Here is a 144179-nt window from a genome sequence, read left to right on the forward strand (position 1 = left end):
CTCCTTTCCTGGCGCTTCCTCCCATGTCCAGTCTGCCTGCTCCTGGACACGCTGCTTGGTCCTTTTACGGTGGGTTTTTCTATCACGATCGTCGTAGGAGTGAGTAGACCAAGGCGCAGCGTGTGAAACAAACATGACTTTATTTAATTAAAGTACTAACAAAACACGACTCGTGAAGTCCACGGTTAAACATACCGACACGGAACAAAAACCCACAACACCCAAGGGAAAACATACAGTTTAAATATGGCTCCCAATCAGAGACAACCCACAACAGCTGACACTTGTTGCCTCTGATTGGGAGCCACTCTGGCCAACATAGAATACACAACCTAGAACACCCAACATAGAAAATGAACACATAGAATGAACACACCCTGGCTCAACATATAGAGTCCCAGAGCCAGGGTGTGACAAGGAGGATACTGTCAGATATATTGGCTCACGATATCTACGGTAAATAATAACCGTATTATGAGCTGCCCAACCTTACCACAATAAGGTCAATTTCTGCATTCCAAAAGAACATACATTGTTTATGACAAATGTTCATAACCAAACAAAAAAACAAATTGTACCCATAGCCTATATTTCCATGGGAAACAAGTTACAAGAATCAGATTGTCATGCAACAGTCCTCACTCCACTCCTCCAGTCCATAACTGAAGGCAATACAATTTGTATTGGGATAGCTGCCGGGCCTACTTCTTCTGATTGAATTTCTTCTGAAACTTCTGGAAGGCGGTGGAGGTTGACCTGGGGACTTTAGTGGTCGAAGACGTAAGAGGACAATCTCTCTTCTGAAGGCCAACAGACCATACACCTACAGAGAGTGTAATAGTTCATTTGTTACAACAAATAAAACAAAAACCTACGTCCTCCTTATTAACACAAAGGAATAAATGGAGAAAGGGAACAAACTGCATAGATACAAGAAACACTTTCCTTACAAAGATATGGAAAACGCAATGTAGGAAGTGGCCACAATACATACATTTTCAACACATGGTTGAATAGATAGCATGCTTTATTACCTTGGTATTTTTGGACTATTGTCTTAGGACTCTCAGCCGTCGCAGCAACCAGACCAGCCATTTCTGATGGAAGTGTTTCAATGTGAAAAGAGCAGGAATAAATGTCTAATTACAGGTAACCTTAACATTTTAGTCATTTAGCAGACGCTCTTATCCAGAGCGACTTACAGTTAGTGAGTGCATACATTTTTCATACTGGCCTCCCCATGGGAATCGAACCCACAACCCTAGCGTTGCAAGCGTCATGCACTACAAACTGAGCTACAGGAGTAAGACCAAGCATATCTGTGTTGGTATTACTTACCCTTCATTGAACCTGTCTGTGTCGGAGGGTCCATGGGTTCTTTGAACTTGAACGACTCAGGCAGCACACTAAACATAAGAAGACTGTTCTCCTCATGATGCAAAGGAGCAGGGTTCCCGATCTCATATTTACTTTTTCCCACTATATCAGGGATACTGGATGGCACTGCCTCAATCCTTGATTTCTTCAGTCTGAGTTTCAGGCTGTTTAAGATTCTCTCTCTTTCAATGTGCCGCAAAGTCTGCTTGGCCTTTATAGATCTTTCTGGTGTGTCTCGTCTTTCAGAGGATAATGCACCTCCATCTATGTTGGTGGGGGCAACAGTCTTTTTGGCCACTTCAGCACAAACAATCTTTGGAGCAAAGCCTCTGTTTTGTAGTCTTGACGCTCTGCCCCTGGACTTTGTCTTCTTTGTCGGGACAAAACTGTTCTTCCACTCGTTTAAGATCCGTTGTTTGACTGGGCTTTCCACTGGAGGGCTGGTCTCGGAGGGCTCTGTCGTACAGGAGTTTACATTCACAATGAGGGTTATAGGAGGTGCTGGAGCTTTGTCTGAAAAAGGTCTGGCTCGAGAAGCATTATGGTCCTTGCGTTGGCCAGTTGCTAAAGTCCCATTTTTCATCTGGGGTGAGGAACCAAACAAGGCCAGAGTTACTGTGCTGACCCTCCACATCTTAGTCCCAATTCCAGGTTCTGTTGGCTTCAGGAGATTGCTACCTTTTAAAGGTTTCTCTTCTTCCAAAGATTTAGAAGTACTTGTATTGGGGGGCTCTAAATAGTCATCGCTGTTAGTCAAGTTGACCTCAGGAACGAGTTGAAAGAAGGGACCCAATCCATCTCTCATTTTCCTTTGCTTTCTTGGGACAGGCAATTTTGAATGAGGACTTTCAACACATCTTCTCTTGAGTCCAACCCCTTTTTGTTTAACCTTATAGCTATGATTTGTTTTAGGAGAGAGATGCTTTTGACATCTTTGTGCCAAGGAAAGTGATGTAAGGAAACAGATTTTGTCTGTTGGTTGGGGTTGCAGATTAGAAGTAGGAATGGAAACTATAGGAACAACTTCACTAGATCTAGGGTTTCCTTCTTCCAAAATGACACCAAGTTCTTGTACACATTCCATATGTTTCTGCTTTGGCTGTACATTGTCCCAAACTAGCTCTGACATTGGGGTGGCTACTTTGAGAAAGTCTTCATAGCTCGAGAAGACCTCTTCAATTTCAACTTCAAGAATGTTTGTGTGGTTGATGGGGAGCTGCAGTGCTGGGGCTTTTGACAAAGGCAAGCTCTTCACCCCATTTCTGTATGGGCGAGCAGTCTCAGATTCGCTATCAGACAAGACAATCCTTTGGCATTCTTCAATGCCTGTAGATTTCCAAGATTGAGGATTCAAATTTTTAACAGGATTCTCTTCCCTCTTTCCTTCTGCTGTGCTATTTGATTTACACAAATGTAGACATTCCCTTTGTTCTGCTTTTGTTGTGCTGGGTTCAACAGACAATGTTTCCTCAACCAACGCCGTCGCTTTTACAGTGGCCTTTGCTGAACCCAATTCAGTCTTGTACTGGCATTTGCAGGACGAAGAATTGGTGGACCCACTGAACACTGCCATCCAACGAGAGAGGCAACAGTAATCTTCTGATTGGACATTGCCTTTGTTTTCGAGTTTTACATTCAAATTCACATCTACTCTCTCAGATGATTTATCCTCCACTGAGTGATCTTTCAACTCAATCAGCTCCGCGTCCATTTCTATTGTCAATTCCAACAGGTCTTTCACTTCGTCTTGTAGTAGCTGGCCACTGAAAAACTGCAAAGCCTCTTCTGGTGGCAGCACGTTGATCTCTAGGGAGGAAAATGGGTCACTAAAAATGATACCTGCACTTTCCCTCTTAACCACTGAGAGAGTCTGGGTGGAGCTATGTGCCAAACCTGAGCCTTGAATTACTTCAGATTCAGAGGGTGTTGACCTCTTCGTCTGAGTCACCTCAGTCTGCATGTCACTTGCAGAGTCTGCATATTTCTCATTTTCGGTACAAATCAGTTTTGGTTGTTCATCACCTCTTTGAAGAGTCTTTTGGTAATATCTTAGTGACCATGGGAATCCAAACTCCTTGTCTATGTCATCAAGCTGCTTATTGGTGTTCAACCATGATGACTCTTGCGCCGGGAATTCGGGGTGAACAGAATCATGTTTAAGAATGGCACATTTCTCTTCAACTTGACCCCAGTTTTTGCGCCTGACTTGTGAAAATATGACAGACTGTGATGACATATCGTCATCTTCGCCACACACAGATCTAACCTCTTGCATTATATTCTGTAATATACCAGATCTTGCAGCATCCATAAGCTTTGGCCCATCTCCACCCCAATAGAGGCTTAGTATTTTGCTTTCAACTGATGTGGCAGAGCATTTTTGACGTTGCACAGTATCTACCAACTCCTTCAATTTACCAAGGGTCCATTTGATTACAGGAACAGAGGACAATTCAAAAATGTCCTCATCTGAAACTACCTTTTCATTAGTTTCCTCACTCAATTGGTTAACATGCACATGAGTGGTAATTTCTGTGTCAGCTAACTCTTTTCTCTGAGTGGCTTGACATTCCGCATTAGATAATGGTTGAGAATCAAATTTCTCTGCACGTAACCAGTTTGATAGTGACCGTTCAGACTTGAAACATGAATATGTCTTGGCCATTTCAACATCAGATGTTTCTGAACCCTGAGTCAGTGTTTTTTCAGCCCCTGATTCTGGTCTGATCTTGGGGACCTCTTGTCCAGATTCATTTGTCAAAGAAGCAGATAAAGTAAGGGTTGTTTGGGCTTGTGATGGACTTTGGTCACAAGATTCTTCCACAGGGTTGCTCACATTTTCGACACCTGTTGAGAAAGACATACATTGGGTGGTCAAGCCAGCCACGTTTAGAGGTGTGTTTGTCTGCATACACTGCGATAGTGGTTGTACAACTGCGATGGCCTTCTGCGCCATAAGAACAGAGGGGGCATTACTTGCAGATGATCCTTGCAGGACCATAGCACTTTCATTAGCTTTATCTCCTATGAAAATACAATTTTCTGCTCTAAATCCATTTCCACTTTTGTCCTCTGTTACTGTTATGTAATAGCCCTGTCTTATGGGGTGTGACGGAGTCACAGACTCACAGTTTTGCTGGCCTGAAAACCGCATACCATGGTTTGGCACAGATGAAGATGGTCCAGTGTTGGATATCAGAACACAGGTGTTTTTTGGCTTGTAATGTAGGGTAGGGGCTGAGCCTTGGTTTGGCACGTGTTGCAGGAAATGCGCTCCTGCCCCAACCACATGTTCTGGCTTGTTCAGTACGGGTCCATGGGAGTGCTGGCCTGGGTATGGTGGAGGCGCAGACTCACGGTTGTGCTGGACTGAGGACTGTATACTATCATTTGGCACAGATGAAGATGGTCCAGTGTTGGATACCAGAACATTGGTGCAGTCTGGCTTGTAATATAGGGTAGGGCCTGTGCCTTGGATATGGGGCCTAGGATATGTGGCATGGTGTGCATTATTTCCAATGGCCCCTGAATGACTGTTAATATTTGCACAATAAGATGGGAGTCTGTTCTGTTGTGGTGTGATGGGAAGGCTTTCAGGGCAGATGGAGACATGTCTTGGAGAATTATTAAAAGGAGGGTTATGCATAACATTGTACTGAGGATTCTGGCTAATGTTATGCATTGGCATTGACTGCCCCACTGTAGCATTTGGTACATTGACCTGGTTGTTGCGGCCCGTGAGAGGTTGAGAGGGATACATTTGACTGTGGTTTGATGAGCCAGTGTGGACAGGTGCTCCATGTTGAACCCTGTTCATCTTAGTCCTGCTGTTCTTTTTCTGATTTTGAAGTACATACAACAGTTGGTTATATGTTGTCTCCTGTGCACTTTGCAAATAGTTTGGTGTTTGTGGGTACCCCTGTTGAGGAGCTTTAACTGCTATCCTTCTTGAATCCTGCCCACTCACTACAGTCCATTGATGATGATTTAAATGGTTGGGGCTCCTACCCATTGCAAGAGCAGCAGAGGTACCACTGGAGGCCCAGTCTTGTCTGCCAAGTACCAGCTGCTGACTGCCACTTGCTGGGCTTTGATGAGACATAACATTTGTATTCAGTGGTGCATTAATATGAGGGGGGCAGTGAATGGTTGCACCCTGACCATCAGTTACAAGCCTCTGTGGATTGTTATTATTAACACCCAAATACCCCTGTCCCTGTTGGTAAGTGGGTTGAGCTGCACTGTTAAACCTTCCGGGCAAGGTGTGATGGTTTCCACTTTGTGATGTAACACCAGTTGATTGTGCAGCCGCTGCATTGTTAATCAAGAGTGATGTCAAAAGGGGACTGGTACCCATTAGAACCTGCTCTTTTGTGGGTGAATGCTGAGATGAGTTTATATAAACCATTGATGCCTGTTGATCCAGGGTCTGTCCACTCCAGTAACCTCCACCGGTTACTTGTCCACTGTGTGGTAGGCATTGACCACCTTGTGTATACAGGACAGTAGGTCTGACTGGCCCATATTGATGAGAATAGGTGCTCGGATTCCCACTCATCTGACCACTGGTAACTTGGGGACTTGAGGATTGTCCAGCGACGGATCGATCCGGTCCACTTTGGGTCCAGGTAGAGGTCTGCATTCTCCTTGTCTCCTCAGTCTCGTGGTATGGCAGAATGTAACCATTTCTGAAATTAAAAACATATTATGAACCGGGATTAGCGCAACAAACCCACAGTAACCAATGTAGACTGTATCCAGTGGTGTCATTTCTGTAAAAATCTTAGGTTTAGGGTATGGCAATCTGGTGCTACAAAGTCCTCATCAAATTCTCTGGCAGCATAGTCTTGTGACAGGTAGGCTAGCTAATATGTTTTACCAGTGGGGTATACTACGAATCAGGTTTGAGGAGTTAGCGAGGTAACTTTGGTCAACTCTGACTTCAACTCGGGATAACCGGTCTGATTCAATATGCATTCGGAAAGTATTCAGACCCCTTGACACTCCACATTTTGTTACATTACAGACTTATTATAAAATTGATTAAAACAATTTTCCCCCATCAATCTACACACAATATCCCATAATGACAAAGCGAAAAAAGTTTTTTAGAAATATTTGCAAATGTATTAAAAATAAAAACATAAATACCTTATTTACATAAGTATTCAGACCCTTTGCTATGAGACTCGAAATTGAGCTCAGGTGCATCCTGTTTCCATTGATCATCCTTGAGATGTTTCTACAACTTGATTGGAGTCCACCTGTGGTACATTCAATTGATTGGACATGATTTGGAAAGGCACACACCTGTCTATATAAGGTCCCACAGTTGACAGTGAATGTCAGAGCAAAAACCAAGCCATGAGGGTCGAAGGAATTGTCCGTAGAGCGCCGAGACAGGATTGTGTCGAGGCACAGATCTGGGGAAGGGTACCCAAACATTTCTGCAGCATTGAAGGTCCCCAAGAACACAGTGGCCTCCATCATTCTAAAATGGAAGACGTTTGGAACCACCAAGACTCTTCCTAGAGCTGGCCGCCCGGCCAAACTGAGCAATCGGGGGAGAAGGGACTTGGTCAGGGTGATAACCAAGAACCCGATGGTCACACTGACAGAGCTCCAGAGTTCCTCTGTGGAGATGGGAGAACCTTCCAGAAGGACAACCATCTTTGCAGCACTCCACCAATCAGGCATGTATGGTAGAATGGCCAGACGGAAGCCACTCCTCAGTAAAAGGCACATGACAGCCAGCTTGGAGTTTGCCAAAAGGCACCTAAAGGACTCTGACCATGAGAAACAAGATTCTCTGGTCTGATGAAACCAAGATTTACTTCCGTTTTCATAAATTTGCTAAAAAAAAATTGCTCTCATTATGGGGTATTGTGTGTAAATCGTTGAGGATTTTGTAAAAAAAAAAAACAATTTTAGAATAAGGCTGTAACGTAACAAAATGTGGAAAGTCAAGGAGTCTGAATACTTTCCGAATGCACTGTATTTACCAGAAAAGAGTGAGCGTGAAGTTCAATAGTTTAATACTAAAAGAGGCAACAGCTGAATACCTGCCTATCGAGTGGTGCAGCACTCTCTTATATCCAAGCAATGCTTATTTTAGCAGGGAGTCACCATTGAGACCAGTGTCTCTTTTCCAAGGGAGCCCTGCATATACAATTTCATAGTATGTTTATATTCATATAAGTAGCCTGGCAAACGTGATTCATGTGTTATGGGTTAGATGGATGTCCCCTGAGACAGAATGTTTTCTTAAGGGTGAGATAGGAGTCATATGATAGAGCTAATAGATTGTGAACTACTGCCCTGTAACTGTCTTATAGCCTCGCTGTTATATATCATTATATTCTCTCAATATGTTATAGCTTCACTGTTATATATCATTATATTCTCTCAATATGTTATAGCTTCACTGTTATATATCATTATATTCTCTCAATATGTTATAGCTTCACTGTTATATATCATTATATTCTCTCAATATGTTATAGCTTCACTGTTATATATCATTATATTCTCTCAATATGTTTTGCATCATATTCACCTCAGTATGGATATATTGTTTATTCTAAAATAGCTCTGTAAATTGTCGTGGAAATTCATGTATACTGAGAGAGACTTGGACAATTATTCAAACAATGAATCTTTATTTAACATCGATTAATTATTGCAATAATGAGCTGGTCGACCGCACACTTAAGTGTGTGTGCGTGCCGAGACCTTGACCTTAGAGGAATCCTGGTTCTTATATAGCTGACACTAAAATGTTTAGTCATGGCTGGTTCCATCCCTCCCACTCAGATCGGGTGGGTTATCTGCACCTGGTGTTGTTTTAACCCCCAGCCCGGCTTAGTTTCCCAGATGCAAGAATGATTAGAAACAATGAGGGGTTTAGCTCAAGCTATCTTTAGTGACCATACGCCCAGATTAGCTGCAGGGAGCTAAAGTGGAAACCATCCCTTTACCAAAACACAGCATTAGTAGAACAGAAATGTCTTAACCATTATATACTTAACAAAGAGTAACTATTAATATCAAACAAATCAGGTACATACATAATTTCTCTCTCACAGTATGAGAGGATCATTAACGATGGACTGCAGCAAGGTGCAAGAATGTATACTCCCCACTGATAAGAAGACCGGGAGATGCATGGAGGAGTACTAACGGTTCTGGATTCAGGCTGGCACGATAACACCACCTGCATAGCCACAGAGATGAATTGTACATCCTAGACTCAGGAGGGGGAAGGACTTGTCTGGGAAAACAGAGGTGATAAATATACTTTAAAATATAAAAACGCAACATGCAACAATTTCAAAGATTTTACTGAGTTACAGTTCATATGAGGAAAATCAGTCCATTGAAATTAAATCACTAGGCTCTAATCTATGGATTTCACATGACTGGGAATACAGATATGCATCTGTTGGTCACAGATACCTTAAAAGAAATGGGCCTCACAATGGGCCTCAGGATCTCATCACGGTATTTCTGTGCATTCAAATTGCTCCCGATAAAATGCAATTCTGTTCATTGTCCGTAGGTTATGCCTGCCCATACCATAACCCCACCTCCACCATGGAGCTCTGTTCACAGCATTGACATTAGCAAACCGCTCGCCCACACAACGCCATACACGTGGTCTGCGGTTGTGAGGCGGGTTGGACATACTGCCACATTTTCTCAAACTACGTTGCAGGCGGTTTATGTTAAAGAAATTAACATTAAATTCTCTGGCAACAGCTCTGGTGGACATTCCTGCAGTCAGCATGCCAATTGCACGCTCCCTCAAAACATCTGTGGCATTGTGTTGTGTGACAAAACTGCACATTTTCGAGTGGCCTTTTATTGTCCCCAGCACAAAGTGCAACTGTGTAATGATCATGCTGTTTAATCAGCTTCTTGATATGCAGGTGGATGGATTATCTTGGTAAAGGAGAAATGCTCAGTAACAGGGATGCAAACAAATGTGCACAAAATTTTAGAAATAATATTTTTGTGCGTATGGAACATTTCTGGGATCTTTTACTTCAGCTCATGAAGCATGGGACCAACACTTTACATGTTCTGTTTAGACTTTTGTTCAGCGTATACGTGTTGACACAATCCTGTCTCAGAGCTCTACGGACAATTCCTTCGACCAAATGGCTTGGTTTTTGCTCTGACATATATAGACAGGCGTGTGCCTATCCAAATCATGTCCAATCAATTGAATTTACCACAGCTTGACTCCAATCAAGTTGTAGAAACATCTCAAGGATGATCAATGGAAACAGGATGCACCTGAGCTCAATTTGAAAATGTATGCACTCACTAACTGTAAGTCGCTCTGGATAAGAGTGTCTGCTAAATGACTAAAATGTAAATTTCGAGTCTCATAGCAAAAGGTCTGAATACTTGTTTAAATAAGACATTTCTGTTTCTATTTTTAATACATAAGCGAACATTTCTAAAAACCTGTTTTCACTTTGCCATTGTGTGTAGATTGAGGATTTTTATTTATTTAATCAATTTTAGAATGAGGCTGTTATATAACAAAACACGGGGGGGTGTATTCAGACCCCTTGACTTTTTCCACATTTTGTTATTTTACAGCCTTATTTTAAAATGGATTATTATATTTATATATCACATTCGGAAAGTATTCAGACCCCTTGACACACACAAATATATATATATATATATATATATATATATACGTGTGTGTGTATATAAATATATGTGTATACACGTGTGTGTGTGTGTGTGTGTGTATATATATATATATATATATATATACACACACACACGTGTATACACATATATTTATATACACACACACGTGTGTGTATACACATTTATACACAAACACACACGTATATAAACTCAGCAAAAAAAGAAAACGTCCTCTCACTGTCAACTGCGTTTATTTTCAGCAAACATAACATGTGTAAATATTTGTATGAACATAAAAAGATTCAACAAATTAGACAAACTGAACAAGTTCCACAGACATGTGACAAACAGAAATGGAATAATGTGTCCCTGAACAAAGGGGGGGTCAAAATCAAAAGTAAGTCAGTATCTGGTGTGGCCACTAGCTGCATTAAGTACTGCAGTGCATCTCCTCCTCATGGACTGCACCAGATTTGCCAGTTCTTGCTGTGAGATGTTACCCCACTCTTCCACGAAGGCACCTGCAAGTTCCCAGACATTTCTAGGGGGAAAGGCCCTAGCCCTCACCCTCCGATCCAACAGGTCCCAGACGTGCTCAATGGTCATTTGCGCGTTCCTTGTGTAACCCGGGCAGTTGTTGTTGCCATCCTGTACCTGTCCCGCAGGTGTAATGTTTGGATGTACCGATCCTGTGCAGGTGTTGTTACACGTGGTCTGCCACTGCGAGGGCAATCAGCCGTCCTGCCTCCCTGTAGTGCTGTCTTAGGCGTCTCACCGTACAGACATCGCAATTTATTGCCCTGGCCACATCTGCAGTCCTCATGCCTCCTTGCATCATGCCTAAGGCACGTTCACGCAGATCAGCAGGGACCCTGGGCATCTTTCTTTTGGTGTTTTCAGAGTCAGTAGAAAGGCCTCTTTAGCGTCCTAAGTTTTCATAACTGTGACCTTACCGTCTGTAAGCTGTTAGTGTCTTAACGACCGTTCCACAGGTGCATGTTCATTAATTGTTTACGGTTCATTGAACAAGCATTGGAAACAGTGTTTAAAGCCTTTACAATGAAGATCTGTGAAGTTATTTTGATTTTTAGAAATAATCTTTGAAAGACAGGGTCCTGAAAAAGGGTGTTTCTTTTTTGCAGAGTTCATATGGGCCCCATTCTGCATGAAGAGCTCTCAGCCCTGTTTTCTAAGCGGTGCACTAAAGATATGCTCTTATCTATTCAGTTGTGGGGGTTTTGAGTCAGTCTCTCTCTCTCTCTCTCTCTCTCTCTCTCTCTCTCTCTCTCTCTCTCTCACACTTCTACTTTCTATTAGTTTACAACTCTAAACTTGGCGAAAAGGGAATGGGAACAATATCAAATGAGGTGGCCCAGCGAGTGGCGCTTTGCACCCGCTGGTGCTGTATCAAGGTGAGCACTTGTCTCCACGATGGATCGCATAGCTGTCCATTGTGTGCTCAGTTTTAAATAGCGACAATATCTATCACACACACACACACACACACACCTTGTAATTACGCAGTACAGAAATGTGCGCTCCTCACAACGGATTATGTTGGCAAAGGAAAAATGCTCACTAACAGGGATGTAAACAAATTTGTTCACAAAATTTGAGCGAAATAAGCTTTGTGTGTGTATGGAACATTTCTGACAAAGCGAAAATAGGTTTATATTTCCACCTGTGGTAAATTCAATTGATTGGACATGATTTGGAAAGGCAAACAACTGTCTATATACGGTCCTGTGGTGGAAATGTAATATTCATTACATACTATACTGGTTTAAAATTAGACATACTATGCAGTTTTTACCCTTAGAATTGTCCACTGTTATATGTTAGTAGTTTTGATGATACAGGCTTGTCTTGTTTGATTTAGTCATAAATCTGAGCATACAGATTTATGAGCTGCTTGGGTGCAACTGCAGTACAGTGCCTTGCAAAAGTATTCATCCCCCTTGGCGTTTTTCCTATTTTGTTGCGCTACAACCTGTAATTTAAATTGATTTTTATTTGGATTTCATGTAATGGACATACACAAAATAGTCCAAATTGGTGAAGTGAAATGAAAAAAATAACTTGTAAAAAAAATAATAATAATTCATTCAAAAGTTGAAACTTTTCATTTATTTATTTATTTTTTTAATAACGGAAAAGTGGTGCATGCATATGTATTCACCCCCTTTGCTATGAAGGCCCTAAATAAGATCTGGTGCAACCAATTACCTTCAGAAGTCACATAATTAGTTAGATTGCACACAGGTGGACTTTATTTAAGTGTCACATGATCTCAGTAATATATCTGTTCTGAATGGCCCCAGAGTCTGCAACACCACCAAGCATGAAGACCAAGGAGCTCTCCAAACAGGTCAGGGACAAAGTTGTGGAGAAGTACAGATCAGGGTTAGGTTATAAAAAAATATCTGAAACTTTGAACATCCCACGGAGCACCATTAAATCCATTATTAAAAAATTGAAAGAATATGGCACTACAACAAACCTGCCAAGAGAGGGCCGCCCACCAAAACTCACGGACCAGGCAAGGAGGGCATTACAGTTTTTCTCAATTGCTAAAACACTAAAACCCATTGGCTGAACAAAGTTCTCAGTTGCCTGGACTCATTTAGCTAATTATGCAGTCTGTTGTCAATACCTTAAACCATTTCACATGGTAAAACACAATATGCAGATCTCACTTAGACTTTTCAGCAAAACTCTAAACACATTCTCATTCTCAAAACACATTCTGCACTCTAATGCACATGTCATCCATACTGGTAAACACAAGTGGCAACAATCAAATACAAATAGAGAACACTTGTCATTGATTGAACACAACCACTCAAAATTGATTTAACCTGTTTCAAATGATGCGACACAACCAATATAAGCCAGTTCAGAGAGCAAACAGGTTGTTGAAGGTGGGAAGGAGAAAGTCTGAGAATGGATAGAAGAAACAATGTGAGAGGACGAGGACGTATGCGAGGTGGGCGATGAGGAGGAAGAGGAGGGCAAGAAAGAGGAAGAGGAGGACGAAGAGGAAGACAAAGAGTGGAAATATCTGATGAAATTCGACCAATAGTCATAGACCATGTTCTTGTCCATGGACTGACAATGAGGGAAGCAGGACTTAGAGTGCAACCCAATTTGAGCCGATTTTCTGTGTCCACCATAGTAAGGACATTCAGAGAAGAGAACAGGTACAGTATACTACTGTATTTTTGTAATTGTAAATTTACTGTACTACACTATATGCAGCTGTTTCAATAGACATTTGTAAAGTTAATCACTGTATGTATTGTACTGCATGAATATGTTTTGTAACTGCATAACTACTTTTTGTAGAATTGCAAGGCTGCCACATGCAGGTGGAAGGACAGGTACAGTGGGGAAAAGAAGTATTTAGTCAGCCACCAATTGTGCAAGTTCTCCCACTTAAAAAGATGAGAGAGGCCTGTAATTTTCATCATAGGTACACGTCAACTATGACAGACAAAATGAGAAAATAAAATCCAGAAAATCACATTGTAGGATTTTTTATGAATTTATTTGCAAATTATGGTGGAAAATAAGTATTTGGTCACCTACAAACAAGCAAGATTTCTGGCTCTCACAGACCTGTAACTTCTTCTTTAAGAGGCTCCTCTATCCTCCACTCGTTACCTGTATTAATGGCACCTGTTTGAACTTGTTATCAGTATAAAAGACACCTGTCCACAACCTCAAACAGTCACACTCCAAACTCCACTATGGCCAAGACCAAAGAGCTGTCAAAGGACACCAGAAACAAAATTGTAGACCTGCACCAGGCTGGGAAGACTGAATCTGCAATAGGTAAGCAGCTTGGTTTGAAGAAATCAACTGTGGGAGCAATTATTAGGAAATGGAAGACATACACTGATAATCTCCCTCGATCTGGGGCTCCACGCAAGATCTCACCCCGTGGGGTCAAAATGATCACAACAACGGTGAGCAAAAATCCCAGAACCACACGGGGGGACCTAGTGAATGACCTGCAGAGAGCTGGGACCAAAGTAACAAAGCCTACCATCAGTAACACACTACGCCGCCAGGACTCAAATCCTGCAGTGACAGACGTGTCCCCCTGCTTAAGCCAGTACATGTCCAGGCCCGTCTGAAGTTTGCTAGAGTGCATTTGGATGATCCAGAAGAGGATTGGGAGAATGTCATATGGTCAGATGAAACCAAAATAGAACTTTTTGGTAAAAACTCAACTTGTCGTGTTTGGAGGACAAAGAATGCTGAGTTGCATCCAAAGAACACCATACCTACTGTGAAGCATGGGGGTGGAAACATCATGCTTTGGGGCTGTTTTTCTGCAAAGGGACCAGGACGACTGATCCGTGTAAAGGAAAGAATGAATGGGGCCATGTATCGTAAGATTTTGAGTGAAAACCTCCTTCTATCAGCAAGGGCATTGAAGATGAAACGTGGCTGGGTCTTTCAGCATGACAATGATCCCAAACACATCGCCCGGGCAACGAAGGAGTGGCTTCGTAAGAAGCATTTCAAGGTCCTGGAGTGGCCTAGCCAGTCTCCAGATCTCAATCCCATAGAAAATCTTTGGAGAGAGTTGAAAGTCCGTGTTGCCCAGCGACAGCCCCAAAACATCACTGCTCTAGAGGAGATCTGCATGGAGGAATGGGCCAAAACACAAGCAACAGTGTGTGAAAACCTTGTGAAGACTTACAGAAAACGTTTGACCTGTGTCATTGCCAACAAAGGGTATATAACAAAGTATTGAGAAACTTTTGTTATTGACCAAATACTTATTTTCCACCATAATTTGCAAATAAATTCATTAAAAATCCTACAATGTGATTTTCTGGATTTTATTTTCTCATTTTGTCTGTCATAGTTGACGTGTACCTATGATGAAAATTACAGGCCTCTCTCATCTTTTTAAGTGGGAGAACTTGCACAATTGGTGGCTGACTAAATACTTTTTTTCCCCACTGTATATTCACTCGGGAGCAAGAGGCCGTTATAGTTGGCATGGTCCTTCAAGATAATGCAATACGACTCAGAGAAATCCAGGAACGAGTGATACAAGACAACACACACTTCCAGGGAATCGACAGTGTGAGCATTTCCACAATTGACCGTGTCCCCATCGTAACAGGATGCGAATGAAACAAGTATTCAGAGTACCTTTTGAACGCAACTCACCAAGGGTGAGAGAACTGGGAGTTCAGTATGTGCAAGTAAGTGTACATTCAGAAACATCAATGGGCAGTTTATGAACTTGTACCTCCCTCCATACTCGCCTTTCCTGAATCCGATTGAGGAGTTTATCTCCTCTTGGAGATGGAAAGTGTATGATAGACAACCCTACACCAGAGTAAATCTGCTGCAAGCCATGGATTTAGCCTGTGGTGATATATGTGAGGAATCATGTCAGGGCTGGATACGGCACACAAGAGGCTTCTTCCCCCGTTGCCTCAGGAGGGACAATATTGCTTGTGATGTCGACGAAGTGCTCTGGCCTGACCCAGCCCAAAGACAAGAAGAAGCACATTGATCACATGTTTACTCCTTTGATTTTTGTCCCTTTTAGTATTGTATACTGTAGTACAGTGCATTGTAGGCTGTATACTGTACAATGGACAAATTGTATGGCCCTGAACATTGGGCTTTCTATTTGTTAACAGTACTGACTGTTCAATAGATTTTGACTGGTTGCAGATTCATATCAACAAAGTATAAGAATTACAGTATCACAGAGACAAAGGACAAGTTTGTGAGATGCAGGGTACAGTACTGTAAAAATAGGGGTACAAGGAGGAGGAAGAACAAAAAATGTTGACCTACTATGATAGAACATGTTTTCGTTCATCAAAAGACAATGATGGAAAAATATGAAATTTGTTTTGAGATTAAAAATGTACTTCTCCCTGAGAACTGTATGTTTTGAACAATGTGTTTTCTATTTTTCGGTGTATTGTTTACTGACTGCTTGAGAGTGTATATCATTTTGATCACTTGGTTTATGATTTGAGAGCAGTGTTTGATTTTGAACACAGGTAAAACTGTTTTGAGGCAAATGTTTCATTTTGCAAGAGGAGTCAGAGGTTTTGTAAATAGTGCTTGAAGATGAGGTTTTGTGTTTAATGTTTTCAGGAAATGGAGCAAGGTTTCAGAAATTGTGTTTTAGCAATTGAGAAAAACTGTAATCAGAGAGCCAACAAAGAGACCAAAGATAACCCTGAAGGAGCTGCAAAGATCCACAGTGGAGATTGGAGTATCTGTCCATAGGACCACTTTAAGCCGTACACTCCACAGAGCTGGGCTTTAAGGAAAAGTGGCCAGAAAAAATACATTGCTTAAAGAAAAAAATAAGCAAACATGTTTGGTGTTCGCCAAAGGCCATGTGGGAGACTCCCCAAACATATGGAAGAAGGTACTCTGGTCAGATGAGACTAAAACTGAGCTTTTTGGCCATCAAGGAAAACGCTATGTCTGGCGCAAACCTAACACCTCTCATCACCCTGAGAACACCATCCCACAGTGAAGCATGGTGGTGGCAGCATCATGCTGTGGGGATATTTTCATCGGCAGGGACTGGGAAACTGGTCAGAATTGAAGGAATGATGGATGGCGCCAAATACAGGGAGGTTCACCTTCCAGCAGGACAATAACCCTAAGCATACTTCTAAAGCAACACTAGAGTGGTTTAAGGGGAAACATTTAAATGCCTTGGTATGGCCTAGTCAAAGCCCAGACCTCAATCCAATTGAGAATCTGTGGTATGACTTAAAGATTGTTGTACACCAGCGGAACCCATCCAACTTGAAGGAACTGGAGCAGTTTTGCCTTGAAGAATGGGCAAAAATGCCAGTGGCTAGATGTGCCAAGCTTATAGAGACATACCCCAAAAGACTTGCAGCTGTAATTGCTGCAAAAGGTGGCTCTACAAAGTATTGACTTTGGGGGTGGGGTAATAGTTACAGTGAGGGGAAAAAAGTATTTGATCCCCTGCTGATTTTGTACGTTTGCCCACTAACAAAGAAATGATCAATCTATCATTTTAATGGTAGGTTTATTTGAACAGTGAGAGACAGAACAACAACAAAAAAATCCAGAAAAACGCATGTCAAAAATGTTATGAATTGATTTGCATTTTAAATAAGGGAAATAAGTATTTGACCCCTCTGCAAAACATGACTTAGTACTTGGTGGAAAAACCCTTGTTGGCAATCACAGAGGTCAGACGTTTCTTGTAGTTGGCCACCAGGTTTGCACACATCTAAGGAGGGATTTTGTCCCACTCCTCTTTGCAGATCTTCTCCAAGTCATTAAGGTTTCGAGGCTGACGTTTGGCAACTCGAACCTTCAGCTCCCTCCACAGATTTTCTATGGGATTAAGGTCTGGAGACTGGCTAGGCCACTCCAGGACCTTAATGTGCTTCTTCTTGAGCCACTCCTTTGTTGCCCTGGCCGTGTGTTTTGGGTCATTGTCATGCTGGAATACCCATCCACGACCCATTTTCAATGCCCTGGCTGAGGGAAGGAGGTTCTCACCCAAGATTTGACGGTACATGGCCCCGTCCATCGTCCCTTTGATGAGGTGAAGTTGTCCTGTCCCCTTAGCAGAAAAACACCCCCAAAGCATAATGTTTCCACCTCCATGTTTGACGGTGGGATGGTGTTCTTGGGGTCATAGGCAGCATTCCTCCTCCTCCAAACACGGCGAGTTGAGTTGATGCCAAAGAGCTCCATTTTGGTCTCATCTGACCACAACACTTTCACCCAGTTCTCCTCTGAATCATTCAGATGTTCATTGGCAAACTTCAGACGGGCATGTACAGTGGGGAGAACAAGTATTTGATACACTGCCGATTTTGCAGGTTTTCCTACTTACAAAGCATGTAGAGGTCTGTAATTTTTATCATAGGTACACTTCAACTGTGAGAGACGGAATCTAAAACAATAATCCAGAAAATCACATTGTATGATTTTTAAGTAATTAATTTGCATTTTATTGCATGACATAAGTATTTGATACATCAGAAAAGCAGAACTTAATATTTGGTACAGAAACCTATGTTTGCAATTACAGAGATCATACGTTTCCTGTAGGTCTTGACCAGGTTTGCACACACTGCAGCAGGGATTTTGGCCAACTCCTCCATACAGACCTTCTCCAGATCCTTCAGGTTTCAGGACTGTCGCTGGGCAATACGGACTTTCAGCTCCCTCCAAAGATTTTCTATTGGGTTCAGGTCTGGAGACTGGCTAGGCCACTCCAGGACCTTGAGATGCTTCATACGGAGCCACTCCTTAGTTTCCCTGGCTGTGTGTTTCGGGTCATTGTCAAGCTGGAAGACCCAGCCACGACCCATCTTCAATGCTCTTACTGAGGGAAGGAGGTTGTTGGCCAAGATCTCGCGATACATGGCCCCATCCATCCTCCCCTCAATACGGTGCAGTCGTCCTGTCCCCTTTGCAGAAAAGCATCCCCAAAGAATGATGTTTCCACCTCCATGCTTCACGGTTGGGATGGTGTTCTTGGGGTTGTACTCATCCTTCTTCTTCCTCCAAACACGGCGAGTGGAGTTTAGACCAAAAAGCTCTATTTTTGTCTCATCAGACCACATGACCTTCTCCCATTCCTCCTCTGGATCATCCAGATGGTCATTGGCAAACTTCAGACGGGCCTGGACATGCGCTTGCTTGAGCAGGGGGACCTTGCGTGCACTGCAGGATTTTAATCAATGACGGCGTAGTGTGTTACTAATGGTTTTCTTTGAGACTGTGGTCCCAGCTCTCTTCAGGTCATTGACCAGGTCCTGCCGTGTAGTTCTGGGCTGATCCCTCACCTTCCTCATGATCATTGATGCCCCACGAGGTGAGATCTTGCATGGAGCCCCAGACCGAGGGTGATTGACCGTCATCTTGAACTTCTTCCATTTTCTAATAATTGCGCCAACAGATGTTGCCTTCTCACCAAGCTGCTTGCCTATTGTCCTGTAGCCCATCCGAGCCTTGTGCAGGTCTACAATTTTATCCCTGATGTCCTTACACAGCTCTCTGGTCTTGGCCATTGTGGAGAGGTTGGAGTCTGTTTGATTGAGTGTGTGGACAGGTGTCTTTTGTACAGGTAACGAGTTCAAACAGGTGCAGTTAATACAGGTAATGAGTGGAGAACAGGAGGGCTTCTTAAAGAAAAACTAACAGGTCTGTGAGAGCCGGAATTCTTACTGGTTGGTAGGTGATCAAATACTTATGTCATGCAATAAAATGCAAATTAATTACTTAAAAATCATACAATGTGATTTTCTGGATTTTTGTCTCACAGTTGAAGTGTACCTATGATAAAAATTACAGACCTCTACATGCTTTGTAAGTAGGAAAACCTGCAAAATCGGCAGTGTATCAAATACTTGTTCTCCCCACTGTATATGTGCTTTCTTGAACAGGGGGACATTGCGGGCGCTGCAGGATTTCAGTCCTTCACGGCGTAGTGTGTTACCAATTGTTTTCTTGGTGACTATGGTCCCAGCTGCCTCGAGATCATTGACAAGATCATCCCGTGTAATTCTGGGCTGATTCCTCACCGTTCTCATGATCATTGCAACTCCTCCGAGGTGAGATCTTGCATGGAGCCCCAGACCAAGGGAGACTGACAGTTCTTTTGTGTTTCTTCCATTTGCGAATAATCGCACCAACTGTTGTCACCTTCTCACCAAGCTGCTTGGCGATGGTCATGTAGCCCATTCCAGCCTTGTGTAGGTCTACAATCTTGTCCCTGACAGGTGTATTTTATACAGGTAAGAGTGTGATCCTAATCTCAGCTCGTTACCTGTATAAAATACACCTGGGAGACAGAAATCTTTCTGATTGAGAGGGGGTCAAATACTTATTTCCCTCATTAAAATGCAAATCAATTGATAACATTTTTGACATGCGTTTTTCTGGATTTTTTTGTTGTTATTCTGTCTCTCACTGTTCAAATAAACCTACCATTAAAATTATAGACTGATCATTTCTTTGTCAGTGGGCAAACGTACAAAATCAGCAGGGGATCAAATACTTTTTTCCCCTCACTGTATGTGACAAATAAAATTGGATACAACTAACTTGCCCACTTCATAGAGCACAACAGCTTGTAGTCCTAAAACCCTGAAATGAGTTACCTCTGGTTCGTTCAGACATAGTCATGGGAAACCGAGGCTTTCTGAAGCCTTTGGGGCATTCACCAAATTGTGCCGAAAAAGGGTTCATTACTCTGAGCTTTTAACACAATGCACATGTGACATCTGCTGATCAGCAATGAAAAGCAGTATGATGTTCATATAGAACTTTAACCCACAATATTCATCAAATCTCTGTGGCGCGGCAGCTAGTCGCGGGTCTTAGTACAAGTTCAAGATGACGGTCAGTTACCATACAAGTTCACACCTTCCATAATGCTTCCTTTTTTTTGCTGTCAAAAATGGAATCTATGGCATTATTTAGGATGCTTAAGACAGAAGCTTGTACTTGACTAAATAAAACAAATTGTTTGAACAACAATGTGCAGAAAGTGTGGTTTAACGTAAAACGATTTTCAAAATAACATGCTTTCGCCAGGATTCGACCTCGTTCCCTAGTTCTGGTCCCTGAGACGCTGACTACCTGCTCAGCTATCGTTCAGATGACGCTACATGAAAAAAATCCTAACTACAGTCGTGGTCAAAAGTTTTGAGAATGACACAAATATAACTTTTTTACAAAGTCTGCTGCCTCGGTTTTTATGATGGCAATTTGCATATACTCCAGAATGTCATGAAGGGTGATCAGATGAATTGCAATTAATTGCAAAGTCCCTCTTTGCCATGAAAATGAACTTAATCCCCCAAAAACATATCCACTGCATTTCAGCCCTGCCACAAAAGGAACAGCTGACATCATGTCAGTGATTCTCTAGTTAACACAGGTGAGAGTGTTGACGAGGACAAGGCTGGAGATCACTCTGTCATGCCGATTGAGTTAGAATAACAGACTGGAAGCTTTAAAAGGAGGGTGGTGCTTGAACTCATTGTTCTTCCTCTGTTAACCATGGTTACCTGCAAGGAAACACGTGCAGTCATCAAAAATATAGCTTTTTGGTCGAAACTCCACTCGCCGTGTTTGGAGGAAGAAGAAGGATGAGTACAACCCCAAGAACACCATCCCAATCGTGAAGCATGGAGGTGGAAACATCATTCTTTGGGAATGCTTTTCTGCAAAGGGGACAGGATGACTGCACTGTATTGAGGGGAGGATGGATGGGGCCATGTATCGTGAGATCTTGGCCAACAACCTCCTTCCCTCAGTAAGAGCACTGAAGATGGGTCGTGGCTTGTTCTTCCAGCATGACAATGACCCAAAACACACAGCCAGGGCAACTAAGGAGTGGCTCCGTAAGAAGCATCTCAAGGTCCTGGAGTGGCCTAGCCAGTCTCCAGATCTGAACCCAATAGAACATATTTGGAGGGAGCTGAAAGTCCGTATTGCCCAGCGACAGCCCCGAAACCTGAAGGATCTGGAGAAGGTCTGTATGGAGTGGGCCAAAATCCCTGCTGCAGTGTGTGCAAACCTGGTCAAGACCTACAGGAAACGTATGATCTCTGTAATTGCAAACAAAGGTTTCTGTACCAAATATTAAGTTCTGCTTTTCTGATGTATCAAATACTTATGTCATGCAATAAAATGCAAATTAATTACTTAAAAATCATACAATGTGATTTTCTGGATTTTTGTTTTAGATGCTGTCTCTCACAGTTGAAGTGTACCTATGATAAAACATTACAGACCTCTACATGCTTTGTAAGTAGGAAAACCTGCAAAATCGGCAGTGTATCAAATACTTGTTCTCCCCACTGTAGATAGCCAATTCAAAACATAACTAGCAAGAACTGCTACAAGTTAACTATAGCTAACTAAGCATTAATGTCGTTGTCGCCTTTCCACCGGCACTGTAGAGCCTAGGCTAAATAAATCTGCACCGTTGGAAAGCTGGGATTCCTCTATTAAACAGTAGCCATGTAATTGCGACAACATAAAACATGTTTTCTAAGAACAGCCTAATTGACAAATAACGCCGCATTGATCTCCTGTCGTGGAAATTCTACACAGGTACAAATATTAAATGATTCACTCTTTATTGTCAGCAATCTGGAGAGGTCACAGTCAAACTTAGATGCATAAAGTACCGGTCTGAAGTGAGCTCTAAAAGGGCGTTCCTTACATAGTGCCTTATATACAGCTACATAAACATGATTAATAGGATTGGTTCCTACATGTGACTGGCTCCGTTTCCTATCTTAACTTAAAGAACATATTCTGGGAGTTCTGCCAGAGGGTCCTAAGGAGGGTTTACCAAGCACAGACAACATGTGACTGATAGTGCAGTTCTACTTTGTGGGGGGTTAAGTGCCTTCATCAAGAGCATGACGGCAGGAGATGGTAGGCCTACAGTGCATTCGGAAAGTATTCAGACCCCTTGACTTTTTCCACATTTTGTTACGTTACAGCCTAATTCTAAAATGTATTAAATAAAAAAGTTTCCTCAATCTACACACAATACCCCATAATGACCAAGCAAAAACAGGTTTTTAGAAATTTGATAATTTATTTAAAACAGAAATACCTTATTTTCATAAGTATTCAGACCCTTTGCTATGAGACTCGACATAGAGCTCAGGTGCATCCTGTTTCCATTTATCGTCCTTGAGATGTTTCGACAACTTGATTGGAATCCACCTGTGGTAAATTCAATTGATTGGACATTATTTGGAAAGGCAAACACCTGTCTATAAGGTCCCACAGTTGACAGTGCAAAAACCAAGCCATGAGGTTGAAGGAATTGTCCGTAGAGCTCCGATACAGAATTGTGTCGAGGCATAGATCTTGGGATGAGTACCCAAACATTTCTGCAGCATTGAAGGTCCCCGAAAACACAGTGGCCTCCATCATTCTTAAATGGAAGAAGTTTGGAACCACCAAGACTCTTCCTAGAGCTGGTAGTCCGGCCAAACTGAGCAATCAGGGGAGAAGGGCTTTGGTCAGGGAGGCGACCAAGAACCTGATGGTCACTCTGACAGAGCTCCAGAGTTCCTCTGTGGAGATGGGAGAACCTTACAGAAGGACAACCATCTCTGCAGCACTCCACCAATCAGGCCTTTATGGTAGAGTGGCCAGACAGAAGCCACTCCTCAGTAAAAGGCACATTACAGCCCTCTTGGAGTTTGCCAAAATGCACCTAAAGGACTCTCAGACCATGAGAAACAAGATTATTTGGTCTGATGACACCAAGATTGAACTCTTTGCCCTGAATGCCAAGCGTCACGTCTGGGGGAAACCTGGCACCATCCCTACGGTGAAGCATGGTGGTGGCAGCATCTTGCTGTGGGGATGTTTTTCAGGAGCATGGAACGGGAGACTAGGCAGGATCGAAGGAAAGATGAACGGAGCACAGTACAGAGAGATCCTTGATGAAAACCTGCTCCAGAGAGCTCAGAACCTCATACTGGGGCGAAGTTTACCTTCCAACAGGACAACGACCCTAAGCACACAGCCAAGACAACGCAGGAGTGGCTTCGGGACAAGTCTCTGAATGTCCTTCAGTGGCCCAGCCAGAGTCTGGCCTTGAACATCTCTGGAGAGACCTGAAAACAGCTGTGCAGCGACACTCCCCATCCAACCAGACAGAGCTTGAGGATCTGCAGAGAATGGGAGAAACTCCCCAAATACAGGTGCCAAGCTTGTAGCTTCATACCCAAGAAGACTCAAGGCTATAAATCACTACCAAAGGTGCTTCAACAAAGTACTGAGTGAAGGGTCTCAATACTTATGTAAATGTGATATTTCAGTTTTGTATTTTTAATAAATTTGCAAAAATTTATAAAAACCTGTTTTTGCTTAGTCATTATGGGGTATTGTGTGTAGATTGATGAGGGGGAAAAACAACTTAAATCAATTTTAGAATAAGGCTGTAACGTTACAAGATTTGGAAAAAGTCAAGGGGTCTGAATACTTTCCGAATGCACTGTACATGGGATTAGGCACAGCAGCCTTCCAGTGTCAATAATGGTTACATTTTTCCATGTAAGCTATAATAATAGTCATGAACATGTTATTAAGTCATGGAAAATGTTTATGAACCCTTAACAGTGAATAATCAGAGGTCTATATAGCATAATGTCATTTGTGAATTTCAGTGAACAGTCTATTGGACCGACTTGGAAAAAGCACAGCTCCTGCACTTTTTTCATCCCAAGTCAAGCACTGGTAGTGTATGCATACATTTTCATACCAGTCCCCTGTGGGAATTGAACCCACAACCCTACTGTTGCAGGTGTAATGCTCTACCAACTAAGCCACATCATAATAATAATAATAATAATATGCCATTTAGCAGACGCTTTTATCCAAAGCGACTTACAGTCATACATTTTTGTGTATGGGTGGTCCCGGGGATCGAACCCACTACCTTGGCATTACAAGCGCCATGCTCTACCAGCTGAGCTACAGAGGACCACAGTTTAAAGTTCTCTCTCGCATGTGCTCCAGTATCCCAGTGACCGTCTTCTCACTGGTTTATTGTTCTGCCTTGAGCTTGGGGTACAGGTGGTGTCTTTTCGCTCTGTCAACCATACACAACACCAGCTAGACCAAAAAGCTAGCTTTGACTGCCATGTGGATATCAGTAAAAGATGTGAGGTTAGATTAGATGTGAGGTTTCAACTCTATAAGGTACTCTACTTTCATTATGTGTCCAGTGGCAGTCTGAGGTACTCTCGCTCTTTGTAGTATTCCATTTCAGCATTAGTTAGCTCTTCTCGTTGGCATGGTAACACCAATGTTCAAACAGACCGGCATCCAGCTGTATGCAGATCAGCGGCTTGTCTTCCTCTTCTTTTCTTTCCCTTCAATGCTCGATCCTCCTTCTATCCCCTCTACCGTTCCCTTCCTCTCTCGCCCTTTCATGGCGTGGTGGTGCTCAGAGCAGGCTGGCCAGGCTGGTAGTGGGTCCGTTCTGGGCCTGGAACTGGCCCACTGACCATCATCACAAACCACTTGATGTCTCAATGTAATCAATTACTGTATTGTGCATTGTTTTTCTTCATGGTGATGGAAAGCCTACAGGTACAAACCTAGATGACCAGCCTATGTACAATACAGTAATGTACATTTACATTAAGTGGTTTGTAAGGATGGTAAATGAATACTGCACAAAAAAAGTGGTTGTTTTCCATGTTATTTGATCAAGAAAGATATTTAATTTGATGGGGATGTTTTGGGTCTTTGCCCAGAACTTTGGACCTTTTGATGTTAAAAAAGGCACAGAAAGGCAATGTACTTGTTTTTGGTTCGAACCTGTTATTTATGTTGCTGGTCGGAACAGCGGAAAGGAACGAAAGAAAATGGTGGTTCTGCTCAGCAGAAAGCAATTTCGGTTCAAACTCCTGGCGCCAAACCAAGCAGACAAGCCAGGCGTGAACTTTCGCCCCGTGCAACACTTCTACACCCTGTATAACACCCTGTACAACACTTCAACACCCTCTGCATTTCAAGTGAAAGATGCTTACAGACAACCTATGGCTATCCAAGCTAATCTGAGTTGCCTTGCCCTTTGGAATTCGAAAATGTATTCAAAAATCACAATGCCATAGGCAGGACCATTTAGCAAACGGGTCGGAAATATACGTTCAACCTTTTCAGCCAGCCACTGTCTAAAATTGATTGCTTTAGTCCGAAAACACAAACTGTGGGATAAATGTTATGGTTAAAGTGACCAGCTGTACAGCCATCCTCCCCATCATGTAAGTAAGATATACAATATTTTAGAAAAGGTACTTACAGATTACTCTAAAGACAAATTGTCCGTTAAAAACCATTGTTGTCTTCTTGAAAAAAAAAACTCACTAACTGCTCCTTTCCATCCAGCATCAGCCAACACGCCAACAACGTTCTTCTGCTTTATCACAGAGCAGAAGAACATACAGCCTCTTGAATATTGTGGAGAACCCCAACCACGCCCCCTTCACCCCTACTCCACCGTTATTTGTGGAACGATAGGCTCGTGCCGGAGACTGGTGAAAGGGGCTTGCAGACAACCAACCCATGGCTACCCAAACTAGTTGCGTTTCCCTTTGGAATTCGAAAATGTATTCAAAATAACAATGTCATTGTTATTCTGGAAATTCTTCCATATCCTTATTAAAAAATAAAGCACTTCCAGAGTTTTTGTAGAATGAACACATATTTTATTACACAAGCAATAGAGCCAAGCTGGCCTGCAGAGCAACTGTTGTGGAAAATCGTCCTTATCTGTATTAAAAGATAAAGTACTTCCAGAGTTTTTGTCATTTAGAATCAAGATAGACTTTATTACACAAGCAATAGAGCGGAGCTCATCTGCAAAGCAACTAACTCTCCAACCCTCAGTTCTCAGTTTATATACAGTTTCATTCTTGCTCAAAGTACACACCTTTTTAGCTTAATCCCTCCCTGTTTAGTTCCATTGTTTCCAATTTTAACATCTTGACCGCCACGCCCATCATGTTTATTCTTTAATAGTGGCGCAATCTGGCTTCTCTTCCTTCTATTCATTCAGTTTTTGGAAACAATAGTGGAGCAACCAAACCTTATTATGTAAAAAATAACAGAGCCATTTCCTGGCTCTGTTTTAACCCTTCAATCTAATAACAGGTCAATTTCCTGGCTCACATCAACACCATTATCCCAGAAACCCTAGACCCACTCCAATTTGCATACCGCCCCAACAGATCCACAGATGATGCAATCTCTATTGCACTCCACACTGCCCTTTCCCACCTGAACAAGAGGAACATCTACGTGAGAATGCTATTCATTGACTACAGCTCAGGGTTCAACACCATAGTGCTCTCAAAGCTCATCACTAAGCTAAGGACCCTGGGACTAAACACCTCCCTCTGCAACTGGATCCTGGACTTCCTGACAGGCCGCCCCAAGGTGGTAAGGGTAGGTAACAACACATCTGCCACGCTGATCCTCAACACGGGGGCCCCTCAGGGGTGCGTGCTCAGTCCCCTCCTGTACTCCCTGTTCACCCATGACTGCATGGCCAGGCACCACTCCAACACCATCATTACGTTTTGACACAACAGTGGTAGGCCTGATCAACAACAACGATGAGACAGCCTATAGGGAGGAGGTCAGAGACCTGGCCGTGTGGTGCCAGGATAACAACCTCTCCATCAAAGTGATCAAGACAAAGGAGATGATTGTGGACTACTGTCACGACTTCCGCCGAGGCTTCCTCCCCTCCTTGTTTGGGCAGGCTTCGGCGTTCATCGTCACCGGCTTTCTAACCACTGCCACCCCAATCATCATCACAATTGTCTTGTCTTGTCAGTCACACACACCTGGTTCTAATCCCCTCATTAGTCTGTGTATAAGTGTTCCCTCTGCCCCCTTGTCCTTGTGGGTGATTGTTTGAATGTGAGAGTAGTGTAGCTCGGTGGAGCTACTCGTACCATTTTGTTACCACGGTAGATATTTCCCCTGTGCCTATGTATTGTATGGAGATACCGTTACAGTGTATTGCCAGGGTAGATAGTTTCCCATGTGCCCGTTTCGTTTGTCGCTATTCCAGCGTATTTTGTGTATCGAAGGTATAAACTCTGTATTCGGTGATTACCCTCCTGCGCCTGACTCCTTCCATCACACTCATCACAACTACAGGAAAAAAAAGAGGACTGAGCACGCCCCCATTCTCATCGACGGGGCTGTAGTGGAACAGGTTGAGAGCTTCAATTTCCTTCGTGTCCACATCACCAACAAACTATCATGGTCCAAACACACCAAGACAGTTGTGAAGAGGGCACGACAAAGCCTATTCCCCCTCAGGAGACTGAAAAGATTTGGCATGGGTCCTCAGATCCTCAAAAAGTTATACAGCTGCACCATCGAGAGCATCCTGACTGGTTGCATCACCGCCTGGTATGGCAACTGCTCGGCCTCCGACCGCATGACACTACTGAGGGTAGTGCGTACGGCCCAGTACATCACTGGGGCCAAGCTTCCAGCCATCCAGGACCTCTATACCAGGCGGTGTCAGAGGAAGGCCCTAAAAATTATCAAAGACTCCAGACACCCTAGTCATAGACTGTTCTCTCTGCTACCATTTTTACATTTACATTTTCGTCATTTAGCAGACGCTCTTATCCAGAGCGACTTACAAATTGGTGCATTCACCTTATGATAGCCAGTGGGACAACCACTTTACAATTATTATTATTATTTTATTTATTTTTTTCTTTGGGGTGGAGTAAGGGGGGGTAGAAGGATTACTTTATCCTATCCCAGGTATTCCTTAAAGAGGTGGGGTTTCAAGTGTCTCCGGAAGGTGGTGAGTGACTCCGCTGTCCTGGCGTCGTGAGGGAGCTTGTTCCACCATTGGGGTGCCAGAGCAGCGGTTTTGACTGGGCTGAGCGGGAACTGTGCTTCCGCAGAGGTAGGGGGGCCAGCAGGCCAGAGGTGGATGAACGCAATGCCCTCGTTTGGGTGTAGGGACTGATCAGAGCCTGAAGGTACGGAGGTGCCGTTCCCCTCACAGCTCCGTAGGCAAGCACCATGGTCTTGTAGCAGATGCGAGCTTCAACTGGAAGCCAGTGGAGTGTGCAGAGGAGCGGGGTGACGTGAGAGAACTTGGGAAGGTTGAACACCAGACGGGCTGCGGCGTTCTGGATGAGTTGTAGGGGTTTAATGGCACAGGCAGGGAGCCCAGCCAACAGCGAGTTGCGGTAATCCAGACGGGAGATGACAAGTGCCTGGATTAGGACCTGTGCCGCTTCCTGTGTAAGGCAGGGTCGTACTCTGCGAATGTTGTAGAGCATGAACCTACAGGATCGGGTCACCGCTTTGATGTTAGCGGAGAATGACAGGGTGTTGTCCAGGGTCACGCCAAGGCTCTTTGCACTCTGGGAGGAGGACACAAAGGAGTTGTCAACCGTGATGGTGAAATCATGGAACGGGCAGTCCTTCCCCGGGAGGAAGAGCAGCTCCATCTTGCCGAGGTTCAGCTTGAGGTGGTGATCCGTCATCCACACTGATATGTCTGCCAGACATGCAGAGATGCGATTCGCCACCTGGTTATCAGAAGGAGGAAAGGAGAAGATTCATTGTTTGTCGTCTGCGTAGCAATGATAGGAGAGGCCATGTGAGGATATGACAGAGCCAAGTGACTTGGTGTATAGCGAGAATAGGAGAGGGCCTAGAACTGAGCCCTGGGGGACACCAGTGGTGAGAGCACGTGGTGCGGAGACAGATTCTCGCCACGCCACCTGGTAGGAGCGACCTGTCAGGTAGGACGCAATCCAAGAGTGAGCTGCGCCGGAGATGCCCAACTCGGAGAGGGTGGAGAGGAGGATCTGATGGTTCACAGTATCAAAGGCAGCAGATAGGTCTAAAAGGACGAGAGCAGAGGAGAGAGAGTTAGCTTTAGCAGTGCGGAGAGCCTCCGTGACACAGAGAAGAGCAGTCTCAGTTGAATGACCAGTCTTGAAACCTGACTGGTTTGGATCAAGAAGGTAATTCTGAGAGAGATAGCAGGAGAGTTGGCTAAAGACGTGTCGTAGAAATATTTGACTCAAAAGTAGTCAACTCAAAAATGTCTCTCAAGAAACTGGAGCCTGTGAATCCACAAATTTGACTTTTATTATCTAATAACGAAAGCCGAGCAGTTCCATGGAACGGCTGTCTCTCTTTGGCTTAGAGCTCCCTTTTATACACAAATGCACAAACATGCTTACATGGCATATTCAGTTACCCCCTTATGGCAAATTCCTAACTTATTTTAGTTCTGCACCACCCTTCTTTTCCAACGTCCAGCTGTCACACAATGTCCACTCCAAAAGGTCATGAATGCTTTTTTCTATATGAAGCCTCTCATTCTATCATTCTATTGGCTGTGTTTATTAGGCCCCTTCTTAAAAAAGAACTAATGTAACGCATACAATGTGTCCATAATAAGCCCATGGGCCACAGGTTGAGAGCCCCTGTGAAAGAGCACATACATTCATTTAAACATAGTCATATACCACATGGCTATATTCCTCATTAAAGCATGCATCTGGATTATAAAATATCAAACATGTTAATTATATTTTACCTTTGGCATCTCCCTACATTTGCCTTAATGATACATAAAATCATTCTATAGACGGCACGCTCAAGAGTTTTGGAGAGAAAATAAAGAAGGGATACTGGTCTGTAGTTGTTGACATCGGAGGGATCGAGTGTAGGTTTTTTGAGAAGGGGTGCAACTCTCGCTCTCTTGAAGACGGAAGGGACATAGCCAGCGGTCAAGGATGAGTTGATGAGCGAGGTGAGGTAAGGGAGAAGGTCTCCGGAAATGGTCTGGAGAAGAGAGGAGGGGATAGGGTCAAGCGGGCAGGTTGTTGGGCGGCCGGCCGTCACAAGTTGCAATATTTCATCTGGAGAGAGAGGGGAGAAATAAGTCAAAGCATAGTGTAGGGCAGTGTGAGCAGGACCAGCGGTGTCATTTGACTTAACAAACGAGGATCGGATGTCGTCAACCTTCTTTTCAAAATGGTTGACGAAGTCATCCACAGAGAGGGAGGCGAGGGGAGGGGGAGGAGGATTCAGCAGGGAGGAGAAGGTGGCAAAGAGCTTCCTAGGGTCAGAATTTAGAGTGGTAGAAAGTGGCTTTAGCAGCAGAAACAGAGGAAGAAAATGTAGAGAGGAGGGAGTGAAAAGATGCCAGGTCCGCAGGGAGTCTAGTTTTCCTCAATTTCCGCACGGCTGCCCGGAGCCTTGTTCTGTGAGCTCGCAATGAGTCATCAAGCCACGGAGTAGGAGGGGAGGACCGAGCCGGCCGGGAGGATAGGAGACATAGAGAGTCAAAGGATGCAGAAAGGGAGGAGAGGAGGGTTGAGGAGGCAGAATCAGGAGATTGGAGGGAGAAGGATTGAGCAGAGGGAAGAGATGATAGGATGGAAGAGGAGAGAGTAGCGGGAGAGAGAGAGCGAAGGTTGCGACGACGCATTACCATCTGAGTAGGGGCAGAGTGAGTTGTGTTGGAGGAGAGCGAGAGAGAAAAGGATACAAAGTAGTGGTCGGAGACTTGGAGGGGAGTTGCAGTGAGATTAGTAGAAGAACAGCATCTAGTAAAGATGAGGTCAAGCGTATTGCCTGCCTTGTGAGTAGGGGGGGACGGTGAGAGGGTGAGGTCAAAAGAGGAGAGGAGTGGAAAGGAGGAGGCAGAGAAATTAGTCAAAGGTAGATGTAGGGAGGTTAAAGTCACCCAGAACTGTGAGGGGTGAGCCATCCTCAGGAAAGGAACTTGTCAAGCTCATTGATGAACTCTCCAAGGGAACCTGGAGGGCGATAAATGATAAGGATGTTAAGCTTGAATGGGCTAGTGACTGTGACAGCAAGGAATTCAAATGAGGAGATAGACAGATGGGTCAGGGGAGAAAGAGAGAATGTCCACTTGGGAGAGATGAGGATTCCTGTGCCACCACCCCGCTGACCAGATGCTCTCGGGGTATGCGAGAACACATAGTCAGACGTGGAGAGAGCAGTAGGAGTAGCAGTGTTTTCTGTGGTAATCCATGTCTCCATCAGCGCCAAGAAGTCGAGGGACTGGAGGGTAGCATAGGCTGAGATGAACTCTGCCTTGTTGGCCGCAGAACGGCAGTTCCAGAGGCTGCCGGAGACCTGGAACTCCACGTGGGTCGTGCGCGCAGGGACCACCAGATTAGAGTGGCAGCAGCCACGCGGTGTGAAGCGTTTGTATGGCCTGTGCAGAGAGGAGAGAACAGGGATAGACAGACACATAGTTGACAGGCTACAGAAAATGGCTACAATAATGCAAAGGAGATCAGAATAAAATGAACTAAACATCTGGGAAAGCGAGAGAGCGGGGCCTCCCTCACTTACGTTACACTGAAACACCCAAATATAACTCTCCCAACTTCCACCTCAGAAACTATAATTGTTGTAAACTACAGCGGTTCAATGTTTTCTAGGAATAGACTAACTTAGTTTATTCAGCTAGCTAACTTGGTACAGTATTCTTCTGTGAAAACCGTCCAGGGCACCAAATCCTATGACGCCACAGCCAACTAGCATGCCAGCCTCCAACAACACGGTTTAGCACCAATACTCGGCCACAACAAACCACCAGTGTGTCAACACGCCAAGCAGATCATTCGTGTCTGTGTCTTATTATTACTATTATAAACTAGTTGCATTGTGAAAAGGAATGTAAAATGGATTATAATACCATTAATACTCCCAACTGTTATTCTTTTTGAATAATAAAATACTACAATCTAAAAAGTAATTGCGGACCACCTGCACCACCCCCAAGGACCACAGGTTGAGAACCACTGGTCTGGAGTCCTTCTGCCAAACCTGGTTGTTGTGTCACACTGCCCTGTCCTGGTAGCACTGCAAAACATCACCTAATTAAATAAAATCATTAAATAAAAAAATGTAATTGCAGTTTTACTAGATAGAATCTTAATTTATAGGCTGAATACTTGTATTAAGTGTATGAAGACTTTACATGAACCTATAGGTGTTGAATCCTCCCACTGTGTTGAAATAGGAAGTCCATTTATAATGAAGTAGAGGAACGGGTCTACCTCTTATTGTAGATCAATGGTGCCATTACCTCGCTTCACCTCTGTTCCGCCAGAATGAATAAACAAGACCTAGAAAGAATAAGGTCGTGACCTCTGCGATTTTCCTTCAAAATAAAAGTCCTGCAATGATGATTGTGATTTTTTTCATTTTATGAGAAAATGTTAGCAGACTTAGAATGTTGTTTAACAATATGAAAAAAGCAATACAGTCAATCGCCTTTATAGCACAAATAATATTATAGCACCTTTTGTTAACAGCATTAAAAGTAATGATTACTAGACAGTTGTCATGGTAAAAGCAGTAATACAAATAACATGTATGATGCTACTATTAATAATAATAGTAATAATACTATTCATAATAATATTATTATTATAATAGTCAATTTTAGAAAACACTTTAAAATCCCATTGTTAATTAGATTAGTTAATTAGTCACATGGAGAGGGACACAAAATCTTATGCTCTGGGCTCCAACAGTGCAGGTCAAAATAAATCAAATAAAATCAAGAGAAGTGAATGAGACAAGATAAAGATGATAATAATATATGGACATTTACAACTGTAGCAACCATAAATTACCTTTGGGTGGTGGGGGCAGGGTAAGAGTATGTTGGGTGGTGGGGGCAGGGTAAGAGTCTGTTGGGTGGTGGGGGCAGGGTAAGAGTCCGTTTGGTGGTGTGGGCAGGGTAAGAGTCCTACCACACGGCAAGCGGTACCGGAGCGCCAAGTCTAGGTTCAAAAGGCTTCTTAACAGCTTCTACTCCCAAGCCCCCCCCCAGCCCCCTCTTTTAAGCTGATGCTTACTCTGTTTATTATTTATGCATAGTCACTTTAACTCTACCCACATGTACATATTACCTCAATTACCTCGACTAACCGGTGCCCCCGCACATTGACTCTGTACCGGTACCCCCTGTACAGTGCCTTGCAAAAGTATTCATCCACCTTTCCTATTTTGTTGCATTACAACCTGTAATTTAAATGGATTATACAATTTATTCAATAATACGGTACCGGATTCAACATAAAAAGCCACAAGTCAATTGCCTCTTGCTATTTGAATGATGGACAAAGAAAATATCTCCCTTCTTATAGTCCATGTTACACATTTATTCACCAACATCTGGTAAACAGGCTCTGTCGTATCAGGCTCTGTCGTATCCGGCCGCGACCGGGAGACCCATGGGGCGGCGCACAATTGGCCCAGCGTCGTCCAGGGTAGGGGAGGGAATGGCCGGCAGGGATGTAGCTCAGTTGGTAGAGCATGGCGTTGGCAACGCCAGGGTTGTGGGTTCGATTCCCACGGGGGGCCAGTATGAATAAAAAATAAAAAAAGTAATGTACTCACTAACTGTAAGTCGCTCTGGATAAGAGCGTCTGCTAAATGACGTAAAATGTAAAATGTAAATGTAAACATCAGTGGGCACTCCCCACCCTGATGGTATCACCTTGTACCCCAGGCAAGATATTCCATCTATCAATCATTCTAAGATAAACACCAGTGAGCCTCCTAGACATCCTGGCATCCAGACATCGTGGCACCAAGAGTGACCTATACTAATGGATTGACCTCATTCCTAAAACCCTGTGTAAACCCATCATATCATGGATATACACAAAATAGTCCCAATTTGGTGAAGTGAAATGAAACAAGTAACGGAAAAGTGGTGGGTGCATATGTATTCACCCCCTTTGGTATGAAGCCCCTAAATAAGATCTGGTGCAACCAATTACCTTCAGAAGTCACATAATTAGTTAAATAAAGTCCACCTGTGTGCAATCTAAGTGTCACATGATCTGAGTATATATACACCTGTTCTGAAAGGCCCCAGAGTCTGCAACACCACTAAGCAAGGGGCACCACCAGGCAAGCGGCACCATGAAGACCAAGGAGCTCTCCAAACAGGTTAGCGACAAAGTTGTGGAGAAGTACAGATCAGGGTTGGGTTAAAAGAAAAAAAGGGTTTATTCCGAAGGCACAGCGGTACGCAGCAATGCGTCAAACACTCCAGTGTGTAATCAGGCGCACTGGTAAACAACAAGGCACATGGGTGAAATATCCCAGCTAAACAAAATACATGGAGCTCCACCGAGCTAAACTAACCTCCACAATAAACAATCACACACAAAGACAAGGGGGCAAAGGGAACACTTATACAGGTACTTATGAGGGGATATGAATCAGGTGTGTGTAATAACCAAGACAAAACAAATGGAATGATGAGAAGTCGTGACAGGTATGTCAGGCGCATACCCAACACCTTTCATCACCCCGAGAACACCATCCCCACAGTGAAGCATTTTCCCAGAGTTTAGTCCAACCAGTCCCAGCATTGTTCTTGACTTCTTGTCTTAATCCTTTAAACTTGATCATTGCCTCAGTGAATGTTCCACCTGGGGCAGTATTGTTTGGAATAAAAGTGCAGCACTCGTTTCCAAACATAACACAGATTCCACCTTTTTATGCTAGGAGCCATTCATTTCCCCATTAGTTTTGTCCAACGAACCATGGCGGAGTTAATGCGCCAGCATTCTTCAGTTCGGCTAGCGCCTAGCAGAATGAGTGTGCTCGCATACTCCCCTAAAAGACCTTCGCTTGAAAAACGACAAAAGAGTGGCAATAGTACTGTTGGTCCATTTTGAGATGCCGTAGTCAGCATACACTTCCTCAAAACAGTCAGAATGAATCTCCGCTAACACAGGACTAGTAAAGGCCCAGTGCCCTACTTGTTATTGTATTTTTTACTAAATGTGTTTGAGTGTTTACCAGCATTAATTTACATTTACGTCATTTAGCAGACGCTCTTATCCAGAGCGACTTACAGTTAGTGAGTGCATACATTTTCATACTGGCCCCCCGTGGGAAACGAACCCACAACCCTGGCGTTGCAAGCGCCATGCTCTACTAACTGAGCTACAGGGGACCACACCTGATACGTTTCCTGAAATACTTTACAAATGAAACTTATCTCTTTGTGAAAACTGAAATGGTCCATTCATTCCTTTTACATTTTAGGAGATGCTCTTATCCAAAGCAATTTACAGTAGTGAGCAGTGCTTGACTTGGGACGGAGCTGTCCGGAGCGCCATACCGGCACTTCAATTTGTTCCTCTAGAAAACAAAGTAGCCTATGGCTGGCCTAGATTCACACATAGGCAAAAAAAGGTTGATCAAAGCGAAATGAAGATGGGATCTGCATTGAATAGCAAATGGAGAGTGGGCATTCATTTCCTGATTCCACTTTGTTCAGGTTTATTTGCCGCTAGTCTGTGAAAATGTGCGTGATATTAGGATGTTCTAGATTGCGCATATTGACGATCAATCAGTCTGAATGCGCATGTTGCGCTGTCCAAATTGTAAAATTAGGGTTTGTAAGGTCATGAAAATTTATAGATATCAGTTGCATAATTTTTGTTAATGTAATTCATGAAGGCACGCTTTTAAATATTATCAATCACTTAAAAATCTACATATCAGCCATTATCGGAATGACCCTTCAGTGCGTGTCTGTGTGCTGCATGGGTGCCAGTGCGAGTGGGCGGTTGTCTGAGGAGAGAGCCCGCGACATTTCAGCAGCAGGTATAAAATAATGACAGACAGACTAACTAGATAGCCAATTCAAAACATAACTTGTAGCAGTTCTCGCTAGTTAACTATAGCTAACTAAGCATTATTTTTGTTTTCACCTTTCCACCGGCACTGTAGAGCCTAAATAAATCTGCACCGTTGGAAAGCTGGGATTCCTCTATTAAACAGTAGCCATGTAATTGCGACACCATTAAAAATGTTTTCTAAGAATAGCCTAATTGACAAATAACTTACTGCGCATAGATCTCCTGCGTGGAAATTCTACACAGGGACACTCAAAGTAAATATTAAATGAATCACTCTTTATTGTCAGCAATCTGGAGAGGTCACAGTCAAACTTAGATGCATAAAGTACCGGTCTGAAGTGAGCTCTAAAAGGGCGTTCCTTACATAGTGCCTTATATACAGCTACATAAACATTCTAGGAGTTCTGCCAGATGGTCCTAACAGGAGGGTAATGACACCCCCCACTCATATCTTTACCAAGCACAGGCAGGAACCAAGGATTATTTATGACAAAAAGAGACAAGATGAACATTTTCAAGGCTCTCTATACATTTCCTCCACACTCTCCTGAAACATGAATATTTGTGCCTTATATATAAACATGTCCAGTTGCTTTGAAGTAGCCTACCTTATCCATTTGATCCCTGATTCATTGAATGAAGGAATACTTTTTTTAGACAAATGTATTAGGTTGTAATGTTGCAATATCCATCCTCCAGGATTTCTACTGGGTGTGCAGGCTTTTGTTCAAGCCCTGGTCTAACCATATTGTAGCCTAAACATCAGCTGCTCAACAGGACCTTGATAAGCAGACTTTGGTGTTTCAGTGCTGGATCAAAAGCCAAGCCTGCACACCCAGGAGCTCTCCAGATGGAGGGTTGACCACATGTTGACAACATGTGACTGATAGTGCAGTTCTTCTTTGTGGGGGATTAAGTGCCTTCATCAAGAGCATGACGGCAGGAGATGGTAGGCCTACAGTGCATTCGGAAAGTATTCAGACCCCTTGACTTTTTCCACATTTTGTTACGTTACAGCCTTATTCTAAAATGTATTAAATAAAAATGTTTCCTCAATCAACACACAACAAAGCGAAAACAGGTTTTTAGAAATGTGATAATTTATTAAAAATAAAACAAAAATACCTTATTTACATAAGTATTCAGAACCTTTGCTATGAGACTCGACATAGAGCTCAGGTGCATCCTGTTTCCATCGATTGTCCTTGAGATGTTTCTACAACTTGATTGGAGTCCACCTGTGGTTACTTCCATTGATTGGACATGATTTGGAAAGGCAAACACCTGTCTATATAAGGTCCCACAGTTGACAGTGCAAAAACCAAGCCATGAGTTCGAAAGGAATTGACCGTAGAGCTCCGAGACAGGATTGTGTTGCAGCACAGATCTGGGGAAGGGTACCAAAATATTTCTGCAGCATTGAAGGTCCCCAAGAACACAGTGGCCTCCATCACTCTTAAATGGAATTAGTTTGTAACCACCAAGACTCTTCGTAGAGCTGGCCGCCTGGCCAAACCGAGCAATCGGGGGAAAAGAGTCTTGGTCAGGGAGGTGACCAAGAACCCATTGGTCACTCTGACAGAGCTCCAGAGTTCCTCTGTGGATATGGGAGAACCTTCCAGAAGTACAACCATCTCTGCTGCACTCCGCCAATCAGGCCTTTATTGTAGAGTGGCCAGACGGAAGTCACTCCTCAGTAAAAGGCACAAGACTTCCCGTTTGGAGTTTGCCAAAGGGCACCACCTAAAGGACTCTCAGACCATGAGAAACAAGATTCTGTAGTCTGACGAAACCAAGATTGAACTCTTTGGCCTGAATGCCAAGCGTCACATCTGGAGGAAACCTGGCACCATCCCTACCGTGAAGCATGGTGGTGGCAGCATCATGCTGTGGGGATTTCTTTTCAGAGGCAGGGAAAGATTAATGGAGCAAAGTACAGAGAGATACTTGATGAAAACCTGCTCCAGAGCACTCAGGACCTCAGACTGGGTCGTTATGGGGTTAGGGTTATGGGGTATTGTGGGTAGATTGATGAGGGAAATTCTTTATTTAATCAATTTTATTAAATAAAGAATTTCCCTCGTGTATGGGTGGTCCTCTGTAGCTCAGCTGGTAGAGCACGGCGCTTGTAACGCCAAGGTAGTGGGTTCGATCCCCGGGACCAACCATACACAAAAATGTATGCACGCATGACTGTAAGTCGCTTTGGATAAAAGCGTCTGCTAAATGACATATTATTATAATTATTATAATAAGGCTGTAATGTAACAAAATGTGGAAAATGCACTGCTACTTTAACACTTCTATCAATAAGGTAACATTAAGGATTCCTACTATAATTTTTACTTTAACAGTAAGTATAATAAAAATCAAAATATATCTTAAGCTAAAAAGCTACATCAAATTATTTATCCAGCATGCGACAGGTTCTCCTCGCAAGCTTAAAGAGAGTGCCCTCTCCCAAAAATCATGCCTCTTTTATACCCTTAATCCTTCTTCTGCTAACTCATTTTGTTTAACGCCTGTTCCAATTACGCATTCAGTGGTTGACACCTAATGTGGCCATTTTTCAAAAAGGGCTTTTCACCACCCACTAGCCCCACTTCATCCTCACCTCAGCAGGATGTGTGCCTCAACAGGACATACGCCTCAACAGGATGTAATCATGCTGGTTAATCTAACCTGGGCTAATTCTAGGTTAAAATAGCACATTTAATACACTTGCAATCATTAACATTAACTTCTAAAACTTTTAAACATGAACCCTTCTTATTCCCTTCACCCTTCTAATTTCACTCAATTCTAATCTCCCTCTAACCTACCTTATTACTCCCATTACATCTCAAATATCCAACATTTTACATATTTCAACATTATAACATTTCAACATTATGACATTTCAATATTATGCTATTTCATTATCAACCTCATACAGGCCCTATCCTCTAAGTCTAATAAACATAGCCTAAATGCATTGTACCTTAAAGCAAACAAACATCTCACTCTTAACTATTTTACTATATTACTTAATACCCTTTAACATTTCCAAATGTTTTCAACCTTTAATATATTTAACCTTTAATTACTATTTTAATAAATTCCAGTTCCAAATCATTTCTTCTTCTTCTTCTTTTCTAGGGTCAATGTCAATTTTCTCTCAATGTTCATTCATCTTTGTGCTCTGTGTGTGTAAGTGAAACTTCTTTGTAAGTTTGTGGGTGTGTGAGTGGGGCCTTCCTATTCATGCTTTATGCCACTACAATGTCACAGAAAACTAGGCCTTAGCCTGCCATTCTTTTCAACACCTTAACCATCATAATTCTGTCATGAGAATGTTATCTCAATGGTTGAAGTCAACTACTTCTCAAGCTTTGAATAATTCCCAGAGGGTGTAAGGCTCTAGTTTAATAATGAATTAAACAAAGTCCCATTTCTGCATTAGGTCAATCTTTTATTTTATTCAAGTTTAGAGCCCATCCATTATACACACACACGTCAGACGAAAAATCCCACCCCGCTTTAGGCGGGCTGTATTTTTCCACTGTACACATATCATTCTTTATCATATTGATAAGAGCGTCTGCTAAATGACGTAAATGTAAATGTAATATTCTGCAACATGTTTCACAATCTTCTCCAAGCCTATCGGTTTCTCCCCTCCCTGAGTTGGGAGGCCTATTTTCTATTATTGGTTTCACAGTTGTCACAAGTTGTCTGTCGACAGTTCTTCTCCTTTGTTGTCTGACCTAACTCCTACTTATATTGCTAAATAGTAACACAATGTCATAACCTTAACTTGTCCTACTCACACACATTACTAGATTATAGTCTTATTATTCTAATACATTTCACACCGTTAAATGTTCCAGGGTGGAATATTGTAGTCGTTACAAAATCTTCTATCAAATTCTCACTCTATCCCCTCACCATTATGACAGGTTGACTGTCCCTCTAGACACTTTGCAAATCAATCCTTCCTGCTTTGAATATTCAGATCTGATATGACCAGACATGTGAACGCTGTTATGGGGGCCTGATATCAACTATTATATCTTGTTGGAACAGTTTTGACTCCCAAGGAAAGTGAAAACAGTTCCTATTTTTTGGTTGTTTTGACCACTGCTGAACACAGGCAGCTGAGGTATCCATCCTCCTCTACTCCACACTGTGTGGATTGTCACATGATTTTCCCACCTTGAAGTGCGATCTGTACAAATTTGAATTCCAATCTATCCCACTCACTATTATTGGGGATTCTTCAGTAGACTATAAGTTGAACTATATGTTAAACATAGTTGGATCATTTCAGACTCAGTAGACTATAAGTTAAACTGTGTTAAGCATAGTTAAATATTTTCGGACGGTGAGTTAAACATAGTGTTATGATGAGTTTCTCGGGTATCAAGTAATTCATGATACAAGAATATACTTAACACTTAGATGGAGAGTTCATACAAATATTTAATATTCGGTACTGGGTTCATCTAACAAAAGGCACGTATTTCGCCTCTTGCCATCCGAACTACTGAACAAAGAAAACCTCAGTTTATATACCTCATGTGACACGTTTCTTCAACAACATCTGCTAACCCTCAGTTGGCACTCCCTTCTTTGATGGTATTACCCTGTACCCAAGTCAGTATATCATGTCCATCAATCATTCTAAGATAAACCACGATTAAGCTCCCTCGACATAATGGAATCCTTGGTATTCAGACTGTGCGGCACCCAGAATCACTTATCTCATAAATTTAACCTTCTTCCCACCACCATGAAAAGACATCATAACACATAGTTAATAACAACATGACATGTGACAGGCGTTGAGACTAGGTAGTGCAGAAGGAAGAGGCCTGGAACAGAGACAGGGTTAAACATAGTTAAATCTTTTCAGACTATAAGTTAAACATGGTTAATCACAGCAATACAGGCGTTTGGACTAAGTGGCACACAGGGGAGAGGCCTGGAACAGAGCCAGGAAATGGACCTGGGAATGGGCCTGCCATGTGTGAGAACTGCCTGCTATGTGTGGGAACTGTATATGTTTGAGGATTGATTGTGGCTCAGAAAATAGACCTGCCATGTTTAAGTATTGATTGATATGCTTAGGAATCAATTAGGGGATCACAACAGAGCCAGGAAATGTCTCTGTTATTTTTACATGACAGGGCTTGGTCGTGCCACTATTGTTTCCAGAAACTGAATACATAGAAGGAAGAGAAGTCAGATTTCACCACTATTATAACATAAGGAAGTGGGCAGAGTGGTCAAGAGGTGAAGACTGGAAACAGTGGTGGAGGAACTAAACAGGGAGGGATTAAGCTAAAAAGTATGTAAAATGAGCAAAATGGAACTGTATATAAACTGAGAGGTGGAAAGTTAGTTGCTCTGCAGACCACCTCGGCTATATTGCTTATGTAATAAAGTCTATCTTAATTCTACAAAAACTCTGAAAGTACTTTGGGTTTTACTGAGGACAAGGACAATTTTCTACATCACTATGTAAACACTTTCAGTAAGACTGACATGCATAACTAGCTTCCCAGCTTGCAAGTAATACTGCTTCAGAGTCTAGTAGATCTCCAGCATCAAAGCAGAAGACTCCACAAATAAAACACATTTTCTATCATTGCAAAGCGATAAGCTGTGTTTACTTTTACTTTTTTATTTTTATTATGAACGTTCCAAAGCGATCAGCAGAAGCTCAAACATGCTACAGACACCTGTACAGACATAATATGCAATGATCTGATAACTATAGGTGACCGTGACAAGACACATGTTAATCTCAGTCAAAGTTAAATTTTGGTTCGGTCTCCTACTAACGTTCAGCATCAAGAGAGTAAAACTCAGGAAGCAGTGCAGCTCGCTTCAACAGGAAGGTGTACACTAGAGTCCTGCACGGGCATGCATTTTAAGGCCGAGCCCTAGCCATGCCCGAGGCCCTACCCTACCCAGCCCGATTGCTTCTGCCGAATTTAAGGCCCGGCCCGGCCCTGCTCGAAATAACTTCCTCAGTTAGTAAATCCATTAGCTGCTCCTCTCTGTCTGTCACTCGCTCCTGCGCGCTGCTCAAAGCGGCTCTGGGTCTGTGAGTATCCATAGCATTAGCTCCGCGTCTGTGAGTATCCATCGCAACGGCTCCGCTTGGGCTGCTCGGTTGCTCTGCTCAATGACGAGACATTAGATAGCAGTTAGCTGTTAGCTACTTTTCATCACTCTAAACTTCGACAAATCTCAACAAACATTATTTTCGGTATCTATCCTGTCTTATATTTGACGAGGTTGAAGCACATTTGACACCATGTTATGATCTCAGTCAGATATGACTGTACTGCGCAGCAGAGCACGAGTAAATGGCTCAGCTTCAAAATGTTAGTGATCAATTTAGCGATACCCGAGCCCTGCCCTGACCTTAGTTATTGATAAAAGAAAACTGGCCCAAACCCAATGTATAATGTTGGGGCCTGTCAGGCTTGGGTAGAGTAGCAGAACTCTACTTTACACTCAGGTTCAGCTCACCCACACTCTTTTGTCCTCTTCTTCAGCCTTAGCAGGAATAGAGAGATGGTGTAGCAGAAGATGATGGCACCTCAACAGCCTTTTCTTCTCAGTGGTCTCCTTCCCCAACTGTTGCGCCAACATGGTCAGGTCTCTTTCACAAGTAGCAAGGCCACTCCTTACTGGTTCTTCCAACAACTTCCAGTCTCCCTTCTCTCCATACTCTTGTCATTCTCTGGGCAGCAGGCAACCATAGGCCCCACCCGACTAGGGTAGCACTTTAGGTGGTGCTGTAGTGTTACAGGAGAATGGAGAGACTGGCATCACGCTTACATTTTTATTAAAAGGACTGACATAAAATAACTTTACAGAAATTATAAAAGAGTTACATTAATCTAATTTTAAATAATGGCATTCCACTCACAATTGTTCACAATGGAGTTCAGAAGTCAACATTCAACTACTTTTGTTTTTATTGCTTCAAAGAGGTCACCAATTCCCTAGACACACATTTCAACTTTATTTCTCATGTTCACGCCCGCCACCCCCAATTCATTCCCTCCCTCAAACTCGGATAAAACTCAAAAAGTGATACACAACATGGAGGAAAACAAAAAAATATGAAGTACTCTGAAAACAATCTCCAATAAACAAACAAACGAAAAACAGCCAAATAACTGGCTCCAGATCAGCTCCAGTCCGGTTCTTTATCGTGACCAAAACAATCTGATTCTGATCCAAACCCAAAGTTCTGCATACGCTCCCCTCTCACTTGCCCATGGGTGTTTCATCTTCCGACCACCATCTTTTGACCTGAGTGTTCAGTAATGCAGTAATCTCCTCCCCATTCCAAACAACGTGTTCCGATTCAGAATGGGGAATTCCGGAACCTCATCAAGAGAACTGGATCTGCTGCACTCCAGGAATCTTGAGGAAGGAGAGCAGAACTTACATGTAGAGATCTTTGTTTCTCACTTATTTATGGTTAGCTGCATGCCATGGTTACTCAGACATTTCTTCTATTATTTATTCATTGATCATGGTTTAACATGTTTTGTGGTGGTGGTGGGTGAGTCAGATGGCCCCTGTGCACATGGGTGTGTCCCCAGAGAGGTGCGGGACGGGACGCCTGTGCCACTGCAACCAGCGCCCCGACTGATGGTGCAACTCATCACTCTCACGTGTTTGGTCTTTAATGAGTACTAGCAGCATGCATGGAGACTCAGGAGCACCCTTACCTGTTGATACGAGGTGGTGTACACCATGACATTCTGTTGTTGTCCATCAGCAGTTATTATTCCAGCAGGCAACTGATTCGCTGCAAGAGGAAACAGATTCATACCCTTAATACTTGTGGGAATTAACCTATATGATCAAAAACGTTGACACTGTATATGACAGTTTTATGATATGGAAATGTGAAGTGCACATTTGGACTCATAGGTGTTTGGCTTGCTTCTATGACATCAAAGCGGTATTTATTATAATCCTCAACGTCTCATCTTTCAAAATACATCGAGCCCTCTTAATTTACAGCATTTCCGTCACTCAGACAACAACAAAAAAACACAGCGCAGTGCTTGAACTCTGACGTCATTTATAGCATGTTACTGTACAGCCACTGTGGTCCAATTTAGGCGCTTATCAGTCCCCAAATCTGCAATTTTCAACCCGTATACGGGTACGAGTGTAAAGGGTTAACATTATGCAGACTCACGTTTTCCCTGAAGCAATAGTCTGTGTCACTCACTGTTACCCATTGTTAGAAATGAATAAAGGACAGAATATATTTTAAACATATTTTGTTCCTAGCTCCTTAGGGTCCTAAGAATCTATTTCCCCAGGGAGACCAGGATGAAAGGCCCATAACTTATCTGTTGATCTTCAGGGGAGGAATATGCCTGGGGCCCAGGGGGAGGAACTGCAGTTATGACAGTTAGAGCAACTAGACCATAAACTATACTGAACAAAAATATAAATGTGTAAAGTGTTGGTCCCATGTTTCAGGAGATGAAATAAAATATCCCAGAAATTGTCCATACGCACCAAAAGCTTATTTCTCTCAAATCTGGTGCACAAATTTGTTTACTTCCCTGTTAGTGATACTTTCTCCTTTGCCAAGATAACCTATCCACCTGACAGGTGTGGCATATCAAGAAGCTGATTAAACAGCATGATCATTATACAGGTGCACCTTGTGCTGGGGACAATAAAAGGCCTTTCTAAAATGTGCAGTTTTGTCACACAATGCCACATGCATCCAGGAAAAGGCGGAGCAATTTCTGCATGATTTACCTTTAAATAATTTGTATACATTTGTTTCCTAAAATAGAGAATCAAATAGCTTGCTGGTCCATGTTCTGACAATCTGTGTTTGGGCAGTAAAGAGAAAGAGCTTCGTTTTCAGAGGATTTTCAATTACCTAATTACTTTTCACAACATTTAATGCTTTATATGGTGTGTGTGTGTGCTTTGTTTTTGATAACAGTTCTTCAGAAGAATTGCATGTGTTGCGACGAGGGCCCACGAGGACAACATGCGCAATATGGATGATTTTCAAGTACATATGTTGTAGAATTAAACACCTATATGCCTTAAAATGTTTATGGATTGAGAACCAGTTGAATGGTTAATACAGAGCAGAGACATTTATGTGTTTTTCATAAACTCCCTGCAGCTGGTCTGGGTATGTCAATGACATGTGATGGCTGTGTGGAGATTGGAGTAACAATGGACCTAGTGTTATCATTTGTTTTGCTTATGACCCTATGACCTGACACATGGCCACATGCACATAATCTCAAGGGCCAGGGAGGATGGTAAATGATAAATGCCTTAATGTATGTACGTGTATTATTTGTAAAGAAAGGGTCTGCAACCATATAATGAGATTAGGGAAAGGGTCTGCTACCAATATAATGAGATTAGGGAAGAGGCTTCCTGTGGAAAAGCGCCCATGACCTTTTGGAGTAAACCACATGTGACATCTGGACATTGAAATATAAGGGTAGAGTGGCACTAAAATAAGTTAATCATTTGCCCTAAGGGGAGGGACTGTATATGCTAAGTAACATGATTATGCATTTGTGTGTATAAAAGGGAGCTCTAAGCCAAAGAGAGACAGTTGTTGCTCCATGGAGCAAGCTCGGCTTTGTTATGCAAACAATAAAAGTCTAAATTCACAAGTTCCAGTCTCTTGAGAAATATTTTTAAGTTGACTACTTTTTGAGTCAAATATTTCTACGACAGCAACAGGGGTGATTTACAATTAAACATTAACACAGGAACCAGGGTCACCCTTCCTGCCCTTTAGTGAGTTACCAGAGTCACCGGAATGTGCTTCATTATATGACGGGCCATATAGGACATCAGGGGCCATAGCTTATCTGTTCCCCCCCATTTCATTCCTACCCTGAGTGCCCCCTGGAAAGAGCATGAGACAAAATAGAGTCCAAAATATTTATTTGAGAACAAAGAGCGAAAAAGGGTGCTAATAACGTCAGAACATATTAAATGTTTCTTATCAATGTATTAAACTAAAAAACGCACAACATGTTTTGGTATGAACCCAATATACATTGTGATATTTTTCCTCTGCTTTTCATATGTTGTTAAAAGTATAATATATATTTCACTATAACATCAAATGTATGCAACTTATTCAAGTCGTGTTAATAATCTATTAATTGGCTATTTCCTTTTAAGCTGGTTTTTTCCTGTTCAGAGGACAATTTCTGTGACAATTTCTGTGAACACTTATGAGGAAATCTCAGCTTTATCTCATATGAACATTAAACGGGTTGAGTTCTCCGAATCAACGGGGCGTTCCTAATGTCACACTGTCCAGCCATTAGAGCCCGCCTTCTGTGAGTCCCTATAAATTAGAGGACTTACTAAACAGATAATATAATGAAGGAGAATCAAGTTCTGCAAACCAAGGCCACGCCCATTGGACGAATGATCCTATCTCCTTGGAAACTGAGTTAAACTCAGCCAAGAGACAGACAGTGATGTGGAAAATCTTTTCCTTATACTAATCAAAGATCTAAAGTATTTCAGAGTTTTCGTAGAATTAAGTTAGACTTTATTACAAATAGACAAAGCCGAGGTGATTTGCAAAGCATCTCCCTTTCCACCTCCCAGCTCTCAGTTTATATAGTAATTTTCACATACATCTCCGGTTAAAGCCCCTCCCTCTTGGGTTCCCCCACCACCATCCTCAGTTTCCCCCTCTCGACCTCTCCGCCCACTTCCTTAGTCTATGATAGTGGCTAAATTAGGCTTTTATTCAGTTTAGAATCAATAGTAGTACAATCAAGCCCTTGTCATGCAAAAATAATAATGTTCAGTTTAACCCCGGTTCACCCTGGCTTGACCTGAAGATTGATTGTTGGACATGACAGGTCCACACTCAATCTCTCAAACATACCCAACTCCTCTCTTCCCTCCCGTCATGCTGTAATTACTAATGATTAGTCTGAACTCTGTTCAACTCTGGCTCCGCTCCCAAGACTTTGTTTGAGGAGAGAGGACAGCCATGGATTAGGTAAGAGCGAGGAATTCGACCCGAGGTCAGATCCCCATTTCACACACACACAAACCCAGTGAAAGGAACCAATTAAGTTCTTGCCCAGCAACAGAGAGTACCCATGTTTAATTCTGACTCCAAGTTCGTCATGTCTGTGATTAACTTTGTTTATCTAATAGTTTACTGAAAAATCTTCATCAACAGGAGAATGGGGAAAGTCCGGTAGAGGAAGTTGGCTCCCCAACTACACAGACGAATGGATAGTTCAATCGACTTGTCTTGCAGGAGGGAGAAAGTAGAGTAGGCATGACAGAGTTGTCAGTCTTGGACTGAAACAGAACTTTAGGAAACGGCCTCTGAACTCAGAGAGGCACGGCTCCCTCATGGAGAAACCGAGACGGAACACTGACAAGGAATTAAGAAAAATGGACAGACCCGTTACACTTAGCTGAAGAATGGATCAAGAGTGGGGTCTCGGACACATTTATACCGTGTGATGCAACACAAAGCTGACTGCACCAATCGACGGTAATGAAGCAGGTCGAGGAGAAAGAGAGCGAGGACCTGACTCAGTAAATATGACAGCATTCTCTGTGTTTCCTCCTTGACTATTCACCATTGCTAAATGATAAGCTTAATAGATCAATCATAATCTGTGTGTTTCTTTTTATTGTGTGTTTCTAAGCGTAATAATGAATCCTATCTTTATAAAGAAGTGTGGTTCTCTCTTGCTTTGACAAATGCTGGCTCTAATACAATTTAAAGACCTTACGTTTCCTTTAAGATTGTTGATATGAGACTTGATGAACGGAGGCTAAACTACTAATCAGAGTTTCAAGTTAATTGTTCTCTTTGAATAAAAATTATTACTGGTGCCCTTATAAAACGCTATTAATTTGAAATAGTAGGCAGATTAATTAATTAAGTCACCAATTATCAACAATTATTAGACCACTAAAGTCCCTAAGCATGTTGAAAATGTCCGGCACCCTGTAATTAACTTTAAAATCTGTCCCCCATAAGAATATTGATAAATAGCCCTGAACTATGCTATAAACTAAAACAACTTTATTGTCCATTGGTTAGAATGGAACATTGTCTTCGGTCTATCCAAACACCCCCTGATATACACAAACATGTTGAGAGGCACAGGGTCAGCAGGAGTACAGCTCTAGCATTGGGACACAACATCGGCAGCCTACAGTGCCTTCAGAAAGTATTCACACCCCTTTACTTTTTCCATATTATATTGTGTTACAGCTTGAATTTAAAATGGATTAAAATTAAGATTTCATGTCACTGGACTACACACAATACCGCATAATGTCAAAGTGGAATTATGTTTTTAGACATTTTTACAAATTAATAAAAAATGAAAAGATTAAATGTCTTGAGTTAATAAGTATTCAACCCTTTTGTTATGGCAAGCCTAAATACGTTCAGGAGTAGACATTTCCTTAACAAGTCTCATAATACGTTGCATGGACTCACTCTGTGTGCAATAATAGTGTTTAATATAATATTTGAATGAATACCTCATCTCTGTACCCCGCACATACAATTATCTGTAAGGTCCCTCAGTCGAGCAGTGAATTTCAAACACAGATTCAACCACAAAGAGCAGGGAGGTTTTCAATGCCTCACAAAGGGCACCTATTGGTAGATGGGTACAAATAAAAATATCCCTTTGAGCATGGTGAAGTTATTAATTGAACTTTGGATGGTGTATCAATACACCCAGTCACTACAAAGACACAGACGTCCTTCCTAACTCAGTTGCCGGTGAGGAATGAAACCACTCAGGGATTTCACCATGAGGCCAATGGTGACTTTAAAATAGTTACAGAGTTTAATGACTGTGAAAGGAGAAAACTGAGCATGGCTCAACAACATTGTAGTTACTCCACAATAGTAACCTAAATGACAGAGCGAAAAGAAGGAAGCCGGTACAGAATACAGATATTCTAAAACATACATCCTGTTTGCAATAAGGCACTGAAGTAAAACTGCAAAAAAAATCAGGCAAAGAAATTAACTTTATGTCCTGAATAAAAAGCGTTATGTTTGGGGCTAATCCAACAAAACATCACTGAGTATCACTCTACATATTTTCAAGCATGGTGGACGCTGCATCATCTTATGGGTATGCTTGTCATCGGCAAGGACTAAGGAGTTTTCTTTTTTAATAAAAATAAACAGAATAGAGCTATGCACGGTCAAAATCCTAGAGGAAAACCTGGTTCAGTCTGCTTTCCAACAGATACTGGGAGACAAATTCACCTTTCAGCAGGACAATAACCTAAAACACAAGGCTACAGTGGCTTGCGAAAGTATTCACCCCCCCTTGGCATTTTTCCTATTTTGTTGCCTTACAACCTGGAATTAAAATTGATTTTTGGGGAGTTTGTATCATTTGATTTACACAACATGCCTACCACTTTGAAGATGCCATTTTTTTGTGTGTGAAACAAACAAGAAATAAGACCAAAAAAAAGAACTTGAGCGTGCATAACTATTCACCCCCCCAAAGTCAATACTTTGTTAAGCCACCTTATCTCCTGGGGTATGTCTCTATAAGCTTGGCACACCTAGCCACTGGAATTTTTGCCCATTCTTCAAGGCAAAACTGCTCCAGCTCCTTCAAGTTGGATGGGTTCCGCTGGTGTATTGCAATCTTTAAGTCATACCACAGATTCTTAATTGGATTGAGGTCTGGGCTTTGACTAGGCCATTCCAAGACATTTAAATGTTTACCCTTAAACCACTAGTGTTGCATTAGCAGTATGCTTAGAGTCACTGTCCTGCTGGAAGGTGAAACTCTGTCCCAGTTTCAAATCTTTGGAAGACTGAAACAGGTTTCCCTCAAGAATTTCCCTGTATTTAGCGCCATCCATCATTCCTTCAATTCTGACCAGTTTCCCAGTCCCTGCCAATGAAAAACATCCCCACAGCATGATGCGGCCACCACCATGCTTCACTGTGGGGATGGTGTTCTCGGGGTGATGAGAGGTGTTGGGTTTGCAACAGACATAGTGTTTTCCTTGATGGCCAAAAAGGTCAATTTTAGTCTCATTTGACCAGAGTACCTTCTTCCAAATGATTGGGGAGTCTCCCACATGCTTTTTGGCGAACACCAAACGTGTTTGCTTATTCTTTTCTTCAAGCAATGGCTTTTTTTCTGGCCACTCTTCCGTAAAGCCCAGCTCTGTGGAGTGTATGGCTTAAAGTGGTCCTATGGACAGATACTCCAACCTCCGCTGTGGAGCTTTGCAGCTCCTTCAGGGCTATCTTTGGTCTCTTTGTTGCCTCTCTGATTAATGCCCTCCTTGCCTAGTCCGTGAATTTTACTGGGCGGCCCTCTCTTGGCAGGTTTGTTGTGGTGCCATATTATTTCCATTTTTTAATCATGGATTTAACGGTGCTCCGTGGGATGTTCAAAGTTTCTGATATTTTTTTATAACCCAACCCTGATCTGTACTTCTCCACAACTTTGTCCCTGACCTGTATGGAGAGCTCCTTGGTCTTCATGGTGCCGCTTGCTTGGTGGTGCCCCTTGCTTAGTGGTGTTGCAGACTCTGGGGCGTTTCAGAACAGGTGTATATACAGTGGGGAGAACAAGTATTTGATACACTGCCGATTTTGCAGGTTTTCCTACTTACAAAGCATGTAGAGGTCTGTAATTTTTATCATAGGCACACTTCAACTGTGAGAGACGGAATCTAAAACAAAAATCTAGAAAATCACATTGTATGATTTTTAAGTAATTCATTTGCATTTTATTGCATGACATAAGTATTTGATCACCTACCAACCAGTAAGAATTCCGGCTCTCACAGACCTGTTAGTTTTTCTTTAAGAAGCCCTCCTGTTCTCCACTCATTACCTGTATTAACTGCACCTGTTTGAACTCGTTACCTGTATAAAAGACACCTGTCCACACACTCAATCAAACAGACTCCAACCTCTCCACAATGGCCAAGACCAGAGAGCTGTGTAAGGACATCAGGGATAAAATTGTAGACCTGCACAAGGCTGGGATGGGCTACAGGACAATAGGCAAGCAGCTTTTGAGAAGGCAACAACTGTTGGCGCAATTATTAGAAAATGGAAGAAGTTCAAGATGACGGTCAATAACCCTCGGTCTGGGGCTCCATACAAGATCTCACCTCGTGGGGCATCAATGATCATGAGGAAGGTGAGGGATCAGCCCAGAACTACACGGCATGAGGAAGGTGAGGGATCAGCCCAGAACTACACGGCAGGACCTGGTCAATGACCTGAAGAGAGCTGGGACAACAGTCTCAAAGAAAACCATTAGTAACACACTACGCCGTCATGGATTAAAATCCTGCAGTGCACGCAAGGTCCCTCTGCTCAAGCCAGCGCATGTCCAGGCCCGTCTGAAGTTTGCCAATGACCATCTGGATGATCCAGAGGAGGAATGGGAGAAGGTCATGTGGTCTGATGAGACAAAAATATAGCTTTTTGGTCTAAACTCCACCCGCCGTGTTTGGAGGAAGAAGAAGGATGAGTACAACCCCAAGAACACCATCCCAACCGTGAAGCATGGAGGTGGAAACAACATTCTTTGGGGATGCTTTTCTACACAGGGTTGGGGATGCTTTTCTGCAAAGGGGACAGGACGACTGCACCGTATTGAGGGGAGGATGGATGGGGCCATGTATCGCGAGATCTTGGCCAACAACCTCCTTCCCTCAGTAAGAGCATTGAAGATGGGTCGTGGCTGGGTCTTCCAGCATGACAACGACCTGAAACACACAGCCAGGGTAACTAAGGAGTGGCTCCATAAGAAGCATCTCAAGGTCCTGGAGTGGCCTAGCCAGTCTCCAGACCTGAACCCAATAGAAAATCTTTGGAGGGAGCTGAAAGTCCGTATTGCCCAGCGACAGCCCCGAAACCTGAAGAATCTGGAGAAGGTCTGTATGGAGGAGTGGGCCAAAATCCCTGCTGCAGTGTGTGCAAACCTGGTCAAGACCTACAGGAAACGTATGATCTCTGTAATTGAAAACAAAGGTTTCTGTACCAAATATTAAGTTCTGCTTTTCTGATGTATCAAATACTTATGTCATGCAATAAAATGCAAATTAATTACTTAAAAATCATACAATGTGATTTTCTGGATTTTTGTTTTAGATTCCGTCTCTTACAGTTGAAGTGTACCTATGATAAAAATTACAGACCTCTACATGCTTTGTAAGTAGGAAAACCTGCAAAATCAGCAGTGTATCAAATACTTGTTCTCCCCACTGTATACTGAGATCATGTGACACTTAGATTGCACACAGGTGGAATTTATGTAACTATTTATGTGACTTCTGAAGGTAATTAGTTGCACCAGATCTTATTTATTTAGGGGCTTCATAGAAAAGGGGCTGAATAAATATGCATGGACCACTTTTCCGTTATTTATTTTTTAGAATATTTTGAAACAAGTAATTTTTTTCATTTCACTTCACCAATTTGGACTATTTTGTATATGTCCATTACATGAAATCCATATAAAAATCAATTTAAATTACAGGTTGTAATGCAACAAAATAGGAAAGTATTCAAACCCCTTGACTTTTGTTAAGTTACAGCCTTATTCTAAAATGGATTAAATAAAAACATTTCCTCAGCAATCTACACACAATTATTTATTTATTAAAAATAAAAAACAGAAATACCTTCTTTACATAAGTATTCAGCCCCTTTGCTATGAGACTCGAAATTGAGCTCAGGTGCATCCTGTTTCCAATGATCATTCTTGAGATGTTTCTACAACTTGATTGGAGTCCACCTGTGGTAAATTCAATTGATTGGACATGATTTGGAAAGGCACACACCTGTCTATATAAGGTCCCACAGTTGACAGTGCATGTCAGAGCAAAAACCAAGCCATGAGGTTGAAAGAATTGTCCGTAGAGCTCCGAGACAGGATTGTGTCGAAGCCCAGGTCTGGGGAACGGTACAAAAAAATTTCTGCAGCATTGAAGGTCCCCCATCACTCTTAAATGGAAGAAGTTTGGAACCACCAAGTCTCTTCCTAGAGCTGGCTGCCCGGCCAAACTGAGCAATCGGGGAGAAGGGCCTTGGTCAGGGAGGTGACCAAGAACCCGATGGTCACTCTGACAGAGCTCTAGAGTTCGTCTGTGGAGATGGGAGAACCTTCCAGAAGGACAACCATCTCTGCAGCACTCCACCAATTAGGCCTTTATGGTAGAGTGGCCAGACGGAAGCCACTCCTCAGTAAAAGACACAAGACAGCCGTTTGGAATTTGCCAAAAGGCACCTAAAGACTCTCAGACCATGAGAAACAAGATTCTCTGGTCTGATGAAACCAAGATTGAACTCTTTGACCTGAATGCCAAACGTTACGTCTGGAGGAAAGCTGGCAACATCCCTACGGTGAAGCATGGTGGTGGCAGCATCATGCTGTGGGGATGTTTTTCAGCGGCAGGGACTGGGAGACCAGTCAGGATCGAGGCAAAGATGAACAGAGCAAAGTACAGAGAGATCCTTGATGAGAACCTGCTCCAGAGCTCTCAGGACCTCAGACTGGGGCAAAGGTTGACCTTCCAATAGGACAACAACCCTAAGCACACAGCCAAGACAACGCAGGAGTGGCTTCGGGACAAGTCTATGAATGTCCTTGAGTGGCCCAGCCAGAGCCTGGACTTAAACCTGATCGAACATCTCTGGAAAGACCTCAAAATAGCTGTGCAGCAACGCTCCTCATCCAACCTGACAGAGCTTGAGAAGATCTGCAGAGTAGAATTTGAGAAACTCCCCAAATACAGGTGTGTCAAGCTTGTAGCGTCATACCCAATAAGACTTGAGGCTGTAATTGCTGCCAAAGGTGCTTCAACAAAGTACTGAGTAAAGGGTCTGAATACTTATGTAAATGTAATATTTCAGTATTTTGTTTTATAAATTAGCAAAACTTTCTAAAAACCTGTTTTTGCTTTGTTATTATGGGGTATTGTTTGTAGATTGATGTGGGGAAAAAAACTATTTAATACATTTTAGAATAAGGCTGTAACCTAACAAAATGTGGAAAAAGTCAAAGGGTCTGAATACTTTCCGAAGTTGCTTGCCTAGAAGACATTTAATGTTGCTGAGTGGCCTAGTTACAGTTTTGACTTAAATCGGCTTGAAAATCTATGGCAAGACTTGAAAATGGCTGTCTAGCAACTAAAATATATTTACCCAAGGAGACCAGGCCCAGCCCGGGGCTTGAACCAGCAGCCAAAAGGTTTCTGGTTTAGGCCCCGGGCCACTCTAACCTCTAGACTACTGCCTAATCATCTATTTTCCTAGGGAGACCAGGATAAAAGGCCCATCTCTTATCTGTTGATCTTCAGGGGAGGAATATGCCTGGGGTCCAGGGGGGAAAAACTGCAGTAAATAAGGCCATGAAAGTCAACTGGACCATAAACTAGCTGATGACCCGGTCACATAAATAACAAAGTAGTACATTTATACATGCATCACTTCTCATCCTTTCATTTAGGCCTAATCCTTGAGCTTTTAACAGAGTGCTGGAGGAAGATAACCACGACTGTTGATGGTTTCTATGAGGATTGAGGCCCCACTTACCGAAGCTGTCGTCTGTGAGTTCTTCTCCAAGTCCCTCTGTTACAGATACGCCTCCGATTCCCTTCTCCCCTTTCATCGCCTATAGATACAAATTGAGAATGTGTTAGTATTATACATTGAGCTGTATTTCCACGGCATCAACAGTGTGATAAGTTAATGGCCCAAAAAAGGGAAGGACACAGCAATATCACGCCTTTTGTGTTTGAGTTAAGGCCATACATAGATTTCCTGAGAACTCGTACACACCAGTCCACAGGTAATGACTTACGTCGAGAAATTGCACACACAAACAGGCTTTCTCTCCCTTCTCCCTCTCACCTCTCTGAACTTCTGAAGGTAGAGTTTCAGGGGCTCCACGTACATGTCGAACCCCAGGGTGGACATGGCAAACAGGATGTCCTCGCCGTTGATGGTCTTCCTCTTTTCCTGGTGACAGCGCTCGCTGGCCTCCGACGTGATGAAGCTGATGAACTCGCTCACACACTCCTGCACACACTCCTTGGCATCTTTCGCTATCTGGAAATAATTAATAGATAAAGGTGGATCTGGGTCAACATGCAGCCTAAAAGGTTCAAAACTTGTTTTCTCATGCTCTCTCGTCTCTCTGCAGCTCACATATAGTGAGCAATATGTTTGGAACATCAAATTGCAATACATATAGAATCGTGAAAATCGCAATACATTGTATCGGCACCTAAGTATTGTGATAATATCGTATCGTGAGGTCCCTGGCAATTTCCAGCCCTACTAAAAAGCATGGTCATTGGAGAATCTTCAGAAAGTGTGTCAGAGAAACCACCCCTCATGTTCAAATTTGATGTGTTGTTGATGGATTTGGTGAAAAACACAGATGGCCAAGTCAACCTGACCTGTGCAACTTACGTGGAACGTCACATCTGTTGTTGTTAATCTGGCATGGAAGCCATGCTTGGTGGGAAAACACTGAACAAAAGTCAGGCAGCAAACAAGCAGCCTTTGAGAGCTTTACCACCTGGAGCTGGAATGAGGGAGTACCAGGAGGCTCAAGGACATAGCCTACTGTATGAAGATTCCACCGTAGCTGGAAGGGGGAGTATTATCAGTGTGTGACTAGTTAAATGGCCAAGAAAGGGACACATCAATAACATTCATTTTGTGTTTGGGCCGTGGCAGAGGAGAAACACACCCACACTGGTGAATATTTAGTCTTGCAAGATGATAAAAAAAATGTACAGTGTATCCTTGGGTGACCTCAAAGGTGCTTCTGTGCTGAACACAGTGTATTCAGTCTCAGTGGTTCCTCTACCACTGCATGCGTCCCTCTTACTTCAAAATACATGGCCTCAAATTGGTTATGACAGTAATTTAGGGGTTGTTGGCAGCCCTATATGATGATTATGTAGTCTGTGTCTGGCTTTGCCACTCTTTCAATCTTGATTTGTGTAGATTTATAAACCTTACAGAATCCAAATAAAGAAAAGCAAAAAACAGCAAAGCAAACTTCTTTAAGCAAACACCATCATCAAGTTTGCTGACGACACGACTGTGGTAGGCCTGATCACCGACGGCAATGAGGGAGGAAGTCCGAGACATAGCAATGTGGTGCCAGGACAACAACCTCTACCTCAATGTCACTAAGACCATGGAGCTGATTGTGGACTATAGGAGAAAGAGGGGAGAGCACGCCCTCATCCACATCGACGGGGCTGTTGTGGAGCGGGTCGAGAGTTTCAAGTTCCTTGGCATCCACACACCCCCACACAGTTGTGAAGAGGACACGGCAGTGCCTCGTCCCCAAGAGAGCATCCTGACTGGCAGCATCCCAGCATTACCGCAAAGCGTTACAAAGGGTGGTGCGGACAGCCCAGTACATCACTGGGGCTGAGCTCTCTGCCTCCAGGACCTATATATCAGGCAGTGTCAGAGGAAGGCCTGAAAAATTGCCAAAGACTCCAGTTGCCCAAGCCATAGACTGTTCACTTTGCTACCGTCCGGCAAACGATACCGGAGCATCGGCTCTCCGACTAACAGGCGCCAAGACAGCTTCTACCCACAAGACAGACAGCAGTCAATTAATGGTACCAAAACTATCTGCAGTTACTATCTTGCACTGACCCTACGCACACTCACTAGACTTTATATACACACCATTTACACACACACTCACTCCCACACACTACTGTCACTCCCACACAAATTCCTCATACATTCAAACACTACATCTGCACACACATACATACATACACTGCATTCAGAAAGTATTCAGACCCCTTATCAATCTACACACAATACCCCATAATGAAAAAACAATTTTATAACTGAAAATAAAAAAACATTTACATAAGTATTCAGACCCTTTACTCAGTACTTTATTGAAGCACCTTTGGCAGAGATTACATCCTCGAGTCTTCTTAGGTATACCTATATTTGGGGAGCTTCTCCCATTCTTCTCTGCAGATCCTCTCAAGCTCTGTCAGGTTGGATGGGGAGCGTCTCCACAGAGGAACTCTGGAGCTCTGTCAGTGTGACCATCGGGTTCTTGGTTACCTCCCTGACCAAGTCCCTTCTCCCCCGATTGCTCAGTTTGGCCGGGCGGCCAGCCCTAGGAAGAGTCTTGGTGGTTCCAAACGTCTTCCATTTTAGAATGATGGAGGCCACTGTGTTCTTGGGGACCTTCAATGCTGCAGAAATTTTTGGGTACCCTTCCCCAGATCTGTGCCTCGACACAATCCTGTCTCGGCGCTCTACGGACAATTCCTTAGACCTCATGGCTTGGTTTTTGCTCTGACATTCACTGTCAACTGTGGGACCTTATATAGACAGGTGTGTGCCTTTCCAAATCATGTCCAATCAATTGAATTTACCACAGGTGGACGCCAATCAAGTTGTATAAACATCAAGGATGATCAATGGAAACAGGATGCACCTGATTTCAATTTCGAGTCTCATAGCAAAGGGTTTGAATACTTAACGCACTGGATAAGAGCGTCTGCTAAATTACAAAAATGTAAATGTATTTCAGTTTAATTTTTTTACATTTGCAAACATTTCTAAAATCCAGTTTTTGCTTCGTCATTATGGGGTATTATGTGTAGCTTGATGAGGAAAAACATTAATTTCATCAATTTTAGAAGAAGGCTGTAACGTAACAAAATGTGGAAAAAGTCAAGGGGCCTGAATAGGCACTGTAACACACACACACACACAGACACACAATAGGGCTGGGCGATATGGCCAAAATATCATATCACGGTAGTTTAAAAAAAATGGGATGTTATGATGGTATTTGACGGTAGTTTGTTTTTATTCTAAATTTGCTTTATGAGTAGTGCTTGACCCTAGGGGTGGGCGGTATACCGGTATGACATTGTGCCATATCATGATAAATTAATGTATGACATAAGGCGTTTTTGTTTCGTTCAAAATGTCTGTCGAGTGATACAGCCTAGTGGGCTAGTTCAAATTGTTTATTTTACTAAAAACTGTCTTTTTTAGCAAAGAAAAAAACTAGAAGCATGGACGTTACACGCAATCTGCCTGCCAATCAAAGTCAACAAACAAGCATGCGCAACTGCAGAGTAAGCAAACATTTAGTGAAGTAAACTCCTTTCGTTTGCAAAAGTGTACGAAAATCAAGCGCAAAAGTGTAAGCAAGCATTGAGGATGACTGTAGACAAGGAAAATAACGCTATTGAGGTTGATTTGCAGGACGACAAAGAATTGGTTTGAAAAAAGGGGGCCTCCTCTGTCGTTTGGAACTGGTTTGGCTTTAAGATATCCGACCTCGACCAACAAACAGTACTGTGTAAGTTGTGTCGACGCAATCTTTTCCACCACCTGAAAACCCTGCATGTGTGTGAATATGAAGAATCTACCAGAATGTGTGCAACAAATCCCCGGAGAAAGTCCCAAGACATCATCAAGCCAGACCCGCACTCAGCTATTACTCAAGGCATCATTCGTTAGTGGTACTCCCTATGACAAGAAGAGCAAGAAGTGGAATGAGATAACGAGTGCAATTACGTATCACATAGCGAAAGACATTGAACCAATTCAAACTGTGGAGAAAGATGGTTTCAGAAAGTTGATTCGAACTCTAGACCCAAGATACGAGATCCCAAGCCGTAAATACTTCAGCAAAACATGTCTGCCAGAACTCTACACAGAAATCCGTAATGCTGCATTCTTCTCTACCACTGCCGACTTATGGTCAAGCCGGACCACAGAGACAGACATTAGCCTCACGATTCATTACATTGACGACAACTGGAAGCTGCAAAGCAAATGCCTTCAGACCTCTTATTTCCCAGACGACCACACCAGAGAAATAATTGCAGCTGGGCTGAGGGAGGCACTTTTATCCTGGGGCTTGAAAGAGTCGCGTCAAGTATGTATGGCAACCCACAGCGATCGAACATGGTCAAAGCATTGGAGCTGAACAAATGGACAAGACTAGGTTGTTTCGGACACAGGCTACACATTGCTATTTTTATTTCACCTTTATTTAACCAGGTAAGCCAGTTGAGAACAAGTTCTCATTTACAACTGCAACCTGGCCAAGATATAGCAAAGCAGTGCGATTAAAAACAACAACAGAGTTACATATGGGGTAAACAAAACAAAGTCAAAAATACAAACAGAAAATATATATACAGTGTGTGCGAATGTATTAAGTTATGGAGGTAAGGCAATAAATAGGCTATAGTGCAAAATAGTTACAATTTTGTATTAACACTGGAAAAATAGATGTGCAAATAGAGATACTGGGGTGCAAATTAGCCATATAAATAACAATATGGGGATGAGGTAGTTGGGTGGGCTAATTTCAGAACGGCTGTGTACAGGAGCAGTGATCGGTAAGGTGCTCTGACAACTGACACTTAAATTTAGTGAGGGAGATAAGAGTCTCCAGCTTCAGAGATTTTTGCAGTTCGTTCCAGTCGTTGGCAGCAGAGAACTGGAAGGAATGGCAGCCAAAGGAGGTGTTGGCTTTGGGGATGACCAGTGAGATATACCTACTGGAGCGCAGACTACAGGTGGGTGTTGCTATGGTGACCAGTGAGCTAAGGTAAGACAGGGATTTGCCTAGCAGTGATTTATAGATGGCCTGGAGCCAGTGAGTTTGGCGACGAATATGTAGTGAGGGCCAGCCAACAAGTGCGTACAGGTCACAATGGTGGGTAGTATATGGGGCTTTGGTGACAAAACGGTTGGCACTTTGATAGACTACATCCAATTTGCTAAGTAGAGTGTTGGAGGCTATTTTGTAAATGACGTCGCCGAAGTCAAGGATCGGTAGGATAGTCAGTTTTACGAGGGCATGTTTGGCAGCATGAGTGAAGGAGGCTTTGTTGCGAAATAGGAAGCCGATTCTAGATCTAACTTTTGATTGGAGATGCTTAATGTGAGTCTGGAAGGAGAGTTTACAGTCTAACCAGACACCTAGGTATTTGTAGTTGTCCACATACTCTAGGTCAGACCCGCTGAGAGTAGTGATTCTAGTCGGGTGGGCGGGTGCAAGCAGCGATCGGTTGAAGAGCATGCATTTAGTTTTACTAGTGTTTAAGAGCAGTTGGAGGCTACAGAAGGAGTGTTGTATGGCGTTGAAGCTCGTTTGGAGGTTTGTTAACACAGTGTCCAATGAAGGGCCAGATGTATACAAAATGGTGTCGTCCGCATAGAGGTGGATATGAGCTTCACCAGCAGCAAGAGCAACATCATTGATATACACAGAGAATAGAGTCGGCCCGAGAATTGAACCCTGTGGCACCCCCATAGAGACGGCCAGAGGTCCAGACAACAAGCCCTCCGATTTGACAAATTGAACTCTATCTGAGAAGTAGTTGGTGAACGAGGCGAGGCAGTCATTAGAGAAACCAAGGCTATTTAGTCTGCCAATAAGAATGCGGTGGTTGACAGAGTCGAAAGCCTTGGCCAGGTCGATGAAGACGGCTGCGCAGTACTGTCTATTATCGATCGCGGTTATAATATCGTTTAGGACCTTGAGCGTGGCTGAGGTGAACCCATGACCAGCTCGGACACCGGATTGCATAGTGGAGAAGGTACGGTGGGATTCGAAATGGTCGGTGATCTGTTTGTTAACTTGGCTTTCAAATACTTTCGAAAGGCAGGGCAGGATGGATATAGGTCTGTAACAGTTTGGATCTAGAGTGTCATCCCCTTTGAAGAGGGGGATGACCGCAGCAGCGTTCCAATCTCTGGGGATCTCAGATGTTACGAAAGAGAGGTTGAACAGGCTAGAAATAGGGGTTGCGACACTTTCGGCGGCTAGTTTTAGAAAGAAAGGGTCCAGATTGTCTAGCCCAGATGATTTGTAGGGGTCCAGATTTTTCAGCTCTTTCAGAACATCAGCTGTCTGAATTTGTGTGAGGGAGAAGCGGGGGGGGGGCATGGGCAAGTTGCAGCGGAGGGTGCAGAGCTGGTGGCCGGGGTAGTGGTAGCCAGGTGGAAAGCATGGCCAGCCGTAGCAAAATGCTTGTTGAAAACAGAGCTAGGTAGAAAAATAACGTAACTTAAAAACAACAACTTAAAATGCAGAATAACTATTGTATTCCTTATCTTCTCTGTTTAAAGTTATAGCTGACTACACTGCCTGATCCTTCTTATATGTTAAGCCAAATATACAGTATCTCACAAAAGTGAGTACACCCCTCACATTTTTGTTAATATTTGAGTATATCTTTTCATGTGACAACACTGAAGAAATGACACTTTGCTACAATGTAAAGTAGTGAGTGTACAGCTTGTATAACAGTGTACATTTGCTGTCCCCTCAAAATAACTCAACACACAGCCATTCATGTCTAAACCGCTGGCAACAAAAGTGAGTACACCCCTAAGTGAAAATGTCCAAATTGGGCCCAATTAGCCATTTTCCCTCCCCGGTGTCATGTGACTCGCTAGTGTTACAAGGTCTCAGGTGTGAATGGGGAGCAGGTGTGTTAAATTTGGTGTCATCGCTCTCACACTCCCTCATACTGGTCACTGGAAGTTCAACATGGCACCTCATGGCAAAGAACTCTCTGAGGATCTGAAAAAAAGAATTGTTGCTCTACATAAAGATGGGCTATAAGAAGATTGCCAAGACCCTGAAACTGAGCTGCAGCAAGGTGGCCAAGACCATACAGCAGTTTAACAGGACAGGTTACACTCAGAACAGGCCTCGCCATGGTCGACCAAAGAAGTTGAGTGCACGTGCTCAGTGTCAAATCCAGAGGTTGTCTTTGGGAAATAGACGTATGAGTGCTGCCAGCATTGCTGCAGAGGTTGAAGGGGTGGGGGGTCAGCCTGTCAGTGCTCAGACCATACGCCGCAGACTGCATCAAATTGGTCTGCATGGCTGTCATCCCAGAATGAAGCCTCTTCTAAAGATGATGCACAAGAAAGCCCGCAAACAGTTTGCTGAAGACAAGCAGACTACGGACATGGATTACTGGAACCATGTCCTGTGGTCTGATGAGACCAAGATAAACTTATTTGGTTCAGATGGTGTCAAGCGTGTGTGGCGCCAACCAGGTGAGAAGTACAAAGACAAGTGTGTCTTGCCTACAGTCAAGCATGCTGGTGGGAGTGTCATGGTCTGGGGCTGCATGAGTGGCACTGGGGAGCTACAGTTCATTGAGGGAACCATGAATGCCAACATGTACTGTGACATACTGAAGCAGAGCATGATCCCCTCCCTTCGGAGACTGGGCCGCAGGGCAGTATTCCAACATGATAACGACCCCAAACACACCTCCAAGACGACCACTGCCTTGCTAAAGAAGCTGAGGGTAAAGGTGATGGACTGGCCAAGCATGTCTCCAGACCTAAACCCTATTGAGCATCTGTGGGGCATCCTCAAACGGAAGGTGGAGGAGTGCAAGGTCTCTAACATCCACCAGCTCCGTGATGTCGTCATGGAGGAGTGGAAGAGGACTCCAGTTAGGAGTGGGCGATATACCGGTTTGATAGTAAAAACCGGTATTGTGCCGCGCCATGATATGGATTTAGCAATATCATGGATACCGCGATTTATTCAGAATTCATAAATTCGAATTTTGCATCAATATTTTTTTGTTCCAAATTTCAACTGAGTGATAGTACTAAGTAGCTACATCTTTTTTTTTTTTTTTTATCCAACCTTTCTTGGTTCTTACGAATAAAAGAATGTATGTTAATATGTTGACCTATTTTTATGAGCGCACGTCGCATGCACTTGTTGCACGCATGTAGTGCTAGCAACAAAGAAGTGTGCAGGCAGCTGCAGTTAGGAGGCAGGTTAACTATTGGGGGAAAACTTTACAATCCAGGATGAGCGAAAACACAGAAATTGATGTTGCTCAAGAGCAGGAGGATAAATTGGTTAAGAAGAAAGGGGCACCTCTGTTGTTTGGAACTGGTTTGGCTTTAAAATCTCCGACCCCGACCAAAACACTACCCTATGCAAGTTGTGTCGTCGTGTTGTCTTAGCAAAAGGTGGAAACACGACCAACCTGTTCAATCACTTAAAAAACATACATGTCCGTGAGTATGAACAATGCACCAGAATGCGTGAGACAGTAAGCCCAGGAGCTCGCCCGAAGACAAGCCAGACTCGCACTCAACAATCAATTATATCATCATTTGCTGCCGGTACTTGCTATGAGAAGACGAGCAAAAAATGGATAGACATCACAGCTGCGATTACAAATCACATAGCGAAGGACATGGTACCGATTCAAACTGTGGAGAAAGAGGGGTTCAGAAAGTTGATTCAAACTCTGGACCCAAGATATGAGATCCCGAGCCGCAAATATTTTAGCCAAAAATGCCTGCCACAGCTTTACACAGAATGCTGGGACAGAGTTTACAGTGAGATAAATAACATTCCATTCTTCTCCACTACTGCCGATCTATGGTCAAGTCGTACCACAGAACCTTATATAAGCCTCACAATCCATTACATAGACGGTGACTGGAAACTGAAAAGTAAGTGCCTACAGACGTCTTATTTCCCAGACGACCACACCGGGGAAATAATTGCAGGTGGGCTGAGGGACATACTGTCGTCCTGGGGATTAAAAGAGTCGCGTCAAGTTTGTATGACGACCGACAGCGGATCGAACATGATCAAGGCATTGCAGCTGAACAAGTGGGCAAACCTTGGATGTTTCGGACACAGGCTGCACAATGCTATTGGTAAGTTTCAGGACTGTAGCCTAGGCCTACCCTGTATGATGCTTATTATTAAGAAAAAATACAGCTCACATCAGCCATGTACCGTAGGCTAAATCTAAGCACATCAGATTTGTAAAATGTGTAACAGTTGAATGTAAATGCCGTAAATCCTCAAACAAAGATTAAAAGTTATATTGTATTGTGATTTCTATATAAAAATGCATTATTATTAATTATTATTGTATTGTGATTCGATTATTTTTCACCCTATTATTTTGATTTCTTATTCCCAATTTCCAGAGAGGAGTGTCCAAAACGCTCCCGGGCCACAGGGGTGTGCGATTTCCCGGGCCACAGGGGTTTGCAAAAAGGTGGTTAGCACGTTCTCATACAGCTGGAAAAAGCAGAAGGCCCTGATGACAGCACAGAATGAACTAAGCCTGCCCCTGCACAAGCTCATCACAGAATCTCCGACAAGGTGGGGATCTCGTCTGAAAATGATGGAAAGAGTCCTGGAGCAGGAAAAGGCCATTACACAGGTCCTGGCAGGGGACAAAAAGACACGGCACCTTGTACCTACCTGGCAAGACATCCAGGTCTTGGAATCAGTCACAGCAGCACTGAAGCCACTCCAGGACTTTACAGATGCCCTGTCAGGAGAAGCGTATGTGAGCGTGTCCTATTTGAAGCCTGTCATCAATCTGTTAAATGCAGAGGTTCTAAATCTGAGCAAGGACGATACAGAACTGACCAAAGAGATCAAGATCAAGGTTCTTGATTACTTGAATAACAAGTACACTGACCCTGCAACAGATGAGCTGCTCTCCATGGCTACCTTTCTAGATCCAAGGTTCAAGACCAGGTACATGTCCGCTGAGAAACTGGAGGACATTAAGGTATTTATTCATTTGTTCTTGTTTTATTGCTTCAAATGTAAAGCACTTTGGGCTGCATTTTATGTATGAAAGGTGCTATACAAATAAAGTTTAATTATTTTCATTTTTTAAGGTGAGAGCTGCCTCAGAGACCGAAGCCCTCCTGGTGGAGAACACAGCCCTGGGAAAATCGTCTCTTGCAGAGGATCACACTGACAGGGAGAAAGAAGCTTCCACTGCTCATCAATCAGGCAAGAAGCCCAAGAAGAGCCTTGGGAGCTTCTTTAAGCAGACCAGCAGTGCACCTGCCTCATGTTCAGAGAGGCAGATCATTGAGCAAGAGCTGAATAGCTACATTCTGGCAACGGCAGCAGACAGCGAGTCTGATCCTTTGGAGTGGTGGCGATTTCACGGATCTAATTTTCCACGTGTGAGTTGTCTGGCAAAGAAATACTTATGCATCCCTGCCACAAGTGCCCCCTCTGAGAGGGCATTCAGCACTGGGGGCAATGTGGTGACATGTCACAGGGCAGCACTAAAGCCAGAAACAGTCAACATGCTGGTATTCCTGGCACGGAACTTGTGAAGAAAGTTCTAGTGAAGATTTGTTGATATTGTTGATAATTGATGGTTGAGGCTTGAAAGGTTTAGTTTCAAACGGTTAGTTTTTTACATATCTACGGACCGTAGCCAAAACAAACACACGTATTTGAATTTGTAATTACCTTATTTTCTTTATCTCCTGTTATTTTTTATTTAATTTTACTTAATATCTAATTTATATATATATATATATATATAGGCCTACCTACCTCATGTTTACGGAATGCATGTTTGCACAATACAAATAAAAACTTTTCAGGTCCATACGGTCCAATGCCTCACTCTTTCTGGTTATATAAGGTTCAAATACATATTTTTCCTTAACTAATATAATTTAACCAAGAAGGGATATTAAAATGTGATTCATATTTTTTTACGTCATATATCGTGATATCATATCGATATCGTCTGGACAGTGGAAAATATCGTGATATGAATTTTAGCTCATATCGCCCACCCCTAACTCCAGTGGCAACCTGTGAAGGTCTGGTGAACTCCATGCCCAAGAGGGTTAAGGCAGTGCTGGAAAATGATGGTGGCCACACAAAATATTGACACTTTGGGCCCAATTTGGACATTTTCACTTAGGGGTGTACTCACTTTGGTTGCCAGCGGTTTAGACATTAATGGCTGTGTGTTGTGTTATTTTGAGGGGACAGTAAATGTACACTGTTATACAAGCTATACACTCACTACTTTACATTGTAGCAAAGTGTAATTTCTTCAGTGTTGTCACATGAAAAGATATACCGGTACTCAAATATTTACAAAAATGTGAGGGGTGTACTCACTTTTGTGAGATACTGTATATGTCACGATCGTCTTCTTGTGAGATATTGGACCAAGGCACAGCGTGTGCAAAATACATCTCTTTATTAAGGAAGAGAGAAAAACACGAAACCGAACACTAACCAAAAACTAACAAAACAACAAACGACCGTGAAGCTAAATAACGTAAGTGCACAGACAAGCAACAAACGTTCAACATAGACAATTACCCACCAACACATGATGCCCATGGCTGCCTTAAATATGGCTCCCAATTAGAGACAATAAACCACAGCTGTCTCCAATTGAGAACCAATCCAGGCAGCCATCAACATACAAACACCTAGACAAGACATTACCCCATTAAACCTACAAACCCCTAGACAAACCAAAACACATACTTCACCATGTCACACCCTGACCTAACTAAACTATTAATGAAAACAAAGATAACTAAGGCCAGGGTGTGACAGTATACAGCTATGCAAATCTATAATATTTGTAAATGTGTGCAATATCCAAACATGACATCGATTACATTGCTTTTATTTATAATTAATACATTAGCCTATGGTTTCAATATATTAATCTATCCTCTCTCTTTCAATAATAAATAGCCTACTCAAATGATCCCGTTTTCTAAAGCAACATAGCGCTCTTAATCAAATCAAATTTTATTTGCCACATGCGCCGAATACAACAGGTGTAGACATTACAGTGAAATGCTTACTTACAGCCCTTAACCAACAATGTATTTATTTCTTAATAAAAAAGTAAAATAAAACAACAAAAAAGTGTTGAGAAAAAAAGAGCAGAAGTAAAATAAAATAACAGTAGGGAGGCTTTATACAGGGGGGTACCGGTGCAGAGTCAATGTGCAGGGGCACCGGCTAGTTGAGGTAATATGTACGTGGGTAGAGTTAAAGTGACTATGCATAAATAATTAACACAACAGTTGTATGTAAATCTATAGATGGATTAAATGTATAATCTTGTCCAGTGTCCATGCTGTAAATTGTTGTAATTACAGCAGATGCAATGTTATTTCTATTGAATAATTGTGAATCATGTCATTCTTTTTCACCTTTTTATTTTGCAGAGAGGAGTGTCCAAAACTAACCTCAGGTTTCCAGGGCCACAGGAGTGTGCAAGACAGTGGTCAGCACATTTTCCTATAGTTGGAAGAAGCAGAAGGCCCTGACAAGTGCACAGGATAAACGGAGCCTGCCCCTCCACAAGCTAATCATGGAATCCCCGACAAGGTAGGGAACTCGACTACAGATGATGGAAAGAGTCCTGGAGCAGGAATAGGCCATCACACAAGTCCTGGCAGCAGACAAAAAAACACGGCACCTTGCACCCTCCTGGCAAGACATTGAGGTCTTTGAATCTATCACGGCAGCACTTAAGCCCCTCCAGGATTTCACAGATGCCCTGTCAGGAGTGACATACGTGAGTGTGTCCTATCTGAAGCCGGTCCTCCATTTGTTCAAGACGGAGGTTCTGAAATCAAATGAGGGCGAAGCCAAACTGACCCAAGAGATGAAGATGAGGGTCCTCAATTACCTGAATTACATTTTAGTCATTTAGCAGACGCTCTTATCCAGAGCGACTTACAGGAGCAATTAGGGTTAAGTGCCTTGCTCAAGGGCACATCGACAGATTTTTCATATAGTCGACTGGGGATTAGAACCAGTGACCTTTCGGTTACTGGCACAACGCTCTTAACCACTAAGCTACCTGCCGCCCCCTACCTGCCGCCCCTTTGAATGACAAATAAACCGACCCTAAAACAGATGAGCTGCTCACCATGGCTACCTTTCTGGACCCAAGGTTCAAGACACCTACATGACCACTGAGAAGCTGGTGGAGGTGAAGGTGAGAGCTGCCTCAGAGACAGAAGCCCTCCTGGTAGGGAACACAGCCGTGGGAGACTTATCTCTTGAAGAGGACCAGAGTGAGAGAGAGAAAGAAGCTGCCACTGCTCCACAATCAGCAAAGAAGTCCAAGAGCCTTGAGAGCTTCTTTAAGAAAACTGGACAGCTACACTCTGATGATGACAACAGACAGTGAGGCTGATCCTTTGGAGTGGTGGCGAGTTCACGCATCCAACTTCCCACAATTGAGTTGTCTGACAAATAAATACTGACACATCCCTGCCACAAGTTCCCCCTCTGAGGGACCATTTAGCCCTGGGGGCAATGTGGTCACATGCCACAGGGCAACTTTGAAGCCAGAAACTGTCAATAGGCTGGTGTTCCTGGCACGGAACTTGTGAAGAGGGAGGCAGTGAATTGTTACATGCTGAACTGAGAAACATACAGACAGTCTGGTTAATGCTTGAAGTTAGTTTGAAAAGGTTTACAACTTGAATTCATAATGACCGGTGTTATGCTGAAAAAAGACAGCACTTCTTATATTTGGCAGGAAAAAAAGTTTTACATCCGGAGTACTTTAAATATTTTAAAAATAAATTACTGCATATTTATTTAACTCATATACCTTTGTTTATGTTTCATGTTTGCACAGGTTTACCACAGAAGTTATTTTTTAATTTTTTAAAGAGCAATGCCTCCTTTCTGTTTCTATAAGGTTAAAAGCAATATTTTGTAATTTATTAACTTTGAAGGGCTCATTAAATGTTTTTTTTATTTTATTGTACAGTATATCGTGATATGAATTTTAGTTTATATCGCCCACCCCTACGTGACCCTAGGGTGGTGTTGGATTCTAGCTTAAAATATATACTTATTCATGTTACCAAATTTTTTTTTTTCACCTTTATTTAACCAGGTAAGCCAGTTGAGAACAAGTTCTCATTTACAACTGCAACCTGGCCAAGATAAAGCAAAGCAGTGCGATAAAAACAACAACACAGAGTTACATATGGGGTAAAACAAAACATAAAGTCAAAAAATACAACAGAAAAAATATTTACAGTGTGTGCAAATGTTGCAAGTTATGGAGGTAAGGCAATAAATAGGCTATAGTGCAAAATAATTACAATTAGTATTAACACTGGAGTGATAGATGTGCAAGAGATGATGTGCAAATAGAGATACTGGGGTGCAAATGCGCAAAATAAATAACAATATGGGGATGAGGTAGTTGAGTGGGCTAATTTCAGATGGGCTGTGTACAGGTGCAGTGATCGGTAAGGTGCTCTGACAACTGATGCTTAAAGTTAGTGAGGGAGATAAGAGTCTCCAGCTTCAGAGATTTTTGCAATTTGTTCCAGTCATTGGCAGCAGAGAACTGGAAGGAATGGCGGCCAAAGGAGGTGTTGGCTTTGGGGATGACCAGTGAGATATACCTGCTGGAGCGCATACTACAGGTGGGTGTTGCTATGGTGACCAATGAGCTAAGATAAGGCAGGGATTTGCCTAGCAGTGATTTATAGATGGCCTGGAGCCAGTGGGTTTGGCGACGAATATGTAGTGAGGACCAGCCAACAAGAGCGTACAGGTCACAGTGGTGGGTAGTATATGGGGCTTTGGAGACAAAACGGATGGCACTGTGATAGACTACATCCAATTTGCTAAGTAGAGTGTTGGAGGCTATTTTGTAAATGACATTGCCGAAGTCAAGGATCGGTAGGATAGTCCGTTTTACGAGGGCATGTTTGGCAGCATGAGTGAAGGAGGCTTTGTTGCGAAATAGGAAACCGATTCTAGATTTAACTTTGGATTGGAGATTCTTAATGTGAGTCTGGAAGGAGAGTTTACAGTCTAACCAGACACCTAGGTATTTGTAGTTGTCCACATACTCTAGGTCAGACCCGTCGAGAGTAGTGATTCTAGTCGGGTGGGCGGGTGCCAGCAGTGTTCGATTGAAGAGCATGCATTTAGTTTTACTAGTGTTTAAGAGCAGTTGGAGGCTACTGAAGGAGTGTTGTATGGCATTGAAGCTCGTTTGGAGGTCTGTTAACACAGTGTCCAATGAAGGGCCAGATGTATACAAAATGGTGTCGTCTGCGTAGAGGTGGATCTGAGAGTCACCAGCAGCAAGAGCGACATCATTGATATACACGGAGAAAAGAGTCGCCCAAGAATTGAACTTGCCATAGGTCCAGACAACAGGCCCTCCGATTTGACACATTGAACTCTATCTGAGAAGTAGTTGGTGAACCAGGCGAGGCAGTCATTTGAGAAACCAAGGCTGTTTAGTCTGCCAATAAGAATGCAGTGATTGACAGAGTCGAAAGCCTTGGCCAGGTCGATGAAGGTCTGTAACAGTTTGGATCTAGAGTGTCATCCCCTTTGAAGAGGGGGATGACCGCGGCAGCTTTCCAATCTCTAGGGATCTCAGACGTTACGAAAGAGAGGTTGAACAGACTAGTAATAGGGGTTGCGACAATTTCGGCGGCTAGTTTTAGAAAGAAAGGGTCCAGATTGTCTAGCCCAGATGATTTGTAGGGGTCCAGATTTTGCAGCTCTTTCAGAACATCAGCTGTCTGAATTTGTGTGAAGGAGAAGCGGGGGGGGCATGGGCAAGTTGAAGCGGAGGGTGCAGAGCTGGTGGCCGGGGTAGTGGTAGCCAGGTGGAAAGCATGGCCAGCCGTACCAAAATGCTTGTTGAAATTCTCGATTATTGTAGATTTATCGGTGGTGATAGTGTTTCCTAGCCGAGGAAGTGCTCTTATTCTCCATGGACTTTACAGTGTCCCAAAACCTTTTGGAGTTAGTGCTACAGGATGCACATTTCTGTTTGAAAAAGTTAGCCTTTGCTTTCCTAACTGCTTGTGTATATTGGTTCCTAACTTCCCTGAAAAGTTGCATATCGCGGGGGCTATTCGATGCTAATGCAGTACGCCACAGGATGTTTTTGTGCTGGTCAAGGGCAGTCAAGTCCGAGGAGAACCAGGGGCTATATCTGTTCTTAGTTCTGTATTTTTTGAATGGGGCATGTTTATTTAAGATTGAGAGGAAATTACTTTTAAAGAACAGCCAGGCATCCTCTAGAACTACTTTACATGTACAATGTTACTGTTAAATCTCATGGATCCTATAGAGAGGTCCAAAGGGTAACAGTCTGGTTTCAGTCACTGATAAGGTTGGATTACCATGGATTAGGGAGGAGTGTGGAATGTGGGCCAAGGTCAGGTCAGATGAAGTGACAAGAACAGTTCTATTACACACACATCACCTAAGTTCCTGCCTAGCAACAGAGATGTATTGGCTGTCTAGATGTGCAAGGAGGAGACTCCGGCTATGGCTGTCTAGATGTGCAAGGAGGAGACTCTGGCAAATAGGAAGGTATAAATACTTGTGCTGTTGGAAACATGTCTTTGTCTTTTCAGCTGTTTGACCCAGTGTGGAATAAACCACAGTGGCAACACATACATTCTAAGTGATTTCAATGGGTCTTTCTCCATTCTGCTTGTTTTATACAGTTCAATTCAACAACAAAAATATTTTTCAGCATTTTCATCCATTTCTGCACTCATGTGAGTTCATTTCCACACTACGTAGGGCAGCACCATATCGGCAAACAATCTAGGCCTTATTTTTAACCAAATGTTGCAATTGCGACATGACTTGCGATTTAGAGCAAAACACTTGGGTGAACTGTTGGAATCATGGAAATAGAATGATTATTCTAATTCTATAGTTAGAATATATTAGTGCGCACTTTGAATACAGTGTTGTTTGACATGACAATGAATGAAAATGCTAGGGAGGAGTTATTTTGACAGGGTAGGAACCAAAGTGTTGATATTTGTTTCCTACGGGACCCTATAATCTTTGCCTACATTGAGTGTTCTCTCTTAGCTACTTCATGTAGCTAAAAATATTAATGCTTCACGTATTCCTCTTTGATTTAGAAGATACTGTTGCACAAACAACATGCTGATGTAGGTCTACACCATCACTGGTATTATCAGGCTGTATAGCTAATTACGTTTGCTCTGACTCAGTACATTTATTAGCTAGCTAGCTAACTAGTGATTAGTATTAGCGGCTAACAAGATTTAGGCCCAACTTGCTAAGAAAAAACTAACTAGCTGTTTGCAGATGTAGGAAACACAAACTAATAGAGTAATTATAGAACGCTAGTGGATTTATATTAAGAAACTAAGTGAAAACAGCATTGTTGTCATCAACATTGTTGCATGTGCTGCATTGACCATGCAGACTGAACGCAAGTGTCTTGTGGCCGAGCAACACCAAATGCACTCCTTGAGTGTCAGAGGGTGGGGCTAGGTCTGTGTGGAAAGCAGCATGGAGAGAGAGCAGAGAGAGATGACTCAAGTAGCGAAGTAAACTATAAAAATGGACGTTTCGCACGGCATATCACATTTAACAAACCAAACATTCAAATACCGTTATAGAAGGTAAAGTAAAAACCCAAACCGGTCCGTGCATCAATACCGGTATATAGTAAAATACAGTATACCGCCCAGCCCTAAGACACATCATAAACAAACGTACATACACACACACTTTTACACACATCATTTTCCATTTTACTCTTATTATTATCCATCCGGATGCCTAGTCACTTTACCTTGCCTTAATTTGCATATCTACCTCAAGTACCTCCGCACATTGATCTGGTACTGGTACTTCCTGGATATAGCTCCATTCATGTGTATTTTATTCCTTGTGTTAGTTACTATTTTATTTTTTAACCTCTGCATCGTTGGGAAAGGTTCATAAGCAAGCATTTCACTGTAAAGTCCTCTGTAGCTCAGCTGGTAGAGCACGGCACTTGTAACGCCAAGGTAGTGGGTTCGATCCCCGGGACCACCCATACACAAAATAATTTATGCACGCATGACTGTAAGTCGCTTTGGATAAAAGCGTCTGCTAAATGGCATATTATTATTATTAAAGTCTACACCAGCTGTATTCGCCAATTGTGATAAATACATTTTTATTTGAATCCATACTTTTCCTGTCTGTGGGACGGCGTTCTTCATGATGCGAGCCACGTTAGCGATGGGGAGGTAGATGTCCTGCTCACGGAAGTTTTCCTTGCTGCCGTTGCCTTCCTCATGGTCATGCAGGCTCTCATCACCGTCATCTGTCAGGGAGAGGGGCATGTTACATCCCTATTCAACACCACATTGTGCCTATACAAATCTTCTCTACTTCTATCCAGATAAAATCTACATGTGATATCCTGATCATTTATGATTACTACAGTATGTAAGCCTGGTTATTTGTGAAGCACCTTTGGGCTTATGAAAGGTGGCAGAGCCCATTTCAGTATCTTTATGTTTATATAGGGGTGCTCTGATGGTGTCCAGCAGCATTGGGCACCCATGTTATTCTGACCAAGGCATTGTGGATGTCAGAGAATAGGGCGCTAATGATTAGGGGTGCTTAGTCTGTGAGGTGAATTCCACCACCTACCGTCCTGTGACTGGAGAACGTAGTGGCTTCCTGCCATGTACTCCCCTGACATTCCCAACTGAGAGGCATCTGTCGTTGAACTGTCGCCGTCCATCTGTAAACAGACAGAAGTTATAACCCAGTTATTTTTAGGACATTCAAGCAATAATGTCTATCTGCAGACTGCAGTTACTACATGCTGTGCCCACTACATGTTACTAACTACATGCCATGCCATGCCCACTGCCATTGAGGCTGCTAGCTCTGTCTATGGGCCACACTCCAGCACAGTAGGTTGCGGTAATGCACCAATGCCAACCACCAAAAAATACCACCAAAGGCGGCGGCTGCTAGCTAGGCTAGGGGACACCGGTACAGTGTCCTTCGCCCCCGCATGCCAAACACTGCTTTCCCACAGTTCTATTAAAATTACGGCGAGGGAAGTTGCTAGCTAGTTAACTAGGACACCGGTACACAACGTCCTTCGCCCCCGCCTGCCGAGCACCGCTTTCCCGCAGTTACGTTAACGTTACGGCAGGGGAAGTAACTAGCTAATGTCGCCAACTCAACTCTTGCGTGGCACAACCAGGTAGTGATTACCCTTGCCGTAACGTTAAAATAACGGCGGGAAAGCAGTGCTCGGCCGGCAGGTGTGAAGGACAGTGTGTGCCAGTGTCCTAGCTAGCTAGCAGCCTCAATGGCAGTGGGCGTGGCATGTAGTAAGTGACACATAGTGGGCGCAGAATGTAGTAAACGCGGGCTGCAGATACACCCTACTCCATTCATGGGAAATACAACAATATGGGTTAACTGTGTATTCTAACCTGTTTCAGCTACATTAACCAATCACTGGCTGGATGAACTATCCAAATAGCCAATCAAAAACTGAAAGCACATGTTAGTCACCTAGGAAGCATAATTTTTTTTCAGACGGCGAGGACATCTTGAGGTTGTTAGCTGGCATGAAACAAGTGGTCTTGAGCTGAATGGTGCAACAGGGGAATCATGGAACAATATCAGGAATATTGGGGCATGGACACAGACACAATTTCTGAGGAGGAATGGAGCCGGAAAAAGAGAAAGAAGAGAATGAGGAAAGCAGAGGACGGATTTGAATCTGAAGAAGATGGCGATAAAAATGGAGATGGGGTGTCGAAGAAGATTGGTGTAAAGCGCAAACAGAATGAGCTGTGTGCCAGACAGAGTTCTGGAGGGGAAATGGAAGTGAATGAGGGTAAGTTAAGTGAGGTGGAAGGTGTTGTGAAGGGCTTGGAATCATTGGACATAATAAAGAAGAATCTGGTCCAGCAGGAGTGACGTTTTTGGAGAAAGTGGACCTTTCTCTTGGGCGGATCCATTTATTGCTTCAGGGTGGGTGAGAAAGGAGTGCAGTTGAATCAGTGAAGGTAACCTGTAGTGGACTTGTGATATTTGTTTGTGTTTCTTCTAATCAGAGGGAGCAGGAGCTCCGCGTCACGCAACTTGGGTCAAGATCTGTTTCTTACTTTGCTCTTAGGAACAGGGTACCATTGAAAGGAGGGATTTCTGGGTTAGTGTTAAGGTGGAGCAATTGAAGTTCAAGATCCCTGGTGTTTGCGACGCCCGCTGTTTGGTACGTCGCAGACACGGTGGGGAGGGTGGTGAAACAGAGGAGTCACAGTCAGTCCTTTTGAGGTGTCAGAGTCTCTACCTGACAAAGTAATGTTAGGATATATCAGTTATCCTGTTAGAGCTTTTGTGCAAAATCCACTGCGCTGTTTGAGGTGCAACATTTATGGTCATGTCGCAGCAGTGTGTAGAAAGGAGATTCCAAGATGTGGGAATTGTGCAGGAGGGTATGGGATAGAGGATTGTGTAGTTTTGGTGGATAAAGTTGTGTGTGTCAACTGTAGGGGTGCCCATGTTGCTGGGGATCGGAAGTGTCCAGTGCCAGAAAGGCTGGTTGAAGTGGCCAGAGTCAGAGTAGTGCAGAAGGTGTAGTATGCTGAGGCAGTGAAGAAAGTTGAGGATGGGTCAAGGGTGCGCGTATATTTGTGCCAGCACAAAGGGATAGGCCAACGAGTGATTTATGCTTCAGTAAGGTTGACTTCTTAGCAATGGTTTATCAATTGTACCGCAGAAATGGAACGTAAATCACAGAAAATAGATGTGGTGGCATGCTGTTGGCATGGTGCAGGAGCAGATAGGGTCAAAGTAGTGGAATGGGGTAGTGGGTTTTTAATCCCCCTTCCTTTTTATATCACAAATGTAACGTGATTGAGCACACAATATGTGAACGCAATGATACCAAAGAAGAAGAAAGCACAGGTTGTTGTAGCAAAGATTTGTATAACTAAACCAAGATAGACCATAGCCTGTCGTTTGAAATGGGAACAAATTAGTCATAGTGGACAGAACAAGCTAGGTGGGCAGAGTCAAGCACAAGTTAACGAGATCCTATTGGCGCCTTCTAGCGAACATTTGTAAATTTCCGTTAGGAAACGCCTACAATGAGCGCGCGTGTGGAATAACTCAATTCGCCTTTGCACTCCTAAACAACTTAACTTTTTAAATCTTTGGCGAAGGGTAAAGTCTACAAAACTTAGTTCACTTTAGTTTTGGGAAAATTAACTGTATTGAGATCAAATGTTTCATCAATGAGAAAATTTACAGAATGTAGGCCTAAATCGATCTCGTTCAATCTTCTACTACTGCAGGCCACTGGGCTTACCCTCACTCCTGGAGTAGAAACGCCAAGCGGATGCTTCGCATTTATACATCCGGTGAAATATCTGTCTCATTGTGCTGTGTTGTAGCTATGCGCACCGCTGTCCAGTCGCGGCTGTAAATCAGAGTACATTCACATTAGCATGGAACGGTAAATCTACCATACAGTTGCATAAAAGTTACGATTTGTTACTAGTTCAGACGTGGATGGTAAAATCGATAAGCCGCTTGCTACCCAGTTTAGTTAACACTAGCTTTGTTACCCAGTTAGAGTTTAGCTAACACTAGCTTTTCCAGAGCCCATGGCTCTGGCATTGTCTACCTGCAACATTCCCTTTGTTCCCGCGTTGACTGACAACTAGCCAGAGGGCAAATAAAATAGCTAACTGGCTAGCTAGTAGTGGCTAATATCTACGAATCGAACTTGCCAAAACCCAGAGAAGGCTTTGAGGTCGAGATAAATACGCGGGGACAGAACAGTTCGCATTTCACCTAAGATAAAACAAGACAACTTTAGATACCTAGCTAACGTTAGCTAGCTATGATAAGCTGCGCTAGCTAGATGGGAAGGAGAGCTAACTAGCTAATGTTAGGTCATACTAGTCAACTCGCATTCATACCAAATCAAAAAAGACACCATTTAATGGCCATTGTTGAATCGATTAGTAACTCACGATTTGGAAAATTCTTCATGTTTAAACAAAATTCAAGATATCCCGTCGACGTCACCAGTCTGACCACCATGCCTAACATAGCCAGTTAGTATAGCTACATTTGACAGATGATTTTAGCAATGTTTACAGCTAGTCTTTGTTTGTGGAGGGCCTGTGCGTGAGAACCCATATAGGCTAGCAGGATACCATTTACTAGCGGCTCCTGTAATTTCACAACTCGCAGTCTTCATTTCTACTTTCCCGCTGCTAATTCCCATTCACACTACCATCAAATAAAGAGAAACAGTCAAACGCGGAGATTTCGATTCGAGGTAAAGCGAAATCGGATAGCAATCATTGGCCGGAGCCAGCCACAAACCTCCGATACAGCCCTGGTTGGTTAGCTTCTCTAAACGGCCGTGTGGTTGGACAGAAAATGGCTGCGAGAGAACCAGTCCCAGCGCGAAGCTCTGCGTCCCAAAAGCACTCTCTCACTCTGCCTCTAGGGGAGCAATGTTTTCACTGTACAGTAGACCTGTGTACTACTACGTCTACCTGAAAAGTAGGCTACTCGTCATTCAGAGGCAGAAAAAGCTTTTTTTTATGTTAATCTGTATAAGCAGGAGAGGGGAAATAATCGATTAGTTACCGGAGTGTAACTCCAGTTCTATGAGTGGAGCCGAGCCCCATAGGGGAGCTCTGCTCCTATTGGTTTACCCTCTGCCCTAAGGCAGTATCAGCCTGAGACAAAATTATGCACACACCTGCAGCCAATAGGAGTACAGGTGTCCCTATAAGAGGGGATGCCTCCCCTCAATCAGCCTCCCGAGATATTTATCTTCAGCGAGACTAGAGGGTCGGCAGGGCCTTAAGTCCTATGGGGCTCCGCTCCATTCATAGAACTGGAGTTACACTCCGGTAACTAATCGTGCTATATCGTGGAGCTCCGCCCCATAGGGGAGCTCTGCTCCTATTGGTTTAAGGCGGAGCGTAGCGCTCCAAAATGTACTCCCTGCCGAGCCCAACACTTCCCATCGAGACGAAAAGGTCAGGCCTAGCAATGGATGCAACCAAGTCCCGCAGTACTGCAACCACTGTATGACAATACAAGTGTCACAATATACTGCGTCATCAGTTATAAACCCGCCCCACCTAGTCCAATGGCAACACCAGTGACTAGTGGGCAGATCACCAGAATACAAACCATACTAATCTGTACTAGCAGATAGATGGTACTCAATATCCTGACACAATAATAACGACCACGAATGGAATGACAAAGTGTCACTCTACATTGTGTACACGGTAGGCCGCCTCACTCAATCAATGGAAATCCATAGATTAGTGGGCAGATCCCAGAACATGATTCATACTAATCTGAACAAGCAGATAGATGACGTCACATTCCGTCAAAAATATCATGAACGGTCAAATAGTACCGTAACCAAGGTTACTACTATTCTCCCTCATCATACCAATATGTCCTTCCATCAGAAGCAGACCTGAAAGAGACCTGTCTCCTCAGTCCTGCATTCCTCTCTCCTAGCTCAAGTCCTCCCCTCAGCCACGCTGAGTACAGACTGAGCCAAAGAGTTAGAAGACATATCCAAGAGATAGAAACTGATAAATGGAGACGGTGTCGACCATGACGCCGCTGTACATATATCCTCTACCCCTGTTCCTCTGAGAAGGGCAGTAGAAGCTGCTATTCCACGAGTGGAGTGAGCTCTTATACCCTGAGGCAATTGTCGCCCCGCTGCCTCATAAGCTGTCTCAATGCCTTCACAAAGCCAATGAGACAAGCGCTGTTTTGAAAGTGGTCTACCTAGTGCAGCCGCACCGTGACACACAAACAGCTTAGGCGATGACCTAATCGCTGCTGTGCGCTCAACGTAACACGCCAAAGTGCGCACTGGGCACAGGCGATGGAGCCTTTCCTCACTCCTCTCCCTATGAGGAGGGGGAGAAAAAGCCCACAGCTCCACGGTCTGTGACCTATATGAGCTCTTAATAACCTTTGGCACAAATGCCGGGTTAGGACGTAACACCGCTCTGCTCAGATCGCCATTAATGGCAAGGCAGTCGGGTCTCGTCGAAAGAGCATGCAAATTACTGACACGCTTAGCAGTAGTCAAAGCGAGCAACAGTGCCGTCTTCATAGACAGCATCTTGAGGGGTATTTGATTCAATGGCTCGAACGGCGACTTACATAGCGCTTCGAGTACCAAAGCCAAATGCCACTGAGGAAGCGTGGCTCTAGGCATTGGCCTAAGCCGCCGCGTTCCCAATAAGAAACGTTTCACTAGAAGGTGGCTGAAGACATTGTCTCTGCCAAACCCCTCGTGACAAGCTGAAATCACCGCTGCAAACACCTTAATGGTGGCGGGCGATCGCTGCTTATCAAACATCAACTGCAGGAAAAAAAGAACACTCTCAACCTGACAGCTCATGGGGTCTACACCCTGTGTGACACACCACCATGAAAAAACGTTCCATCTACTGGCATACATCCTGGAAGTGGAACTGGCACGTGAACCCTGTATGGTCCTGATCACTGCATCAGATAACCCACGGCGCTCTAGCCTGTCCCTCTCAGGAGCCAAGCCTTCAGTGGTTGGCCAATTATGGGCAATTGCCCTATCGAACCCCCCGCCAGAGACAATGCGTCCCGTCGATGTGGAATTGGCCAAGGTGGCGCAATCAACATCTGACTCATCTCCGCAAACCATGGAGCCCCTGGGCGATCGGGGGCTATCAATATTATTGACAGCCCTCCTGATCTCACCCTGGCTAACAGTGGGAGAATGCAGGACAGCGGAGGGAATGCATACAGAAGTACTCTCGGCCGCGGTTGGTGCGCAAATGCGTCTCTTCCCAGTAGCGGTTCGTCCTGTTCCCTCAGAGAGAACCATAGGGGACATTGCGCGTTCACGTGTGATGCGAATAGATCCACCTCGGCTCTCCCGAACTGTTCCCACATTTTGAGAACAATGTCCGGATGCAGACTCCACTCGTCGTCTCGAGGACCCCCTCGCGACATGAGGTCTGCTCCTACGTTCAAGTAGCCCGGAATGTGTGCTGCTCTCAATGAGCAAAGGTGCTCGTGAGCCCACAGCCACAATTCCTCTGCCGCCCGGTGGAGAGCAGGAGACCTGACTCCTCCCTGGCGATTTATGTGAGCTACTGTGGTCCGGTTGTCTGACCAGACCAGCACATCGCGACCCCGAAGGGTAGACGCGAAGTGGGTCAGAACCAGTCGAACCGTTTCCAACTCCAAGAGGTTGATGTGGCGACTCGAAAGAGGCCACACACCTCCTATCGCTTGGGTCTGACATGTCCCTCCCCATCCAGTCAGAGAGGCATCTGTATACACTGGAATGTAGGAGGACACTTTGCCTATCAGGATTCCGTGCGTGAGAACGCGCGGGTTTCTCCAATAGTTCAGATCTGCCCTGAGCGAGAGGGGAACCACCACCAACCGATGACGTTGACGCACTGGGTCTAGTCTTAGTTGGGCGAACCATCGCTGCATCCTGCGCATGTGCAGGAGTCCCAGCGGAACCACAGAATGGGCTGACGATATGAGACCCAAGAGTGACATGACCGACAGCGCCGTTACCGTGTGATTCGGACGACACTTCCTCAGGGCTAGCAACAAGGCTACCCTTCGAGGGACCGAAATTCGAGCCCTCATCATTACAGTGTCTAGCTGTATCCCAGATAGACAATATGATGACTGGGCCAGGGCACACTCTTTTTCCAATTCACAGCGAACCCCAGACATGTGAGATGAATCACTGTCTGTGTCGTGTGAGTGAACGCCAGCTCTGCTGACGGGGCGAGAACCAGTAGGTCATCTAGGTAGGCTAGTAGCCTTATTCCCTGACGACGCAACGGTTCCAATGCCGCCTCCACACACTTGGAAAACGTGCGAGGTGCCAGGGCGTACCCGAATGGCATCCTCGTGTATTCCTACGCTACTCCTTGAAAGGCAAATCACAGAAGCTTCCTGTGACGCGGCTGTACCGGCACATGAAAGTACGCGTCCTTTAGGTCTATGCTTGTACAAGTGTCTCCTTTCTGGACACATTCCAGTAGACGTTTTGTCGTGAGCATTCGGAAGGGCCGTTTGGTTACGCTCTCGTTGAGAATGCGTAAATCCAATATCGGCCTCATTCCCCCCGTCATTTTGGGCACCAGGAAGTAGGGCGAATACAGCCCTTTGTTCCTTTGCTCCTGGGGAACTACTGTGAACGTCTCCGTCGCCAAAAGTTCCGTAATCTCTGAAACCAGAGCGGCCACTTTTTCGGGCGTTTTCATCACCGTCTCCACCACTCCCCTGAATGGGGGTGGGGTCCGATGGAATTGGATGGCATAACCCTTCTGCAACGTCTGGTCTAGCCAGCGTGAGAGGGTACAGCTTCGTTGCCACTGCCAGCAATGCAGAGAAAGCGGGCGAGTGCGAAGCTGTGGTACATTCAGTAGGAAGGACCTGTATTCCTCTATGGCCCTTGCCGCCGCTGTTCCCCAACACTGAGGTGGTGGAACAGCCCAAGGCGGGACTCCCATGAAAGGGAGAGGAAACATTAGTGCGTTCTGAGAGAGACGGGGCGCAAATACGTTGGTTAAACCCGTAACCATCGTATTCCGGCCCTCCGTGAACGCATCGCGGGTCTGAACTGCACTGACCGAGGCCACAGCCTGCGACAGAGCACCATCCCCAGAGAGCGATTGCGTCATCATTCCAGAATCAGGCTGTGACTGCAGTTCGCTATGAGAGCCCTTCACTACAGTACTCCTAGGAGTCTGTAATGTGAGGTCTCTATGAGGTAACACAAGGCGGCGCCTTGGTACCTTTTTTACCTTCACCTCCTGTGTGTGCTCAGCTCTGCACCCCTGGTGGGCTGAGCTACACTCAGTGTGGTGAGCATCAGCGCGTTCTGAGAGAAATGGGGGCGCCGATACATTGGTTACGTCCGTAACCATAGTAATCAGGCCCTCCGTGAACGCAGCACGGGTCTGATTCGCACTAACAGAGACCTTGGTCTGAGACAGTGCGCCATCCCCGAATAGCGGTTGCGTCATCCTGTCAGAGTCTGACCGAGACTGCAGCCTGCTATGTGAGACACATGCGTTTTCATCACCGTCTCCACCACTCCCCTGAATGGGGGTGGGGTCCGATGGAATTGGATGGCATAACCCTTCTGCAACGTCTGGTCTAGCCAGCGTGAGAGGGTACAGCTTCGTTGCCACTGCCAGCAATGCAGAGAAAGCGGGAGAGGGTGAGATATGAACGCTCTCGGACGTATTATGGAAAAGGGGCTCTTTTTTGACAAAGTCAGGTGGAGCCAACTCTTTATTACATACATCAACAAAAGCATCATCACCCATCCCTTCAACCGAAGGGTGGGGGGGAACAGTGGGCACGTTCGACACCATCGACGCGTCCTCTATCCACTCCCCCTCGTCCTGTCACGTGCGCCTCCTCTTGTGGCCCCCCTTAGGTTGCCAGGTCGGCGTCCTTACGACCTCCCTCGCCGGCTGCACCATTGTGGCCACCATGGCTGCTGGGGGGGCGGAGCCCGCTCTCCTGCCTCCTGTAGCCGCCGACTGTCGCCGGATACGCCACCTCGCCGTAGACCATGGCCTACTCTGGGCGGCGGAAGTGGACGGTCTTTGGGACTGGGGCGCAGGGCCTAACCTCCCTGCCAATGGCAGGTGTCTGGCCAGCTGCTTCTTTTCTTCATCCAGTCTTGAAAACCTCTCTGTCGCCTCTTTGACGGCGACTCCGAAGAGCCCGTCGTCAGAGAAGGGGGCGTTCAAAAACGACGTCCTGTCTGCTTCTTTCATGGTTGTCAGAGACAACCAGAGGTGTCGCTCCGCGACCACCGAAGTGGCCATGGACCTCCCCGCACAGACGGCCGAAGCTTGTAAAGCTCGCCGCTATTGGACTCTGGAGCAGTGGCAACACGTTCTCTGGAGTGATGAACCACGCTTCAACATCTGGCAGTCCGACGGATTAATCTGGGTTTGGCAGATGCCAGGAGAACGCTGCCTGCCCCAATGCATAGTGCCAACTGTAAAGTTTGGTGGAGGCTGTTTCTCATGGTTTGGGCTAGGCCCCTTAGTTCCTGTGAAGGGAAATCTTAATGCTACTGCATACAATGAAATTCTAGACGATTCTGGGCTTCCAACTTTGTGTTCCTGTTTCAGCATGACAATGCCCCTGTGCACAAAGCGAGGTCCATACAGAAATGGTTTGTCGAGCTCAGTGTGGAAGAACTTCACTGACCTGCACAGTGCCCTGACCGCAACCCCATTGAACACCTTTGGGATGAATTGGAACTCTGACTGCGAGCCAGGCCTAATCACCCAACATCAGAGCCAGACCTCACTAACGCTCTTGTGGCTAAATGGAAGCAAGTCCCCTCAGCAATGTTCCAACATCTAGTTGAAAGCCTTCCCAGAAGAGTGGAGGCTGTTATAGCAGCAAAGGGGGGACCAACTCCATATTAATGCCCATGATTTTGGAATGAGATGTTCGACGAGCAGGTGTCCACATACTTTTGGTCATGTAGACAGGGCTATTTGGTGTCCTTACCATGCAGCAGTGAAGCCATGAAGGCCGTAGTTACACTGGCTGAGCAGAGGAGAGTAGCGTGACTGAGGAACATATCTCCCTCCAGTACCCAGCCCAAGACCACCGCTGCTAAGGCAGCCAGGAGACCCAGCACTGTGGCCTGCATCTAGAGAGTGGGCAGATAACACTGTGAACAGTATGACACACAAGGGCCAACCTGAACTCACAAGTTGATACAACTGGGTCGAAGAAAATCAGCAGGAGGTAATCAGACAGTTACTGTATGTATCATCCTTAATGTTGATGTTATCAGTGAACACTAATGGTAGTAGTCATGAACTACTGGCAAGATAAGAAAATAATAAATGCACTTGTTGCTGTGTAAAAGGTGTGGTAAAAAGTGCCTTCGGAAAGTATTCACACCCCTTGACTTTTTCTACATTTTGTTTTGTTCCAGCTTGTATTTTAAATGGATTAAATTGAGATTTCGTTTCACTGGCCTACACACAATACCCAATAATGTCAAAGTGGAATGACATTTTTAGACATTTTTACTAATTAATAAAAAAAGGAACGCTGAAATATCTTGAGTCAAGAAGTCTTCAACCCCTTTGTTATGGCAAGCCTAAATAAGTTCTGGAGTAAAATTGTGCTTAACAAGTCACATAAGTTGCATGGACTCACTCTGTGTGCAATAATAGTGTTTAACATGATTTTTGAATGGCTACCTCATCTCTGTACCCCACACAGTCCCTCAGTTGGGCAGTGAATTTCAAACACAGATTCAACCACAAAGACCAGTGAGGGTTTTCAATGCCTCGCAAAGAAGTGCACCTATTGGTAGATGGGTAAAAAATAAAAAAGCCGACATTGAATATCCCTTTGAGCATGGTGAAGTTATTAATTACACTTTGGAAGGTGTATCAATACAGCCAGTCACGACAAAGACACAGGCGTCCATCCTAATTCAGTTGCCGGAGAGGAAGGAAACCACTAAGGGATTTCACCATGAGGCCAATGGTAATTTTAAAACAGTTACAGAGTTTAATGGCTGTGATAGGAGAAAACTGAGGATGGATCAACAACATTGTAGTTTACTCCACAAAACTAACGTAAATGACAGAGTGAAAAGAAGGAAGCTGGTACAGAATAAAAAATATTCCAAAACATGCATCCTATTTGCAATAAGGCACTAAAGTAAAACTGCAAAACATGTGGCAAAGAAATTAAGTTGATGTCCTGAATACAAAGCGTTATGTTTGGGGCAAATCCAACACAACACATCACTGAGTACCACTTTAAATACACTACCAGTCAAAAGTTTGGACACACCTACTCATTCAAGGGTTTTTCTTAAATTTTTACATTGTAGAATAATAGTGAAGACATCAAAACTATGAAGTAACACATATGGAATCATGTAGTAACCAAAAACGTGTTAAACAAATATATTTGAGATTCTTCAAATTGCCACCCTTTGCCCTGATGACAGCTTTGCACACTCTTGGCATTCTCTCAACCAGCTTCATGTAAAATCCATGGGTGCGAAGCTCCTAGAGACTTACCCAGAAAGACTCACAGCTGTAATCGCTGCCAAATGTGATTCTAACATGTCTTGACTCGGGTGTGAATACATATATACAGTAAATGAGATATTTCTGTATTTCATTTTCAATAAATTTGCTAATAACATGTTTTCACTTTCTCATTATGGGCTATTGTGTGCAGATGGGTGATTTTGAATTTAGGCTGTACACAACAAAATGTGGAATAAGTCAAGGGATATGAATACCTTCATAAGGCAATGTAGCCTTAGTGTGTAATGTAACACACTTGTGATGCACAGACACAGATAAATGACTTAGATACATGGTATCTTTACACTTGAGCATATAAGACAGCCAAGCATACAAGAGAGTCATAGCGACAGCACGACTGTCGGACACATAACATCTGATGCTTGTATGGTATAATTTGCTAGGCATTCTCCCACATACTCAGGGTCTTCCCATGCTATTACAAAGTCCCTTGTCAGACAGGGAAACTAGCAGTCACACAATAGCCAAACAACTTGAGGGAGATATTCAATTCATTAGGTAACTCTGAAAATGGCAGACACTGTCAGAATATTCAGAGTGAGTCTATCTGGAATTGAGTGACAGTGAGTGAATCAATGACTTTTTTTTGCATAACTAATTTGCATATAAACAAATTTGGTCTGAAGTTGAAAATATGTAAAGTTCCAAGATAGTATGTTAAGAGAGAAAAAGGTGACTTACCTAAAATGTGAAACCATAGCATATTACACAGGTGAGAGAATAAATAGATTTTGGAGAAGTAGATACTCCATCGTTGTCCTTTTACTCTGCTTATTCTGTCCATAGCGGTTTTCCTCCTCCCTGAATGGCTGAAGCTCCTTCAAAGCTATGGCATTGCTCAAACACACACACAGTTCCCTTCACACAGTGATGCTCTTCAACAGTGAAATACACCATCTAGTGTAAGCAATCATGTTATGACAGAAAATGTAATATTCTCCAGCATATGAATTGTCATGTTCCAATAAATCACATTCAAATAGCATACAGTTTTACAAATATATGTTTTTCTTGTATGAGACATATAAACCAACACACGGTGTATTTCATATCAGTAATATCCCCAACACATCTGTCCTGTATTTTGTTAACAAAAAAATACATTACCCATAAGCACCCTGAAGTCATGGGGCAAATAAATAAATGTAAACAAAGACACAATGTAAACAATGACGTACTGGCATACCTGTAAACGAAATACACTTTTTTGGAAATACTCAATAGAGTCTGCAAAACGTGAATGGGTATCTTGTGCTGGGCAATGGGTTTAATACAGAGTACTGGTGACTCCCTACTCCACCCACTCCTTTACTGCAACGCAATACACAGTATATGGGATACTTATTGGCTTGGCCTTGGGCTGATTTAAATGTGTAAAGGTGTAGCCAATACCATGACCATTAGGTTAATCTTGGTCATTAACGGGTATGCCAGTACAAATCAAATCAAAATGTATTTGTCACATACACGTGTTTAGTAGATGTTATAGCGGGTGTAGCGAAATGCTTATGCTTCTAGCTCCGACAGTGCAGTAATATCTAACAATTACACAACATATACCCAGTACACACAAAAAAAGTAAGGAATGGGATTTAAGAATATATACATATATGGACAAGCAATGACAGAGCGGCATGGACTAAGATACAGAAGAATATTATAGAATAGAATGGAGTATATACATATGAGATGAGTAGTGCAAGATATGTAAACATTATTAAAGTGACTAGTGTTCCATTTCTTAAAGTGGCCAGTGATTTAAATAGGCAGCAGCAGCCTCTAATGTGCTAGTGATGGCTATTTAACAGTCTGATGGCCTTGAGATAGAAGCTGTTTTTCATTCTCTCGGTCCCAGCTTTGATGCACCTGTATTGACCTCACCTTCTAGTGATAGCGGGGTGAACAGGCAGTGACTCGGGTGGTTGATGTCCTTGATGATCTTTTTGGCCTTCCTGTGACATCGGGTGCTGTATGTGTCTTGGAGGGCAGGTAGTTTGCCCCCGGTAATGCGTTCGGCAGACCGCACCACCCTCTGGAGAGCCCTGTGGTTGTGGCCGGTGCAGTTGCCGTACCAGGCGGAGATACAGCATGACAGGATGTTCCCAATTGTGCATCTGTAAAAGTTTGTGAGGGTTTTAGGTGATAAGCCACATTTATTCAGCCTCCTGAGGTTGAAGAGGCTCTGTTGCGCCTTCTTCACCACACTGTCTGTGTGGGTGGACCATTTCAGTTTGTCAGTGATGTGTACGCCAAGGAACTTGAAGCTTTCCACTTTCTCCACTGCGGTCCCGTCGATGTGGATAGGGGGGTGCACCCTCTGCTGTTTCCTGAAGTCCACGATCATCTCCTTTGTTTTGTTGATGTTGAGTGAGAGGTTATTTTCCTGGCACCACACTCCCAAAGCCTTCACCTCCTCCCTGTAGGCGGTCTCGTCATTGTTGGTAATCAAGCCTACTACTGTTGTGTCGTCTGCAAACTTGATGATTGAGTTGGAGGCGTGCTTGGCCACGCAGTCATGGGTGAACAGGAAGTACAGGAGGGGGCTGAGCACACACCCTTGTGCCCCAGTGTTGAGGATCAGCGAAGTGGAGATGTTGTTTCCTACCTTCACCACCTGGGGGTTGGCCCGTCAGGAAGTCCAGGACCCAGTTGCACAAGGCGGGGTTCAGACCCAGAGCCTCGAGCTTAATGATGAGCTTGAAGGGTACTATGGTGTTGAATGCTGAGCTATAGTCAATGAACAGCATTCTTACATAGGTATTCCTCTTGTCCAGATGGGATAGGGCAGTGTGATGGCAATTGCATCGTCTGTGGATCTATTGGGGCGGTAAGCAAATTGAAGTGGATCTAGGGTGACAGGTAAAATAGAGGTGATATGCCTTGACTAGTGTTGATAAAACAAGTTTACTGGAGAACGGAGACCAAGTAGAGACTTTTGGACAAGGTGGATAATTGTATAATATGAGGCAGTTTATTCAGAGGTAAAGATATCTGTAAATAGCGTGCACGGACCCGTTCGTCAACCTCGTAGGGAGATATCTGAGAGAGCGAGCCCCTAAACATTGTGTGCTGACATTTTATACAATAAAATAAAGTAGGTTGATTCTAGTAGTTCTGATCTTCTGATTGGTCCTGATGAGTTGGTCGAGGTCACTTCCATTGCATTGGCTCTGAGTCGGGTTCTCTGTCTTCAGATGTTCAGCCTAAGAGAAGGGGGTTTTTGTGTGTGTGTGCTTAACAATGATGATGTGTGTGTGTGTGTGTGTGCGTGTGTGTATGTGTGTGTGTGTGTGTGTGTATGTGTGTATGTGTGTGTATGTGTGTGTGTGTGTATGTGTGTATGTTTAACAATGATGATGTGTGTGTGTGTGTGTGTGTATGTGTGTGTGTGTGTGGGGGTGTGTGTGTGTATGTCCTCAGAGCAATAACTTGTGAGTTGGGAGAACTGAGAGACCTATGGCGTGGGTGTTGTCCATAGCCACCTGCTGATAAGGCCGACAAGATAGAAGTCTTTGTGCATTGTATTAAATCCAAAGGCCCAACACAAGATGGGTCATGCACAAGATTTTAGTCAGACCAAGCTATAACATTATATATATTTACTACGACAAATCCCTCTCTTCACGTCTCCCCAGAGACGTGACCAAGTAACAGTAAAGAAGGAAAACTTAAGACGTGACACAAGCTAACAGTGTAATTGGCAAAATAGGGAAAACTTTATCAGAAGATAAAGTTTTGATTCCCCCCTCCTCACGTCTCACAAGAGACGTGACATAAAGCTGAAATGCTGCAATTTGGCAAAATAGGGAAAACTTTATCAGAAGATAAAGTTTTAATTCCCCCCTCTTCACGTCTCACAAGAGACGTGACAAAAAGCTTAAATGCTGCAATTGGCAAAATAGGGAAAACTTTATCAAAAGATAAAGTTTTACATTCCCCCTCTTCACGTCTCACAAGAGACGTGACAAAAGCTTAAATGCTATTCATCATCCAGATATCCTTGGTCAGCATCGTCAATAGCAAGCAAAGGAAACATCTGACCGTTATCTGCAGGATGTGGATCAATAGCGGTGGTTATAATCCTGGTTGTCAGCGTCCGTATGCATGGAATGCAACAGCATCCACAAAGCACTAGAATTGCAGCAAAATTGAGATGGATACAAGTATAGAAGAAACAAGCGTTTTATATTTACCAAACGCATCCATCCAAGAGTCCCACATTGAAGTGTCCACCCCTGAGTGGCTCTTCATCTTACCATTAAGAGTTCGTAACCCTTCCAGGGCAATTATCAAACTGCCATCTGTGGCTGTATTGTTGGGAATAAAGGTACAACATTGTTCACCAAACATAGCACATACTCCTCCTTTTTCAGCCAGGAGCATGTCGACAGCAATACGATTTTGGAAAGCCATGAGAGAGGTTGCAGCCAACTGGCCATGCACCGCCTCAAAACCTTGTTGTGTCCAATTGCCTAATTTTAACATTAATGTATGCAGTTAATTCTATCGACGTTTTTATTAATAGTACAACAGTCAGCACCCAAAAGGACGAGCCCCCAAAAACTGTACTCCATGTACCCATGTTCAAGGACAGTTTCACAGACAACAAAGAGAGAGTGTTCTTATCAGCCTGTTATGTGAAACAATCCATATCAGTATAGTGCTCCTCATTAATGCATTCCTTCCAAGCTATTCATCACATACAGATCCAAAAAATAAAACCCAACAATTTTATGGTGTCACTCTAAACAGAGTATAATCACCCTTAAGAATAACAGGATATGGAAATTAAATCACAACATTTAATGTTAATAGAAAATAAAAATAATAATTTTAACCCTCTATTCCTCCCCTACACCTAACATGTACTGAGTTGGCTACCAGCCACCCAGGAATCCTTTACCTTCACATCAGGAAGAATAAACAATCACAGTGGTTAGTAAAAACGTAAGGTAATAAATGAGCAAGAACTGAAAATAAATGCGTGTATGTATTTTACTAGGCAAAACATGGATCATCCAGCTTGGTCTCAGAGTCAGTAGCAGAGTCACCTGCATCATCCTGGGCCGGTAACAACAGCATCATACCTGACGCCTGCACCACTCCTACCACTGACCTCCTGAGACAGGGGACGATGCAAGCAGCACAACACATTAACAGCAAAAACACAATTACTAGGGTCAGAAATCCAGTAACCACCATAGAAGAGTACTCACCAAACCAGTCACTCAGCCAGGAAATAAGGCAACATCCACAAAGAACAAGTATACCCATAGAGGCCATAACTTCACCCAGAATAGTCACAACAATAGTTTTCCATTTACCAAATACGTTATCAAACCAACCGTTTATGGAGCTATCAATACCAGAGTTCTCAACCAGTTCGTTCGCCAGCGTGGTGATGGTCACTCAAGCGCTTTGGTCACGGGCCCGTCCGGTGCTATATTGTTGGAGATGAAAGTACAGCACATATATCCAAACAGAACACAAACCCCGTCCGCTCAGCCAAAAGCATATCTAAAGCTATTCTATTCTGCCATGTCATTAAGCTAGTTGCCGCTGTCTGCTCAGCTAATCCCTTTATTGCATCACGAGTGTGGTTAATAAATCTTTTGCTGGTTATATTAAATATAATTTATCCAATCTACATTTTTATTAATTGTTTGACCACCAGAAAATACTTGATTCAAACCCAGCTGCGATCTGATTGTGGATCCCATCAATATATATCCTTTCATCAAAGGATCCCGGGAGGAGGTCCTACTTTCTATGTGACAACTCACCAATCTCTGACACGTTTGATTGTTTGCGTATGTAGGTGAGTTCACAATCAGTTATCACCACACATCCATCAGATGTCAGCACGGGCCTGGTTTTGGCTCCTATAATCCTCTTGCTGCAACAAAGAGGAGAGATTTAGTCATGGTCTCTTTAGGTGTGACATTCTCTGTGTGGGAGCAGGAGCTAAGATGCCCTACCCTGTATCCTATCCTTACTAGTCCTAGAAAAACAATAATAAGAATCCCCTGTGACTTCAAACTGAGGCAACCCAGGTCGGGATGACTTTGTTATCGGGGGAAACAGATAGTGCAAGTTACCATAAGACTCTTTCACCACATTCCCAGGTGGCTTGCATGGAGGAAAAACCTGACAGAGAGTTAAAGCCTGTCAAGGGGAACGGAGTAGTTGTTATCCCTGGTTTGGCTGTCCTACAGGCAAAACAGTCCTCTTTAGACATAGTTTTTTTCCCCGTATACTGAATCCATTCCAACCACAGGTTAAGATTTCTATACCCCGTTTCCACCTGTACTACTTCCTCCAGGTCCATAGTTTTGCACTATCTTTATCACAGCCCCGGTCTCACTACCTCCCTCAGAGAGGTTTACTCTAGAATTTCCCCTTTCCCTACGTCTAGCTGTCTCCTATGCCTTTTCAACTTGTGTTAGGTTAACTACCACTTCTGGCTGAAACAGGAGGGTCCGTGTGTGTTAGGAATATGGCCCCCACAATCAGACAGCTACCTACCGTCGGGAGACCTGTGAATCCCCACCCTTGCCCTGAGAACATGTCAGATGCCAGAGGCCAACCCATTGCTTTACCTTCTATCGAACTCACACAGGGATGATCAGACAGGGTAAGGGAATCTTCGTTAAGGAGGCAACCCCCGAACCATAGTGGTGATCGGATCTTTCTCCTAACTCTGTGTTTGTTCGTCAGGTGTAGCTGGTTTTGTACAGTGTGTGACATGCACCCAGATGGATCTCTCAGCTATTCTGCTGGCAAAGGCAGTACTTGGTAGGGCCCTTCCCGCCAGGCCTGATTCAGTCTCCTGGTTAGATAGAGTGGGTCACCTTCTCCTTTAGTTCACCTGTGGGGCACAAAACCTCTGACATACAGGTGTGGTTAATAAACTATCATACATGTTTTTTTTTTTTTTTAAGTATTTTGTCCTCTCCTTCGTATATATTTAATAAAGTATTTTGTCCTCTCCTTCGTATATATTTAATATTTAATCCAACCATCCCCCTCTTTGACACATGATTTGGCCATGTGTCAATATTACCACCTACCTAAACAATCACTTTAGTTAATATTGGTATTTCATTATCCAATTGCCATTCCTCCACTCTCTCTTCTGTTATTTATGGTTCAAATCAAATATATTATTACCAAATTATAATCTTCTTCACAACTTTCATGACCTAAATACGGCCTAACTTCACTACTGCTCCCCTAGCCCTTGGCAACATTCCAACGAGATGAGCTAATCTCTTTCTCCTGGTTATCCCCAGTCTTAACCCATCAATAATTGTTTGTATCAATCTAATTCCTCATAACTAATCTATAAAACCACTCAAAATTCCTCGCGTATACAATTATTATTTAATTGATTACCCTAACTCTGCTACATGTACCAAACATTTATATTTTCCCGCTAAACCATTTCAGTTCGCTATTCAATTTATTTAACTGTTCTCTCTGATTATGCCCTAATTAATAAAACAAATACTTGCTATCGTTGATTAGCATACATTTAATAATGTTCCTACCATCTGAACTGTACTGTCTCTCACCCTCCCCTTGCTCCTTCGGGGAGAGCGCATGGTAACCTTATAACATATTTTCATAGACTTTTCTAGAATACTTCTATTTAAGCTATCTAATTCAACCTTTCACATCCACATAGTAATCTAGGTATATAGCCCCACTGCGAAAGCTTTGTCTACTGTCCCTACCTGTGTTCGAACCAGGGACATCGCCAGTCACTCCACACCATCTACGATTCTCACAAAGTAAATACTTTCACGTCGCACATCCAGCCACGTCATCACCCCCCGTCTAGCCAGCCCTTCCGTCTCAAACACCCTAGTAGCCTAAATAAAACACACTCTAACAGCGTTCTGCATTTTCCTCTATCATCGGGTTTAAGAACTAACGTGACAACATTAACTATTCTCTATTGCTGTAGTAACGTCTTGTTTGGTTCAGTTTATTTATTACGGAGTGTCCATAATACTATAATAATACATAATCGAATTCCCCTCATGCATACAGATTTCACCTTATGCCATTGAAATGCCAAATAAACCATAATAGTTCAATGGAGCCCCCTATTGGCTCTCCCCTACCTATACATTACTTCTACAACCACTTTAGTTATGGTCCGATTACAAATTAAACCTTATCACATGATCAAACAACGCCACAACCTTAAACTCATATGGGGCGGCAGGCAGCTTAGTGATCAGTAGCGCCGCGCCAAGAACCGAGAGGTCGCCGGTTCCAATCCCCGAGCCGACCAGGCGAAAAATCTGCCGATGTGCCCTCGAGCAAGGCACTCAACCCTCAATCGCTCCTGCAAGTCGCTCTGGACAAGAGCGTCTGCCAAATCACCAAAAATGCAAATGTAAATATTCTCTACTTTCTCACCCATCTCATCCCTCGTCAGAAACCCACAGGCACCTCTCAAATAATCACCCCGTGGTGTTCCCAGCCAACTCCAGTCTTTCCTCGCTCCAAAAGCCACACTTTCGCTCTCTCCAGCCCCTCCCCTCGCAACTCTCTCTTTCTCTCTCACTGCTCATTTCTCCTTTACACACCTTATGTATCTGTTTTAAGCATGGATTCGAGTTTATCTGCGTCCAGACGTCCCTCAAAACCATACCTCTCCCTCCACCTAATGTCTAGAACTCTGCCACAGTTAAACTTCTACCTCCTCGCAACCTATAGGGTAGGACCTCCCCTAATAGGATTTATGCAAAAGGTCTCAGTTCAAACTGGGTCCCTTTAGGAATCTAGTTGTGGGTCAAATCTTATCCACCAATGCGTCAATCCGTAGTTCGACACATTCTGGATACGTTTATCTTTATTCCTTATTCCTTATTCCTTATTCCTTAATTCCTTAGTATAAAACACAATACCAGATATCTCATGTATGCCTTAATTCATTAGGATGGAAAATTATTTAACAAGTATTCATACTCACGCTCAGTACTACTGATCATAATTTGGTATTGGTCTATAATACAATATGCAAGATTTCGTTTTAACAGGCTCTGCATACCTTTTTAGAAGAGCGCGCTCTGATCAGGTTTCCTGAGCCAAGACGAATAGTTGATTTCTCCAGGATTTTCAGGTCACTCTTCCGTCTGTTTTTAGATCGATGATTTGCCTTTTCCTCTCGCACCAACTTTTAGATCGAATTAAAAAACCATTCGGCACCACTCCCGCTCTATCCTGTATTTTTTTGATCTAGATATTCATTAAACTTGAGTTTTGGGACGGTAGTGGTTGCCATGGTTATACAGTTTTTTTTAGACTATCTTGGTGCTCTTAGCCCGTCACTGGCCGAATCCAGCAATGTATTCTTGGCGCTGACTGAGATTTATCTCTGATGTCCCACCCTCGTACACAAAAAATGTTCAATACTTTATTATTAGGAATTATTTTGCAAAAGGTATTATTGTTTTTCAATTATTCGAATTATTATATATTTTCCCAAAAGGTATCAGAACCGCCCTTTTGGAACAATATATTAACAAACTCAAGCGCTCCCAAAATAATTATCAATTTAATTTTAGGAATTATTTAGCAAAAGTTATTATTGTTTTTCAGTTATTCGAGTTATTATATATTTTCCCAAAAGGTATCAGAACCGCCCTTTTGGAACAATATATTAACAAACTCAAGCGCTCCCAAAATAATTATCAATTTAATTTTAGGAATTATTTAGCAAAAGTTATTATTGTTTTTCAGTTATTCGAGTTATTATATATTTTCCCAAAAGGTATCAGAATCGCCCTTTTGGAACAATATATTAACAAACTCGAGCGCTTCCAAAATAATTATCAATCTAATTTTAGGAATTATGAAAATACCAACACCACAAGAGGGAAAAAGTTCAAGTCAGCTTTTAGCGCAGCGGCTACATAACAGGCAAAATAGGACTCGGTGGTCCTCTTAAAAGTTATCCACTAGTTAGTCTCATGAAACGGCCAATCTTACACAACATTCAGGTTATCATTTCAACAATTACATTTTCATTACATATCAGCATCAACACACGAATTCAGTTTAAGTTCCTCACAGTACATATAGTTGAGTGCCACGTCAACCAATTGCCCGACTATCTGAACTTGTATTTTTATTTTTATTTTTTTGATTCTCCTCAAGGAGACTCCCAGTCGTTTAAACCATTCAACTGGCGTCTAGTCGGGAGAACCTTTTCTGGACTTGGATTCTCACGGAATTAACTCAACCCGACTATCTGAATCTTTTTATCAAGTCACCAGATCCTTCTCTTGTGGATCAAATAAAAGGGGTCCATCGCTTGTGGACCAAAACCTCTGTAATAGGCTCCTCACTAGAAAGCCGCATTTCAACAGAAAATAAAACCACTGTAACTAGACTTCTTCTCTTAGAGTCACATTTCAACAGTAAAAACCTAAGCAACACACGAATTCAGATATCTTTACATATGTGCCTTTTGAGTCATAATAGATATGTTATAAATTTTACAGTAATCCATACTCACGCCCAGTACTTACTGATCATAATTTAGTTTATCCTACAATACAATATGCAGATTTTGTTTTAACAGGTTCTGCTTACCTTTGTATTGACGGCCGTCTAGATCAGTTTCCTGAGGCGAGCTGGATTCCCGGCTGCTCCTGCGGACAGGTCACCCGTCCTTTCAGATCCGTCTCTTACTTGTCTCCTGTCTCTATCAACTTTTATGGACCGAATTCAGAGTTAGAAAACCATCCTCTGCTACCAAGTTTTGTTGATAAAACAAGTTTACTGGAGAACGGAGACCAAGTAGAGACTTTTGGACAAGGTGGATAATTGTATAATATGAGGCAGTTTATTCAGAGGTAAAGATATCTGTAAATAGCGTGCACGGACCCGTTCGTCAACCTCGTAGGGAGATATCTGAGAGAGCGAGCCCCTAAACATTGTGTGCTGACATTTTATACAATAAAATAAAGTAGGTTGATTCTAGTAGTTCTGATCTTCTGATTGGTCCTGATGAGTTGGTCGAGGTCACTTCCATTGCATTGGCTCTGAGTCGGGTTCTCTGTCTTCAGATGTTCAGCCTAAGAGAAGGGGGGTTTTTTGTGTGTGTGTGCTTAACAATGATGATGTGTGTGTGTGTGTGTGTGCGTGTGTGTATGTGTGTGTGTGTGTGTGTATGTGTGTATGTGTGTGTATGTGTGTGTGTGTGTATGTGTGTATGTTTAACAATGATGATGTGTGTGTGTGTGTGTGTGTGTATGTGTGTGTGTGTGTGGGGGTGTGTGTGTGTATGTCCTCAGAGCAATAACTTGTGAGTTGGGAGAACTGAGAGACCTATGGCGTGGGTGTTGTCCATAGCCACCTGCTGATAAGGCCGACAAGATAGAAGTCTTTGTGCATTGTATTAAATCCAAAGGCCCAACACAAGATGGGTCATGCACAAGATTTTAGTCAGACCAAGCTATAACATTATATATATTTACTACGACACTAGTCTCTCAAAGCACTTCATGATGACAGAGGTGAGTGCTACAGGGCGATAGTCATTTAGTTCAGTTACCTTTGATTTCTTGGGTACAGGAATAATGGTGGCCATCTTGAAGCATGTGGGAACAGCAGACTGGGAAAGGGAGAGATTGAATATGTCCATGAACACACCAGCCAGCTGGTCTGCGCATTCTCTGAGGACGCGACTAGGGATGCCGTCTGGGCGGGCAGCCTTGCGGGGGTTAACGTGCTAAAATGTCTTAATCACGTCGGCCATGGAGAAGGAGAGGCCACAGTCCTTGGTAGTGGGCCTCGTCAGTGGCACTGTGTTATCCTTGAAGCGGGCGAAGAAGGTGTTTAGCTTGTCTGGAAGCGAGATGTCGGTGTCGGCCCTTTTTGTAGTCCGTGATTGTCTGTAGACCCTGCCACATACGTCTCGTGTCTGAGCCGTTGAATTGCGACTCCACTTTGTCTCTATACTGATGTTTTGCCAGTTTAATTGCCTTGCGGAGTGAGTAGCTACACTGTTTTTGTATTCTGCCATATTCCCAGTCACCTTGCCATGGTTGAATGTGGTGGTTCGCGCTTTCAGATTTGCGCGAATGCTGTCGTCTATCCACGGTTTCTGGTTAGGGTAGGTTTTAATAGTCACAGTGGGCGCAACATCACCTATACACTTCCTGATAAACTCCGTCACCGTTTCAGTGTATATGTCTAAATTATTTTCGGAAGCTACCCGGAACATATCCCAGTCCGCGTGATCAAAACAATCTTGAAGCGTGGATTCCGATTGGTCAGACCAGCGTTGAATAGTCCTTAGCACGGGTACTTCCTGTTTGAGTTTCTGCCTATAGGAAGGGAGAAGCAAAATGGAGTCGTGGTCAGATTTGCTGAAAGGAGGGCGGGGGAGGGCCTTATAACCATCCTTGAAGTTTGAATAGCAATGGTCGAGGATTTGTGAGTAAGTAAAGCCAAGAGAAACATCCCTCAGACATTTGACCAAAACTGTAATAATAATAATACATTTACCAGACAGAGATTCGTTTTATATCTGTAGTTATGTCAGTGAGGTATTGTAAATCCCTGGCAGCACAATCATTATTAATTTGCTGGCTGCGATCCAAGAGATCATCATTCAATTTGACTATGAAGGGAAGGGGACTAAGATTGCAACTCAAATGTACAAGTGTACAGTTAATATTGTCTTTGCCTGTCACATGCGCCAAATACAACAGGTGTAGACCTTACCGTGAAATGCTTACTTACAAGCGCTGAACCAACAATGCAGTTTTAAGAAAATAGAGTTAAGAAAATATTTACTAAATAAACTAAAGTAAAAATAGTAACAATAAAATAACAATAACAAGGCTATATACAGGGGGTACCGGTAATGAGTCAATGTGCGGGGATACAGGTTAGTCGAAGTAATTGAAGTAATTTGTACATGTAGGTAGAGGTAAAGTGACTATGCATAGATAATAAACAGCGAGTAGCAGCAGTGTAAAAACAAAGTGGGGTTGGGGTGTCAATGCAAATAGTCCTGGTGGCATTTTGATTAATAATTCAGCAGTCTTATGGCTTGGGGGTAGAAGCTGTTAAGGAGCCTTTTGGACCTAGACTTGGCGCTCCGGTACCGCTTGCCGTGCGGTAGCAGAGAGAACAGACTATGACTTGGGTGACTGGAGTCTTTAACAATTTTTTGGGCCTTTCTCTGACACCGCCTGGTATAGATGTCCTGGATGGCAGGAAGCTTGGCCCCAGTGATGTACTGGACTGTACGCACTACCCTCAGTAGAGCCTTACAGTCGGATGCCGAACGGTTGCCATACCAGGCGGTGATGCAACCAGTCAGGATGCTCTCGATGGTGCAGCTGTAGAACTTTTTGAGGATCTGGGGACCCATGCCAAATCTTTTCAGTCTCCTGAGGGGGAATAGGCATTGTCATGCCCTCTTCACGACTGTCTTTCTGTGTTTGCATTCTAAACTGAAGACCATTATATTAGTTGATTATTGGAGGTGTGTTAGCAGGGGCTGGGGCAAAAGTGTATCCCCAATCAGGCCCCAGATGACTAGAGTTGCCCATCTCTGACCTTGCCCTTATATACTGAACAAAAATATAAGTGCAACATGCAACAATTTCAAAGATTTTACTGAGTTACAGTTCATAGAAGGAAATCAATCAATTGCCGCCCCCCACGGACAATCCCACAGGTGAAAAAGACAGATTTGGAGGTTCTGGGCTGGCATGGTTACACATGGTCTGCAGTTGTGAGACTGGTTGGATGTACTGCCAAATAGTCTAAAGCGACGTTGGATGCGCCTTTTGGTAGTGAAATTAACATTAAATTCTCTGGCAACAGCTCTGTTGGACATTCCTGCAGTCAGCATGACAATTGCATGCTCCAATCTGTGGCATTGTGTTGTGTTACAAAACTGCACATTTTAGAGTGGCCTTTTATTGTCCCCAGTACAAGGTGCACCTGTGTAATGATCAGCTTTTTGACATGCCACACCTGTCAAGTGGATGGATTATCTTGGCAAAGGACAAATACTCAGTAACAGGGATGTAAACAAATTTGTGAAAATATGAGAGAAATACATTTTTGGGCATATGGAATATTGCTAGGATCTTTTATTTCACCTCAGAAAAATGGGACCAACACTTTACATGTTGCATTTATATTTTTGTTCAGTATATATTAGCCCTACACATTCCATCCCTCCCTACTCCTTCTGTCATTCAATAACACTGGACCCGAGATGGTCCTGTCTGTGACTGTCCTTTAAATTGTGTATCAACAGGTCAGTAATACACAGATAATACATATACAACTCCAAGGACCACTGGAAGGGGGATATCATTTCATATAAATTCAGTGTCAAATTTGTTTGGTTTTCATCAAGACCCATGTGAAGATTTAAAATGTCAGAATGTCTCCTTCCCTCAGAAATCAGACGCCACACAATAGTAGTTCAGGAAAGCCTTTTCTGCTTTATTACAAAGAAAAGAGGCTTTGAACTTCAGAAAATACAAGATTGGTCTGTATTCATTATTCTTAAAATTATTATTAATTTTTCAATTTCCTATGAAATGCTGCTGTTTAAACAGCTTTAAGTGAAATGTGTCCATCTGTTCTCTTGCTTTGGACTGACTAGTCGGTTTGTTTGGGGGTGGATTTCCTTGTTTTAGCTGAGAATCAGGTCTTTCCTCGTTCGTCTTTATTTGTAATTCTTCGTAAGTGCTCACGGTGCCGAGTGCGACGCCCTGTCCAGCAGATCCAGAAATGTCCTATTTTATCCACATATTGCATCCATGCTGACTTCCTAAAAACGAGGTACAAGGCAGGGCAATTTTTTTCTCCAATATATATACACACACACACACACACACACACACACGTGTATATATATATATATACATATATATATATATATATATATACACATACATATATATATAAATACACATACACACATATATATATATATATATATATATATATATACACACACATACATATATAAATATATATATATATATATATATATATATATACACACACATACATATATAAATACACATATACATATATATATACACACACACATATATAAATACACATATACATATATAAATATATATATATACATACACATATATAATATATACACATTCAGACATACATATCACTATTCATGTGATGTTCAAACATAAAAATATATATTTTTACACATTTATTACAAAATCGTAACAAAGACTGGAAAGTGTTTTGCTTGCTCTGGAACAATGAAGCTGGTTAGGTAATCTAACAACCCTTGTAAGGGTTGTCCACAGGTTGTGAGAACATTCACTAAAGAAAGTATCTGATCTGTGTCTATATTGACACCAGACAGAAAATACCTGTCAAAAGGAAAGAAAGGGATGTGGGGCCGGTTGAGGAGAAAAGAGGGAATGTACAAGAGGAGAGATGAAAGGAGAAGTGGAGAGAGAGAGATGTGTAGACAGGCTGCTCATCTTTCCAAAACAAAACATGAGGGAGTGTAATTCACTTAAAAAAGCACAAACAATCTTTGTGTTCTTTTATTACTAAATAGTGCAACAAAGAACATTGCATTTCTTCCGCCCTTTCATTCTCACGTCTGGGATGGTACTTGTTGGCTTAGCCTTCCCCACCTTTGTCTGTTCTTAACACTTTTTTTGTTGTTGAAAAAATGAGGCATAACCCTTGTTTTGTCACTGTAAAGTGTGCCGGTATAGTCAGTCTTCTTATTCAGAGGTAAACAAAACACAGACCCTGCTCAACCCCCTCCAAAAACGAGGAAACTAAAGGAATAAAAACAGAACAGATATAGGTGTTTGGGCAGCACATCATTTGGGAAAGGCAGGGCTCAGTTTTCCCCACCCTTATACAGTGGTGAGCGCCTCCTCTGCAGTCATTTTAACCAGATCCTCAAGGAATAAAAACCAGGATGGATGCCTGGGCCACAGCACCCTCCTCAGGCTGGGAGGGAGGTGTGCAGGGACAGCAGTTCCCCTGGGACTGTACTGTACTGGGCCTCAGAAGGCCTGCTGGGCTGGGTTGTAGTTGAAGGTAGACGGGACGTGGGGCCTCTCTTCTAGCTTGTCGTACTCCAGGTGGAACTCCTGAAGGGATTGAGAACACACAATCAGCAATGGAAATGGAAGATTCCTGCTGAGTTTATATGGCCCGAGTGAGACTACTGATCATCAAGAACTGAAAACTCAGTGTGACATCACCAGTAACCGAGAGATACAGAAGGCCTATCTTGAGCCTTTTTACAAGCCTTTCTTGAGGGTCAGAACCAACGTTAAACACTTACAAGTTCCCAAAACAAAACTAGTATGTCAAACACGTAACTCCATCTAAGGAGATTCACAACTCAAGGCATACATCTAAATCTAAAAGGCACACACATAAAGCTTTCTCTTAAAGGGATAGTTTGGGATTTTGGCAATGAAGCCCTTTATCTACTTACCCAGAGTCAGACGAACTCGAGGATACCATTTTTATGTCACTGCGTGCAGTTTGAAGGAAGTTGCTAACTAGCGTTAGCGCAATTTCTAACTAGTGTTAGCACAATGACTGGACGTCTATGAGAACAGCTAGCATGCTAACTCTAGTTAGCATTGCACTAACTCTAGTTAGCATTGGCTCACGAAACTACATCTAACTTCCTTCATACTGGACGCAGAGACATAAACATTGTATACTAGAGTTAATCGGAGTCTGGGGAAGTAGACTGCCAAAATCCTGAACGATCCCTTTAATGTTAAGTGTATTGATTGAGGATAGCATATACTAAAGCCAACACCTTTACCTTGGCTACCTTCCTCCAGTTAAGACAATCAAAGAAGTAGTAGGTCCCCCTCTCGTAGGTGTTGGTCTTTAGTGTGGGCTCCATGCCCGGCGCCCGCGTGATCCACACCCGCTCCTCCTTGTGGTACCGCCAGTCCCGGTTGAAGCTGCACCAACACCAGGCACAGACAGGAGAGAGAGAAATCCCATTACTGCACAGTGAAGTCACTAAAGAAAAGACGCACAAATCGCTTATTGATAACAACCTATGGAAAGAACTGTGGAACTTTGGACAACTATTGAAAGAAAACCTAAAAGTGATGCTGGGCGTTACGGTGAGGTAATATATCTCTAAAATCACTTTTGGGAGTCCGACCATGGATCATATCTAAATAAAAGACACTTCTCTGAGCAAGGCACTCTATACTACAAAGTAAGTTCAATGCCTTCAGTAGTAGTTTGGATGTGCTACTTACAGCTCTACCGCTGCCAGGAGCTGTAACAGGTCTCCTCCATTCATGTAGTACAGATAGAACAGCAGGTCTTCACCGTAACGAGCCAGCTTTATAGCTGCCAGCTGAGGAGGAGAGACGTCTTTATCAACACCATCATTTGTTTATCTAATGATGACATTGTGTTTTCTTCAAGAGCATAAGCTCAATACCACATGAAATGGGGTGTTACACAAACTGGTTAGATTACTGATTCATCACCTACCTTGTCCCGTATGTGAATGTTGGTTAAGTACTCAGACGGGACGTGGAAGTCTGAAAGAGAGGTTGCACCAGGGTCACCAACAGGCTCAGTGCGGGGTGCGGGTGTGTGCGTTTTGGTGGAAAACAGTGGCAGTTGTGGCAACTGAGTGGACTATCCTGGTGTATGTGTCTTGGCGTGCATCTTGGTGTGTTTCAGTGTGCGTGTGTGGTCAGGATAATGTCTTACCAATGTCTTGAGGTCGACACGGTGCTGATGCCCAGGGGGAAGCAAACTTGGGGTACAGGTTTCTGTCAGGAGAGGAGAGGACATGTTACTCTCAACATGGACTTAACTTAAGACCACTTTTGATGAATAAGAACATCTGACAAAACGTAGATTTTTGAGTTATGTATCCCTTCAACCTAACGTTGAGACAGAGCAGACATCTTACTCTGGAGAGTTGAGGTTGAGTCCCAGTGTTGTGAGGTCACTCCCGAGTGCCAGGTGCACCATGCCCGGGTCCGTCTCCGCCGCTCGAATAAATGTCAGCAAGCCGATCATCCCAAACTGGTCCGTCACCATTCCCCCGGGAATGTTCGTCACCCGCCCTACAGAGGTAGGAAAAGCCACACTTAGGGAAAATAATAATAACCAAGTAGAGCTTTCCCTCCAGCTAGTGTAAAGTTTGGACAACACCACTGGCCAACAGTCATGCAGGAACCATCTCAAAACCCACCCAGGTCGAGACAGAGAGGTGTGATTGGTTGAGAGGGCTCACCGTCAGGTAACACCTGGATCCCTTTTTTCTGGTTGTTGTTCTGTGCCGAGGTCGTCTTGTCTCCGGGGAACTTAGGCCCATCTGCACTGGACGTGCTCTTGCCTGTAGAGTTTAGGTTCTGAACAAAGCAAAAAACTAATTAATTAATAATTATCTTATTTTTATTACATCTATAACCCACATGACATCATGGAACATTGCTTTTAATATAAGATGTCCGCTCTTCTAACTATAAGGTGAAACACTTGAATATGCAGTAGACTTGCCTAGTTAAATAAAGGTTAAATAAAAATAAATAAAAGCTGTTGCTGCTCAACATAAGGAGGCCTTGCCTGGTTGCCTGTCCGTTTCTGCTTTATCCATGTTTGGCATGACAACGACCAAGGAAAACAGACAGGCTAACCAGGCTAAAGGAAGCCTGTCTGTCTGTGTGACTCACTGTCTTGCTGTCGTCGTTGCTCAAAGTAGGGTCCTTGTAGTTGGGACCAGGCAGTGCAGGGAAGTCCTCGTTGTGGATGGAGAAATCCTGCGTCGGCTCATTTGATGGCTTCGTCACCATGCCAACTGATGAGGTCATGAGATGAAGAGAAGAGGCTTCTTAAATAAATCACCACAATGAGAAAGAAGTTTAGCCTTGGGTTATATACACACACACCATTGGAGAAGGCCTTTTCCCTTTCTTCATCACATGACTCGCCACAGTTTATATTTGAAGAGAGACAAGTGAACTGAGTATTTACAATGGGAATGTGTCTAGCAGTACTGACTGGCCCACAGTAATGTGATGTGTCTGATGCTTTTACACGTGCACTGCCAAGTGCCCTTAGCATCCAAGCCTAGTGCATTACAATGAACTCTTCTTACAGGGAGCCCTTCTTTCTAGTGCACTACGTTGAGCCCTTACTATAGGTAGCCCTCCTAGTTTAGTCCACAATTATAAATCCTTGCTAGTGCACTATAAAGAGTTCTTACCATAGGGGGCCCTTCCAGCTAGTGGGTTGAGTAGCGGCGTTGGGTTTCCGCTTCCTTCCCTCCGACTCCTGTCTGCTAACGCAGGGAAGTCGGACAGGTCTAGCCCTGTCACGTTTTCACTGCCGTCTGTGAGGGGGAGGGTTAAAGACTTGTAAGAAAGCCATATGGGTAGGTAAATGTATGTTACTATTCATGCTGACTGTGTGTCTTATTGATTGTGTGAATGGATAGGTAAGTGGACGTTATAAAAACTTGCCAGAAAACATACAGGTAAAACCGGCCTGAGTGTGATGTTTCAATCAATGGCCAGACTGAGCATCAGATAGTTGGTTATTATGAAGAGACACACTACTAACCTGTGCCATTAAAGATGTTGCTTGATAACGAGTTGTTCATCCCAAACGCCTGGTTTCGGTTCATTCCGAATCCTGACATGCTACAGAAATACAGAGGACAACTTTAGCCTCCAACTGGAGCACTTAATATCTATTTCCAATCATCACAAAAAACTATTGATTTATACAGAGAGTTGAGAACAGCAGATCTTTCAATTGTATGGCCAGCCAGAACGTGTGACTGTGTACCTGTTGATGGTGAAGGGCTGCCGTGCAGGCTGCTGTTTGGGCATACAGATGATGCTGGGGGAGCTGCGGTTGGGGCTGCCCATGCTGTTGGTCCTGCTGCTGCCCATCCCGATGCCCTGGCCCACCTGGGAGTGGTTTAGCATGTTCCTCGAGTTCATCGGCAGGATCCCCCTGTCGAGGACACATAATGGGTTGGAGATTGATATGAAGCCAGATGATGATTTTACTAATAATGTCCTGTCCTGCTCTGGAACCACTGAACTGAACTGACTGGCTAACTAATTATTGGCATTCAAACACACTGGCTTATGTGTTATATGTCTATCTCCAGAATATCTCAATTCAATTCAATGGGTTTTATTGGCATGGGAAACATTTGTTTACATTGCCAAAGCTATCTCTCTCGCCAGCATTTCTGTCTCACGTCTCATCTCTTCCACACACCTGCTTGGCGAAGGTGGGGTATGGAGGGACAAGGTGGGCACCCCCGTGGTGGGGGTGATATGGCTCGGTAGCTGGGTGCCTTGCGTTAAGCTGCGGTTTAACTGAGTGTTGTTGCCCATGCCCCTTATCGAGAAGCCTAGTGCACCTGCAACACGAGAAATAGAAACAGTAAACACTCTTCCAAAGTGACCATGAGATTGGATATCTCTTATAGCAATCTTTTGAGATCAACAAGAAGTGCCTAAGGGAATAGTGTTGAAGTCTGTTTAGAATTGGGTATATTTATCAAGTATATACGGTCATTATTTTAATTGATCAAATAGCTCCAGGTATGACTTGACTACCGAATTGTTTTAGACATAAATGTATTATGGCCTTAGTAGGAAAGACCCTGAAAACAGATGCAGCCAGCTTACTCTGTGGGCCGTATAAACTGGCACCAAGCTGGGACAGTTGACCTGATGACGACGGTGAGGGAGACGAGAGCATCTGGAGTAGGAGAAGAAAGAGGTAAACCACATAATGAGAGGGGGGAGGACTGGAAACAAGAATAGCCACAGATGACAATGCCTTTATCAACAACACATAATTGCACATTAGGGCTGTTCATATACCATTCTTTACAAATCACATTACATTGGAATTACACTGGAATTTGGGTATTCAATTTCAAGGATAATAATAACATAATCAATGCTAAGGCAAAGTTATATCTTTTTTATTTTACTAGGCAAGTCAGTTAAGAACAAATTCTTATTTACAATGATGGGCCAACCCGAACGACGCTGGGCCAATTGTGCGCCGCCCTATGGGACTCCCGATCACGGCCGGTTGTGATACAGCCCGGGATCGGACCCGGGTCTGTAGTGATGCCTCTAGCACTGCGATGCAGTGCCTCAGATGACTGAGTGGCTCAGCAGTCTAAAGTTAGGCATATACACTCCCCTATGTATTTATTTGGGTGGTGAAGCTAATACGTTTAATTTGGCTCTATACTCCAGCATTTTGAGATCAAACGTTTCATATGAGGCGACAGTACAGAATGTCACCTTTTATTTGAGGTTATTTTCATAAGTATCTGTTGTACCGTTTAGAAACGCAAGTCCCCCCATTTGAAGGTGTCATAAGTATTTGGACAAATTCACTTGTGTGTGTATTAAAGTAGTCAAAAGTGTAGTATTTTGTGCCATATTCCTAGCACGCAATGAACTTGTTAGTCTGCATTTGCAGTTTGTTTTGGTTGTGTTTCAGATTACAGTGCCTTCAGAAAGTATTCACACTGCTTGACTTTTTCCACATTTTGTTGTTACAAAATGGGATTAAAATGGATTGAATTGTCATTTTTTGTCAACGATCTACACAAAATACACTGTAATATCAAAGTGGAAGGACAATTCTAACATTTGTAAAACATTTATGAAAAATAAAGCACTAATATATCTTGATTAGATAAGTATTCAACCTCCTGAGTCAATAGATGTTAGAATCACTTTGGGAGCGATTACAGTTGTGAGTCTTTCTGGGTAAATCTCTAAGAGCTTTCCACACCTGGATTGTGCAACATTTGCCCATTATTATTTTCAAAATTCTTCAAGCTCTGTCAAATTGGTTGTTGATCATTGCTAGACAACCATTTTCAGGTCTTGCCATAGATTTTCAAGCAGATTTAAGTGAAAACTATAACTCGCCACTGAGGAACATTCACTGTCTTCTTGGGAAGTAACTCCAGTGTAGATTTGGCCTTGTGTTTTAGATTATTGTCCTGATGAAAGGTGAATTCATCTCCCAGTGTCAGTGTCTGGTGGAAAGCAGACTGAACCAGGTTTTCCTCTAAGATATTGCCTGTGCTTAGCTCCATTCCGTTTCTTTTCTATCCTGAAAAACTCCCCAGAACTTAATGATTACAAGCATACCCATAACATGATCAAATCAAATTTTATTTGCCACATGCACCGAATACAACAGGTGTAGACATTACAGTGAAATGCTTACTTACAAGCCATTAACCAACAATGCATTTTCTAAAAGAATAAAAGCAAATAACTAAAGAGCAGCAGTAAAATAACAATAGGGAGGTTATATACAGGGGGGTACCGGCTAGTCTAGGTAATTGAGGTAATATGTGACTATGCATAAATAATAAACACTGTTGTGTCGTCAGCAAACTTAATGATGGTGTTGGAGTCGTGCCTGGCCATGCAGTCATGGGTGAACAGGGAGTACAGGAGGAGACTGAGCACGCACCCCTGAGGGGCCCACGTGTGTTGAGGATCAGCGTGGCAGATGTGTTGTTACCTACCCTTACCACCTGGGGGCGGCCCGTCAGGAAGTCCAGGATCCAGTTGCAGAGGGAGGTGTTTAGTTCCAGGATCCTTAGCTTATTGATGAGCTTTGAGGGCACTATGGTGTTGAACGCTGAGCTGTAGTCAATGAATAGCATTCTCACGTAGGTATTCCTCTTGTCCAGGTGGGAAAGGGCAGTGTGGAGTGCAATAGAGATTGCATCATCTTTGGATCTGTTAGGGCGGTATGCAAATTGGAGTGGGTCTAGGGTTTCTGGGATAATGGTGTTGATGTGAGCCATGACCAGCCTTTCAAAGCACTTCATGGCTACAGATGTGAGTGCTATGGGTCGATAGTCATTTAGGCAGGTTTTCTTAGTGTCCTTGGGCACAGGGACTATGGTGGTCTGCTTGAAACATGTTGGTATTACAGACTCAGTCAGGGACATGTTGAAAATGTCAGTGAAGACACTTGCCAGTTGGTCAGCACATGCTAGGAGTACACGTCCTGGTAATCTGTCTGGCCCTGCAGCCTTGTGAATGTTGACCTGCTTAAAAGTCTTCCTCACATCGGCTACGGAGAGCGTGATCACATAGTCATCCGCAACAGCTGGTGCTCTCATGCATGCTTCAGTGTTGCTTGCCTCGAAGCGAGCATAGAAGTGATTTAGCTCGTCTGGTAGGCTTGTGTCACTGGGCAGCTCGTGGCTGTGCTTCCCTTTGTAGTCTGTAATAGTTTTCAAGCCCTGCCACATCCGACGAGCGTCAAAGCCGGTGTAGTACGATTCAATCTTAGTCTGGTATTGACTCTTTGCCTGTTTGATGGTTCGTCGGAGGGCATAGCGGGATTTCTTATAAGCGTCCGGGTTAGGGTCCCGCTCCTTGAAAGCGGCAGCTCTACCCTTTAGCTCAGTGCGGATGTTGCCTGTAATCCATGGCTTCTGGTTGGGGTATGTACGTACGGTCACTGTGGGGACGACGTCATCGATGCACTTATTGAAGAAGCCAGTGACTGATATGGTGTACTCCTCAATGCTATCTGAAGAATCCCGGAACATATTCCAGTCTGTGCTATCAAAACAGTCCTGTAGCTTAGCATCTGCGTCATCTGACCACTTTTTTATTAACCGAGTCACTGGTGCTTCCTGCTTTAGTTTTTGCTTATAGGCAGGAATCAGAAGGATAGAGTTATGGTCAGATTATCCAAATGGAGGGCGAGGGAGAGCTTTGTATGCGTCTCTGTGTGTGGAGTAAAGGTGGTCTAGAGTTTCTCACATTCTTCTCTGCAGATCCTCTCAAGATCTGTCAGATTGGATGGGGAGTGTCCCTGCACAGCTATTTTCAGGTCTCTCCAGAGATGTTCGATCGGGTTCAAGTCCGGGCTCTGGCTGGACTACTCAAGGACATTCAAAGACTTGTCCCGAAGCCACTCCCGCGTTGTCTTGGCTGAGTGCTTAGGGTTGTTGTCCTGTTGGAAGGTGAACCTTCGCCCCAGTCTGAAGTCCTGAGCACTCTGGAGCAGGTTTTCATTAAGGATCTCTCTGTACTTTACTCCATTCCTCTTTCCCTCGATCCTGACTAGTCTCCCAGTCCCTGCCACTGAAAAACATCCCCACAGCATGATGCTGCCACCACCATGTTTCACCGTAGGGATGGTGCCAGGTTTCCTCCAGACGTGACACTTGGCATTCAGGCCAAAGAGTTCAATCTTGGTTTCAGACCAGATAATCTTGTTTCTCATGGTCTGAGAGTCTTTAGGTGCCTTTTGGCAAACTCCAAGCGGGCTGTCATGTGCCTTTTACTGAGGAGTGGCTTCCGTCTGGCCACTCTACCAAAAAGGCCTGATTGGTAGAGTGCTGCAGAGATGGTTGTCCTTCTTGAAGTTTCTCCAATCTCCACAGAGGAACTCTGGAGCTCTGTCAGAGTGACCATTGGGTTCTTGGTCACCTGCCTGACCAAGGCCCTTCTCCCCCGATTGCTCAGTTTGACCGGGCGGCCAGTCTTGGTGGTTCCAAACTTCTTCCATTTAAGAATGATGGAGGCCACTGTGTTCGTGGGGACCTTCAATGCTGCAGACATTTGTTGGTACCCTTCCCCAGATCTGTGCCTCCCACAATCCTGTCTCGGAGCTCTTCTGACAATTCCTTCGACCTCATGGCTTGGTGTTTTCTCTGACATGCACTGTCAACTGTGGGACCTTACAGTGGGGGAAAAAGTATTTAGTCAGCCACCAATTGTGCAAGTTCTCCATGTCCAGGCCTGTCTGAAGTTTGCTAGAGTGCATTTGGATGATCCAGAAGAGGATTGGGAGAATGTCATATGGTCAGATGAAACCAAAATAGAACTTTTTGGTAAAAACTCAACTCGTCGTGTTTGGAGGACAAAGAATGCTGAGTTGCATCCAAAGAACACCATACCTACTGTGAAGCATGGGGGTGGAAACATCATGCTTTGGGGCTGTTTTTCTGCAAAGGGACCAGGACGACTGATCCGTGTAAAGGAAAGAATGAATGGGGCCATGTATCGTGAGATTTTGAGTGAAAACCTCCTTCCATCAGCAAGGGCATTGAAGATGAAACGTGGCTGGGTCTTTCAGCATGACAATGATCCCAAACACACTGCCCGGGCAACGAAGGAGTGGCTTCGTAAGAAGCATTTCAAGGTCCTGGAGTGGCCTAGCCAGTCTCCAGATCTCAACCCCATAGAAAATCTTTGGAGGGAGTTGAAAGTCCGTGTTGCCCAGCGAAAGCCCCAAAACATCACTGCTCTAGAGGAGATCTGCATGGAGGAATGGGCCAAAATACCAGCAACAGTGTGTGAAAACCTTGTGAAGACTTACAGAAAACGTTTGACCTGTGTCATTGCCAACAAAGGGTATATAACAAAGTATTGAGAAACTTTTGTTATTGACCAAATACTTATTTTCCACCATAATTTGCAAATAATTATGGTCCTCTGTAGCTCAGCTGGTAGAGCACGGCGCTTGTAACGCCAAGGTAGTGGGTTCGATCCCCGGGACCACCCATACACAAGAATGTATGCACGCATGACTGTAAGTCGCTTTGGATAAAAGCGTCTGCTAAATGGCATATTATTATTATTATTAAAAATCCTACAATGTGATTTTCTGGAGAAAAAAATTCTCATTTTGTCTGTCATAGTTGACGTGTACCTATGATGAAAATTACAGGCCTCTCTCATCTTTTTAAGTGGGAGAACTTGCACAATTGGTGGCTGACTAAATACTTTTTTCCCCCACTGTATATAGACAGGTGTGTGCCTTTCCAAATCATATCCAACCAATTGAATTTACCACAGGTGGACTATCAATCAAGTTGTAGAAACATCTCAAGGATGATCAATGGAAACAGGATGCACCTGAGCTCAATTTCGAGTCTCATAGCAAAGGGTCTGAATACTTATGTAAATAAGGTATTTCCGTTTTTTTTTTTATATACATTTGTAAAAATGTCTAAAAAACAGTTTTTGCTTTGTCATTATGGGGTATTGTATGTAGATTTTTGAGGGAAAAAAATAATTTAATACATTTTAGAATAAGCTGTAACGTAACAAAATGTGGAAAAAGTCAAGGGGTCTGAATACTTTCCGAATGCACTGTATCTACAAAATAAGACAGATCCTGCTTCTGTTGCCTGTTTAAGTGTTTGTTTAATAGCCTACTGATTCCATGAGCACCAAGCCTCACGCAACTGCAAAATGTTGCATAAACCAATTTCACAAATTCGTCTGTTTTTATTATTTGCTATGCTGTATTAAAAGGCTTTACACTTTTTTTTTTCACAGGATCGCTGCTATTACATATAATTTATTTTGTGTTGTTTCCACTGTTCCAAACGGGCAGAAAAATAATATTGTAATCTAACAGCACCTGTTTGTCACAAATAATATGTTACACAGCTCTCGCTCCTATACCCTCCTTTTTCTTGATCTCTTATTGTTATTACAATTATTATTATGATCATCATTATAATAAGTAATGTAATTATCATTAGTAGCCTTCGTGTAGTAGCTTAGTAGCCTTGTATAACCACCATCGAGCTGTAGGCCTAAGCATGCGTCCTGTTTAGTCTTAATACCGTAACTTAGTTAGGCCTATATTTCAATATACTGTATATGCTACTGTATCAATCATTCATTTGTTCATGTCATCACAGCATACGAGTTATTCATGCTTTGAAATGCAATCAAGCATTTTATTTTTTATTCAATAATGAAGGGAGCATTAAATAATTAAACAATAAATAAACCTCAATTCACTAATGTATGCAACTGTTTTTAGTCAGCTGTAATAAAGGATATATATATATTTTACCGTTAGCACTCACTTTCTGGTACACTTAGAATGTATTTAGTGTTATTTACACTGTTTCAAATGGTCAGTAAAAATAATATTGTAATCTAACAGCACCTGTTTGGCACACATAATACTGACAAAACGCTTGCTCCTATGCCCTCCCTGTAGTTTCCACAACCACACTGAACAAAAATATAAACGCAACATGTAAAGTGTTGGTCACGTTTCATGAGCTGAAATAAAAGATCCCAGAAATTTTCCATACGCACAAAAACATTATTCCTCTCAAATATTGTGCACAAATTTGTTTACATCTTTGTTAGTGAGCATTTCTCCTTTACTTAGATAATCCATCCACCTGACAGGTGTGGCATATCAAGAAGCTGATTAAACAGCATGATCATTACACAGGTGCACCTTGTGCTGGGGACAATAAAAGGTCACTTTAAAATGTGCAGTTGTCTCACACAACACAATGTCACAGATGTCTCAAGTTGAGGGAGCGTGCAATTGGGATGCTGACTACAGGAATGTCCACCAGAGCTGTTGCCAGAGAATTTAATGTTAGTTTCTCTACCATAAGCTGCCTTCAATGTCGTTTTAGAGAATGTGTAACCACGCCAGCCAGTACCTCCACATCCGGCTTCTTCACCTGCGGGATCGTCTGAGACCAGCCACCCGGACAGCTGATGAAACTGTGGGTTTGCACAACTTAAGAATTTCTGCACAAACTGACAGAAACCGTCTCGGGGAAGCTCATCTGCGTGCTCGTTGTCCTCACCAGGGTCTTGACCTGACTGCAGTTCGGCGTCATAACCGACTTCAGTGGGCAAATGCTCACCTTCTATGGCCACTGGCACACTGGAGAAGTGTGCTCTTCCATGGCCTTCATACTCACAAGACATGTCATCCATTGAGCATATTTGGGATGCTCTGGAACGACGTGTACGACAGCTTGTTCCAGTTCCCGCCAATATCCAAGAACTTTGCACAGCCATTGAAGAGTGGGACAACATTCCACAGGCCACAATCAACAGCCTGTTTCTATGCGAAGGAGATGTGTTGCGCTGCATGAGGCAAATGGTGGTCACACCAGATACTAATGGGTATTCTGATCCACGCCCCTACCTTTTTAAAAAGGTATCTGTGACCAACAGATGCATATCTGTATTCTCATTCATGTGAAATCTATAGATTAGGGCCTAATGAATTCATTTCAATTGACTGATTTCCTTATATGAACTGTAACTCAGTAAAATCTTTGAAATTGTTGCATGTTAAGTTTATTTTTGTTCAGTGTAAGTCAAATGTCTTCCACAGATCTGACTTCCCCTTTCCCTCCTGAGCAACCAGTAAACATTAGCCCGTTTCGAGTTTATTGTTCACGTCCTCCACATCCATTTTGCTGTCACGTGTTACGGTGTTCAGAGTTTGTTATAACCAATTTATTGATGTGATTATGATAGGCTATACGTCAGGCCCTATTGGTCACATGCAGGCGATGCTTATATGTTTCACATAAAGAGAGCAAGGGTTGGGGGAATGTTTTTCCTAAACAAATTAGGGATTTCGGTAGCAGAACTTTTCAGTCAGAGAAACAAGTAAGAAATGAAATGGCTGAAATTATGTTGCAGCTTCAGCACAAACAGCGCGATAAACACGCTGTGGTTTGGAGCTCTTTCACTGCAATCAGGGAGGAGAGAGACAACGTACGCCTCTCACACTGGCACACGTCATTATTTTTTTGCACAGTGTGGCCATCGGGCTCCCTCGAGACATTTGTGTGTCTTAATTATTTAATCAAACAGTGCACTTAACGTGTCAGACAAGCTCAGTGCATATAGTTGATTTTATTCAAACACATAGGGTGTGTCTAAATATTGAAAAATACACGTTTGAAAAATACACAGACGACTGTCAACCAAGTTTTTTTTTAGTCAGGGACAGCTCTATTTGCTTTGCCACATTTTTTGCAGTATTACTTTAGTGTTGCAAACAGGACGCATATTTTGGAATATTTTTTTTTTCCTGTACAGGCTTCCTTCTTTTCACTCTGTCAATTAGGTTAGTATTGTGGAGTAACTACAATGTTGTTGATCCATCCTCAGTTTTCTCCTATCACAGCCATTAAACTCTGTAACTGTTTTAAAGTCACCATTGACCTCATGGTGAAATCCCTGAGTGGTTTCCTTCCTCTCCGGCATCTGAGTTAGGAAGGACGCCTGTATCTTTGTAGTGACTGGGTGTATTGATACACCATCCAAATATATATATATTTATTTTTTTACCCATCTTCCAATAGGTGCCCTTCCTTGCGAGGCATTGAAAAACCTCCCTGGTCTTTGTGGTTGAATCTGTGTTTGAAATTCACTGCTCAACTGAGGGACCTTACAGATAATTGTATGTGTGGGGTACAGAGATGAGATAGTCAAAAATCATGTTAAACACTATTATTGCACACAGTGAGTGAGTCCATGCATCTTATGTGACTTGTTAAGCACATTTTTACTCCGGAACTTATTTAGGCTTGCCATAACAAAGGGGTTGAATACTTATTGACTCAAGATATTTAAGCTTTTCATTTTTAATGACTTTGTAAAATTTCAAAAAACATAATTCCACTTTGACATTATGGGGTATTGTGTGTAGGCCAGTGACAAAAAAAAATCTCAATTTAATCTATTATAAATTCAGGCTGTAACACAACAAAATGTGGAAAAAGTAAAGGGGTGTGAATACTTTTTGAAGGCACTGTATGTTGTGCCTAATAAAGATTTATAGTAAATAATGTATTATGTCATTTTGGAGTCTATTTTATTGTAAATAAGAATATAATATGTTTGTAAACACTTCTACATTGTGGATGCTACCACGATTATGGATAATCATGACTGAATCTTGAATAATGATGAGTGAGAAAGCATAAATATCATACCCCCTACAAAATGCTAGCCTCCCCTGTTATTGGTGAGAGGTTAGAATGTTTTGGGAGTATGATCTTTGTGCCTCTAACTTTTTCACTCATCATTATTCACGATTCATTCATTATCCGTAAACATGGTAGCATCCACATGAATGTAGAAGTGTTCATAAACATATTCTAATCTTATTTAGAATAAACGTGACTCTGAAATTACATAATACATTATTCACCATTAATTTCTATTTGGCACAAAATAATCTGAATCACAACCAAAACAAACTGCAAATGCACCAACAAGTTTGTACAGTCACAAGCTTGATGTAGTCATTGCGTACTAGGACTATGGGGGGAGGAGGAATCGATGCAGTTACATATTATTATTTTTGACGATATAGCGTATCGTATCATATTGACAATATCGAAATATAATTTTTTGCGCTAGTTGGCTGTACCTGCACCCAAACTCCAGTATTTTCCTTTCATAGCTTGTTCTCCATCTTCTTTTTAAATAGGGAGTCAATTTGTTTTCAGCACTTTTATTTCCATGACTGATCAAAACTCGTTTTCTCATGGCTCTTTTATCCATCTGCAGCAGACATACAGTATGGTGAGCAATATGTTTGGAACATCAAATCGCAATAAAATCACAGTAACGAATCGCAATACATATAGAATCGTAACACATATCGTACCGGCACCAAAGTCTCGTGATAATATCATATCGTAAGGTCCCTGGCAATTCCCAGCCCTACTAAACGGTAAAACAGATATGTATGAAAATATTCTCAAATCAAAGGTGACATCTGTACTGTCGCCTCATATGAAACATTTAATCTCAAATCCAAAATGCTGGAGTATAGAGCCAAATTAAAAGTTTTAGCTTCTAAATCCAAATAAATACGGAGGGGAGTGTAGGATAATGGATTAGCCTAAATCTCACTAAATATGACAAATACGCATCAACAGATTTAAATAATAGAAGAAACGTGTGAAAATGTTATGTACTCACTTCAAGTTCAAAGGGAGCTGTACTAGGGACGTGTGATCGAGCAGAAAGAGCGCTTAAGTCTTTGTCCGACCTATGTGAGAACATCGACGGCTGGCTGTAGTACATGCCCTCATCAGGGTAGTCGCTTTCGACCCCCTCTACAAACTTCTTTCTCGTAGCACTGAACATTCCGTTTGTCACCTGCAGAAGTGAGATAAAGGAACAGGTTTTAGTATTTCAACTCCGAAAAGTCCATAGAAAGAGTCTTTGTCAACCAGCATGCCTGCATCCATTAATTGACAAAACATTGTTCATTTCATATTTTTTTAAACTATCATGGACAGGACAGGAGTGAAACACAACAGTTATGCAGTAGCCTACCGTTAGTCCTATGACAATGGTCTACTACACTTTCAGTTTCAACTAGTCCAACCTCACATCTCACCACCAGACAACTACACGCCCACACACCTTGCGCAATGTGCGCATACAGTGTGCCTTACAGCAAAACAATTACAATCGCTTTTAAAGTGATGATTTTCCACTGTTTAATTGCATTGGTCAACATACAAAAACTGTGTGCATCCCTGCAGCATTGCCTCAGCACAATTCAACAAGCTTCTGCTCAGGTGCCACTAAATTCACAACCAATTCCAGTTATTCTCCACACCAAATGTTCCTTCAATCCAAGAACCCTCTCTGACACTTTCTCACCTTGTGAACATGGAGCCATATCTATTCATATTTAAAATGGCCCTACACACATTTATTATTTTCACATTGAATGAGGTCGTCTCTGACACTGGTGTTCAACTATTTAAATAAGTGCATTACAAAACTAGGAAGATGCTTGTTGTGCTAGCTAGATGATTGCTGCCAGTGTAGTAGTGGAGCCTCAGGGGGAAGGGTATCAACATGAACATGCCACATTATATTTTGCAGTGTAGTTAGCTAACTAGCTAAACAGCCACCCACTCTCGCGTGGCCAAGTTGCGTGACTGGATACATTGTTTGTTTATCCTTGGCTTTAGCATGTTGTGGCTAACAAAGTTAGGTAGCTAATCAAGACAACATAAATATCTAAATAGCTAGCTACCTATCAAGTAAAGCGAACAAAATAGAGGGATGCAAATAATATGGACCGGTTACAGGAGAGATAGATAGCTCTCGAGAACCGAAGGGGTCCGGCAAGGTGGCTTGGTGTGCCGGTGTAATGCAATGGATTTTAAGTAATGCATTTGGGTTACAGGACTCAGACAAGCGAGCTAGCTAACGTTATAGCTATTAACTAGCTAGTAACGTTAGATGATTGTTATTGTTTATATCCTAGCTAGCTAAAGTTAGCTAACTAGCTAACAATACAGCGTGAGTGTGATTATAATAAGTTTGCTTCAACAACTAGCTGTGACAACCCTTGTCAGGCAGTCTGTTTGCCCATAGGTAGTGATGTGCAGGTTGGGCCTACTTTGCCTCCTATCCACTTCCCAATCCCAGTAACGTTAGCTACCTCTCGGTCTCAATTCACGCTAGCAGCCACAGACAAAAACAGAGCGTAGAAGACAGTTCGAATTGAAATTCGCGAACCAGTCCAAAACATACCGAACCGAACGGCAAGGACTACAAAGATGAATGTGTTGTCATGCAACGATTTGAGTCGGACCAAATGGTTTTATATTGGGGGGTGGGGTGGGGTGGGGGCGGGGGGGGGAGAAGAAAAAAAACTCACCACATTAATTTCCCTTCTGCTCGTATATCCAAGATGGCTGTGTATTCTACAATCGAGAGTCCTGGGTGAATAACCTTTACCCTCTGACCTCTCTACAACCTCCTAACCATTTCCGCACACAAATTATGAACGTTCTACCTATGTGGGTACATCGTGGCTAATACTCTACAGAATGTATTTGAATAGTCAGCAATATAGTTGTTATAGATACATGTATTGTTGGGTGAACTCACCTCACTAATCAGTTGTAGACAATGATCAGTGCATCAACAAACTCAGAAGGTAAACAAATCCAAAAATCATAATAAGCCACTCCCACTTCGGTCATTTTCAAAACATAGAGGTTTGGCAATGAACCCTAGGCATATAATATCGCAGTAGTAGTAGCCTAGATATTATGCTGTATCCCCATATCATATTGATATGTGTCTCTCACTAGCTACGAATCACCTCACCCATGCCATTAAAGGATTTAAAAAGTGATACCAATTATGTGTATTTATAACATTTTAAAGCAGGGGTAGGCAACAACATTCAACCACAGGCGGATTTTTGTCGGAGCGGATGGTCGGGGGGCCAGAACATAATTATAATAATTTGTACACTGCAAATTGACCACAACTAAGCCAAACGTTTTTTTTATGATATTGGAAAATAACAATCATTTCATACCTTGCTTACATTGAGACACGATCACGTCTCTTTTTTTTTGTGGGAATACTTGTGGGAATACAGATTTTCTATATTTTTGTATTTATTATTTTACTGAATTCCTGGTGATCTTTTTTAACCCAAAAATAAATTAAATGTACTTTGGTTGGACAAAAAAATAACTTATGGGCCGGTTGTTGCCAACCCCTCTTTTAAAACATCTGCAAGTATTCTTATTGTTCATCAAATCAAATGGTATTTGTCACATACATACGTGTTTAGCAGATGTTATTGCGGGTGTAGCGAAAGGCTTGTGCTTCTAGCTCCAACAGTGCAGTAACATCTAACAAGTAATATCTATTTGTAAGTCGCTCTGGATAAGAGCGTCTGCTAAATGACGTAAATGAAAATGAAAATCTAACAATTTCACAACATATACCCAATACACACAAATCTAAGTAAGGAATGGAATTAAGAATATATACATATATGGACGAGCATTGACAGAGCAGCATGGACTAAGATACTGTAGAATAGTATAGAATACAGTATAAACATATGAGATGAGTAATGCAAGATATGTAAACATTATTAAAGTGACTAGTATTCCATTTCTTAAAGTGGCCAGTGATTTCTAGTCTATGTCTATAGGCAGCAGCCTCTAATGTGCTAATGATGGCTGTTTAACAGTCTGATGGCCTAGAGATAGAAGCTGTTTTTCAGTCTCTCGGTCCCATCTTTGATGCACCTGTACTGACCTTGCCTTCTATATGATAGCGGGATGAACAGGCAGTGGCTCGGGTGGTTGATGTCATTGATGATCTTTTTGACCTTCCTTTGACATCGGGTGCTGTAGGTGTCCTGGGGGGCGGGTAGTTTGCCCCCGGTAATGCGTTGGGCAGACCGCACCACCCTCTGGAGAGCCCTGTGGTTGCGGGCGTTGCAGTTGCCCTACCAGGCAGTGATACAGCATGACAGGATGCTCTCAATTGTGCATCTGTAAAAGTTTATGAGGGTTTTAATTTTGTTCTTCAAATTTTATTTTGTTTTGCCTTTATTTATACAGGTTTTTCTCATTGAGATAAAATCAATTTTTCAAGAGAGACCTGGTCCAACAGCAGCAGGGGGAACAAAGTTTCAGACAAAATGACTTACATACACAAACACAACATTGAAAAAAAACTATAGACACACTAACTGTAAGTCGCTCTGGATAAGAGCGTCTGCTAAATGACTAAAATGTAAAATGTAAAATACAGTACAACAATTACATATTACGTAAAGAAACACGAATGTCATAACTAGAAAACAGCTGTCCTAAAGACAATTACACTCTTCTATGATATTTACATCAATCAAGTGTTTAAACTCCACCAATGTGACTAGATCATTACATTTGAAAATGTTCAGGAGAGAATTCCAGGACCATGGACCTGAGTAACTAAAACTATTTCTACCATGCCCTGTTCTAATTCTTGGTACTGTTAAAAGCAAATGAGAACGGGACCGTGATTGATATTTATTTATTGACCTGATTAAAAAAGAAATGAGATAAAGTGTCATTTTACCCAGTATGGCCTTATAAACCAGTGTATACCAGTGTTTAAGCCTACGCAAGGTCAATGACGACCAACCAACCGCGCTGTAGAGATCACCATGATGTGTTAGACGTTTTTGATTGTTAATTAATCTGAGGGCCGCATGATATACTGAATCAAGTGCTCTCAGGGTAGTGGTTGAGGCCTGCATATATATAACATCACTGAAATCTAAAACCGCCAGTAATTTATGTCTTACCAGCTCCTTCCTGGCCTCCAGAGAAAACAAGCCTTATGCCGGTAATAAAAACCTATTCTCAGTTTGAGCTTCCTTACAAGTTCTCCACATGAACAGTGAAGCTCAGCTTGTCATCCACCCACACTCCCAAATATTTGTACACATTGACTTACTCTATATTATGTCCATCCAATGTAGCAATGACATTATCATTAACATGCCTGGCATTTGAAAATACCATGCATTTTATTTTACCCAAATTCAGAACCAGCTTCAAATCATACAGATTCTGTTGTATGGTGTAAAATGCTCTTTGGGTATTTTCAAAAGCTAAAGATAAACCACTACCACTTGAATAAAGAACAGTATCATCTGCATAAAAATGAACATCCGCTGTTTCAATATGATCCCCAATGTTGTTGATATACAAAATGAACAACAGTGGGCCCAAAATAGAACCTTGCGGAACACCTGAGCACAACTCTATTCACTCAGATTTACAACCATCCGCCATTACACATTGTATATACGATTTGATAGGTAATTTATAAACCAATCTAGAGCATGACCAGTAATTCCACAACATTTTAACCTTTGCACCAACACAGCATGGTCCACGGTGTCAAACGCCTTCGACAAATCAATACACTTCTTGTCAAGAGCTCTGTGGATGTAATTTAAAACCTTAAATGTTGCTGAAACAGTGCTGTGGCCAGATCTAAAACCTGATTGCATTCCATTTAAGATGTTGTTTTCTTGGAGGTAGGCCTTCAGCTGCCTACTAACTAAGGACTCCAGTACCTTAGACAGTACAGACAATTTTGATATGGGTCGATAGTTGTCAAGTAGCGAAGGATCTTCACCTTTCAGGAGAGGCAGTACAAAAGCAGATTTCCATAACTTTGGCCTTTCCTTAACGTCAAGCGTGAGGTTAAAAATACATGTTAAGGGGGAGCAATGATGTATGCAGCTAGGGGTAGGAGGTGGGGGTCTAAATCATCAGGGCCAGGGGATTTCTTTCTATCAATTTCTTTCAGGGCTTTACGCACTTCTGAAACAGAGAAGGATGAGAAGGAGAACTTGGCGAAGGAGTGCACAGGGGTGTCAGGTACTTCACATGGGGCTCATTTAGACCTTTAACCTTTACAAATAAACTGCCTGCATCTACAAAATGCTGATTTAAGGCTTTCAGAATAGAGGTCCTCTCAGTTACAACAATTGTTTGGGAAGCTGTGTATCTTTTTTGCACTCCAAACCTTTCACTACTTGTAAAAATTTGGAGGGATTATTTAAATTATCCTCAGTAGATCTAAGGTAGTGGTCCGCTTTCAGTTTTCGGGTCATAGCCACACTCAGATTTCGAAGACATTTAAAAGCCATCCAATCATCCGCCGAACCAGACCCTCTTGCTTTAGCCCACATAGCATTTCGTTCCCTTATGATTTTAGTAAGTTCATCAGTAAACCAAGGGTTCTCTCTGCCCTTAATCCTGTATTTTTTGAAAGGGGCATGCCTATTGCATACATCCTGGAATGCGTCGTGGAAGTAAGAAAAGGCTAATTCAACATCAGGGATTAATTATATTCTATTCCATTCAATGCTAAATACATCATGTAAAAAACCTTGAATATCAAACTGCTTCCAGTTTCTTTTTGTAATGACACGTGGAGATCGCTTTGGAATTTTACATTCTCTTACACAGGCAATAGCACAGTGATCACCAATGTCATTTGCAAAAATACCAGAAGCATTACAACAATGAGGAGGATTGGTTAAGATCAAATCAATCAAAGAGGATTTCAGAGGATACTTTATATTCAACCTAGTTACACTGTTGACAATCTGAGTGAGATAATAGGTATTGCATAGAATTTTGAGTTGATCAGAGCTAGATGTTAATCAATCTTGATTCAGATCACCCATCAAGACACACTCAGAGTTGACATACTGTGATAACAATTCGAAAATACAATCCAAAGAGCCAGCAGTAGCAGATGGAGGTCTATAACAACAATATTCAACAATATTTAAAGATGAGCCGAGTTTTCGGTTCAAAGACAGATATTCAAATTGCTTAGGTTTAGTAACAGAAGTCAGAAAGACCGCCGAGAACTTGTCTTTTACATGTATAGCAACACCACCACCCTTAGATTTACGATCTGCAAGAAAAACATTGTAACCATTTATGAGCCAGGTTTTTTTAGCCCGGTTTCAGAAAGCATAAATACGTCAGGGTCGGCAGTTTTTATCCATATATTCACAAAATCAAGCTTTGGCAGAAGACTTCTTACATTCATATGCAGAAACTTCCGGCCACTCTGACTACTTAATTAGGCAGGGGTAAACATGTCAGGACCTGGGTTAGATTGCACATTTCCAGACAGTAGAAGCACAACATAATAGCAAGTCTAGATCGAGGGTTACAACATTTGGATTTACAGACAGCACTTGAACAACAATCCACAGTTACCAGAGTCTTTAACGCCACATATTTCAGGAGATGTGTAAAGTCCAGAGACATGGTTAAGTACCAAGAGAACAGTCCTGACATGTAAGCGCAAGAGTCTGATTTCTCCAATGTTGTTTGGGAGAAATGTGCAGAATACTTGCGTGCATTTACAGAGCAAGCGTGTGGTTTTAGGTGCCAAGCCAAATTTCTTCAGCCTCCTGAGGTTGAAGAGGCTCTGTTGCGCCTTCTTCACCACACTGTCTGTGTGGGTGGACCATTTCAGTTTGTCAGTGATGTGTACGCCAAGGAACTTGAAGCTTTCCACCTTCTCCACTGCGGTCCTGTCAATGCGGATAGGGGGGTGCACCCTCTGCTGTTTCCTGAAGTCCACCATCATCTCCTTTGTTTTGTTGGCATTGAGTGAGAGGTTATTTTCCTGGCACCACACTCCCAGAGCCCTCACCTCCTCTCTGTAGGCTGTCACGTCATTGTTGGTAATCAAGCCTACTACTGTTGTGTCATCTGCAAACTTGATGATTGAGTTGGAGGCGTGCTTGGCCACGCAGTCATGGGTGAACAGGGAGTACAGGAGTGGGCAGAGCACACACCCTTGTGGGGCCCCAGTGTTGAGGATCAGCGAAGTGGAGGTGTTGTTTCCTACCTTCACCACCTGTGGGTGACCCGTCAGGAAGTCCAGGACCCAGTTGCACAGGGCGGGGTTCAGACCCAGGGCCTCAAGCTTAATGATGAGCTTGGAGGTGTAGTGTCGAGACAATGCTGCAATGCTGTGTTGACAAGGAATCCGCTGACACTGTACTTGATTATAACTTTTATTACATCAAAGATTTCAGCATCAATTTACAGATTTCTGCAGAATCTGGAGAACAACTAACCCAATCTCAAATATGATTATTCTCTCGTCCCTTTGTTCAAACATGGTATATATCCTATGTAACACAAAATGGCGTGTTTTGAATAGACCAATCCCTGGCCTCCACATATCCCCATGTCCACTGTTTTAGGGGGCCCCTATAGTAACACTTTCCAGATGTTTCAGCAAAGCAAAGTTCATTTAACCAACAATATGAAAACCTCAGCCAAAGCTATAAATGTTCAGATACTACATATTTCCCCCCTTCGAGACTAATTAAGTCTCGAAAACAAAAAGAATAGGACTATGACACACCTTGTGTAACTTTAGCAATAAAACCAAGTTTATGTAGTGTGAACAAATGTTTATGAAGTGTAAACAAATTGTTATGGAGTTTAAGAGCGAAAAACCTGTCTGGCAGCTTTCTTTCCAAATATCCATCAATCAATCAAGACAGTAAAATTCTCTCACGGCCCCTCTGCCTCAGGCGACCACCTAAGTACTCCCGATCAATTTATAAATCTTTATCAATGCATTTTAAGCTATGATGCAATCGAATACACATGAAAGCCTCAGAAAACAAAATACCATCAAAAACCCCTCCACATTCAGGCTGGTCGACCCATCGGACCCTCCTGTGGATTCTCTCTGTCCCTGCCTAGACCCAATATCCCTAAGCATCCACGAAAAAAACAAAACCATCTGAGGTCCCCACATGTACCCAACAACAGAAAACATCATTCTTCAAAAAATAAATACAGAAAGAATATGAAACAAATTATGTATTACACATGCAAATATGTATATAAATCATTGCAGACACTGGAATGTAGTCCACTACACTGCATCTCCTCAGCAGTGTCGACATTCAATGCAATGTCGATGATGGAATCTGAACATTTCCACACCGTCCTTGTTCAACTTCCTCCAGTCCATTCATATTGTCCATGTTTGAGTATTTGAATCCCCTCTATACATTCCCCTATGCTTCTGGAAGAAAAGAAAAGACCAACCAGTAGATTTTGCAAAGCAACACATGAAGATTAAAACATCAATATCAAAAATAATATAAAAATGATATATAAAATGAATCACATTCCATTTTCCGCCTTTGATTCATAAGAAAAGACTAAATATCACAATAATATGCAAAGAAATTGGAAAATTATCGCACAATCAGATATTCAAAATTTCCTAGAGTTACTTCAACCCTAGTTTTCATAACATTTTAGTCTGACTTTTTCCCCAATTTTTGAAAAATCAATTTCACTGATTTATTCACAAAACTCTTTCCCATTAGCTGAGGATATTTCGATCGGGAAATCCCCACCTGCTTATGACTTCTTTACACAAAAACTTTGCAACCGACTGAGCGTCTTTTCGCTTAGTTGGACATGCCTCCGGCCATCGTGAAAATCTATCTACAACCACCAGCATATATCTTTTCCCTTCAATTGGTTTTATCATATCAACAAAGTCGATAACCAACTCACGCATAGGACCTCTCAGTGTTGGAATGTAACCAGGAACAGTCACACCCCTGCAAACATTATTTTTCAGACAGATTGTGCACCTGCCTATGACATAGTCAACCTTTTCAAGCAAATATGGTGCCCAAAAACCATACTCCTTTGTGATCTTTCTCCTAACCTCCCCCCTTGCAACATTAGCTAACCCATGTGCTTCCTGAATCATCAGGCCTAATAGGTCTAGAGGCGCTACTATCAACCCCTCATGGTTTCTCCAAAGACCAGTAGCATATTTGATGGCACCTCGGTCTAGCCATAACTGTTTGTCAATCGTAGAAGCAGCTTCCTGCATCAAAATCACATCCTTGAGCGTAATTTTGTCTTCCAAGTCCACTCCACGAGTGACCAGAAAAACCTTGCACAATTTGTCCGCTCCTGTGACGGCTTTTGCAGCTTCATCAGCAGCTTTGTTCCCTTGTGTGACTTTTGACACATCGGTTTTATGAGCTGCACACTTAGCTATCGCTATCTCTTTAGGCTTCATCATAGCATGCAACAGTTTCATTATTTGCGCATGATGTTGTATCGGAGAACCATCCATTTTCTTAAACCCTCGACCTTTCCACACTGCTCCAAACAAATGACATACACTATGTGCATACGCAGAATCAGTATATATCTTCACTCGCTTTCCTTCTGCTAACAAACACGCTTCTGTTAGCCCCACAAGTTCAGCAAGTTGTGCGGACGCAGGCTGTGGTATTATGTCAGCCTTTTCAACAACAAATCCAGTTCCTTGGGCTTTAACTACTGCATAGCCAGCACACAATTTATCTCCCACACGATAACAAGACCCATCAGTCCAATACTCCAGGTCTGCCTCACGTAATGGAAAGGCTTGCAAATCTGATCTAAGCCTCGAGTATTTCTCTGCTTCTTGAACACAATCATGTGGCTCACCATCCTCTGAAGTTGGCAAGTTCTCGGCTGGATTCACCGTATCACACCTCACTAGGGTGACATCTTCCTGCTCTAAGAGCCTATGATAGTCTCTGAGCCTAGGCATAGTCAATGTATATTTTCCATAGTTCAGAAGATTTCTGAGACTATGATGGGTAAGAATTGTTACTGGGTAACCCATCGTAACAGATGATGCTTTGTCATACATTGAATATACTCCCACCATTGCTCTGTAGCACAGTGGTAGCCCTAGTTCTACTTCTGAATAGGCAGTAGAGTAGTAGGAAATAGGTTGAGGATTCGTCCCTGTACCTGTCGGCTGACAAAGAACTGCACATGCATATTTACCTCCAGTAGAAGTAGACACATATAACAAGAAATTCTTAGAGTAGTCTGGTAGTGTGAGCACTGGTGCCTCCTGTAGCCTCTGTTTGATCATTTCAAATGCCACAAGGCCTTCCTGTGTCCAGGAAAGATTGCTATGGAGTTGACCACTCCCAGTATCTTTAACCATAGCTCTCAAAGGTCCCTACTTCATTCACTGCTTTCAAATCATGAACCATACGATAAGTCTCATCGGGTTTCTTCAAAGGCAACAAAGGTGTGTTACTCTGAGGATTTTTTGTTGTCCTCAAAACACCTGCTTTTGAAAGTCCTTCAATTTGTGGTTCGATCCCTTGGATTGCTTCATCTTTCAATGGATACTGATTCTTCCAAGGAGGTCTGGCTCCTGGTCGAAGTTCAACTTTCACCGGTTGGGCTGATTTCACAAGTCCAATATCGGCACTGTGTTGAGACCACAAACCTTCTGGAACTTGTTGCAACATCTCCTCTTTCATAGGGTCTGAATCCATCTTCGCACTGCAAATAGATTCATGTGTCATCCGTACAGCTTGTGGCTGTCCTTGTCCTTGAGCCGAAATCATGATTTTGAGAAATCGCTGATCTTCACTCCTCCAAATCGCCAAATTCTCTTTCATTGGTACGAAAACAGCTTTCTCTGTTTCTGTCATCATTTCTCCTATATGCTTCTGCTCATAGTCTTCAGAGACCAACAAGGTCACATGTGGCACACTCTTCTCAATCTCAAATTCTTTATCCAGATAATCGTCTGTTTTAATCTTCATAGCTGCTCGTTGTGGTCCTAAAATTATGCAACATGAGCTGAGTTGAACTTTCTTTGGTTGGTGACTCAACCATTCCTCTGAGTTCGATTGGGCAGCATTCTTGAAATACTTCAGCGTACAATTAAATGGATATTCCGGAAGCCTTGCACCTGGCATGTTTGCCACAATGAATTTCTCCCATATCTTAGCCTGCTTCAAAAAAATCTGCACTGAGATTTCCAATCCAAAATACTGAAGAAAAGTCAATCTCTGTCGTCATCAACAATTGGTAAACCTTTTCTTTTGGCACTTCTACCAGACAGCCGTCTGGCGTACATTTTATTGTACAATTCAATCTACACAATGCATCTCTTCCCAACAATGCAATAGGTGTATGTTCCGATACCAGTATGGGTATTGTAATTTTCTGATTTTTATAGCAGAGCTCAATTGGTTCCGTAAGAGGAATCTGCTGTTTCACTCCCTCAAATCCGATTGTCCGAATCAGTTGATTGGACATGGGGTGATGTGTAGCATCTTCAGGCCGAACACAGGTGAAAGCAGCTCCGCTATCCGCCATCACTTTCAATGGTCGGTTGTTTACTTTCACCTCAATTGTTGGATCTTTTTCCGGTCCTGATGCTACCAGCTGACACCCCCCTTTCGGATCTTCTGGGCACCTCTAGAATCCTGGCTCCGGGCCCCTATAAGGGTTCACTGGTCCTCCAAATGATCTTGACTGGCCCCTGTATCTTCCTCTGAAATTTCCTATGGTGTTTCCTCCTGGCCCATTACACTCACACGCAAAGTGACCAACCTGTCACTTTGCCCACACTTCCAAGATTGCTGGAAGTATGGGTTAAATCTTCCTCCTCTTCCTCTTCCTAAACCTTCTCGTCCTCTTCCTCTCCAATTCTGTGTCTGTCCGGAAACTGGCTGTGGATATGAAACAACTGGTGGTGGGACAATTGCGGTTGGACCTGGTTCTGTTGAAGCTGTGGCAGTGATTGTTGATTTGATGAACACTGATTCTGCATAACCAAAGCCTGTTTCTTCTCCGTCTTTTTATTCTCCACCAGTTGTATTTGATTGAGTTTTCTGAGAGTTTCTTGGTCCTGTTCTTTCTGGTTGTGTTCCTTTTTCCTGTATAGATCCACTTGATGGGCTATATGATCTGTATAGACACCTTTTGCCATGCTTCCAAGTCCAACCACCTCTGCCAGTTTGCTCCTTACTGGTGAGGGCAGCCCCATCTGCAGTTTAGCTTGCAAAATTGACTGCTCTATTTGACTCACATCTGGATCATTTCCGGTAATATTTCTCCACACTTGATGAGCTCTTGACACATAGGCTCTCGGATTTTCTTGTTGTCCTAGTGGGTCAATCAGAATGTTGTCAGGATGCACATTTGTTGGAAACATATCTTTCAGTGCTCTCCACAGCCTATTTCTACTTGCAGCTAACAACTCAGGATCATTCACCGCAGTCCCCATATATCGATTAAGTCCAGCTCACTGAAAAATGTCTTCCATACCTGGAATCCCAAGGAGATTAGCCAAAAGTATCTTAATGTCTCCTATGTCAGACTGTGTTCCCACCGTAATTTCTTCCAACTTTGAAATCCAAGGATATGCTCCATCTTGAAGAGTAGGCAGCTTCTCAAGTATATCTGACATATCGGTATTCTGCAAAGGCTTATACTCCAGGTTCTGTCCTCGAATTATCACTGGCATCATCTTCTTACTTGTGCTCCCTTTTCTTGGCCGCAATGTGTACTTCCTCTCCAATTTTTGGGATTCTTTTTTCAGCAGTTTTTCCTTCTGTATCTTCAACTTCTTGAGTTGTTCCAATTCTCTTACTTCTTCTAAATTATTTGCGTTATCCAAGCATGATATGCATCGATCCATATGTCTTTCTATTTCTTCTGTGCTAGTCATTGTAGGATAAAATCCTCTTGAACATGAAGCACCTTTAATCTCCAAATTTTCATCGCTGTCTCCATCTTCACTTTCATCAGAGGTCGAATTTCTTGTATCCTTCTTCTTCCAACTTTCATCACCCCTTCTTTCCGCTCTAGCCAACCTCCGTCTGATCACAGGGTCATATCCACCCATGATCTCTTCTGAATCACTCTGATCATCATCATCATCTTCTTCAAATTCCATCCTCCTGAACCTCACTCTACCCTTAGTTTCCAGACATGTCGTTTTCTTCTTACTTTTGGAGTTTGGATTCATCTTTATGGTCGTTTCTGCTTGTCCTCTCTCTATTATTCGTTCATCTTCATCTCTGATGCAATAATCACCCTCCTGAATGATCACTGGAAGCTGAGGATAGACATCCTTAAACTCTACTTCTTCCTCGTAAGGTGGGGGTCTTTTTGTTGAATCCTTACGTGAGAAAGGTGTATAGACTTCTGCCATTAGTTTTTTTGTTACCTTCGCCTCTTTTGCCATTTTCTCTATACCTCTGTCTCTTTTATCTTTTGTATCTTTTATCCGTTTTTGTCCCTTATTTTCAAACAACTTAAGAACACCCAGCTTTCTTTGTCTCTTTTCTTTACGTTGTTCCCCTTTTTTCCCCTTCTTTTGATCTGCCTTATATATGTGGACACAAGCACTTGCATTATTTTAATTACGTCTGGGCTAAGAGTCCCTTCCACTGGCCATGGTTGTTCAATGTCAGGCCAACGTTTATTCCATTTTCCAGATAACCTTGCAATACCATTAACTAAAGGGTTACTATTTTGTACTACATCAACAGGAGTAATTACTTTCATAGCTTTGCTGTCCTTTTTCCCCATTGTAACAACTCTTTTATATTCCTTTATTGTGATTTATTTTTATTTTTTATTATTATTTATTTTAAACTAATTAATTTGTAAACCAAAAAATACTTAAAGCTATGTAGTTTATCATTCCCTCCTATTTGTTTATTTTTGTTTATTTATTTTTTATATACATTTTTTATTATTATTTTCTTATTTATTGTTAATTAATTAATTAATTAATTATTATTATTTTATTTTTTATTTTTTATTTTTTATTTTTTATTTTTTATTCTACCAAATTATTGATTAGTGCCAATCTTACCACATCCGATAAAGAAAAGTAAAGGAAACTAGTCAACTTCAGAGCAATCAAAAAAGAAAGACCTGTAATCCAGCACCCACAAACTAATTGCTTAATAAGCACCCAATCACTTTAATTTTACAGAATAATCTCTGTGCTGGATTTCCAACACAACTCTAATCAAAACAACTCATGCACAAAAAACCCTAATGTGCAATTCTCAATTACATCATTTGATCAGTCTGTTGCCAAGTCCCTGTCAAATGGTCACAACGTGAAATATTCTATGCATACACAATGTATCTATTATATCCTGTAAGGGAAAGTAAGTTTGTGGATAGAACAGTACTGGCCTTAATTGGACTGGATCCGGAGCAGCACATGCTATCGCGTGACACACTGGTCAGCACCTCCTCTCTCTCTTTCTCCTCCTTCTCGTTTCTCACATCACAGGAGAACAAAAGAAACAGACAATGTTAGATTAATTTGGATTTTAAGAATAATGACTAAAGGATTTCACCCCAAATACAGTATAAATGTTAGAATTATCATGTAGTGTCAACCCACTAACAGAGGGGGCGGTACTAAACATTCAAGGGTGAAGGGGGAGGCGGAAACTGTTTAGAAAACCCACCTAAAGGTGGGAGGAGTCAAGTTCAGGAGGTATAAAATCGTATGTTCGTGTCTTTGGCGCCAGAGCTCTCCATGAATAAACATACAAAAAATCCTTCTTCGTGGTTATGGACCTTGAATCATTGATGATTAAAACCAGAGCCTTACAACCTCTGGTAATGATTCAAGCTTAGGTTGAATTAGAGATAGAAATTCACATGACAGACAAGAATTTAGTCTTTTATGCACTCACTGGGTTATTTCAACCATACAATACCCTTTTAGACATACCTATGTTCACATTTGTGCTAAGAAATAAGCAAACTGCTTAACTCAGGAATATTATAAATAGCGCAATAATATTTTATTTTATTTCTTTATTTCTTTATTTACTTTTAATCCGTCAACATAACTCTCATTTATAAATTCAATGGATCTCAATCAAATAGTTTCATAATTAAGCAACAGCCGCTTAACAAACAGAATACTTTATTAGTGTGTATTCAAATCCCCCCCTTTCTTTTTTTCAGCTATAAGTCTGTGTGTCACAGCAGCTCAGTGCAGGCAGGGGAGTGGCATATTCGCTCTGTGCAACTACAAAATCCTTAGAACTCCACACATGCGCAGTTCATTTATTAGTTCGATTTCAGGGTGAAAGGAGCTCTCCCGCAAGTAACTTTTCTCTAAGTGAAACAGCAGACAGACCAGCTGTCCCTCCGTTCTTTCCAACACAGACAAACAGTAACACTGAACAAAACGCACAAACCAACACAAAACATAGAACACAAATCCTACTTCGAAGTTTCTTAACTTTACTATCTTCACTTATTCTACTGTAATCTGCAGATTTATAGTTATTTTCTTATCCATTACAAATCCTCTCTATACAATCATAACGTCCTCCCGGGGGCTAATAGATTTTAACAATTTTGAAAACGTTCTCTCAAATGGAGACTCATAAGGTTTTAACCGTAATTAACATCTTTCCTTCCCAAAACTAAAACCCCTGTTCTCAACCAAAACATATACAGTGCCCTCCACTATTATTGGCACCCCTGTTTAAGATGTGGTCGAGGACTTCCAAAAATTCTCCTTTTTTTTTAAAACAACATAGAACCCAAATGCAAAAAAAGAGAAAAATCCAACCTTTTATTTAAGTACATTACTTTGGTGGTAAAAAAAAAAAATCACACATTTAGAAAAAAAAATACTTGAAATCATGTGTCCCACAATTATTGGCACCACTAACAATTCCGCTGAAAATTGTAATTGATTTTTTTTTAAATATATTTTTCTGTAGTTGCTAAAGTTGGTCAGGGTATCTAGGAACTTTTAATTAGTAATTCATGACTTCCTGTTTCCCTGGGGTATAAATATGACGTGACACAGAGGCCTAATTCTCTTACCCATTTGTCAACATGGCAAAGACAAGAGAACACACCATTCAAGTAAGGCAGATTTGTGTTGACCTTCATAAGTCAGGCAATGGCTACAAGAAAATAGCCACTCGCCTTAACTTGCCCGTATCTACAGTCAGAGGAATCATTAAGAAGTTTAAAACAACTGGAACAGTGACAAACAAGGCTGGAAGAGGTCCCAAGTTTATCTTGCCACAAGGCACAGTGAGGAGGATGGTGAGAGAAGTAAAAAAAAGTCCTAAGCTCACTGTCACAGAATTGCATCAAAGAGTGGCATCTTGGGGTCACAAAGTCTCCAAAACAACCATCAGACGCTCTCTACATGCCAACAAGCTGTTTGGGAGGCATGCAAGGAAAAAGCCTTTTCTCACTAACACTCACAAACGTAAACGTCTGGCGTTTGCTAAGCGGCACTGGGACTTCAACTGGGATCGTGTGCTTTGGTCAGATGAGACTAAGATTGAGCTTTTTGGCAACAAACACTCTAAGTGGGTCTGGCGTAAAACAAAAGATGAGTATGCCGAAAAGCACCTCATGCCCACCGTGAAGTATGGTGGAGGATCTGTGATGCTGTGGGCCTGTTTCTCTTCCAAAGGCCCTGGGAACCTTGTCAGGGTGCATGGCATTATGAACGCTTTGAACTACCAGGACATTTTAAATAAAAACCTGATGGCCTCTGCCAGAAAGCTGAAGATGGGTCGTCATTGGGTCTTTCAGCAGGATAATGATCCAAAACATGTGGCAAAATCTACACAAAAAATGGTTCAGCAGTCACAAACTCAAGGTCCTCCCATGGCCATCTCAGTCCCCAGACCTCAACCCAATCGAAAACCTGTGGGGCGAGCTAAAGAGGGGAGTGCATAAGAGAGGACCCAGGACACTGGATGATCTAGAAAGATTGTGCAAAGAAGAATGGTCAAAGATCCCTCTCTCTGTGTTCTCCAATCTTGTGAAATGTTATAGGAGGAGATTAAGTGCTGTCTTGTTGGCAAAAGGGGTTTGTACAAAGTATTAACATCAGGGGTGCCAATAATTGTGGGACACATGATTTCAAGTTTCTTTTTTTCTAAATGTGTGATTTTTTTTTTTTACACCAAAGTAATGTACTTAAATAAAAGGTTGGATTTTTCTCTTTTTTTGCATTTGGGTTCTATGTTGTTTAAAAAAAAGGAGAATTTTTGGAAGTCCTCGACCACATCTTAAACAGGGGTGCCAATAATTGTGGAGGGCACTGTATATGTACGGTGGGGAAAAAAAGTATTTAGTCAGCCACCAATTGTGCAAGTTCTCCCACTTAAAAAGATGAGAGAGGCCTGTCATTTTCATCATAGGTACACGTCAACTATGACAGACAAATTGAGGAAAAAAAATCCAGAAAATCACATTGTAGGATTTTTAATGAATTTATTTGCAAATTATGGTGGAAAATAAGTATTTGGTCACCTACAAACAAGCAAGATTTCTGGCTCTCACAGACCTGTAACTTCTTCTTTAAGAGGCTCCTCTGTCCTCCACTCGTTACCTGTATTAATGGCGCCTGTTTTAACTTGTTATCAGTATAAAAGACACCTGTCCACAACCTCAAACAGTCACACTCCAAACTCCACTATGGTCAAGACCAAAGAGCTGTCAAAGGACACCAGAAACAAAATTGTAGACCTGCAACAGGCTGGGAAGACTGAATCTGCAATAGGTAAGCAGCTTGGTTTGAAGAAATCAACTGTGGGAGCAATTATTAGGAAATGGAAGACATACAAGACCACTTGGGGCAAAGATCTCACCCCGTGGGGTCAAAATGATCACAAGAACGGTGAGCAAAAATCACAGAACCACACGGGGGGACCTAGTGAATGACCTGCAGAGAGCTGGGACCAAAGTAACAAAGCCTACCATCAGTAACACACTACTCCGCCAGGGACTCAAATCCTGCATTGCCAGACGTGTCCCCCTGCTTAAGCCAGTACATGTCCAGGCCCGTCTGAAGTTTGGGAGAATGTCATATGGTCAGATGAAACCAAAATAGAACTTTTTGGTAAAAACTCAACTCATCGTGTTTGGAGGACAAATAATGCTGAGTTGCATCCAAAGAACACCATACCTACTGTGAAGCATGGGGGAGGAAACTTCATGCTTTGGGGCTGTTTTTCTGCAAAGGGACCAGGACGACTGATCCGTGTAAAGGAAAGAATGAATGGGGCCATGTATCGTGAGATTTTGAGTGAAAACCTCCTTCCATCAGCAAGGGCATTGAAGATGAAACGTGGCTGGGTCTTTTAGCATGACAATGATCCCAAACACACCTCCCGGGCAACGAAGGAGTGGCTTCGTAAGAAGCATTTCAAGGTCCTGGAGTGGCTCTAGCCAGTCTCCAGATCTCAACCCCATAGAAAATCTTTGGAGGGGAGTTGAAAGTCCGTGTTGCCCAGCGACAGCCCCAAAACATCACTGCTCTAGAGGAGATCTGCATGGAGGAATGGGCCAAAATACCAGCAACAGTGTGTGAAAACCTTGTGAAGACTTACAGAAAACGTTTGACCTGTGTCATTGCCAACAAAGGGTATATAACAAAGTATTGAGAAACTTTTGTTATTGACCAAATACTTATTTTCCACCATAATTTGCAAATAAATTCATAAAAAATCCTACAATGTGATTTTCTGGATCACATTTCTTTTTCTCATTTTGTCTGTCATAGTTGACATGTACCTATGATGAAAATTACAGGCCTCTCTCATCTTTTTAAGTGGGAGAACTTGCACAATTGGTGGCTGACTAAATACTTTTTTTCCCCACTGTATATATCTCTAACATAAATCTTATCATAGCATGAGTCGACACACAGCTGAAACACAACAGAGACCTCTTTATTTTGCGCACACACCCACTCTCTTTCTCTCACACACACATAATCAACAAGAATGCATCCATTCATACGGTCCTTAAAAGCATGCTTCCGTCGCTCCTATTTCCTTTATATACTTCCTAAATTTCTGCTACCTTGAGTTGCAGATATTCAACGAGAGGCTACTTCGGACATATACCTCGTCAACTATATACCGAGAGGTAACATACAATCGATTGTGTATTCTACAAACTCACAGTCCCTTAGAACTGACCCGAAAATTAACCTAGTTACTTCACAGGATTTGTGGCCCATCTAATGATCGCCTCGTTTGAGGGCTTCCGTAGATCAGCGACGTCCTAATTAGTATACATTTTTCCTTAGTTCCTTGTCCCTTATTTCTTCATTCTATTCCTTTTTCCCTTTAATTTTATTCAAGCCAAATATCCCTAGGCCCAGTGTTATCAATTCCTTTAGACACTCCCCCCTGTTTGCGTTGTTTCCAACGCAAACAACTTTTAGACATTTAGAACGGAATCCAATCACACAGCAATAACAGCAAGGCACACACAGGTTCTTCACGGTGCGTCCCCCCAACGCACACACAGTCATACAAACTGACCAGTGCCCAAAGTTGTGAGAAAGCTCACCTTATCTGCAGGCCTCTGGAGCGGGAGTCAGCACTGAGCCCATGATGTAACGCTGAAATAGACGCAACACGTCCCAAAATCCTCGTCGCCAATTTCTGTGGTGTCGAGACAATGCTGCAATGCTGTGTTGACAAGGAATCCGCTGACACTGTACTTGATTATAACTTTTATTACATCAAAGATTTCAGCATCAATTTACAGATTTCTGCAGAATCTGGAGAACAACTAACCCAATCTCAAATATGATTATTCTCTCGTTCCTTTATTCAAACATGGTATATCCTATGTAACACAAAATGGCGTGTTTTGAATAGACCAATCCCTGGCCTCCACATATCCCCATGTCCACTGTTTTAGGGGGCCCCTATAGTAACACTTTTCAGATGTTTCAGCAAAGCAAAGTTCATTTAACCAACAATATGAAAACCTCAGCCAAAGCTATAAATGTTCAGATACTACAGAGGATACTATGGTGTTGAATGCTGAGCTATAGTCAATGAACAGCATTCTTACATAGGTATTCCTATGTAAGCAAATTGAAGTGGGTCTAGAGTTACAGGTAAGGTAGATGTGATATGTTGGGCTCCCGAGTGGCGCAGCGGTCTAAGGCACTGCATCTCAGTGCTTGAGGCGTCACTACAGACCCCCTGGTTCGATTCCAGGCTGTATCACAACTGGCCGTGATTCGGAGTCCCATAAGGCGGCACACAATTGGCCCAGCATCTGCGCATGCTCTGAGGATGCGGCTAGGGATGCCGTCTGGGCCGGCAGCCTTGCGAGGGTTAACACGCTTAAATGTCTTACTCACGTCGGCCACGGAGAAGGAGAGGCCACAGTCCTTGGTAGTGGGCCGTGCCGGTGGCATGGTGTTATCCTAAAAGCGGGCAAAGAAGGTGTTTAGCTTGTCTGGAAGCAAGACATCAGTGTCGGCGACGTGGCAGGCTTTCCTTTTGTAGTCCGTGATTGTCTGTAGACTCTGCCACATACGTCTCGTGTCTGAGCTGTTGAATTGCGATTCCACTTTGTCTCTATACTGACGTTTTGCATGTTTGACTGCCTTGCAGAGTGAATTGCTACACTGTTTGTATTCTGCCATATTCCCAGTCACCTTGCCGTGGTTAAATGCAGTGGTTCCCGCTCTCAGTTTTTCGCGAATGCTGCCATCTATCCACGGTTTCTGGTTAGGGTAGGTTTTAATAGTCACAGTGGGCACAACATCTTCATACACTTCCTGATAAACTCAGACACCGTTTCGGTGTATTCGTCTAAATTATTTTCGCAAGCTACCTGGAACATATCCCAGTCCGCGTGATCAAAACAATCTTGAAGTGTGGATTCCGATTGGTCAGACCAACGTTGAATAGTCCTTAGCACGGGTACTTCCTGTTTGAGTTTCTGCTTATAGGAAGGGAAGAGCAAAATAGAGTCGTGGTCAGATTTACCGAAAGGAGGGTGGGGGAGGGCCTTGTAAGCATCCCGGATGTTCGTATAGCAATGGTCGAGTGTTTTAGCAGCGCGAGTTCAACAGTCGATATGTTGATAGAACTTCGGCAGCCTAGTCCTCAGATTTGCTTTGTTAAAATCTCCAGCTATAATAAATGCAGCCTCAGGATATGTGGTTTCCAGTTTGCATAAGGTCCAGTGAAGTTCTTTGAGGGCCGTCGTGGTATCGGCTTGAGGGGGGTTATAAACGGCTGTGGCTATAACCGAGAAAACTTCTCTTGGGAGATAATACGGTGATTGTGAGGTATTCTAGGTTGGGTGAACAAAAGGACTTGAGTTCCTGTATGTTACTACAATTACACCATGAGTCGTTAATCAAGAAACACACACCTCCACCCTTCTGCTTCCCGGAGAGATATTTATTTCTGTCTGCGCGATGAACTAAGAACCCATCTGGCTGGACCGATTCTGACAGAATATCCAGAGAGAGCCATGTTTCGTGAAGAAAAGGATGTTACAGGCCATGATGTCTCTCTGCCTGTCAGAAGCCACCAGATGAAGAGTAATGCGCTGCATAGAGGAAGGCTGGAGATAAAAACACAGATGTGAGCAGTGAGCAGACCGAGACCAGCCACGGGAGGTATGCATGTGTGTGTCCCAAGCACCAGCTGTTCCAGGCGACTGTGTGATCTCACTCTCCGTAGCCAATGTGAGTAAGACCTTTAAACAGGTTAACAATCGCAAGGCCGCAGGGCCAGACGGAATACCAGGACGCATACTCACAGCATGGCCTGACCAGCTGGCAAGTGTCTTCACTGACACTTATTCCTGACCCGGTCTGTAATACCAACATGTTTCAAGCAGACCACCATAGTCCCCGTACCTAAGAAAGCAAGGTAACCTGCCTAAATGATTATCGCCCTGTAGCACTCACATCTGTAGCCATGAAATGCTTTGAAAGGCTGGTCATGGCTTACATCAACACCATCATCCCAGACACCCTGGACCCACTCCAATTCGCATATTGCCCCAACAGAGCCACAGATGACGCAATGTCTATTGCAATTCACACTGCCCTCACCCATTTGGACAATAGGAATACCTATGTAAGAATGCAGTTCATTGACTACAGCGCAACATTCAACACCCTGGGTCTGAACACCTCCCTCTGCAACTGGATCCTGGACATCCTGACGGGCTGCCCCTAGGCGGTGAGGGTAGGCAACAACACATCCGCCACAGTGACCCTCAACATGGGGGCCTTTCAGGGGTGTGTGCTTACTTGCTACCTGTACTCCCTGTTCACCCATGACTGTGTGGCCGCGCACGACTCCAACACCATCTTCAAGTGGTAGGATTGATCAATGATGACGATGAGGCTGCCTCATCGTCATCATTGATCAATCCTACCACTTGAAGATGGTGTTGAAGTCGTGCGCGGCCACACAGTCAGAGACCTGGCAGTGTGGCGCCAGGACAACAACCTCTCCCTCAACGTCAGCAAGACAAAGGAGCACGCCCCCATGCACTTCAATTGGCTGTAGTGGAGCGGGTTGAGAGCTTCAAGTTCCTCGGTGTCCACATCACAAAGGAATTAACATTGTCCACACACAACCACACGACAGTGTCTCTTCCCCCTCAGCAGGCTGAAAATATTTGGCATGGGCCCTCGGATCCTCAAAAAGTTATACAGTTGCACCAATGAGAGCAACTTGACTGGCTGCATCACTGCTTGGTATGGCAACTGCAAGGTACCGGACCGCAAGGCGCTACAGACGGTGGTGAATACGGCCCAGTACATCACTGGGGCCGAGCTCCCTGCCATCCAGGACCTCTATACTAGGCGGTGTCAGAGGAAGGCCCCAAAAATTGTCAAAGACTCCAGCCACCAAAGCCATAGACCAGGGATCATCAAATAGATTCAGCCGCAGGCTGATTTCTTTCTGGAGCGGATGGTCAGGGGGCCGGAACATAATTACAAATAATTTGTAGACTTCAAATTGGCCGCAAGAAGACCAAACAGATATAATGTTTGACTAAAACATAATAATTTCAAACCTTGCTAACATTTGTATACGATCACGTGTCTCTCTATTACTTGGGAATACTTGGGAACAGATTTCTTAAATAAAATCACTTGGAGCTGATTTCCTGGTGTTTTTACAGTATTTTATGTCCAACAATGACAATTCTACACACATATTTATTTTTTATTTTTTATTATTATAATTTTTTGCTCAAAAAACTTGGCCCAAATTCAGCCAGCGGGCCGCCAGTTGGGGAACCCTGCCATAGACTGTTCTCTCTGCTACCGCACAGCAAGCGGTACCAGTATGCCAAGTCTGAAACCAACAGGACCCGGAACAGTTTCTACCCCCAAGCCATAAGACTGCTAAACAAGGCTGCTAAATAGCTAACCAAATTGCTACCCGGACTACCTGCATTGACCCTTTTTTGAACTAACTCTCTTGCACTGACTATGCACACACACTGGATTCTACCCGAACCCCAATACACACATAAACACACACACACTACATATTCCCACACACACATAACATGCGCACACATACATACTGGCGCGACACACACACTCACACTCACCACATACACTGCTGCTACTGCTCCACATACGCTGCTGCTACAGCTGGCTATTATCTGTTCTATTGCCAAGTCACTTTACCCCTGTCACGCCCTGACTCAGGCGACTCTTGTATGTTGAGTCAGGGTGTGTATATTCCTTGTTGTGCTTTTTCTATGTGTGATATTCTAGTATGTGTATTTCTATGTTGGCCGGTGTGGTTCCCAATCGGAGGCAGCTGTCGCTCGTTGTCTCTGATTGGGGACCATACTTAGGCAGCCTTTTGGCACTGTCTAGTTGTGGGATCTTGTTCCGTGTAAGGTTTGTTGTGTTGTACCTTTGGACTTCACGTTTAGTTTCCTTTGTTGTTTTGTCGTGTGTTTAGCGTTAAATAAACATGTACGCATATCACGCTGCGCATTGGTCCGACCCGTCTTTAAACGAACGTGACAACCCCTACCTATATGTACATAGCTACCTCAATTACCTCGTACCCCAGCACATGGACTCAGTATAGCCATGTTTTTTTACTCCTTATTGTTATTTCTTATTCATTGTGTATTTATTCTTTGTCACTATTTCTATTTTTCTTTGATATGTTTTATCTTTAACTCTGCATTGTTGGAAAAGGACATGTAAGTAAGCATTTCACTGTTTGTCTACACCTGTTTACGAAGCATGTGACAAATAACATTTATTTTGATTTGATTGATTTTATAAGGGAAATTAAATTCCTGCCCTTTATCTTGTTAGAAAATAGACCCTAAAAAAGGTACAGAAGATAACATAGAGTGTACTAACGAGACAGCGAATGATACCACCTTCCAGCTCGCAGAGAATAACGTGACATGGTTATGTAATTGAATGTGGTTCCCATGCACATGGTGCAGTAAGTACAGATTAAATCACATATGTGACCAAAAGCAAGCTCAAACTCACACTACAGTACGTAATCTGGCTCTGATTGCATCCCACTTTAATCTTCTTAAAAGGGAAATGAAACAGAATCAAAGACTGCATACAGAACATTTCCTAGAAGCTCATTTTAGTACCAGCCACCAGCTGTGGCTTGGTTCCACAATATATGTCCATAGCCCCTGATGGTGAACAGCCTTCGTTGTGTTTTTCGCTGATGACCAGCCTCATTGTGTTTTTGATGGTCACCAGTGATGTCTAATTCCTATTGGAATCCAGCCTGAGTGTGGATATTCAACAACCTTTATTCACAAACAATCTGCATTCAGATTGACTGACAGGGTTAGAAAGATGAATAAATGTGACTACCTAAACCAGCTATGGGCAACTTAGATGGGGGTGGGGGCCTAAAAAAAACGCAACTCATCATGGACTGCAGTGGCTCGTTGGTCTGCGTACCCACATCCATAGAGTTTAGATAGATGGCCGCTAGAATAACTTACCATTCAAAAAACAATTCTGACATGGGCTAATTGAGTGACTGCTGATGCACAAACAAATTTATATTATTCTAACTCTCAATAGTAAGTTGAGACCCCGACTGAGTGAAATTGGTCCACGGGCCTACAAAAGGAGGGCCTTCAGGCCACCAGTTGCCCATCCCTGACCTAAACCATCTAAACTGGAAAGACCATTTCAATAACGGGTGCAATAAGTAAGTCCAACTAACACATTGAATTAGTTTAGGAAAATGTATTTTATTTATCTTTGTGTAGCATAAGATAAATTCATTGATTAATTAATCAAATCAATCAAATATGTTTTTGGGGGTCACATGCTTCGTAAACAACAGGTGTAGACTAACAGTGAGATGCTTACTTACGGGCCCTTCCCAACAATGCAGAGAGAAAAAAATAGAAATAATAGAAAAGTAATAACACAATGAATAAAGGAACTTGTCTGTCGGCCTTTCATTAAAGAACATAATTGGTTAAGGAAAACTGTGATAAATAAAAAAGTATATCAGTTTCACTTAAGGACCAAAGGATTGACAGCCGTCCCATATAGATTGCAAAATAGTTGGGAAGAGATCTTTGACGTACCGATCCCATGGCATAGTGTTTATGAACTGACACGCAAAACGACACCGGATTCAAAAATTAGAATCTTTCAATTTAAATTATTATATAAAATTCTTGCTACCAATAGAATGTTATTTATATGGGGGATACAATCTTCCCAGCTCTGCAGGTTTTGCTGTGAAGAGACAGAATCATTAGATCATTTGTTTTGGTACTGTCCATTTGTAGCTTGTTTTTGGACACAGATCCAGGAATGGCTAAAGGATTGCAATATTTACCTGGAACTAACCTTGCAGATAGCATTACTGTGTGATCTGAAAAGTCATAGTCAATCAATCAATAATATAATAATACTTTTAGCAAAAATGTTTATTTTCAATTCACAATCTGTAGAAGCAATGAGAATAGAAAGGTTCAGAATTTTTGTAAAACATCACAGTACGGTCGAAATATATATGGCAAATAGAAATCCTATATGGATGGTGTTAAGAGATAGATGGGAGGTATTGAATAGAGTTGAAGGATGGGACTAATAACAAATAACAACAAATAATAACAAAGATAGCTAATAATGTAAGCATACTGTGTCCATAATAAGTATATAGGTTGTATGTTGGGAGCTTTTGGGAAGGAGCACAGTTGGAAGGATATGGCATATAGAAGCAAACCGGATGGACACCATGAAAATGATCGGAGAGGTTGAGAGTAGAAGAAGTTCAGGAGCAAAAAATATAAATAAAATAAAAATATATATATAATAGAATTATTGTAAAATTAACTCTGTCCATAAGGTGTAGATAGTAAGTATAGACCGGAAGTAGAGGCCTGGGCATTGTTGTTCACTAATTTACTCCAAGTAGGGAAAGGATGGTGGGGTTGAAAAGTAATAAAGGGGAGTATATATATATATATATATATAAAATAAAATAAAACATGGTGGATTGGAAGTGATGCAGACAATTACATTGATAGAAGATACAATCTATCTGCAATATTAAGCTGATCCATTCCCCCTGAAAAATAATAATAATAATAATAATAATAATAATAATATAATTTAAATAAATAAAAAAATAATAAAAATAAAAAAAAACACAATGAATAAATACACAATGAGTAACGTTAACATGGCTATATACATGGGGTACCAGTACCGAGTCGACGTGCTGGGGTACGAGGTAAATGAGGTAGATATGTACATATATGTATCTTATGCTACACAAAGATAAATAATATACCTTTTTCTAAACAAATCCAATCTGTTAGTTGGATTTTTTGCACCCGTTACTGAAATGGTTGTTCCAGTTCAGATTGTTTAGGTAGTCTCATATATTCATCTTTCTAACCCTAGTATCAGCATTTTGAATGCTGATTGTGGGAATCCTCTCTGCCTAGATTCCAATCCGAATTGAACATCACTTTGCAAGCCAGTATAATGTGACTTGATGCTGGTTTTGCTTTAGCTTATGCTGGTCACCGGTGTCCAAAACACAGTGAAGGCTAGTCACCAGCAAAAACACAACAAAGGCTGGTCAACAGCAAAAACACAACGAAGGCTGGTCAGCAGTAAAAACACAACGATGGCTGGTCTGCCAGCATAACCAGCTAGACCATGCTGGTCAGACCAGCTTGACCAGCTAGACCACGCTGGTCAGACCAGCTTGACCAGCTTCCGACCAGCAGGGGCCCTCACACACTCACAGCTCACAACAAGTCAATGTGAACAAAGCAGACAGGACTCCCTAACCTATGGTTGATGAAGCCCAGACCACTCTGGCATTTACGTCCCCCTCATACGCCGCTTTACTTTTTTTTGGAGGCTGTTACTTCATTTTCCACTCCCTGCAGAAAACATTTCAAACCACCCGATGATTTACTGGTTTTCCAGTTTGACCAAAACACTCTCTGGCTCTCTCACATGGCTGCCTGTAACACTGTGCCATAGCTCAGAAACATGACAGGCAGCCTCTGCTAACAGTCACAAATTCTGCACATCATAGCGAAGGGCAAATGGCCACTTGTGTGGCGATGATAAAGGCATGAATCCCAGACTGTGTGAGGGCTTGTAGATGGATGGAATGTAGATGACCTCCCATGCTCTTTGATATCTTAACACCTCTTACGCTTATCAACTGACTACATTCTGTTCTGTAGACCATATACCACCCCCCACCCCGTCTCTCTCCCGTTATGAAGAGGGGAAAAGTCATTAAGCACAAATGGGGAGGAGTGACCAGCTCGTCATTTGCTATTGCTTAAGAGGCAAAGCTCAGAACCACAGACAGACAGAGAGAGAGCCAACAGAGGTCTGTGCAAGGGTCTGGGAATATCCGCTGCACTTTCACTCTATGGGATACAACAATGGCATACTGCTATTTGGGGGAACGCTGGCAAACATAATTTGGAAGTAGGTGTCTTTTGAGAGACCGTCAAGTATAATCTCCAGTTTTGTTGGGGTCACAACAGAATTGGCTGATGCATGGACCGGTAGCTTGACATTGGAATTGCCTTTCTGGGTTTCAATCAAGTCGTAAGTTATTCAATCATATAGTCATAT

General features: G+C 42.8%; 4 protein-coding genes and 2 non-coding genes across 15 annotated transcripts in view; 2 read left to right on the forward strand and 4 right to left on the reverse strand.

Annotated features, from left to right (window-relative positions):
- Positions 1 to 347: 347 nt before the first annotated feature.
- Positions 348 to 26006, reverse strand: LOC121531711. Its single transcript, XM_041837100.1, has 4 exons — positions 25895 to 26006; positions 1339 to 6065; positions 1035 to 1097; positions 348 to 823 (listed from the first exon to the last, which is right to left on the reverse strand). The coding sequence occupies exons 2-4, from the start codon at positions 6017 to 6019 to the stop codon at positions 702 to 704; spliced, it is 4866 nt and encodes a 1621-aa protein (XP_041693034.1). The 5' UTR covers positions 6020 to 6065; positions 25895 to 26006; the 3' UTR covers positions 348 to 701.
- Positions 26007 to 33928: 7922 nt separating this feature from the next.
- On the forward strand, positions 33929 to 34009 carry trnaa-ggc. Its single transcript has one exon. It is a non-coding gene; the product is annotated as a tRNA-Ala (tRNA).
- Positions 34010 to 43135: 9126 nt separating this feature from the next.
- LOC121531712 (nuclear transcription factor Y subunit beta) lies at positions 43136 to 86032 on the reverse strand. Of its 6 annotated transcripts, none has more exons than XM_041837102.2 (8): positions 85879 to 86032; positions 83621 to 83765; positions 73682 to 73775; positions 73216 to 73349; positions 55258 to 55455; positions 54940 to 55018; positions 44051 to 44130; positions 43136 to 43739 (listed from the first exon to the last, which is right to left on the reverse strand). In XM_041837102.2, exons 2-8 carry the CDS (start codon positions 83621 to 83623, stop codon positions 43707 to 43709), a joined length of 621 nt encoding a protein of 206 aa, XP_041693036.1. In that variant the 5' UTR covers positions 83624 to 83765; positions 85879 to 86032; the 3' UTR covers positions 43136 to 43706. The 6 variants fall into 6 exon arrangements, with proteins under 6 accessions (XP_041693036.1, XP_041693040.1, XP_041693039.1 ...); XM_041837106.2 differs by lacking the exons at positions 83621 to 83765; positions 85879 to 86032 and adding exons at positions 76371 to 76481; positions 77399 to 77490; XM_041837105.1 differs by lacking the exons at positions 83621 to 83765; positions 85879 to 86032 and adding exons at positions 76371 to 76481; positions 77041 to 77386.
- Positions 43881 to 43994, reverse strand: LOC121532395. Its single transcript, XR_005994299.1, has one exon. It is a non-coding gene; the product is annotated as a small nucleolar RNA SNORD67 (small nucleolar RNA).
- Positions 86033 to 100348: 14316 nt separating the features above from the next.
- Positions 100349 to 117951, reverse strand: LOC121531713 (CCR4-NOT transcription complex subunit 2). 5 transcript variants are annotated; one of them, XM_041837112.2, is made up of 15 exons: positions 117727 to 117951; positions 116022 to 116201; positions 105909 to 105981; positions 105493 to 105637; positions 105049 to 105219; positions 104821 to 104900; positions 104465 to 104590; positions 103932 to 104056; positions 103493 to 103610; positions 103166 to 103322; positions 102961 to 103022; positions 102736 to 102785; positions 102495 to 102595; positions 102041 to 102185; positions 100349 to 101345 (listed from the first exon to the last, which is right to left on the reverse strand). In XM_041837112.2, the coding sequence occupies exons 2-15, from the start codon at positions 116187 to 116189 to the stop codon at positions 101259 to 101261; spliced, it is 1608 nt and encodes a 535-aa protein (XP_041693046.1). In that variant the 5' UTR covers positions 116190 to 116201; positions 117727 to 117951; the 3' UTR covers positions 100349 to 101258. The 5 variants fall into 5 exon arrangements, with proteins under 5 accessions (XP_041693046.1, XP_041693045.1, XP_041693041.1 ...); XM_041837111.2 differs by having other exon boundaries at positions 103932 to 104086; XM_041837107.2 differs by having other exon boundaries at positions 103932 to 104089; positions 117727 to 117950.
- A 25976-nt stretch (positions 117952 to 143927) lies between these two features.
- LOC121531714 (leucine-rich repeat-containing protein 10) overlaps positions 143928 to 144179 on the forward strand; it is a 2311-nt gene continuing 2059 nt past the window's right edge. Inside the window, exon 1 of the mRNA XM_041837113.2 lies at positions 143928 to 144179. This exon is cut by the window's right edge and continues 2059 nt beyond it. The gene's annotated coding sequence lies outside the window, so the exon portion shown is untranslated.

Source organism: Coregonus clupeaformis, chromosome 19, assembly GCF_020615455.1.
Source record: "Coregonus clupeaformis isolate EN_2021a chromosome 19, ASM2061545v1, whole genome shotgun sequence".
Lineage (NCBI taxonomy): Eukaryota > Metazoa > Chordata > Actinopteri > Salmoniformes > Salmonidae > Coregonus > Coregonus clupeaformis.

Coding starts and splice junctions, on each gene's coding strand:
- LOC121531712 (XM_041837102.2), bottom strand. Junction 55,019..55,257: donor ACCTTCAGAAGTTCAGAGAG/GTGAGAGGGAGA, acceptor TTGTATCTATAG/GCGATGAAAGGGGAGAAGGG. Junction 44,131..54,939: donor ACTCACAGACGACAGCTTCG/GTAAGTGGGGCC, acceptor TTCCTCTTGCAG/CGAATCAGTTGCCTGCTGGA.
- LOC121531711 (XM_041837100.1), bottom strand. CDS start 6,019: ATGCAGACCTCTACCTGGACCCAAAGTGGACCGGATCGATCCGTCGCT. Junction 1,098..1,338: donor ACAGACAGGTTCAATGAAGG/GTAAGTAATACC, acceptor CACTTCCATCAG/AAATGGCTGGTCTGGTTGCT. Junction 824..1,034: donor AATAGTCCAAAAATACCAAG/GTAATAAAGCAT, acceptor CACTCTCTGTAG/GTGTATGGTCTGTTGGCCTT.
- LOC121531713 (XM_041837107.2), bottom strand. CDS start 116,189: ATGTTCAGTGCTACGAGAAAGAAGTTTGTAGAGGGGGTCGAAAGCGAC. Junction 104,901..105,048: donor CAGCCCTTCACCATCAACAG/GTACACAGTCAC, acceptor GTATTTCTGTAG/CATGTCAGGATTCGGAATGA. Junction 103,023..103,165: donor CTCAACCTCAACTCTCCAGA/GTAAGATGTCTG, acceptor CTCTCCTGACAG/AAACCTGTACCCCAAGTTTG.